We start from the raw sequence: 141,347 nt of genomic DNA on the forward strand, positions 1-141,347 counted from the left end.
GAGAGGCTCCCAGGCTCACAGAGAGTTCATTGGAGAGAGCCACAGGGTCCTGGAGGGTGCACAAGCCCACACATCCAGGAACCAGCACCAGAAGGGCCCAATTGCTTGTGGGAAGTGGCAGAGGGGACTGAAGTATAAGAGAGACCAGAGCAAATGCCATTGCCCCTCTCTGACCCCGCCCCCACATACAGCATCACAACCCAGCGAACTGGATGGCCCCGCACTGGTGAACACCTAAGGCTCTGCACCTCATACTTAACAGGTGCAAACAGACTAAAACATTATGGCTCAAGAAGAACAGCTCAAAGCCCCAGAGCCAATACTTCTCCGCAACAAACAGATAGCCAACCTATCAGATGCACAGTTCAAAACACTGCTGATCAGGATGCTCACAGAACTGGTTGATTTTAGTCACAAATTAGAGGAACATATGAAGGCTAAACTAATTGAAATGAATGGAAATACACAGGAAACCAATAGTAATGGAAAGGAAACTGGGACTCAAATCAATCGAGGGGACCAGAAGAAAAAAATGACCAAACGGAAAAGAACGAAGAAACAGGAATTAAAAAAAATGAGGAGAGGCTTAGGAAACTCCAGGACATCTTTAAATGTGCCAACACCTTAATTATAGGGGTACCAGAAGGGGAAGAGGAAGAGCAAAAAGTAGAAAACTTATTTGAACAAATAATAAAGGAGAATTTCCCCAATCTGGCAAAGGAAATAGACTTCCAGGAAATCCAGGAAGTTCAGAGAGTCCCAAAGAAGTTGGACCCAAGGAGGAACACACCAAGGCACATTATAATTACATTAGCCAAGATTAAAATGAAGGAGAGAATCCTAGAAGCAGCAAGAGCTAAGGGGACAGTCACCTACAAAGGAGTTCCCATCAGACTGTCAGCGGATTTCTCAAAAGAGACCTTGCAGGCAAGAAGAGGCTGGAAAGAAGTATTCCAAGTCATGAAATCCAAAGACCTACTTCCAAGATTGCTGTATCCAGCAAAGCTTTCATTTAGAACAGAGGGGCAGATAAAGTGCTTCTCAGATAAGGTCAAGTTCAAGAAGTTCATCATCACCAAGCCCTTATTATATGAAATATTAAAGGGACTTATCTAAGAAAAAGAAGATAAAAAACATGAACAGTGAAAGGACAACAAACTCACAGTTATTAACAACCACACCTAAAACAAAAACAAACTAAGTGGACAGCTAGATCAGGAGTGGAACCATAGAAAGAGATCACATGGAGGGTTAGCAACAGGGGAGTGGGAGGAGGAGAATGGGGGAGAAGGTACAGAGAATAAGGAGCATAGATGGTAGGTGGAAAATAGACAGGGCGAGGGCAAGAATAGTATGGGAAATACAGAATCTAAAGAACTTGTGACACATGGACCTGAACTAAAGGGGGGGATTGGGAGCGAGGGGGTATGCAGGGTGGAGGGGAATGAAGAGAGGAAATGGGACAACTGTAATGGCATAATCAATAAAATAGGTTTAAAAAATACTTTCACTCAAATTTTTATTTTGGGTTTGCTTGAGGGAGAATCCAAACATCTGGGAATATACCCTATAAATTATCTTTACACATATGCAAAAAATGACATTATTCAATTTATTAATTCACCATTGCTTTAATCACAAGAGATTGGAAATAATATCTCAGAAGGAGACTGAATATATTATGATTCATCCACACAATGAAATACTGTTGAGCTGAATAAAAGAATGAAAATGTACATTACATCTTTATAAAAAAATATCTGAGCTATAGTAATGAAAAAAGCAAGATGCAAAACAGCATAAAATGTGTGCTATCATTTGTATAAAAGGGGTGTGTGTGTTTACATATGTCTTTGTGAAGGAGACCTGAAAACACATAGACTTGACTGCCCTTTCGAAATGACAAATGACTGGGGTGACCAGAATGAGAGACTTTTCACCACACAGCCTTGCACACTTTTGATTTTTGTACTATGAATAGGTTTATTGATTCAAAAAATGAAAGTAATGTTAAAATAATAAGTGAATAGGCAAAGGGAAGTATATCATTTGCTTAATGGACATATTTGACTCTAGTGTGGAATGGGTTTGGAAGGCTCCTTTGTCTGACCAGATCCTGGTTCCAGCATGGATTCTCCACACAGTCTTGGTCCCAGCTCTACAAGTTTCTGCAGGTCTATGTGCTCACATGTGAGAACTCCACAAAGGGAGTTCTCACATCCTTCAGCAGGGAGGGGATCTGTTGCTTTCCCTTTAAATTTACCCACAAGAGCTACCATAACCTCTGTCTTGGAGGAATGCTGAATGTCACCTTCACTCACACACAATCAAGTCCAAGCAATTCCCTGTGCCTGAGAGCATTTGCTGAAGCCACCCACCCTCCCATGCAAGAGACATCTGAGTCACACACACAACCCACATACACACGGATGGAAATGAAAAACTAAGCAGGTCTTTCCTGAGTGAGACATCACCACCCCAGCCTCCTACTGGACAGATGTCTCTGTCTAGCAACCTGCATGTTGATTTAACCAAGGTCCTGCTTGCTTCAGAAGAGGCCACTCCATGGAGAAGGAACTGTTATTGGGGTTGAGCAGCTTCTGGAGCAGCTTCATTCATCATGTCCTTGTACTGCCGTTTGAAGAAGCCAAGCTGTGGGAGCAGGGACAGAGGGGTAAAGACCACCAAAGCCAGGGGAGCAAATGAGGGCCATGCAGGCTAGGAGGGGAGAAAGAGAGACCAAGAGATACAAAGACTAACATGGCAGAGTGTAGAAGGGACCTGGGGAAAGTAGAGCAGGGAGGGAGATGGCATCAATTTTGAGGCCATGAAAGAAAGAAGTATAAAATGTAAGAAGAAGAACTCATCCTCATATAGTAGTCATTCTGCACCAGGGAGCACTCTAAGTGCTCTGCATATATTAACTCAATTACCTTCACAAAATGGGTATTTATACACTCATTTTACAGCTGAAGAAACTAAGGCTCTATAACTTGCCACAGGTCAAAAAGCTGGCAGCACTGCTGGGAGTCAAGTCCAACAATGAAGCTGCTGAGTGAGAAGTGGCAAGGGGGACAGGAGCAAGCAGAAAGAGAGCATAAGTGAATACCTTATACAGTCCAGTGGCGATGAGGGCGAGGAGCACCAGCCCCCCCACAGAGCTGCCCACAATAAGTGGTACAGGGTTATGTACTTCATATGGCTCCACTTTGGTCTCTGTCTGGGGAAGGGAGAGGGGAAGAGAGGTGCATCAGGAGAGACAGACTGGATTTCTGGGGCTTCCTCAGCCAGACTTTGTACACACTCTGAACCTAATAACCAACCCTTCCTTGTGTCCCCAACCTTAGCCCTCATTCCCCCCTCCTCCACCTCACCTCTTTCCATCTCTCTTTCTCTCTTAACACAGACATCTGCACAATTCCAGCCTCCCCTCCTCCTTCCAATAGTCCCTCTGTGCCCAAGACAGATACCTGGGCTCTCACAAATGCCTCCTGTCCTGGAGGCAGGGCATATGTGGAGTCATTAAACAAGATCTCTGCTGTGCTCACAACCTGGAGGTAGTTATGTGAAGTCTGTGGGGCAGAGAGGACGGGAGCTAGAGCCATGTGCCCCTGCAGTAGCACATCTAGACTGGCTGAGCCTCAGAGCCCCACATACTTTGATATACCAGTCAAATGAGAGGTTGCCTTTGAGGGTGACATTGAATTCTTCCTGGCTGCTAAAGGACTGGATGTCACACTGGATTCTGTGACAGACAGCAATGGAGCAGTTCTGGGGAAGAGAGGAGAGAGGAATGATGACTGAGAAAGCTGGATGCAGAAAACACTCCACGCACTCCTCCCACTCACTTGAGAGACAGACAGTATTGGGCACCAACAAGGGCACAATGCTGAGTCTGCATGTAGCCCTGAAGCTGTGGTTACACTTATTCTTACCAGCACGGGGGTCTTCTTAAGTTCAGCCACGAAGTCAGAGTGAGGGGGAACCCTCTCTTCAGTGTGGCAGGCACTGGATAGGTTCTGAGGAAAGAGAGACACCATGGAGAGAAACGAAATCTCCTGGGCCCACCCTGAAGGAGGGTGAGAAGTCCTGGGTCCACAAGAGGGTCAGAAATGACTCCAAATTCCAACAGATTTTAGGAAAGACTTGTGGGGGAAAGAGTTGGGCCTAATTCTCAGGCCCGACTGGGCTTACCTGGGAGAAGATGAACTGCAGTTGATCCCACACAGTCACCTTGTTCAGCTGGATGGGAATCAAGAAGACCACACTGATGGGGAGGCTCCTCTGCCCCAGGTTGTTGAACTGCAAGGTATTGCGGGGCTGGTATCAGGGCTCTGGCCTTTCTGTAGCCACAATCAGCCTCCCACTCCTGAGAACCCAGGACACCTAAGTAAGGCCTCACAGACCCAGGTCCCCTGCCACTTGATGCTTTCTGGGAGGCAGTCAAGTGCAGCAGTTAAACACACATTCAAGAGCCAGATAGGCCGGCCCTAAGTGTTGGCTCATCCACTTACTGTTGGTTACTGTGGGCATGTGTTTTTAACATCTCTGAGCCCATTTCTTCATCTGTAAATGGGATAAGGACAGTGCCTCTGCCACAGAGTCATTATGAAGATAAAATGAGTGAACGTACATGTTCTGCAACCTCAAATTAAACCAAGTGTTGATGGAAGATGTTCAGAAAAGAATGTTACATTGTTGCTGCCATGTACTATGTAGTTAGGCCTATAATGGTTGCACTAACATGTACAGACCTTTTTCTTGTCATTATTCCCAAAGCAAGACAGTCTAACAACTATTTACATAGCATTTACATTGTATTGGGTATTGTAAGTAACCTGGAGATGGTTTAAAGTATACAGGCAGATGAATATGGGTAATACGTAAATACTGTACAATACCATTATATCTCAGGGACTTGAGCATTCAGATTTTGGTAATAGGGGGAGAGTCCTGGAACTAATCCCCCATGGATACCAGGGCATGACTATATGCACACATGTATGTGCATGCTTGAGTACTTTGTGTGTGTATAGAGAGTGAACCCGGAACAGAGCCTTGCACACAGCAGGCATCTGATGCATGCTTCCCATTAATTTCTGCATTCCAGCACATTGGTTTCCCTTCCTGGTCTCATCTCCCCACCTGATACTGATGCTTTATAACACGGCTGGTCTTCTCTGAAGCTGTGAAGTTGAGATATTTGGTGGAGTCCTCATGGCTGGAGGTAGAAAGAAGGGGCAGGAGGTGACAGAACATCAGGAGTGTTCTGGAATAGGGGTCTCAGGCTAAGTGTATAAGGGAATAAATAGACACATGAGTAATGCAACCCTGAGAGGGTGTGAGCAGGATGGTGTGCAGGGGGTGATGTGTGTGCAAGTTTGGGCCACACACACACAAACACACACACAAATACCCATGCATATATATCCTCAGACACACACAGGCACACATGTGCACAGATTCACACACATATACATTGTGGGCCATGTCCAGCCCCAAAAGCCAGCACCTGGTGACCACCATGTAGACAGTGTATTTCACAGGCAGCTCCAGCTGGAATTCAGTTTTGTTGGTCCTTGGCATGTTGTTCTCACTGAAGGGAAACAAAGAGCTCTTTCCTTCTCCCTTTCCTCCTCCCTCCACCTCAAACCAACCACCAGGTTCTGTTCTTTGTAAATCCTAAACACCACTATTTCACACTTGCTGCCTCTACCTAGTTCCAGGCCCATCCCTACTCACCTGGTTATCTGTGGTGCTTTCTTCTCACTGGTCCCTGAAAAATGCTCCCACCCCAAGCCCCAGCACTCCTGTAGAGTGATCTTTCTACCATGCAAATATGATCACGTCACACCCCAGTTAAACTGCAAATTTCCTAATAAAACCCATTAGTCAGTTCATGACACTGACAATATCTCACCAACTCCTTAAATCCTACATCATGTGCCGCACTTAAACACAGTCTGATCTTTTCAGTCTCCAGGCTTTGGTTGGTCCACTCTTTCTTCACTTTGTCTTCATGCCTACCCTCAATGTAAGCATTTGTTTGGCTAACTCACAGCCTAAACATATCTTCTTAGGGAATCTTCTCTGAACACCAAGATCTCAAGAATCAGTACATAGTTCATTTCATGCTGCATTGTAATTGTCAGCTTTCCTGTCTATCTGCCACTAAATTATAACCTCTGTGAGGGCAGTAACCATGGCTGTCTTGTCCATCCATGTACCACAAGCACTGGGCACAATGCCTGGCACATGTGAGTGTTCATTCAGTGTTTATTGAATAAATGAGCCAAAGGAAGAACCAGTGGGGAGGGGGCAGCTGTTCACCCTGGGCAAAGGGTTGTGACTGCAAAGTGGAAGATACCTGTGGGAGGCCAATGACAGCATACCTGCTCACATTGGCCTTGAGAAGTAGTCTGTGTCCAAGGGAAGCATAAGGGTCCACATCCAATGTGATGCCAAAGGTGACCTGGAGTTGGAGAAAAGAGAGACTAATAAGAATAGGAAAGAAGAAACAACCTAAATATTCATTAACTGAAGAATGAATAAATAAAATGTTGTGCATACATAAAACAGAATATTACTCAGCAGTACAAAGGAATGAAATTCTGCAATATGGATGAAACTTGAAAACAGGATGCTTTGTTAAAAGCCCAACACAAAGAACCATACATATAAATATGATTCCATTTATATGAAATATTCAGAATAGGTGACTCTAGAGACAGAAAGTAGGTTTGTGGTTGCCTAGGGCTGGGAGAAATAGGAGGACTGTGCCTGATAGATAAGGAGAGCAGAGTCATTTCTTGGGGTAAGAAAATATTCTAAAATTGATCATGGTAATGAATGTACAACTCTGTGAACAACCTAAGAGCTGCTGAATTTGCATACTTTAAATGGGTGGATTGTGTAATATATGAATTATATCTCAATAAAGCTCTTTCTCAAAAAAAAAAAAAAAAAAAAGGAAACTCTGCCCTGGCTGGTGTGGCTCAGTGGATTGAGCACCAGCCTGTAAACTGGCCTGTAAAGCAGTTTGATTCCCAATCAGGGCACATGCCTGGGTTGCTGGCCAGGTCCCCAGTAGGGGGCGCATGAGAGGCCACCACACATTGATGTTTCTCTCCCTCTCTTTCTCTCTCCCTTCCCCTCTGTCTGAAAATTAATCAATAAAATCTTTTTTAAAAAAGGAAACTTTACTTAAAAGAAGAAGAACTCAGAAGACAAAGGAGAAAAGGTGAGGAGGAATCCTCAGTCTGACCTCTGAGTTGCCTGGGAAGAGGGGGTGGTTTATGCTGCAGGTGCTGCTATGCAAGGTCTCAGATCCTTTGGTGGAAGGGGAAGACTCACAGGTCACACGCCAGGATCGCCATGAGTGCTGGTTCTGGAAGGCAAGGGAAGCAAAAGTAAGGATGTCAATCACCAGCCATGGGGACCAAGAAAGCAAAGTCAGATGGAGCCTGAGAATTTAGCTACCTGGACCTCTGACACTGTCCGATAGGACAAGCCAGGTGGGTAGAAAAAGGAGACCTCAGTCCTGTAGGAGTCCTCGCCTTGGTTTTTCACAGTCAGCATCACATTGAAGTCCCGGGGACCACCCACCACCAGGGTGTCCAGGCTGTGGGGAGAACAAGCCAGGATATGAGATGAGGACTTCCTTGTGAGAAGTCTGCTCTGTTGGAAAGGAGGCTTAGACACTTGGAGAGAGAAGACAGTGGATGGGGCAGACACACAAATGTCTCCAAAGCAGCTTCTCTATGCCATGTTGGGCTCCTTCAGGGGCCAGGAGAATACCAGGGCACCAGGTCTTGGTGTAGGCTTGGAGGTAGCAATGAGGAAAGGACACTCACTTCTTAAAATTGAAGGTGATGCTGAGGTCATCCTGACAGACACTGTCATTGCCGCAATTCTTCTCAAATGGAAACTGTAAAAATGATAAAACATTAATGAAACGATATGATAAAACATTAGTGAAAAGAGATAATAAAATGATGTGAAATGAAACAATAAAATATAAAATGAATTTCAACAATCTTGGCCTCTGGTCTCATCCATACCCCTGCAAGACTCACCGAAGCTGTGAAGAGTCTCTGGGCATCCACAGCTAGAACTGGACGGAGGTTCCCAAAGGAGGGCAAGGGCTGCCCCACCAGAGAGAAGTTGAGGCGCAGGATAATGGGGGTCACTGAGTCCTCTACACAATCCTGAGAGAAAGTGGTGGTTTGTGGGATCTACCTTCTCAGCTTGTTAAGCCCACCCCATACTTGGAGGACCCAGGAGTGTGGCTACCCCCTGCTCACCGGTAACTGTAGCTTAAGTGTCTCACATTTCTGATTCAGCCTCAAGTCCTGTGTCTGTCTGCGTGTGCTGTTCTTTGTTTCATCAAAAATGGCCCGAGGATGTTGGCGACTTGGGTCCAGAGCCAGGTCATAGGTGACAATGCTCTGGATCTCTCCTGAAGGGGTAGGGTATCACAGTGGTGAGAAGCCTGGCTTTGGAGTCAGGCAGACGGGAGTTTAAAGCCCAGCTCCTCTGCCCACGGTTATACAACTCTGGGCAGCTAAGACCTCTCTGAGTCCCAATTTCTTATTTTTGAACCAGGGGCAATAACTGTACTTTCACAGTGATGAAAATGAAATGAAATGGTGTCTGTAAAGCACTTAGTACAGTGCCACATAGTACGTGCTCAATAAATGGTAGCTATTCTGTTACATATTGGAAAATTAAGTCCCAGAAAAAAATTAAATAGTTATTCTGGCTGCTTTTAACTTTTTTCTTTGCCTTTGGTCTTCAGCAGTTTGTACTTTGATATAGTACAATGTAGAATGTGTGTACACCAGTGTAATATACCACAGTATGGTTTCCTGTGTATTTCTCCTGCTCTGATATGGTAGAGAATCTTGATGTCTTTCATCAGTTTTAGAAAATTGTTCACCATTACTTCTTTAACTGTTGCTCCTTTCTTATTCTCTCCCCTTCTCTTTCTTCCTTTGGAAATTCCAATAACATGTTTATTAGATCTTTCACCATGTCCCATAAGCCACTAATAATTTCTTTCTATCGCTTTCATCTTTTGCTCTCTGTATATTAATCTGGATGTTTTAAATTGCTTTACCTTCCAGTTCACTAATTCTCAGTTCTGCTTCTAATCTGCTATCAAATCTATCTATTAAAATCTTAATTTGTTAGTGTGTTTTTCAGCACCAGAGTCTCCATTTGACTCTACTTTATTAATTTCAAGTGTTTTCTAAAGTTCTCCATCATTTCCTCTTTTTTCTTTTTTTTTTAATTTTTTATTGATTATGCTGTTACAGTTGTTCTTTTCCCCCTTTCATTCCCCTCCACCCTATCCCGCCATCCCCACCATTACCCCCCCTTTAGTTTATGACCATGTGTCTCAAGTCCTTTAGATTCTATATTTCCCATGCTATTCTTGCCCCCCCCATCTATTTTCTATCTACTGTCTATGCTACTTATTTTCTGTACCTTCTCCCCCCTTCTCCTCCTCCCACTCCCCTGTTGCTAACCCTCCTTGAGATCTTCATTTCTATGTTTCCACTCCTGATCTAGCTGTCCTTTTAGTTTGCTTTTGTTTTAGGTGTGGTTGTTAATAACTGTGAGTTTGTTGTCCTTTCACTATTCATGTTTCTTTAACTTCTTTTTCTTAGATAAGTCCCTTTAACATTTCATATAATAAGGGCTTGGTGATGATGAACTCCTTGAACTTGATCTTATCTGAGAAGCACTTTATCTGTCCTTCCATTCTAAATGAAAGTTTTGCTGGATAGAGCAATCTTGGTTGTAGGTCTTTGGATTTCATGACTTGGAATACCTCTTTCCAGCCCCTTCTCGCCTGTAAGGTCTCTTTTGAGAAATCCACTGACAGTCTGATGGGGACTCCTTTGTAGGTGACTGTCCCCTTAGCTCTTGCTGCTTCTAGAATTCTCTCCTTCATTTTAATTTTGGCTAATGTAATGATGATGTGCCTTGGTGTGTTCCTTCTTGGGTCCAACTTCTTTGGGACTCTCTGAGCTTCTTGGATTTCCTGGAAGTCTATTTCCTTTGCCAGATTGGGGAAGTTCTCCTTTATTATTTGTTCAAATAAGTTTTCCACTGGTGGCTGTGCCTTTCCCCCTTCTGGTACCCCTATAATTCGGATGTTGGAGCGTTTAAAGATGTCCTGGAGGTTCCTAAGACTCTCCTCCTTTCTTTGAATTCTTGCTTCTTCACTCTTTTCTGTTTGGCCATTATTTGCTTTCTTCTGGTCCACTCCATTGATTTGAGTCCCAGTTTCCTTTTCATTGCTATTGGTGTCCTGTGCAATTCCATTCATTTCAATTAGTTTTGCCTTCATATATTTGTCTAATTTGTGGCTATAATCAACCAGTTCTGTGAGGATCCTGATGACCAGTGTTTTAAACTGTGCGTCTGAGAGTTTTGCTATTTCTTCATCGCTTAGATGTATAGGCTTTGGGGCTTTGAGATCTTCTTGAGTCATTTTTGGTCTGTTCGTGCCCTTTAAGTGTGAGGAGCGGAGCCTTGGACTCCCAGGTCGCTGGGTCATGAAGCTGTATGTGGGGGCGTGGTCAGAACGGGGAAATGGCGGCACCCTCTGCTGTTTCGTGCCACTGGCTGAGGAGCGGAGCCTTAGGTGGTTCACCAGGGCCAGGCCACTCAGAATCGCTGGGTTATGACGCTGTATGTGGAGGAGGGGTCAAAGCAGGGAAATGGCGCACCCTCCCTGCCGCTTGCCCGCAGGGACCCGCTGGGTTCTGGTCCAATCGCCCACTCCCTCACTTGTCTATCCGCGCACAAATGTGCAACCATAGTCAACCCACAGCTCTGCTCCCTTGCTGTTTCCCCGCAGTCACTGTTTCCCCACGGTCGCTCACTCGGTCGCTTGCTCGGTCTCCCACTAGGTCCAACCCTGCACCTGGATTCCGCACGCCTGAGTCCATCCGACCGAGTTTTCCTGTGCAACCCCGCTCCACCAGCTGCTGGTTTTGCCCCTTACTGGTCAGGCTGAAGAATTTGTTGTTAACAGACTTCTGAAAAGTTCAATTTTCCGTGTTCTGGCTGTGTTTTCTGTTGCTAATATTTAGTTATCTCTAAACTTGGTTGTGTGAGAAGGCACGGCATCCACCTATGCCTCCATCTTGGCGAAAGTCTCTTTTTTTTTATTTTAATTGTTGTTCAAGTAGCTTTCTGCCTTTTACCCCCATCCCAGCCCACCCCTGCCTCTTTTTTCTTAAAGACATTAATTAGAGTTATTTTTTAAATTCCTCCTTGATAACTCTAATGAAGCACCTGTGAGTCTTTTTTTATTGTCTATTGTTTCTCCTGGTTGATGGACTCAATGGACATTGTCCCAATAGAAAGACTAAGTTGCTAACAAAGGCCCCTCCCAAATCTTTTTCCCCTGCAATGGGCAGCTGCTGAATTTCTGCTCAACTCTTTAGCTCTACAGTTGCTCTCTTCAGCTGTTCCTTGGAGTATTGGCTCACATATGTATAGCTTAAGAGTCAGCCAATGCCTTGGAAGGAATTTCTATGTAAATTTGGGGGTTCTTTCTCAGCAATCCTCTACATATCAAGACTGCTCCCAATCTCTATTCAATCTGGCTGCCCCAAATTCTGACTGCTGTCTCCTCAGCCCAGTAAAATTACTGCTAAAAACCTACTTTTATGGTCTCCTCCTATTTCTCTCTAGTAGCACCAGTACTATTCCTCTACCCCAAAGACAATGTCATTCCTTAAAAGTAGAAACAAAGGAAGAAGGCAAGTTCGTTATGATAAAATGCATGTCTGAATGCTTTGTGAATTTGTGTTTAGCTTCATCAATGCCAACTCTCCTTTAAATGAATTCTCAGCTTTAAAAAAAGGCCCCAGTTAATTCATAGGTGTGAGGCCCTTGGTTATCTGGAGAACTGAAGAGAGTAAGGGAGTGCCACATGCTTACTTGTTCCATGGGGCTTGCTGTGCCTCCCCGCCCAGGAGGGGAATCAGCTGCTTACTCCAGCCAAGCTTCAGAAGGCTGTTGGAGCCTGTGAGCACTTTGTTCTGAACTGCCAAAAATGCTGAGAAAGCTGGGCTACCTGTTTATTTCCCCAGTCATTTAACCTGTTGAGATTTACCCACCATGCTCACCTTGTCTCAACCGGTCCTTTGTGCTCTTGAGGACATGGAGGCAAACTCTGACCTCCCCAGCATTTCGGCCTCTCACCACATGTTCCTGACACTCAAACACATTCCTCCCCAATTCCCTGGGTGTGAAAACCATGGTCACATCAACGTTCAGCACAGGTTGGGACCTGTAGAGACACCAAAGGGCCATCAGGGGTCTTCAGATAGTGGAACTGCTCCTTAAAGGGAAGATGACCTAGTGTGCTCGGAAAGAGATTCTCACCTGAGCAGCAGTGCATGTCCCTGGGCCCCTACAGCCAGGTCTACCAATCCATCCATTGTGAGGTCCCGGCCCCCACTCAGTGACTGACCAAAATACTGGAGCGTGCGTGACAGCTGGGAGCCTGTAATTCTCTAGGAGTAGAAAAGAGGAGGGGAGAAAGGGAATGGGAAAGAAAGGGAAGTATGTAACTAAGTTGCCCATGGTGATTCAAGGAGAGATTGTCTGGACTCCAGTCAAGTGTCATTTCCTACAATTTCTCAAGGAATTAGGGTAAGTGTTCAGCATTAGGCCACAGTCTTGAGATGGCCAAAGTTTCCATTACCTGGGTTTTTGAGGGAAAACAAATAGTTTACAGAAAAGAAGTAGCATAGCAAAAGCATACAGTTTGACTCAGCTGAATCTCATTTACATAGTCAGGATAGTGCAAACACTGAGTATTGATCTAACCCAAAATTATCACTTAAATATAAGGAGTAGGGGGAGGAGTGGAAGGCATGAGAATATGTGGCAAAGGGGTCTGAAAGGACTCAGTCCTCACCTCCCATGGTGAGAAGTCAGTGCCAAAACAAAAATCAAAAAGCAGCAAAAAAGTCATATCAAGTATGGAGAATCATTGAAAATGGCTTCCTCAAGATAAGGGGAAATAAAGATGAAACCATAGTGTAGGTATGGAAATCATTGTTTTTCATAATCAGCCTTTAAGACCAATTTTGACTCTCTAGTCTATGTGTAAGAATAGCACTGAAAGAATAACAGCAAAATAAAAAGAGATTTTGCATTTTTGTCATGTACTTAATGCCACTCAACTATATATTTTAAAATTGGTAAGATGGTGAATTTTATATCATATATATTTTACCATGATTTTTAAAGTGCTCTTGTCAATTGAAAGGAAGCATGAAATACTGTAAATTCACTATATTTTAATTTTAAGTGGTGTTTATTTGGGTTCAAGACTTACACTTGTAAAAGTTCATTAAGATTTGTGTGTTTAGAGACTTCCGCCAAGATGGAGGCATAGGTGGATGTGCCGTGCCTTCTCACACAACCAAGTTTAGAGACAATTAAATATTAGCAACAGAAAACACAGCCAGAACATGGAAAATTGAACTTTTTGGAAGTCCGTTAACAACAAATTCTTCAGCCTGACCAGTAAGGGGCAAAACCAGCGGCTGGTGAAGTGGGGTTGCACAGGAGGGCTCGGTCAGACGGACTCAGACGCAGAATCCAGGCGCAGGGTTGGACCTAGTGAGCAACCGAACGAGCCACCAGGCGAGCGACCGCGGGGGAGACATCGGGGGAGTGGTGCTGCGTGTTGACTGTGGTCGCGCATTTGTGCATGGGCGGACAGGCGAAGGAGTGGGCGGTTGGACCAGGCCGGCGGGTCCCCACGGCAAGCGGCAGTGGAGGGTGCCGCCATTTCCCTGCTCTGACCCCACCTCCACATACAGCGTCATAACCCAGAGACTCTGAGTGGCCCGGCCCAGGTGAACCACCTAAGACGCTGATCCTCAGCACCCAGCTGTGAGAAGCGGCAGAGGGGGTCGCCATTTCCCCGTTCTGACCACGCCCCCACATACAGCGTCACAACCCAGCGACCTGGGAGTCCAAGGCACCATTTCTCACACTTAAAGGGCCAGAACAGACCAAAAATGTCGCAAGATCTCAAAGCCCCAGAGCCCATAGATCTAAGCGATGAAGAAATAGCAAAACTCTCAGACGCACAGTTTAAAACACTGGTCATCAGGATCCTCACAGAACTGGTTGATTATAGCCACAAATTAGACAAATATATGAAGGCAAAACTAATTAAAATGAATGGAATTGCACAGGACAACAATAGCAATGAAAAGGAAACTGGGACTCAAATCAATGGAGTGGACCAGAAGAAACCAAATAATGGCCAAACAGAAAAGAGTGAAGAAGCAAGAATTCAAAGAAAGGAGGAGAGTCTTAGGAACCTCCAGGACATCTTTAAACGCTCCAACATCCGAATTATAGGGGTACCAGAAGGGGGAAAGGCACAGCCACCAGTGGAAAACTTATTTGAACAAATAATAAAGAAGAATTTCCCCAATCTGGCAAAGGAAATAGACTTCCAGGAAATCCAGGAAGCTCAGAGAGTCCCAAAGAAGTTGGACCCGGCCCTGGCTGGTGTAGCTCAGTGGATTGAGCATGGGCCTGCGAACCAGACAATCGCGGTTCGAATCCCAGTCAGGGCACAGACCGGGGTTGCAGGCCAGTTCCCTGCAGGCCAGTTCCCAGCAGGGGACGCACAAAAGGCAACCATACATTGATGTTTCTCTCCCTCTCTCCTTCCCTTCCCCTCTAAAGATAAATAAATAAAATTTAAAAAAAAGAAGTTGGACCCAAGAAGGAACACACCAAGGCACATCGTAATTACATTAGCCAAGATTAAAATGAAGGAGAGAATCCTAGAAGCAGCAAGAGCTAAGGGGACAGTCACCTACAAAGGAGTCCCCATCAGACTGTCAGTGGATTTCTCAAAAGAGACCTTACAGGCAAGAAGGGGCTGGAAAGAGGTATTCCAAGTCATGAAATCCAAAGACCTACAACCAAGATTGCTCTATCCAGCAAAACTTTCATTTAGAATGGAAGGACAGATAAGGTGCTTCTCAGATCAGATCAAATTCAAGGAGTTCATCATCACCAAGCCCTTATTATATGAAATGTTAAAGGGACTTATCTAAGAAAAAGAAGTTAAAGAAACATGAATAGTGGAAGGACAACAAACTCACAGTTATTAACAACCACACCTAAAACAAAAGCAAACTAAAAGGACAGCTAGATCAGGAGTGGAAACATAGAAATGAAGATCTCAAGGAGGGTTAGCAACAGGGGAGTGGGAGGAGGAGAAGGGGGGAGAAGGTACAGAAAATAAGTAGCATAGACAGTAGATAGAAAATAGTTGGGGGGGGCAAGAATAGCATGGGAAATATAGAATCTAAAGGACTTGAGACACATGGTCATAAACTAAAGGGGGGGTAATGGTGGGGATGGCGGGATAGAGTGGAGGGGAATGAAGGGGGGAAAAGAACAACTGTAACAGCATAATCAATAAAAAAATTAAAAAAATAAAATGGTAAAAAAAAGATTTGTGTGTTTATAGCATGTACATCATAAATCAAATTTTTTGAGAAAAAAATTATATTCTGTTGGCACGAAGTTTTGTTTTGAAATTATGTATAGTGTGGAAATTGGGAAAGCCATAGTCTATTTGCTTGTCCAAACACTGAGCACCCCCTTCCAGCCCCAATCATTGGGGGAAAAAAGTTAAAAAATGCAAACAATAGAACAACAGGATAGCTTGAATCCTTTTTGCATTTGTTTTTAATCCAAAGTCTGCAAGGTATGTGTGTGTGTGTGTGTGTGTGTGTGTGTGTGTGTGTGTGCAGACACATAAACCATCCTCCCCCTAACCTTTCTTCCTTTGTAGGGTAAGTTATAGTACAGATAAGGGGAAGTGGGGCTTTCATTGTTCACTTTAGATTTATAAATTTATACAAGTATGTAAAGCTTTTGTAATAAAAATAAAGTAAAACCAAGGGCTTCAAACTCCATTTACACAGAGAAGCAACAGGCACCAAAGAAAAGAGGCATAATACACAATTGTGAAAAGAGGCTCTATAGGTAAGGCAGCTGTCCTTAGCCTTGGCTACAACTAACGAGCCTGTAAAAAATACTGGGGCCTATCTAGTTCTAGCACAGGCAAATCTGTGGTAGAAAATAATCAGGATAGTAGTTTCTTCTGGAATGAAATTGGTCAAAATACGGGAAGGGACAAGAGGGAACTTTCTGAAGTGATAATTATGTTCTGGATCTTGATGGGAGAGTGAGTTGCAACAGGTGTACGCATTTGTCAAAAATCATTGAATGGCTAAAGATTTGTGCATTTCCTGTTTGTAAATTTTATCTTAAAAATAACAACAAGCAGACTTCCGGCTAAGATGGCGGCGTAGGTAGAAACACTGTGCCTCCTCACGCAACCAAAATAAGTACCACAAAAAATTTAGAAACAAAAAACAACCAGTACTGACAGAAAATTGAACTGTATGGAAGTCTGACAACCAAGGAGTTAAAATAGACACATTCATGCAGACTGGTAGGAGGGATGAAATCAGGCAGCCGAGTGGAGAGGGGTCACCTCAAAAAAAGCCATGGCTGGCAGACCCAGGGCATTGAGTGGCAGTGGGTGAGCCCAGTACAGTGGCGGATTGTGGAGGGGTACGGCAAGCAAAGCAGCTGGTGGACCAGGCGGTCCCACATTCCAGCACAGATAAACCAGGTAAAACTGGGAGCGAGACAGACCGCACAACCCAACACTCCAGCTCAGGGAAATAAAGCCTCAAAACACCAATTGAAAACACCTGTGGGGGTTGAGGTGCCGGAAGAGACTCCCAGCCTCACAGGAGAGTTCATTGGAGAGGTCCACAGGGTCCTAAAACATACACAAACCCACCCACATGTAAATCAGCACCAGAAGGCCCAGTTTGCTTAAGGGAAGCTGCGAAAGAAACTGAAATCCAGCAGAGAGCGGAGCAAGAGCCATTGTTCCCTCTTGAACCCCTCCCCCACATACAGCATCACAATCCAGTGATTGGGTTGCCCCTCCCTGGATCTGCCCCCCACTACGTAACAAGCATGTCAAGACAAAAAAGGTGGGGCCCAAATGACAAAACAGATCAAAGCTTCAAAACAAGTACAACTAATCCACAAAAAGATAGCCAACCTATCAAATGCACAGTTCAAAGCACTGGTGATCAGGATGCTCACAGAACTGGTTGATTTTGGTGGCAAATTAGATGAAAAAATGAAGACTACACTAAGTGAAATGAAGTAAAATGCATAGGGAAACAATAGTGATGGGAAGAAAACTGACTCAGATCAATGGAGTGGACCAAAAGGAAGAAACAAACATCCAACCAGAAAAGAATGAAGAAACAAGAATTCAAAAAAATGAGGAGAGGCTTAGGAACCTCCAGGACATCTTTAAATGTTCCAACATCAGAATTATAGGGGTACCAGAAGGGGAAGAGGAAGGGCAACAAGTAGAAAACTTATCTGAACAAATAATAAAGGAGAACTTTCCCAATCTGGCAAAGGAAATAGACTTCCAGGAAATCCAGGAAGCTCAAAGAGTCCCAAATAAGTTGGACCCAAGAAGGAACACACCAAGGCACATTGTAATCATATTAGCCAAGATGAAAATGAAGGAGAGAATCCTAGAAGCAGCAAGAGATAAGGGGACAGTCACCTACAAAGGAGTTCCCATCAGACTGTCAGCTGATTTCTCAAAAGAGACCTTCCAGGCAAGAAGGGGCTGGAAAGCAGTATTCCAAGTTATGAAATCCAAAGACCTACATCCAAGATTGCTGTATCCAGCAAAGCTTTCATTTAGAATGGAAGGGCAAATAAAGTGCTTCTCAGATAATGTCAAGTTAAAGTTCATCCTCACCAAGCCCTTATTATATGAAATGTTAAAGGGACTTATCTAAGAAAAAAAGATAAAAAAACATGTACAGTAAAATAACAGCAAACTCACAGTTACTAACAACCACACCTAAAACAAACAAAAAAAACTAAGTAAACAACTAGAACAAGAACAAAACCCCAGAAATAGAGATCACTTGGAGGGTTAGCAACAGGGGAGTGAGAGGAGGAGAGAGGGGAAAAAGGTACAAAGAATAAGTAGCATAGATGGTAGGTAGAAAATAGACAGGGGGAGGGAAAGAATAGTATGGAAAATGTAGAAGCTAAAGAACTTATAAATATTACTCATGGACATGAACTAAAGTGGGAGAATGTGGGTGGGAGAGACTGTGCAGGGTGGAGAGGAGTGAAGGGGGAAAATGGGACACTGTAATAGCATAATCAATAAAATATATTTAAAAAATAAAAAATAGCAGCAAGGAAATACTGAATTCTAGTTAGCTGTGTACATGCTGAAATATTTGCAGGTGAAGTGGACTGATGTTGCAACTTACTTTGAAATGCATTAAAAATAAGATGGACTATATAAAAAATGGATATGTTATCAAGTAAATCTAGGAAAAGGTTCATTGTAGATTCTAGGTTGTAAATATATGGATGTTCACTGTTCAATTCTTTCAACTTTTCTTGTAAATTTGAAAGTTTTCTAAATTTCCTGAAGGAGGAGCCCTGTGTGACTACACAAGTCACAAGTCATGTGAGAGGCACACAGTCCTGGTAGAATGACGAACTATAAGGGTTTCCTGAGATGGGAGACTTTCAGTCTAAATCCGGGACAGATGTAGGCAAACCAGGAATATTGGTTACTTTACCAAGACTGAGATTCAGAAAAAAGGAACGCCAAATTCCTACACTTCCAGCTTGCCATTTATCACCCCTAAGCCTAATCTCCTCATCTGCATATCGAAGATATTGGTGCCCCTAGGCACCTCCTGCAGTTGTGATAAGATTAATGGAGAGTTGAGGAGTTCTTGAGGTTTATGTGAAGTGTGTTATTTATTTTTGAAGGTTCTGAAAGGAGTAATGGGAGAATGAATCTGGCAGCTGTGGGAACATATAATTAGAAAGGGACAGATTGGTAAAGAGGTTATTGCCATGACAGGGACAGTGATGGGGTCTTACCTGGCTGTAGGAGGGACTGATGCCCAGTCCTGAGGTCCCATGAAACAGGTAGACAGCACCCTGGTTCTCCTGTTCTCCCGGGGCCCCGATGGCCACATCCGTCAGCCTGTCCCCATTCACGTCCCCCAGCACAGTCAGGGCTGCCCCGAAGCGTCCCCAGGGGTGGCCCTGCTCCCCACGGAGAATGACCTCACACTGCCACCTAGCTCTCTGTAGAACAAAACCAATGCAACCCCTCAACCTGGGCAACCCCTCCACCCCACACCCAGCCCCACCCAGCCCAGGTCTGGTCATCAGCCACTCACCCCCCTGGGCAAGGGGCACACAGACACCTGGCCCCCCCGGGTTGGCTCGTAGTAATGGGGAGCCCCGATAAGGATGAGGTCGGAGTTGCCATCTCTGTCCATGTCCACGGAGCACAGGGAGGCCCCAAAGTAAGAGCCAATCTGAAAAAGATGAGGCCAGGATCACATACCTCTTCCCAACTAAAGCAGAGTGTGGGAGTTTTCTCCCTGTGAAGAAAAAATATGCCTGCTGGGGAAAGCCCTTTGTAGCAGATGTGATCTTGTATATGATTCATGATGAAATCTCATTTGAATGTGCCGACAGAGAGAGGAGCATATTATAGAGCTGATGGGCAGTGAATGAGGATTTTCATTCACCAAAATGGTGTTGCAGGAAGATTATTATGATAGCAAAGAAGAGCCTGGCTGTTGTAGCTCTGTGGATTGAGCGCAGGCTGTGAACCAAAGGGTCTCCAGTTTGATTCCCAGTCAGAGCACGTGCCCAGGTTGCTGGCCAGATCCCCACAGGGGCCATGTGAGAGGCAACAGATTGATGTTTCTCTCCCTCTCTTTCTCCCTCCCTTCCCCTGTCTTTACAAATAAATAAATAAAACCTTTTAAAAAGATAGCAAAGAAGAAGTTGGATTGAAAACTACAGACAGAAAAGCCTTGGAAGAGCAGACAGGGTATCTTTCAATATATTAGAAGTCTTTGGGTGGGAAGTGGGTAAAAATCAAAGCTAGCAGTCTGGCTAATAAGGAATCAACTGGTGTGGATTAAAAATAACTATTACTGTAAAAAAATTTAAAATAAAAAATAATACAAATAAATAAAAACTATTACTGCAGAAATATTTTTGTGTGATATTGAAAAAATAATATCTACCTTTTAAAAGAACTTCAAAGATGTGTTAAAAAAAAACAAAACTATGTTCAACATCAATATGTAGAATTTGCCTACAGGATTAGTGAATTTAGTCATTCATTCATTCATTCATTTATTCAACAGACAGGGTTTAGAGACAGAGCCTTCCAGGGTGCTCGGTGCAGTAGGGTAGAGCAGAGGGAATAGTAACAGATAAACAGGGAGATGTATGTTTACAGCAAATTCAAACTGGGGCAAGATCTAGGAAAGAAAACTGGAGGGGATGTCAAGACGTGGCTCACTGCAATCTGACTTCTGCCCCACAGAGCACTGAGAGAGGCCTGGCTGACAGACCAACAAGAGCATTTAAGCATCATCCTGAAGTCAATAGGATTTTTTTGTTTTTAGGTCAGGTTTGTTGGGGTATAATTTACTTAACAATAAAATCCAGTATTCTGCCCTAGCTGGTGTGGCTCAGTGGATTGAGTCTGCCCTGAGAACCAAGGGGTTACCAGTTCGATTCCCAGTCAGGGCACAGGCCTGAGTTGCAGGCCAGGTCCCCAGTGTGGGGCATGTGAGAGGCAACCACACATTGATGTTTCTCTCACTCTCTTTCGCCCTCCCTCCCTCCCCCTCTGCCAAAAATAAATAAATAAATAAATAAATAAATAAATAAATAAATAAATAAATAAATAAATAAATAAATAAATCTTTTAAAAAATTAGTATTCTTAGTATAGTTTTATGAGTTTTGACAAAACACATAGTCACATAACCATCACCATGGCCAAGATATAGAATAATTTCATCACCCCAAAAGTACTCTTTCATGCCTCACTGTAATCAACCTCTTCCTTCAATCACCAGAGCATGGAAACCACTGATCTCTTTTCTGTCCCTATAGTTTTGCCTTTTCCATTACATTATATAAGTGGAATTATAGAATATGTAGCCTTTTGGGTCTGGCTTGTTTCACTAGAATAATGCATTTAAGATTCATACATGGTGCCCTGACTGGTGTGGTTCAGCTGTTTGGGCTTCATTCTGCAAAGCAAAAGGCTGCCAGTTTGATTCTTGGTCAGGTCATATGCCTAGGTTGCAGATTTGGCCTCAGGTCAGGAAGTATGCAGGAGGGAGCCAATGTTTCTCTCTCACATTGATGTTTCTCTCCCTCTCTTTCTCCCTCCCTTCTCCTCTGTCTAAAAAGAAATAAATAAAATCATTTAAAAATGATTTTTTAAAAAAATTCATCCATGGAATGGTATCTATCAGTAATTCATTCTTTTTTATTCCATTGTTATGTACCACAGTTTGTTCAGCCATTCCCCAGTCAAGTGACACTGGAATTGCTTTTAGTTTTAGGTGATTATGAATAGAGCCACTAGAAACCCTCACACACAGGTTTTCATGTAAACATCTGTTCTTATTTCTCCTACATAAATAATAAATACCTAAGAGAAGGATTACTGGTATGGTAACTGCATATTAAACTTTATAAGATATTGACAGGCTGTTTTCCAAAACAGGCATGCCATTTTTCATTCTAAGCAACGTTTGAGAGCTTTAGTTCCTACATGTCCTTGGCAGTACTTGATATTGCCAGTTTATTTTTTTATGTCAACCATTCTAATACATGTATCTTACTGCAGTTTTAACTGAATCTCCTTAATGATTAATAGCATGAAACATGTGTTCATGTGCTTTTCTGCCATCCATATATCTTTTTTGGTGAGGTGTCTGTTCAAATGTTTTACTTATTTTTTAGATTGCTTCTTATTGTTGAATTTTAAGAGTCCTTTATATATTCTAGATAGGTCCTTTGTCAGATATGTAATTTAAAAAATTTACAAATATTTTCTTTATCTGTTCATTCTCTTAATAGTGCCTTTCACAGAGCAAAATCTTTTCATTTTCATGAAGTCTTATTTATCATTTTTTTCCTTTATAGACCATGTTTACAGTGTTATATGTAAGAACACTTTGTATAACACAAGGTCATGAAGATTTCCTAGTATGTTTTCTTCCACAAGTATTGTAGTGTTATTTTTTTTCAAGTGAGAGTTAAGGTTGCTTTTTTTAGTCTTTTTAACTGTTTATGCTATTACAGTTGTCCCAATTTTTCCCTTTGTCCCCTCCCAAAACCCACCCCCCATTTCCACAGTCAATCCCCACACCATTTTTCATGTTCATGGGACATGCACACACGTCCTTTGCCTAATCCCTTCACCTTCTTTCAACCAGCTCCCACCAACGCACTCCCCTCCTACAGCCATCAGTCTGTACCATGTTTCTGTACCTCTGATCTATTTTGCTTGTTCATTTATTTTGTTCATTAGATTCCAGTTATAAGTGAGATTATATGGTATTTGTCTTTCTTTTTTAATATAATATATTTTATTGATTATGCTATTAAAGTTGTCCCATTCCCCCCTTCATTCTCCTCCACCTGCACACCCCCTCCCATCCACATTCCCCCACTTTAGTTCATGTCCATGTGTCATAAGTTCCTTAGCTTCTACATTTCCCAAACTACTCTTGCCCTCCCCCTGTCTATTTTCTACCCACCATCTATGCTACTTATTTTCTGTACCTTCTCCCCCCTTCTCCTCCTCCCACTCCCCTGTTGCTAACCCTCCATGTGATCTCCATCTCTGTGGCTCCACTCCTGATCTAGCTGTTCTCTTAGTTTGATTTTGTTTTAGGTGTGGTTGTTAATAACTGTGAGGTGCTGTCCTTTCACTGTTCATATCTGTTCTTTTCTTTTTCTTAGATAAGTTCCTTTAACATTTCATATAATAAGGGCTTGGTGAGGATGAACTCCTTTAACTTGACATTATCTGAGAAGCACTTTATCTGCCCTTCCATTCTGAATGAAAGCTTTGCTGGATAGAGCAATCTTGGATGTAGGTCCTTGCCTTTCATGACTTGGAATACTTCTTTCCAGCCCCTTCTTGCCTGTAAGGTCTCTTTTGAGAAATCTGCTGACAGTCTGATGGGAACTCCTTTGTAGGTGACTGTCCTCTTATCTCTTGCTGCTTCTAGGATTCTCTCCTTCATTTCAATCTTGGCTAAAGTAATGATGATGTGCCTTGGTGTGTTCCTCCTTGGGTCCAACTTCTTTGGGACTCTCTGAGTTTCCCGAACTTCCTGGAAGTCTATTTCCTTTGCCAGATTGGGGAAGTTCTCCTTTATTATTTGTTCAAATAAGTTTTCTACTTGTGGGACTTCCACCAAGATGGAGGCATAGGTGGGAACACTGTGCCTTCTCACGCAACCAAGTTTAAAAATAACAAAGTTTTAGCAACAAAAAATGCAGCCAAACCACAGAAAATTGAACTATATGAAAGTCCAACAACAACAAACCATTCAACCAGACCAGTAATAGGGGCAGAACCAGCAGTGGAGCGGGTCGGAGCCAGCAGCAGAGCAAGTTGGGCAAAAAAGATCCCCCGACCCAGGCGTGCAGGCAGCCAAGGGTGAATCCCAGGTGTGGGGTTGAGATTGGCAGACCCAGTGAAGATGCAAGGTGGTAGGCTGACAGTGGTCACAAATTCACACGCAAATAAACCAGTGAAGGAGCGAGCAGTGAGACAGACCACACAGGCCCCAGAGGCAGGAAGCAGCAGAGGGACTGCTATTGCCCCTCTCTGACCCCACCCCCACATACAGCGTCACAAACTGGCAACCTGGATGGCCCCACCCTGGTGAACACCTAAGGCTCCCATCCTCATACCTAACAGGCTCGAACAGACCAAAACATGGCTCAAGAAGAACTCACACCCCCGAAGCCAATACCTCTCAGGGACCAAGAAATTGCCAACCTATCAGACGCACAGTTCAAAACACTGGTGATCAGGATGCTCACAGAACTGGTTGATTTTAGTCACAAATTAGAGGAACAAATGAAGGCTAAACTAATTGAAATGAAGGGAAATGCACAGGAAACCAATAGTGATGGAAAGGAAACTGGGACTCAAACCAAGGGAGTGCACCAGAAGGCAGAAAAAAATGACCAAACAGAAAAGAATGAAGAAACAAGAATTTTAAAAAATTAGAAGAGGCTCAGGAACCTCCAGGACATCTTTAAACCTTCCGACATCTGAATTATAGGGGTACCAGAAGGGGAATAGAAACAGCCACGAGTAGAAAACTTATTTGAACAAATAATAAAGGAGAACTTCCCCAATCTGGCAAAGGAAATAGACTTCCAGGAAGTTCGGGAAGCTCAGAGAGTCCCAAAGAAGTTGGACCCAAGGAGGAACACACCAAGGCACATCATCATTACTTTAGCCAAGATTGAAATGAAGGAGAGAATCCTAGAAGCAGCAAAAGATAAGAGGACAGTCACCTACAAAGGAGTTCCCATCAGACTGTCAGCAGATTTCTCAAAAGAGACCTTACAGGCAAGAAGGGGCTGGAAAGAAATATTTCAACTCAGGAAAGGCAAGGACCTACATCCAAGATTATTCTATCCAGCAAAGCTTTCATTTAGAATGGAAGGACAGATAAAATACTTCTCAGATAAGGTCAAATTAAAGGAGTTCATCCTCACCAAGCCCTTATTATATGAAATGTTAAAGGGACTTATCTAAGAAAAAGAAGATAAAAAAATGAACAGTGAAAGGACAGCAAACTCACAGTTATTAACAACCACACCTAAAACAAAAGCAAACTAAGTGGACAGCTAGATCAGGAGCAGAACCATAGAAATGGAGATCACATGGAGGGTTAGCAACAGGAAAGTGGGAGAAGGAGAAGGGGGGAGAAGGTACAGAAAATAAGTAGCATAGATGGTGGGTAGAAAATACATAGGGGGAGGGCAAGAATAGTATGGGAAATATATAATCTAAAGAACTTGAGACATGTGGTCATAAACTAAAGGGGGGAATGATGGAAGAGGGGGTGTGCAGGGTGGAGGGGAATGGGGGAGAATAGAACAACTGTAATGGCATAATCAATAAAATATATTTTTTTAAAAAGTTTTCTACTTGTTGCTCTTCCTCTTCTCCTTCTGGTACCCCTATAATTCAGATGTTGGAACATTTAAAGATGTCCTGGAGGTTCCTAAGCCTCTCCTCATTTTTTTGAATTCTTGTTTCTTCATTCTTTTCTGGTTGGATGTTTGTTTCTTCCTTCTGGTCCACTCCTTTGATTTGAGTCCCAGTTTTCTTTCCATCACTATCAATTTCCTGTGCATTTTGCTTCGTTTCACTTAGTGTAGCCTTCATTTTTCCATCTAACTTGCAACCAAGATCAACCAGTTCTGTGAGCATCCTGATCACCAGTGCTTTGAACTGTGCATCTGATAGGTTGGCTATCTGTTGGTCACTTAAAAGTATTGGCTTTGAGTTGTTCTTCTGTTTGAGCCATAATTTTTTGGTCAGGTCACGCCTGTTACGTATGAGGGGCAGAACCTTAGGTGTTTACCGGGGCAGGGCAACCCAGTCACTGGGTTGTGATGCTGTATGTGGGTATGGGGTTCAAGAGGGAACAATGGCTATTGTAAATTGTGCTGCTATGGGGCTGGGATGGGAGAAATAAACAGAAAACTGTACTTGAAAAATAACTAAATAAAAAAAAGAGGGAACAATGATGTTTGCTCCACTCTCTCTCTCAGATTTCAGTTCTCTCTGCCTCTTCCCACAAGCAAAGTGGGTCCTTCTGATGCTGGTTACTGGGTGGGTAGGCTTGTGTATATTCTAGAACTCTGTTGATCTTTCCAACAAATTCTCCTGTGAGGCTGGGAGTCTCTCCTGGCACCTTAGAAATCGGTGCTTTTAGGCTTTATTTCCCATTGCTGGAACCCTGGATTGTGCGGTCTGTCTCGCTGCCCTTTTTGCCTGGCTTATCTGTACACGAATGTGTGATCTCAGTCATCCAACCGCCTTGCACACCTCACTGGGTCTGCTCATTTCCTCCCTGTACCCAGGGTCTGCTAGCTCCATGCTGCCTGCACACCTGGGTCTGCCAGCCACTGTCTTTTCCTGCCGCAACCCCTCTCTGCCAGCTGCTGGCTCTACCCCTCCCCTCTTACCAGTCTGGACGAATGGTTGTCGGACTTCTGTACAGTTCAATTTTATGTCTGTTCTAGTTGTATTTTTGTTTCTAAATCTTTGTTGTCCTTAATTTTGGTTGTGCAAGGAGGTATAGTGTTTCCACCTATGCCTCCATCTTGGCTGGAAGTCCATGGTATTTGTCTTTCATCGGCTGGCTTATTTCACTTAGCATTTAGTCTCCAGTTTCATCCATGCTATTATAAAAGGTAAAATTCTTTCTTTTTTACTGCATAATATTTCATTGTGTAAATGTACCACTTTTTTTAATCCACTCATCTACCAATGGGCACTTAGGCTGTTTCCAAATCTTTGCTATTGTAAATAATGCTGCTATGAACATAGGGGTGCATATGTTCTTTTGAATTGGTGTTTCAGGATTTTGGGGGGTATATTCCCAGAAGTAGCATAGCTGGGTCAAAAGGCAGTTCCATTTTTAATTTTGCGAGGAAACTCCATACTGTTTTCCAGAGTGATTGCACCAGTATGCATTACCACCAGCAGTAAACTAGGGTTCCCAGTTCTCCACATCCTTGCCAATACTTATTATTTGTTAATTTATTTATGATGGCCATTCTGACTGATGTGAAGTAGTATCTCATTGTGGTTTTAATTTGCATCTACCTGTTGGCTAGTGATGCTTAGCATTCCTTCATATGTCTATGGGCCCTCTGTATGTTCTCCTTGGAGCAGTGTCTGTTTAGGTCCTTTGCCAATATTTGTTCTAGATCTGTGAAATATGCCATTGGTATCTTGATAAGAGTTGCATTGAATCTATAGGTTGCTTTGGGTCATATGAACATTTTAATGATGTTAAGTCTTCCAGTCCATGAACACAGTATATGCTTCAACTTTTTTGTGTCTTCCTCAATTTCTTTCTTCAGTGTCCTATAGTTTTCTGAATGCAGATCTTTTAACTCCTTGATTAAAGCTGTTCTGAGGTACCTTATTTTTTGTGTTGCACTAGTAAATAGGATTGTCCTTAGTTTCTTTTCCTGATAGTTCATTATTGGTGTATAGATATGTCATTGATTTCTGAATATTGATTTTGAATCTTGCTACTTTGTTGAATTCATTTATTAGGTCTAGTAGTTTTTTTGGTGGAACCTACAGTGTTTTCAATGTACAATATCATGTCATCTGCAAATAATGACAGTTTTACTTCCTCCTTTCCAATTTGAATGCCTTTTATTTCTTCCTGTCTAATCACTATGGCTAGGACTTCCAGGACTATGTTGAATAAGAGTGGTGAAAACAGACATCCCTGTCTTGTTCATGATCTTAGAGGCAGCACTTTGAGGTTTGCACATTGAATATGATGTTGGCAGTTGGTTTTTTGTATATGTCCTTTATGATGTTGAGGTTTGACTCCTTTAATCCTACTTTGCCTAGAGTTAGCATAAATAGGTCCTGGGTTTTATCAAATGCTTTTCCCACATCTATTGATATGATCACATAATTTTTATTTTGCATTTTATGTATATACTCACATATATTAGTTTATGAATATTGTACCAACCTTGCATCATCATAATAAGTCCCACTTGATCATGGTGTTACAATTTTTAAAAACGTATTGCTGGATCTGTTTTGCTAGTATTTTGTTGAGGATTTTATCATCAATGTCCATCAGGGATATTAGACTATCGTTTTTTTTCTTTGTTTTGTCTTTACCTGGTTTTGGAATTTGGATAACATAGGCTTCATAAAAACAGCTTGGAAGACTTGCCTCTTTTTGAATTTTTTGGAATAGTTTGAAAAGTATAGGTGTCAGTTCTTTGAGTAATTGGTAAAATTCACCTGTGAGGCCATCTGATCCACAACTTTTGTATGCTGTGATTTTTTTATTACTGCTTCAGTTTCATTAGTTGTTATCAAACCTATTCAGGTGTTCTGCTTCTTCCTGATTCAGTTTTGGTATATTGGATGATTCTAGAAATTTATCCATTTTATCCAGGTTTTCCAGTTTCTTCACATATAATTGTTCATAGTGTTTTCTTACAATCCTTGTTTTTTTCTGTGGTATCTGCTGTTATTTTCCCTCTTTCATTTCTGATTTTTGTTAATTTGGGTCCTCTCCCTTCTTTTCTTGATAAGTATGATTAAAGGTTCATCAATTTATTTTATCTTTTCAAAGAACCATCTCCTGGATTCATTGATCTTTAGAGTTTGTTTTTTCTTTTCTTAGTCTTTATGTCATTTATTTTCACTCTGATCTTGATTATAGTATTGTAGTTTTAGATTCTACATTTAGATCCATAATCTATTTTAAATTAATCCTAATATGGTATTAGATATGGGTAGAGGTTTTTATTTTATTTTGTTTTTTATAATGCATCTCCAGTTATTCCAATGCCATTGAACTCTCAATTAAATTGTCTCTGTGACTTTATTGAAAATCAATTGACTAAAAGCTTTTGGTCAAGATAGAAGAGTAGGTAAACTCTGTGCTCACCTCCTCCTGTGATCACATCAAAATTACAACTAAATTATAGAACAACTATCATAGAGAACCACCTGAATACCAGTTGTATCTTATAACTAAGGATATACAGAAGCAGCCATGTACAAACTGGTACTGGGGGTAAAGATGCAGAATTGGTAGGTCCCACAACCATGGTGTGGTGCTTAAGACTTGGGAGGAATTTCCTGTCTGTGAAGGTCCTCTCTGAAGATTGAGGGGTTCTAGCCCCACACTTGGCTCCTCAGCCTGGGGCACTGGTGCCAGGAAAGGAAGCCTCTACAGTATCTGGCTGTGAAAAGCATCAAGAATTATGTTGGAGAAAGACAAAGGACTGCTAGATACCAAGGCACTGCTCTTAAACAACCCATACATAAACTCACTTGCTCACAAACCCACCCCCTCTAAGCTCCAGCATAGGGGCAGCAGGTCAAAAGTGCCAAGGACACATAAAAAGAAACTAAATGAACTAACTTCAGGGTAAGAACTGGAGGATCGAGTGTCAAGGCAACTCTCTCCAGGGTCAGAAGTGCTGGTAGTCATCCTTGTTCCTTGTTGAGGGTTCCTCTGACCCAGTGGGCCCAGTGCAGGTAGGTGCCAAATTTGAGCTTTCCATTAACCCAGCTTAATACCATTCCCCAACCCTGGTGACTCCCTGAGAACCAGCTGCACCCATTTCACCTACTTGGCACTAGCTCCCTCCAGCAGCTCCTCAACACAAGTGGCCTGTCTCAGATCATGTTATGGACTTTCCTAAACTCTCTCAAAGATACACAAACCCCCCCAAAAAAAACACTGGCAGGTTCAGCATACCTTGTACCTCTTGATAACTGGCCCAAGCCTGGCATAAGTGAAAATCAGTCTTGGCTTAAAATGTAGTTTCCACTAGGCAGCCACAAGTGTAGCACAAGTAGTAGCGCAACTCAGATTGCATAGTGGTGCCCACCAAAGGGACCCCAGCCTGACACAAGTGGCAGCCAGCCTTGGTTCACAGCATAAATTCTCTCAAGCACTTCCAAGCCCAGCACAAGTGGCAGCTAAGAGCAGATTGCTTTATAGTTCCTACCAGGTAGCCCCAAGGCCACACAACTGATAGCTGACTTTGGCTTACACTACATTCCATCCCACAAGGCTCCAAAATCAACACACCCAGTGGCTAGCTTCAGACCACACCTGAGCACCACACAACCAACTCCACAAATAACACATCCAAAGGGCAGACTAAGCTTGCACCAGACACCTGCTCTGTGGGGGAGCCTCAGTACAACAGCTCATCCATTGTAGTCACAACCATCCCTGACAGCCAGACAACCTAAGAGTCAACCCCACCCCCTGACATGCCAACAACAATCAAGATTCAACTACAGCAGGAGGAAACATACAACCCACACAGGAACTCACCTGGAGCACCTGCCTAAAGTGACCAAGGAGACTGTACCACTGAGCCCCACAGACACATCCTACACAGGCCAATCTCTCAAGACTGGGAGGTATAGCAGCTCTACCTAATACGGAGCAACAAACAGGGAGTCAGCTAACATGAGGCATTAATGAAACATGTTCCAAGTGAAAAAAAATGGAACACAACTCCACATCAAGAACTAAACAAAATGGAGACAAGCAACCTACCAGATGCAGAAATCAAAACAATGATTATATGCCCTGGCAGGTGTGGCTCAGTGGATTGGTTACCGGCCTGTGAACCAAATGGTTGCTTGTTCTATTCCCAGTCAGGGCACATGCCTGGGTTGCAGGCCAGGGCCCCAGTAGGGGACTCATGAGAGGCAAGCACACACTGATGTTTCTCTCCCTCTCTTTCTATCTCCCTTCCCTCTGTCTAGAAATAAATTAATTAATTTTTAAAATGATTATAATTATGTTCAATGAACTTAGGAGATGAATAGGAATGAGAACTTAAACAAGGAGACAGAAAACAAAAAAGAATCAGTCAGAAATGAAGAATACAATAACTGAAATGAAGAACATATTAGAAGGGATCAAGAGAAGATTATATAAAGCAGAGAATCAAATCAGCAGTCTAGAAGAAAGGTAGCAGAAAACACTCAATCAGAACATCAGAAAGAAAAAAAAGAATTTTAAAATAAGGATAGTTTAAGGGACCTCTGGGAAAACATCAAGCATACCAACATTCACAGCATAAGGGTACCAGAAAAAGAGCAAACGCAAGGGACTAAAAACCTGGTTGAAGAAATAATGTCTGAGAATTTTTTTTAACCTGACAAAGGAAATAGACATACAAATCCAAAAAGCACAGAGAATCCCAAACTAGATGAGCCCAAAGGAGATCACACCAAGCTACATTACAATTAAAATGCCAAAAGTTAAAGATTAAAAGAGGATCTAAAAGCAACAATAGAAAAACAGTTAGTTACATATGAGGAAGCTCCCACAAGACTGTCAACTGATTTCTCAAAAGTAACTTTACAGGCCAGAAGGGAGTGGCACAAAATATTTAAGGTGTGGAAAGCAAGGACCTACAACCCGGGTTACTCTACCCAACAAAGCTATCATTTAGAATCAAAGGAGAAATAAAGAGTTTCCCAGACAAGAAAAAGCTTAAAAAGTTCACCACAACTAACCGAGTATTACAAGAAATATTAAAGGAACTTCATTAAGAAAAGATCAAAAGTATGAAAAAGTTATCCTGAACAAAGGCAAAAATTTAGTAAAAGCAGTTGATCTACAGACTATAAAACTAGCACAAAGGTTAAAACATAAAAGTAGGAAGATCATGTTCATGTACAACAATAAATTAAGAGATAAACACACAAGAAATTAAAAATCATGACAAAGACATAAACATAAAGGTTGAGTAAAAATTATAGTCATTTGAGAATGTGTTTGAACTTCAATGACCATCAACTTAAAATAGACTGCTATAAATATAACTTGGTATAAACGAAACACATGATAACCACAAACCAAAAATCTATGAGAAATATACAAAAAATAAGAAAAAGGAATCCAAACATGACACTACAGAAATTCATCAGCATATAAAAGAAGCAAGAAAGTAGAAAAGGAACAGAGAACTACAAAGACAATCAGAAAACAATAAAATGGCAATAACTACGTACCTATCAGTAATTACTTTAAATGTAAATGGACTAAATGTCCTTATCAAAATGCACAGCATGGCTGAATGACAGGGAAAAAAAAGGCTCATACATATGCTGCCTACAAGAGACCCACTTCAGATAGAAAGACACACAAAGTAAAGGTATAGAAAAAGATATCTCATAAAAATTAAATTTTTTAAAGCTGGGGTAGAAATACTTACATTAGACAAAAATATACATTAAAACAAAGCTTGTAGCAATAGACAAAGTAGAACATTTCATAATGATAAGTATATAATTCCAGTGAGAAGATATAACTGTTACAAACCTCTAAGCACCCAATGTATGAGCACCAAAATATATAAAGCAAACATTGATGAACATAAAGGAAAATATCAACAGTAATACAGTAATTGTAAGGGACTTTAAGCACCCCACTGACATCAATGGATGGATCATCCAGGCAGAAAGTCAATAAGGAAACCATGACCTTAAATGACATATTAAGCTAGATGAACTTAATAGATATTTTAGAATATTTAGCCCAGAAGCAGCAGAATATAAATTCTTTTTTAATATATTTTATTGATAATGCCATTACAGTTGTTCTATTCCCCCCCTTTATTCTCCTCCACCCGGCACACCCCCTCCCCCACCGTTCCCCCCTTTAGTTTATGACCACATGTTTCAAGTTCTTTAGATTCTATATTTTCCCTACTATTCTTGCCCTCCCCCTATCTATTTTCTACCTACCATCTATGCTACTTATTTTCTGTACCTTCTCCCCCTTTCTCCTTCTCCCACTCCCCTGTTGCTAACCCTCCTGTGATCTCCATTTTTATGGTTCTGCTCCTGATCTAGCTGTCCTCTTAGTTTGATTTTGCTTTAGGTGTGGTTCTTAATAACTGTGAGTTTGCTGTTCTTTCACTGTTCATCTTTTTTATCTTCTTTTTCTTAGATAAGTCCCTTTAATATTTCATATAATAAGGGCTTGGTGATAATGAACTTCTTGAACTTGATCTTATCTGAGAAGCACTTTATCTGTCCTTCCATTCTGAATGAAAGCTTTGCTGGATAGATCAATCTTGGATGTAGGTCTTTGGATTTCATGACTTGGAATACTCCTTTCCAGCCCCTTCTTGCCTGTAAGGTCTCTTTTGAGAAATCCGCTGACAGTCTGACGGGAACTCCTTTGTAGGTGACTGTCCTCTTATCTCTTGCTGCTTCTAGAATTCTCTCCATTTTAATCTTGGCTAAAGTAATGATGATGTGCCTTGGTGTGTTCCTCCTTGGGTCCAACTTCTTTGGGACTCTCTGAGCTTCCTGGACTTCCTGGAAGTCTATTTCCTTTGCCAGATTGGGGAAGTTCTCCTTTATTATTTGTTCAAATAAGTTTTCCACTCGTGGCTGTTTCTATTCCCCTTCTGGTACCCCTATAATTCAGATGTCGGAAGGTTTAAAGATGTCCTGGAGGTTCCTAAGCCTCTCCTCATTATTTTGAATCTTGTTTATTCATTCTTTTCTGTTTGGTCATTTTGTTCCTCTTTCTGGTCCACTCCTTTGATTTGAGTCCCAGTATCCTTTCCATTACTATTGGTTTCTTGTACATTTCCCTTCATTTCAATTAGTTTAGCCTTCATATGTTCCTCTAATTTGTGACTAAAATCAACCAGTTCTGTGAGCATCCTGATCACCAGTGTTTTGAAAGTTTGGCTATTTCTTCATCATTTAGATTTATTGGCTCTGAGGCTCTGAGTTGTTCTTGAGCCATGTTTTGATCTGTTCGAGCCTGTTAGGTATGAGGAGGGGAGCCTTAAGTGTTCACCAGGGTGGGGCCACCCAGGTCGCTGTTTTGTGACGCTGTATGTGGGGGCGGGTCAGAGAGAGGCCACCCAGGTTGCTGGTTTGTGACGCTGTATGTGGGGGCGGGGTCAGAGAGGGACAACGGCAGTCCCCTCTGCTGCTTCCTGCCACTGGGGCCTTCACGGTCTGTCTCACCACTCACTCCTTCGCCAGTTTATCTTTGCTTGAATATGTGACCGTGGTCAGCCCTCAGTGGGTCCACCATCTTGCGTCCTTAGTGGGTCCACCATCTTGCACACTCAGTGGGTTCGCCCCCTTCTCCACACCTGGGATCCACCCCCAGCTGCTGGGGTGCCTGGGTTGTGTGCCTGGGTCAGTCCAGTGGATCTTTCCCACCTGACCCTGCTCTGCTGCTGGCTCTGCCCCTCTTACCAGTTTGGTTGAAGGGTTCATTGTTGTCAGACTTCCATACAGTTCAATTTTCTGTCATTTTGGCTGCATTTTTGTTGCTAAAACTTTGTTGTTTTTAAACTTGGTTGTGTGAGGAGGCACAGCGCTTCCACCTACACCTCCATCTTAGTGGAAGTCCCAGAATATAAATTCTTTTCAAGTGAACATGGAACATTTTTCAGGATAGAACACATGTTAAGCCACAAGACAAGTCTCAATAAATTTAAGATTGAAATTATGTCAAGCATCTTCTTCAATCGCAATGGCATGAAACTAGAAATTAATTACAAAAAGAAAACTAAATTACACACAAATGCATGGAGTTTAAATAACATATTACTAAACAATGAAGGAGTTAACAATGAGATCAAGGAAGAACAAAAAATACTTTGAAACAAATGAGATGAAGACACAACAACCTAAATATTTATGGGACACAGCCAAAGTAGTTCTAAGAGGGAAATTCATGGCAATACAAGCCTCTTTCAAGAAACAAGAAAAAAATTCAGCCCTGGCCTGGTGGCTTAGTTGGTTGGAGCATCATCTCATACACAAAAAGGTTGTGGGTTTGATTCCCAGTCAGGAGATATAACTAGGTAGATGATTCAAACCCAGTCAGGGTGTTTGAAAGAGGCAACCAACTGATGTTTCTCTCTCATGTCAATGTTCCTCTTTCTCTCTCTCTTCTTTCTCTCTCTCTCCCCTTTCCTCTTTCCTTTCTCTCTCTCTTTCTTCATCTTTTTCTTGTCCTCTCTTTCTAAAATCAATAAACAGGGGGATTAAAGACTTCTGGCCAAGATGGAGGTATAGGCAGATACACTTTGCCTCCTCACACAACCAAAACAGGGACAACAACCAATTTAAAAACAAAAAACAAGCAGAACTACCAAAAAATCAAACTGTATGGAAGTCTGACAACCAAGGAGTTAAAGGAGAAACATTCATTCAGACTGGTAGGAGGGATGGATACAGGCAGACAGGGCAGAGGATGCATGGCAAGGTCATGTTTAGTAGACCAGGTGGTCACACATTCGCATGTGGATAAACTGGAGGGAACAACTGGGAATGGAGACAGACCAGGCAACCCATGGTTCCAGCATTGGAAAATAAAGCCTCAAAACCTCTGGCTATAAAAACCTGTGGTGGTTGCAGCAGTGGGAGAAACTGCCAGCCTCACAGCAGAGTTCTTTGGAGGGGTCCACAGGGTCTTAGAATGTACACAAACACACTCATTCAAGAATCAGCACCAGAGGGGTGCAATTCACCTGTGGGTAGTGGGGAAAGTGACTGAAAGCAGGGCAAGAGCTGAGCAAGTGACATTGTTCCCTCTCTTACCCCTCTCCCACATATAGTGCCACAACGCAGTGGAGTAAGTTGCCCTACCCTAGCAAATACCTAAGACTCCTCCCCTTAGAATGTCATGGGTGCACTGAGACAAAGAAATATGGCGCAAATGAAAGAGCAGATCAAAACTCCAGGAAAAGAACTAAGCAATGAGGAGATAACCAAACTATCAGATGCAGAGTTCAAAACAATCTTAATCAGGATGCTCACAAAAATGATTTAATATGGATGCAAAATAAAGGAAGAAGTGAAGGCTATACAAAGTGAAATATAGAAAAATATACAAAGTGAAGGGAAGGAAACTGGGACTCAAATCAATTATTTGAAACAACAGGAAGAAATAAATATTACACCTGAACAGAATGAAGAAACAAGAATTCAGAAAAATGAGGAGAGGCTTAGGAACCTCTGGGACAACTTTAAATGTTCCAACACCTGAATCATAGGAGTACCAAAGGAGAAGAGGAAGAGCAAGATATTGAAAACTTATTTGAACAAATAATGAAAGAAAACTTCCCCAATATGGCAAAGAAAATAGACTTCCAGGAAGTCCAGGAAGTTCAGAGAGTCCCAAAGAAATTAGACCCAAGGAGAAACACACCAAGATACATCATAATTAAATTACCCAATATTAAAGATAAAGAGAGAATCTTAAAAGCAGTAAGAGAAAAGGAGAGAGTTACCCACAAAGAAGTGCCCATAAGACTATCAGCTGATTTCTCAAAAAAAAAAAAAAAACAACCTTGCTGGAAAGAAGTATTCAGTCATGAAAGGCAAGGACCTACATCCAAGATTGCTCCATGCAAAGCTTTCATTTAGAATTGGAAGGGCAGAAAAAGTGCTTCCTAAATAAGGTCAAATTTAAAAAGTTCATCATTATCAAACCATTATTATATAAAATGTTAAAGGGACTTGCCTAAGAAAAAGATCAAAACTATGAACAATAAAATGACAACAAACTCATAACTATCAACAACTAAGCCTAAAAAAAAACTAACTAAGCAAACAACTAGAACATGATCACAGAATCATGGAAATGGAGATTAAATGGAGGGTTAGCAGAAGGAAAGGGGAGATGAGAATGGGGGAAAAGGTACAAGGAATAAGAAGATAATTGGTAGATACAAAATACATGAGGTTAGGAATAGTATAGGAAAAGAAGCCACCAAAGAACTTATATGTATGATCCATGGACATGAACTAAGTGGCAGGGCTTAGAATGCCATAAAGAAGGTGGGTACAGGATGAAAGTAAATAAAGAGGAAAAATGGGACAATTGTGATAATATAATCAATCAAACATACTTAAAAATGGTATTCCATTGCATATAGTATGCCACATTTTGTTTTCCTATTCATGAGTTGATTTATGCTTAGATTCTTTCTATCTTAAAAAAAAGATTTTATTTATTTATTTTTAGAGAAGGGAAGGGAGGGAGAAAGAGAAGGAGAGAAACATCAGTGTGTGGTTGCCTCTCACCAGCTCCCCTACTAGGACCTGGCCTACAACCCAGGCATGTGCCTTGACTGGGAATTGAGCCAGCGACCCTTTGGTTTGCAGTCCTGCATTCAATACACTGGTCCACAGCAGCCAGAGCTCTTTCTACCTTTTGATTACTATGAAAAATACTGCTATAAAAATTCATGTATAACTTTTTCTTTGAACATGTGTTTTCATTATGGGGGAATGATATAACTAGAAGTAGACTCTATGACTCCCTCTAAGGGGTTTATAGTTTAGTTCTTACATTTAGATCTTCTATCCATTTTGAGTTAATTTTCATATATTGTGAAGTAGTAGTCCACATTTATTCTTTTTCATGAGCTATCCAGTTATCCCAGCATCATATGTTGAAAAAATTATACTCCCCACTGAATTAACTTGGTATCTTTGTCAGAAACATGCATATATTTCTGTACTCTCAGTTCATTCCATTCGTCTATAGGTCTATCCTCATGCAAGTACCGTAGGTCTTGATTATTGTAACTTTGTAGTGATTAAGATTAATTGAAACCTTAAGCAAACGTAATCAGCTGGGAGGATCTATGGGAGGAGCTGAGGCTTGTGAAAGTTCTTGCACTCTATGTAATCATGAGAACTTGACTAGATCAACTCTGGTTATAATAAAGATCAAAGGTTTTGATTTCTCTTTCCCTTAACTTCTTTTCTTTTCTATAAATACCCCTCTGTCTTGTCAGACAGGCCAGAGAAAGCACATGGCTTGCCATGTCTGCATGTCTGCTCTGGGTTGCAACCCTTTCTTTTTCCCAAATAAGTCCTTTTTGGTGACAAAACACCTAGCTGACATTATCTTTAAGTCAACAGTAGTTAAGTTTTGAAACTGGGAATTGCAATTCCTCCAACTTGATTCTCTTCTCTTTCAAGATTATTTTGGTTCTTCTGGGTCCCTTGCATTTCCATTTGAACTTTAGAGTCAGTTTGTTCATTTCTGCAATATTGTTGAACAAGCCCTGCATTCCTAAGATAAACCACACTTGGTCATGATGTATTATTATTCTTTTTATAGATTGTCAGAGTCAATTTGTTAATATGGTTGACTCTTGAACAAGGCAGGGATTTCAATCTACCCCATACCCATGTAAATGAAATCCCCATATAACTTTTGACTCCTCCACAACTTAACTACTAATAGCCTACTGATGACCAGAGCCTTACCAATAACATAAACAGTTAATACACATTTCATGCATTATATGCTTTATGTTATATGTACTTATGACATATTTTCTTAATTTTTTCAATAGTTCTAGGCTGTGCAGTTTATCTGTGAATTTTTTCAAGCTGTTGCAAATCTCAAAAAAAATTCCAGTATATGGGATGGGGCAAAAGCATCTATAGTTTCTCACATGGAAAATAATATAATAACTAATAAATAATATACAGAAATAAACTCTTGTTTCAGGTACTCACAACTGTAAACTTGCTTTTGCCCACCCCTGTATTTACTGAAGGAAAAAAAGTGGACCTTTGCAGTTCAAACCCATATTGTTGAAGAATCAACTGTATTTGGTTGAGATTTTTAAAATCTTTGTTGAATCTGTAGTCAACAAAGGGCCTTAAACTATCATTTAGAATGTATATCCTCCCTCTGTAGATTATAGGCAGGCAACCTGGGACTTTGGGAGACCAGTAAGAAGGCTACAGCTAGATCCACAGAAAAGACAATAATGATGTTCTGGACCAGGCTAATGACAATAGAAATGGAGGGAGTGGGTAAATTTGAGATGAATCTGTTTTTTATCCTCCTTCCCAGTGTTTTCTCTCATACCCTCCCCCATTCCCATACACAAACACCCTAAATCCACATTTTGCCCTTCTTCTGACCATTTTCTTTCCTCACTATTTCTCTAGTCCTTCCACCTTAACTATTATTTTCTTCAGGAATCCTTCCTGAATGCTCTTATGTAGGTGCCCCTCCCATTTGCTCTCATTACACTTGGAATGTTTCAGTTTAAGTATTTATCATTCTTTATTATAATTTACATGTTTAATACTTGTGTGTGGTAGAGAAGTTTACCAACCAGCCTTCTCCATGTGATTCAGGGTCACACACAAAACAAAAAAGTAGCAACACATCCACACTTGACTTTCTGGAAGTCCCCTACACATTCTCCCCTATCCCACCCCTTATACGTGCCAGGCACTGACACCATCAATTGTCAATATGCCTTGGCAAAACCTTTAAAGAGCATATGAAGCATTTGACTATTGATAAAGAATTATGACAAGATTGTTCAGGTATCAGAGCAAACTGGTTTCATCCACATATGATTCATTTCATTAATTGCAGACCAAAGAGAACCACAGATGAAAATTAAGTGAACACACAGAGAACTGCAGGCACAGTATCATGGGAACAGTCCTATTTCAGGAATTTATGAGGATGATTTTGACCAAATATTTTTTTCCTCACACACCACATAAGATGCCCTACATAAGATGCAACCACACTGCTTTTTTCAGGGGTGATATTTAAAACATTGAACTGTTAAGATTGCTTGGGCACTGACCAGGGACTTAGCTGGAATAGATCATACAGGTCCCCTGGGGTGCCCTTCCTGACTTCATAGTTTCTGGGGAAGTCCAGAGTACTGGACAAGAGGCAAGTGTGCAAGGTGGGGGCCAACTCATGGAAATAGCTACTTACTGACAGATATGGAATTATTTCAATATTTTAATAACTAACAGGTCCATACTGATTATGTACTGTCAAATACCAACTATGTATACAGGTAGATTCATAGAGAGTTTTGTACAGGCCAAGTGTTATTATTTACTGTTGTTAGAATATTCTCAAATGCAAAGTTGAGCCTGTGAGTCTCCAGCTGAAAGCCTTCTGAAGGCTCCTTTATAAAATTTTGCCACTCGTGAAATCTGACAATTCCCATCCTGGAGTCTCTCAGCCCCCAGGTTGCCTCTATTTGCACATTTATAATCCACATGCTCTACACTCACCTGGCTGCCCTTGATAACAGCACTGGTCTCCCAGGTGCCGGCCTTCTGTTTGAACATCATGACCAGGCCAGTGTGCTGATATCGAGGTGCTCCCAGAACCAGGGTTTGGACCTGTTTCCGCAAGATGACTTCAGTAGCATAACCTAAAAGTGGTGATCCAAGAGAAGTGCTTTTTCCCTGCAGACCCTGCCCCCCTCCAGCAGACCTGTCCCTTGAGCAGGGGCAGCCCTATGTTGGTAGGTTGGAGTAACTTGACTTCGTACTATATTCCTCTTTGTTATCATAATTAAAATGAAATTTTGAAATTTCTGTTTTTAAAGCTATCCTAAGGGCCAATGAAAGATCCAATGACATCTTGGCTGGTTGAGTTATACCACATCCTGACCCTTTTTTAGAGTAACCCTGTCCTCACCACTTACCCAAGTAAGCATCGTTCATGTCTGAATCTACCCCAGTTGTGTTGATGAAGGTGATTTTATCTTCTGACATCTGCAGAAAAGCTCCACCAGACCAGTCAAAGCTTCCCACAGCACCCAGCAAGAGACCATTCTGGGAAAGAGAATAGAACAGGATTAAGCAATCTGTAATTTCAATGCAATCCCTATCAAAAGTGCAATGGCATTTTTTACAGAAATAGAACAAACAGTCCTAACATTTGTATGGAACCACAGAAAAATTCAAATAACTTTAAACAATTCTGAGAAAGAAGAACAAAGCTAGAGGCATTACACTTCCTGATTTCAAATTATATTGCAAAGCTATAGTAATCGAAATAGTATGGTATTGACATAAAAAACAGACACATAGACAAATAGAACAGAATAGAGAGCCCAGAAATAAACCCATGCATAGGTGGATCAACTATTTTACAACAAAGACACCAAGAATATTCAATAGAAAAAAGAGACAGCCTCTCTCTTCACCAAATAGTGTTGGTAAAACTGGATAGTCACACACAAAAAACAGGAAGAAAGAAACTTGAACACTATCTTACACCATACACAAAAATCAATTTAAAATAGATTAAATATTTGAACATGAGACCTAAAATTATAAAACTACAAGAAGAAAATATAAGCAGTAAGCTTGACATCAATCTTGGCAATGATTTTTTTTGGATTTGACACCAAAAGCAAAAATAAGCAACTAAAAATAAAAACAAAGACACTGAAATAGAGAACAAGTGGGCAGCGACCAGAGGGGAGAGGGAAGGGAACTTAAGGGGAAAAAGGGGGAGGGATTTTGAGGAACAAGTATGAAAGACACAGAGATGAGGACTGGGGGGGGGTGGAAATGGGAGGGAGGGGGGAGACCGGGCGGGGGGGTGTGGTGGGATGGGAGAAATAGATAAAAAAAAGTACTTGAAAAGTAACTAAATAAAATTTAATATTAAAAAATAAAATAAAATAAAATAATAAAAAGCTTGTGCACAACAAAGGAAACAACCAACAAAATGAAAAGGCAAACAATGGAATAGGGGAATATATCTTTCAATCATAGGTCTGACAATGGGTTAATATTCAAAATACATAAAGAACTCACACAATTCAATAGCAAGAGAACAAACAACCTGATTAAAAATTAGGCAGAGGTTCCGAATAGACATTTTTCCAAAGAAAAACATACAGATGGCCAAGAGGTACATGAAAAAAGTACTCAACATCACTCAACAAAATCAAAACAACAATGACCTATCACCTCATACCTGTTAGAATAGCTATCATCAAAAAGACCAAGAAAAAGCCCTGGCTGGTGTGGCTCAGTGAATTGAGCACCAGCCTGTGAACCAAAGGGTCACTGGTTTGATTTCCAGTCAGGGCACATGCCTGGGTTGCAGGCCAGATCCCCAGAAGTGGGGTACATGAGAGGCAACCATATATTGATGTTTCTCTCTCTCTCTTTCTCCCTCCCTTCCCCTGTTTAAAAATAAATAAATAAAATCTTAAAAAAACAACAACAAGCATTGGTGAGGATGTGGAGAAAATAAAACCCTTGTGCATTATCATGTGAATGTATTGGTACAACATTATTAAAAACCATATCAAGGTTTCACAAAAATCCTTAAAAAGAATTACCATATGATCTAGCAATTCCACTTCTAGGTATTTATCTGAAGGAAATGAAAACGCTAACTCAAAAAACATATCTGTACCCCATGTTTACTACAGCACTATTTACAATAGCCAAGATGCACAAGCACCCTAAGTATACACCAGTGGATGAATAGATAAAGAAAATGTGGAATATTATTGGAATATTATTAAACCATAAAAAAGAAGGAAATCCTTGTCATTTGCAAAAACATGGATGAACTTGAGGGCATTGTTCTTTGTGAAATAAATCAGACAGAGAAAAACAAATACTGTAAGATCTCACTTATACAGAAAATAAAACAAACAAACAAACAAACTCATAGATACAGAGAACAAATTGATGGTTGCCAAGGGAAAGAGGTGGGAAGTGGACCAAATGGGTAAAGGTGGTCAAAAAGTACAAACTTCTGGTCATAAATAAATAAATCTTGGGAATGTAATGTACAGCATGGTGAATATAGTTAATAATACTCTATTGTATACTTGAAAATTGCTAAGAGAATAAATCTTAAAAGTTCTCCCAAGAAAAAAATTGTAACTATGTGTGGTAACAGATGTTAACTAGACTTATTGCGGTAATCAATATAAATATGTGTGTGTGTGTGTGTGTGTGTGTGTATAATCATTATGTTGTACACCTGAAGTTAATATCATGTCATACATCCATTATATCGCAAGTAAAAAAGAAAAAGAAGAGGAATGACAAAGAAGCAAGAAAGGACCACTGATGCCCACCAGAAAGGTGTCTCCTGAAAATACCCATCACAGAGAAGAACATCCAACGCTGTGGCTCTTCTCCTCCTTCTTCTTACCACCCCCACAATTTAACGAGGACCACTTACAGAAGTTATGGAAGCACTGAAGCCTTCCTGAGACATTTCATACTCAAAGGAGCTGGTACTTCCTGTTTGAGTACCTGTGAGGAGAACATTCTACATTAAAGAAGGCAGAAGAGCCTAGAACAGGCACTAGAAATTCAAATGCTATCGTGGCCAGTCCCCAGCCCCCTCTCCCTCAGACATGGCTAGAGCTGAAGGCGTGCAGACCCCTAGACGTGATGGGAACAGAAGCAGCTCAGAGGTGGTGAATAGTAGCTCTTCAAGTGTGCAATAATAAATGGCCTCTAGCTCTGATAGGTGTAGATCAGTTGGCAGGGCAACATCCGGCAAACCAAAAGATATCCAGTTCAATTCCAGTCATGACACACGCATGGGTGCGGTTAGACCCTGGTCGGGTGGTTGTAAGAAGCAACCAGTCATGTTTCTCTTCCTCTCTTTCTCCCTCCCTTCCCCTCTCTCTAGAATCAATAAAAGAAAAAAATGTGGTCTCCAATAAAACTACTTTGCAGCCCTGGCCTGTGTGGCTCATCCTCTGGTACACGGAAAGGCTGTGCTGTTGGTTCACTGGTCAGGGTGCACGCCTAGGTTGTAGGTTTGATCCTAGTGGTGGCATTTATGAGAGGCAACAGATCCATGTTTCTCTCTCACATGATGTTTCTCTCTCTCTCCCTGCCTCCCTTTCTCTCTAAAATCAATAAGCTTGTCTTCAGGGACAAGCTTTCCCGAAGACAAGCTTTCGGGTGAGGATTTTTTTAATGGCCTCCAATAAAACTACATTGCAAAAAATGGGAAAGAAACAAAATGGAAAAAGTTTAAAAAGTTGGAAAGGCAGAGCCTAAAGAATTAGTAGTGGAAAAAGTATTAAATTGACACTAGTGAATGGAACATTTCCTGTAATGGAAGGGATTCACAGATGCTTACAATACTTGGGAAGCTGAAGAATATTTAGATTGTCCAGAGTTAACTGAAGCATTTCTTAATTCTCAAAAAGCTAGTATAGAAAAAGATGGTACAAAAAGAAAATCTTTATCTACAGTGAATCTGATGACTGCATATCAAAGAAGAAAAGACATGCTGCTGATAAACTAAGAGGCTTTGACCCTGAATTTGAAATCCCTGTGCTATGTTGACTAAAAAGTCATGATTCATGGAATGCGTAAGAATTTGTTCATGCAAACCTAATCAGATGGTTAGAGACACTGGCAACTTAAGACCTGAGGGAATTAATGGCTGCATAAACTTTTATAATCTAAAGTCTTGACCTGCATATTTTCTCTTTACCCCAACTCATTCTTTACCTGTCGGCTCAATCTCAGCATTTAGGGTGCTGGTTTAGCAGAAGCCAGGAAAATAACTTTGTAATAAACAAAATGTTACCCAACTGTATATTGTTCACTTTACTGGAAATATTGGTAAATGATGGTCAATAAATAGTTTCACATTCCTTTTAAAAAACCACACACACATGTTATGGTGGACAGACAAAAAGAAGGCTCAGGTGAGAGCTATGCTGAACTAGAAAGCATATGCTCCTTTTAAAGGGATAGTGGCTTTGGCTTCAGCCACTTTTTGCCAGTAGGAATGTGGTCCTCAAGTTGTATAATCTTCCAACTGGTCAAGAGAAGCCATAAATCCAGTTTGTATATGAACCTTCCCCCAATTTTTTTATTTAACAAAATTTTATCAAGGATACTCTATTCACCAGGTACTATTCTAGGCACTGGAAAAACAGCAGTGAACCAAACAATGCAGGCAACATACCCAAATTTTTAGAAAAATAATGTGTGGGATTTAGTTTCCCTACCCTCCAATTTTTCAGCCTGTGGCCAAGAGTTGCAAAATTAGAGATAAAAGCCTAAATCCTTCTATTCCAAGGTACAGACCAAGTGAAGCCAGAGTTGCTGGGACCTGGCAGAAGTAGCAAGAGAGCTGATGCTCTGGGTCAGGATGCTAAGGATTGGGAGGTTCTAGTTTCTAGAGAAAAATATGTGTTTTGGAGTGAGAGGCTGCCTCTGGGGCTGTTCCAGAAGTACAGAAACACAGCTCACCCTCAATTGCAAAGATCTTTTCCTGAAGCTGGTTCTGAATGGTCTTCAGAGCTTCAAAGTTATTCACCTGGAACACGTGATCACGAGCTGGCTTGGATGCAATGGTATTAAGCTCTTCTCGAGATCTAAAGTTGTTGAAAGCATGTCCCACCTGTTGTCAAGGAACATAGGCTGAATCAGATCTTTTTGATTCCATCAGACAAGATCCCATCCCTGTCTGGGGGTAGCAATCTTATCCATCAAAGAAAAGTCTTCAGGAAAAGTATGTGAAATAATGTTTGTCACAAGAGGAAGTATATGAGGAAGCCTTTGGGACAGGGCTGCCAGTGATAGTAGAGCAGTTTGTACACTGTGCAAGGAATTCTGTCAAGGATTTCAACTGGGGACTGAAATCCACCTGTTGGTCCATTTGCTATGCCATGTATCCTGGTGTAGGCTGACCTTTCTCCAGAGGAAAGGACACCTTTTTCTTTATATGAAGGGGTTTACTACTTGCCAAATAATGCACCTTTTTCTATATCACACAAGGCACTGTAGTAGTTTGATTACATTGCTGATTCCAACCCTTCACCCATTCTTGTATCCAAGCCATTTCCCCAAAACTTTTCTGTGCCTTTATATTCTTGGCAGAATAACCTACCCCATTCATTGTCTCTGGGTTTAGCCGCATGTTTCTCATGTTATCAAATGTGATGCAAACAGAGGCTTGAAAAAGTGCTTGCAATGCTTCCACTTGCTCGTTTATTCCTCCGCCTTCACCATGAGGACATGCCCAGGCTAGCCCACTGGACATGTCCTCATGGTGAAGACACAGGGCAGAAAAGCAAAGTTACTTAACCCTGCTGCTCCCAGTATTTCTGTCCAACAGACAGAGCTGGCAACCCTCAGAACTGGAGAGAGCCCAGTAAGGATCAGCAGGGCTGCCAACCAACCTGCCACTGGTTGCAGATGCATAAGTGAACCCAGCTGAGACCAGAAAAATTACCCAGTTGACCTACAGAAACTTATTGTTTTAAACCACTGAGTTTTGGATTAGTTTGTTACACCGCATCATTGTGACAATGATTAGCTGATACACACACAAATGGACTAGAAGTGACTGTCACCCCACTATGATTTTATTGATATTTGCTAATCGAAGGGTGGGTATATCTAAGTAGAAACCCTCCACAGAAACATCAGAAAGCCTCATTCCCTACCCCAATGACATAGCGAATGACACCCTCTCTGTCTGCCTCAGGGATGACATCCTTGTACTGCAAGGGATCACCATACTTTTCTCCATCTGTGATGACAACTAGGATCTTAAAGGCATTCTCCCGGGCTCCATTGTTGCTGTTAAACAGTTCTCTTCTGTCCAGGGAAGAGAAGGGAAAAGTTAAATGGGAGCAGATGGAGATACTCCTAATGCTGTAGAGGGAGTGTCAGCAGTCACAGATGCAGATGCAGCAGAGCACTGTCTGGGACAGGCTTGGTCTTCCCACAGATGAACACTGAGATGTGGCTTCCCCAAATCTGGAAAGGCAGCAGGATAGGGGAGAATAGTGGAAGGGAAAAACACCATCACTTTGCTTTTATATACTTTTGCATAGGTTGGTTTTTTTAACTGAGTATTATTCCTCTTTAATTAAAAAAGTATATATGTATCTATTTTTAAATAAGCTGACTTGGGCTCTTATCAAACCTCTCCTGGTTTGATACAACAGCTCTCTAGCTCATCTTCCTGCACTTTTATCACAACCCTGACCCTTGCTTTTACACAAACATTCACAGAAATTGGAATGAACTTTCCCAAACAAGGTGTGGTTTCATCTCCCTACTACTTAAAACCTTCAGTGGATTCCCTCTGGCTTTTCAGTTGTTTATAGTGACCTGGCCTCAACTGGTATTTCTAGCTTCCTTCCAGTCTTCTTCTCACTTACCCCCTTTATTTCCACCTTTACTTACAATTTCTTTTGTCACGAATAGTCCCTCCTCCACACCTTTACTCATGCCGTTCCTTCAACCAGAAATATCCTTTACTGCATCTCTGTCTGAACAACTCTCTCCATCCTTCAAAAACCCAGCTAAAAATATTACCTTCTTCTTATATCCTAAGCAAAGAGGGAAGAGCTTACACAACTTTGCGGATTCCCGTGGCAGTGTGTGTCTTCCCATGCAGCTGTATTATTGGTGTCACCAGTTGTCTAGGGTTAGGGTTATTCTTGAAATCTTTAAAGGTAAAATGAGTCTGGAACTCTTCAGAGTACTGCATCAAAGAGAACTGGAAAGAGGCACCTGGCATTATACTGAAGAGAATGCCTCTCCTCCCCCTTAGCTACCTCCCAGGAAGACCTACAGAAGTCTTAAAACAATCTAATCTCCAAATTCCTCCATATTATACACTGCCCTCCCTCCTTCTGCCTCAGCAGGAAAAGATCTGCCATCAGCTCTCATCTCTCAGTACTAGAACTCAGAGATGATACTTGGATTTCGTCTCCTATGCCAACCATTATCAGTCAGAGCTGCCCAATTTACAGAGAGCTGAAAGAATACTGTGGCCATAGCCAGACAGAGCAAGAAAGAAAATCATGAAAGAAAACTGTGATCAACTGGCAACTTGTCAAAGTCTGTAACTGAAGTAGAAGGGAGAAATGGCAGCCTGGTTGCTATGTCCTTGACAGCCTTATATGGGCTATTCCCTAACCTATCCATTGGCCCTCACCAAAGTTTTGGACTTTGAGAATTGATTCATCACAGTTGAGACAAACTCCTTCATCTGCTGAAAGTCACGTGAGATGATGCTACCAGAGCCATCGATCAAGAAGGCAATGTCACTATCCCGCTGAGGGCAACCTGGGGGAAAGGAAAAAGAGCATGAATTGATTAAGTACTAGAGCCTCCAGGTTCATGTTTTGCATGTCAGTTATCTGCTGAAAAATGAAATTAAAAGGTAAACAGATTCAACCCATGCTCCAAGTTAAATACAAAGGTGGACAAATTGCTTTGAAAAAAAATTGGTTAATTCTGCCTAAGAGAGTCAGGGAATGTGGTGATATTAGAGCTACCTCATGAAGAAGGAGAAATAATTTACCAGTAATACAAAGAGAGAACTAAATTACAGGGAAAACAAGCAATATCACATATAAAAGTATGCTGGATATTTTCCCTTCTGCCCTCAGAAAATCCACTTTCTACCTTTCCCCACTCTGCTCTGTAGTGTGAGAGGTTGGCCCACATTGTCCCCACCAAGATGGCTTTTTCACCCTCTGGCTTCTAGTTGGATTTTCCCAATTAGGAGCCTCAACAGGAGACTGGAGAAAGTGAGATCAGAATATCCTCTTCTTGGCTTCCTACCTGAGAGGTTGTTCTAGGCCAGCTGTATCCCTCAACAGAAGATCACCACCCCTCTCAGGGAGGCCTGCTCCACACAACTTTCTCTCCTCTGGATTCTGCTGACTTTTCCCTCTCCTTGTCTTATCAGCTTAGGGTTGGTAACAACTCCAATGCTGCTGGCCATGGGTTTCTGGTCTGTCCCCTGTAGTTCCCTTAGGCCCTACCACACCTTTATAATTAGTCCCTTTGTAAATAAAACCTCTTCAAATGATCTTAAACAGAGTGTGCCATCTGTTCCAGTTGGAGACCCTTGAGTGATACAAAGGAGATGTGCCTGAAAGAATTCTGGTAGAATGCAGGAATGAAAATGACATGACCAGGGTAAGTCCATATGATGGTGATGTGGTGATGGGGACAAGGCTATGACATTAAGCAGGGAACAGTTGGAAAGAGCCTCTCTACTCAAAAAGTAGTTTGACTTTATCCCTTAGGCAGTGAGGAGCCGCTGCAGGTTCTTAAAAGAGGAAATACAATGATCTGTTTGGATTTTAGAAAGATTTCCATAGCAGTGAAGACTTTTAGCAGCTTTATTCATGATTGTGAAACATTGCAAATAACCCAAACATCCTTCAGTGGGTGAATGGATGAATTGGTGAATGAGACTGTGGTAAATTCATGCAATGGAATAGTATTCAGCAATAAAAACAAAAAAACTAGTGACATACTTAATAAAATGGATTAATCCCAAATGAAAACTCAAAAGATTACAATTCTACTTATGTAGAATTCTTTAAAAGACAAATTATATAGTGATGGAGAACAGATCAGCAAGTGCTGAGGGGTAGGGGTGAAAGAAAGGAGGCAAGTGATTATAAAAGCGTAGTACAAGGTGGGTTTTTTTTTAGAAGGGTAGTAAAGTCCTTTTTTCTTACCCTCACCTGAGGACAACAAACTTCACCCTGGTTTGTTGATTTTTGGAGAGAGAGAAAGGATGAGAGAGAAAAAGAAACATTGATTGGTTGCCTCCTGTACATACCCCAACCAGGGATCAACCTGCAACCCAGGTATGTGCCCTGACTGGGGATTGAATCTGCAACCTTTTGGTGCAACAGGATGATGCTCCAATCAACTGAGCCAACTGGCCAGAGCAGAGGGGTAATAGAACTCTTGCATCCTATTCATGTTGTTACTTACACAAATCAATATATATTTTAAAATTCATAAAACTGTACACTAAAAAATAATCATGGGGATGTAATGTACAGGATAGGAAACATAGTCAATAATTTGACTAAGGGAACAGTTACAATAAATATGTATGGTGTCCAATGGGTAATAGATTCATTGGGGTGACCACTTCATAAGGTATATAAATGCCTAATCACTACATTGTACACCTGAAACTAATATATTTTATATCAATAGTAACTGAAAAACAAATTAATTTTTTTAAAAAGGAAATAAAAATGGCTCTGATTGGTGTGGCTCAGTGGACTGAGTGCCAGACTGTAAACCAAAGGGTCGCTGATTCAGTTACCATTGGGCACGTGCCTGGGTTGGGGACCAGGTCTCCAGTATGAGGTGAGCAAGAGACAACCACACATGGATGTTTCTCTCTCTCCCTTTCCCACTCTAAAAATTAGTTAAATAAATAAAATCTTTAAAAAAAATCTTTAAAAAGAAGAAAATGGCCAATTTCACTGTATGACATTGAAAAATAAAATTACCCAGAAAAATATTGGCTTTTTAAAAACACACAATCAGACTCTAAGGTTTATATGGAAAATATACAAAGATTACCCAGAAAAAGTGTTTTTAAATCTCAAAGATATGATAAAATAATCAAGGTACAGTACAGTGTGTATAGCATGCTACCATGTGGCACAAAGTGAAAAATATATTTTTAATACATGGAGTATCTCCAGAAGAAGGTACAAGAAACTGGTAACAGTGACTGACTCCCAGAAAGGAAACAGAAGACTGGGGGACCCAAGAGGGAGAGATTTCTATAGTCTGTTCTTAGTGTCTATTGAACTTTGAACCATGTGCATCTTAAAAGAAACTAAAATGAGCCCTGGCTGGTGTGGCTCAGTGGATTGAGTGCTGAACTGTGAACCAAAGGGTTGTCAGTTCAATTCCCAGTCAGGGCACATGCCTGGGTTGCTGGCCAAGTCCCCATATGGGGGCGCACGAGAGGATACCACACATTGATGTTTCTCTCCCTCTTTTTCTCCCCCTCTTCCCCTTTCTCTAAAAACAAATAAAACAAAAAACTTTTTTTTAAAGGTTAAAAAAAACAAAAATGTTTTTATTGAATTTACTGAGGTGACATTGGTCAATAAAATCACATAGGTTTTAGGTATACAATTCTATAATATATGATCTGTATCATAAAAATATTTTTAAAAAGAAGAGTCTTGAACTCCTGAGAGTAAAGACTGAAGGGAGAAATGTGGGGGTGGGAGTTGAAGCCACAGAACTGGATGCAATCAGGCAGAAAAAACATGTGGAAAGAAGAGAAACTGTAACCTGGTGCCCTTAGGCAGGCAGGGAAGGCAGAGAAAGATGGCCTGATGGTGATGTTTAGCAGAAGCCCTCTGCAGTGGGGTAAAGCAAGAAGAAATGAAGTGCCCTAGCCAAGTGTCTGGGCTGGTTGGAGCATTACCCTGTACATCAAAAGGCTGCAGGTTCAATACCTGGTCAGGGCGCATACCTGAGTTGTGGGTTTGATCCCTGTTCCAGACATGTATGAGAGGCAACCAATCTCTCACTCTCTCTTTCTCCCCTTTCCACCCTCCCTCCCCCTCTCTCTAAAATCAACAAATATATCCTCAGGTGAGGATTTAAAAAAGAAGAAGAAGAAGAGGAAGAAGGGAAGGAAATAGATATCTAAGGCTGAGGTTTTGGGGAGGAAGATCTGCAGGTCATCTCTGAAAGATGAGTGAACATGAAGACAGAAAACATATTTGTCATTCAGGGTCACAATGACATTTGCAAGAGCAAGGTCTGTACAATGGGTGGGTAGAAACTAGATGTCAGAGGGTAAAGAATCATGACATAGGGGAGATGGAGTCAAGGGGAGAGAACTCTTTCAAGAATTTTGGTGAAAGTAAGAAGCAATGGCAGAAAATGGAGTGGAGACCAAGAAAAGAGAAATTTATTTTAATTGGTACCAATTTTAGTGTTTGATATGGGTAGCATGATCAAGTTTACATTCAAAGGAGTGTGAGAACAGACAGTAACCAGAGGGGAGGGGGGAAGGAGATCAAGAGGGAAAGAAGGGAAAGGGTCATGAGGGAACATGTATAAAGGACCCATAGACAAAGCCAAAGGGGGTAAGGATTAAGGGTGGGAGGTGGGGGTGGGTAGGGCAGGAGAGAGCAGTGGAGGGAAAATGGAGACAACTATACTCGAACAACAATATGGAAGTTTTTTAAAGGATTGTGAGAAGTTTAAGCTCCTGAAGAGAATGATTGAAGCTATGAGTCCCAGAGTTGATGCTGAGTTGATGTGAGAGAACCTCTGAAGCCCAGGTGAGAGAATCACTGGGAGTGGAGACAATTTATGTCTGGCAACCTTGGTGTTCTCTGTGAAGGAGATACAGTTATGTGTTGAGAGTGAAGGACAAAGGAACAGAGCTTAAGGGGGGAAAACTGTAAAAGGAAGACATTTCTGCCCTCAGTTCCAACTTAGAGACAAGCAAAAAGAGGGCCAATCAGTTAAAGACATCACGGGCAGAAAGCAGCTTTAAAAAAAGATCCATTAACTTATTCACTCTCCTTCAATCAACAATGTATGGGGAACCATCAAGATAATACCCTAGCATAATCCCCTCCTCTTGAGTTTTAGCTGGAATTTTGACTCACTTTAAAGGAAGCAGAAATAATAAGCTGTTACTTCTGGGATTAGATTATAAAAAGGCTGTGACCTCTGTCTTGAGTGCCTGCTTTCTCCTCTCTCTCACTCTTTGTTCACCCACCCTGAGGGAAGCTGGCTGCTATGGTATGAGCTACTTTCTCAGGAGGCCCAGGTGACAAACAACTAAGGAAAGCCTCTAACCAACCACCAGTGAGGACCAAAGCTCTGTCCAACTACCTTGTAAGTGAGCTTGGAAGTGGATTTTTCCCCCGTCTGGCCTTCAGATGAGACCACAGCTCTAGTCTGACAACTTCTATCTCAGGAGAGACCCTGAGTCAGAGGAACCCAACTAAGGCATGCCTAGATTCCTGATTCATAGAAACTGCAAGACAATTAATCTTCTTGTTTTTAGTGCTTAAGTTCAGGGGCAGTTTGTTATGCAGCAATAGGTAGAAAAGCAGAGAGCAGTGAACAAGCTAGGCAATATTCCTGCTATCATGGAGCCTATCTTTCCAGGAGAAAGGATAGACAATAAACATGTAAATATGGAAATGTTGATATAAGAATGGTAAAGTAGGGCAATGCGGTAGGGAGCAAAGGTGGGAATGATTAGAAGGGCCACTCAGGGAAGGCCTCTTTGAAGATGAGACATTTGAGCTGAGATGACAATAATGCATTGACATCTGAGATCTCAAGGAAGAGCGTACCAGACTGAAGGAACAAGAAGTGAAAAGGCCCTGAGGCAGAAACATTTTTATATAGTTCTTGGAGATGAAAAACAGCCAGAGTGGCTACGGCACAACAACTGAGATAGAAGGGATGGGAGAGAAATTGGAGAGGTGGGCAGGGGCTTCATCATTTAAGCTTCAAAGGCTATGGTCAGGAGACTAAGACACTTACTCTAAGGACAATGGTTGGAACATCATCTCACAAAGATGATTGGCTACATCAAGACTTTTCTTAAAGTGCAAGACCCTAGCACCTCCCCCAAGTCTCTCTCTCTATCAGAACCTTCTGCACCTAAGGGGTCCCCAGCCCAGGCCTGCCCCTCTCTTTCGGTATTCTGCTCCCCATCTGTACTCTATACCAAACACAGCCTACCTCTGAAGTCCTTTGGGAACCTCTGGGGTGGCTGCAGTAGATTGGATCCAAACAGGAAGCATAAGCCATTTGCATAGATGTTCTCCTTGCAAGTTTTGTGTAGGGTGGGACCACAGGCCTAGAGGGCAGGATGTAGGTAGGAGGGACTGTCACTGCTTCTTATCTTTTTTACCCCAGCATCTCCATTCTCCTCCCTAACCCCAACAGTCCCAGGTGTCTGTGCCTCCCCTTAGGACATTCCCATGAGCCAGGAGCAACTCACCAGCAACCGGAAAGGGTTGGTGGCAAATGCCAGAGACAGACCCAAGGACATGTTCACAGCCTCCGGAGGTACTGAGAGGACAGATATGTGCATAGTTACATTCAGGAAGATAAAAGGCCCATGTAAAAGCTGAACAGGGGTCACCTCAAGCTGGGAGACACTGTGGTCTAACAGGTCAAGAGAGTACCCAGGTCATGGGAAAAGAATGTAAGGGGGTACCTGAAGGGGTCTGGGTTAGAGTCTACCTACAACATAGAGACTGGGGAGCTGGACCCTGGAGCCACCACCACTGACTCCACAGAACAAAAGGAATGCCTGGCAAATCTAGGTATATGCACAAGTGGAACCTTTGCCCTGGGTTAGGGAGGGCCAGTGACTCACCCTGCAGTTGGATGGGCCCACAGGTTGCCGTGCTATAGTCACAGACATAGAGGCCTCCTGTTTGGTTGGCAGCCTTTATCTCCTGGGGGGCTCCAACCACCACCCTATGGAGAGAAGTGGGAACAGATTAGCACAGGAATAAGAGAAAGTGGCATGTGGAGAGAAAAGGAGCCTACAGAAGAGCAGCCACCCAAAGAAAAGTGGGAGAACCTCACACAGACTCTCCAACTCTAAAAAACAGGAGGAAAATTCAACAACAACAAAAAAATGTAAAATTTTAAAATCTTAGAGTGGGAAGGATCCCTCTAAGAATGACACAAAATGTAATGGGGCACAGAACATGGATCTTCTGATAATAGGAGAACACCCTCAAAATCCTGCCTACAGGAGGAATTAGAGGCAGGGAGAACAGCAGGTACAGTGTTTAAGAAACACTGCATAACAAAGGCAAGTTAATAGCCATGCCTTCCTGAAAGGAAGATATCAGAAGCTGCAGAGTTGTATACATGACTATGAGAATGTCCAGTGACTCGTAACATAGTGTAGGGGGTAGATGCTTTCCCCAGAAACCTGTACATCACTGGGAACTCTTGCCCTGACTAAAGATGACAGCCAAAAGAGGGTCAAAGACACTGGATAACCGACAAAAATGGTGGACACTAACACATCATAGGAGGGATCAGATATCAGGTCACAAAGGAAGTTCCAAGCTGAGCATTTAAATTAGGATGAGCCAAAGGTCAAGAGAGAGCCACAATGTCAGAGGAGGTCTGCAGAGGAGATCTACAGAGAAGGCAGCCACAACGTCTGCCTGTCTGGGAGTCTGTCTGAAAGTGTGTCCTGTAGAAAATGGTGGCAGAGATGAGGCTGCAGGGACCATCAAGCCAACCACAGACACATGAGAGATACTTGGAGCTGAAGTGTGACCAGGAATGCTGAGCTGCAGACTTCTGTTTCTCTGAAAAACATACAGAGAAGTCGCTCTCTTGGGACATGTGCCTCTCTGGACTCTGTCATGACCCAGTATAACATGACACATGTTTCCCTGAACCACTACATAGAAGCTGAGAACAGCATACTCCAGATCCTGAAGAAGAGAGCTGCTGCCAGAGGATGGTGACTCTGAAACCCACAAGTGCACATTTAGAGAGGATATAGTTCTGTTAGCATGACTGGCTGATGGACAGATAAAAATATGGGGAACTTCTGGGCATGATGTTTGCTTTCAGCCTTTTGGGGAACAAGGGAAGTTTTGGGTTGTGCGAGAGAGGAGGGACCTGAGAAAGAGTGCACTTAGCACCTGCCCCCCAAGGGTGGAACCCTGTTAATGAAAACCTGTTTCATTCAACACAACTTATTGAGTCACGTAGATTAAAGGCACCAAGTGCCCAAGCCCCAGTTTGCTCAATTACAGAAACAAAGAGGTCATTTAAAAATGATTAAATTTACTATTTTTTGTGGTACCTCAGAAGTGGTCAGCTGCTTCAGGATGAAGCTACTGGCTGCTGGAAACTCACTGAAGTGGACAATGAATGCAAACTTTGTACCTTTTATGACAAGCATATGGCCACAGAAGTCTCTGTTCATGCTCTGGGTGGAGAATAAATGGGTTATGTCACTTGAATCAGTGGTAGGAATGACAAACTATGTTTCTGCATGAAGCAGGGTATTTTGACCATGACCATGTCCACCTGCTACTGAGCAAAGGGAATTTCTGTTATAGACCAAGGAGAACTAGAGAGAAAAAGTACAAATCTGTCCAGGGTTGCATTGTGGATGCCAATTTCAGTGTTCTCAACTTGGTGAGTGTAAAAAAAAAAAAATGAGGGGAAAGATATTTCTGGTCTCACTGATATTATTGTCCCTCATTGTCTTGGGGCCCAAAAGAGCCAACAGAATCCACAAACTTCAATCTCTCTAAAGAAGATGATGTCCACTAATACATTTTGAGAAAGTCCCTAAACAAAGAAGGTAAGAAACTTTGGACTGAAACACCCAAAATTCAGCATCTTATTACTTCATGTGCCCTGCAACACATACATCAGCAATTGCTGTGAAGAAACAATGTACTAAGAAAAATAAATAAGAGGCCACTGAATATGCTAAACTTTTGGTGAAAAGGATGAAAGAAGCCAACGAAAAATGCCAGAAACACATTGCCAAGAGAACGTAAGCTGTTCTCTCTAAGAGCTTCTACCTCTAAGTCTGAGTCCAGTCAAAAATGAGATTTTCTACAAGTAACAAATAAATAAGATCAATCATCAAGAAAATTAGTAAATAAATAAATATGGTTAAATTCAATCACACAGTCATTTAAAATAAATTTCTGTCTGCAAAAAAACTACCATAAGCAAAGTTAAAATACAAATGACAAACTAGTGAGAAAGAGATTAGCAACTCATACTCCAGCTTACTTTTCTCAATATAATTATACCTCCTACAAACTAATAAAGAAAAAATAATCCAATAGAACAATGGGCAACAGATAAAAAAAAAGTGTTCAGAGAAAAGCAAATAACTTCTCATTTATTTAAAAATTCAATTTAAAGCTAAACTGAGATGCCATTTTTCACTTATTCGATTTGCAAAGATCAATAAGTTTGATAACACATTAGATTGGAAAATGGGCATGAAATGTTTCCATAAATTTCTGGTGTGAGTGTAAATTGTTGCCACCTCTATAGAGGGCAATCTGGAAAAATCTACTAAAATTACGTACACATATGTGCCCTTTGATCCAGCAATCCTAGTCCTAGGGATAACTTCCAGATATATTTACACATGTGTAAAATGACAGCATTGTTCATAGAGAAAAAGTGTGTAAACAATCTAATGTCCATTAAGAACACATTTAAAGGTAATACTGTACAAATATGAATGATAGCACTTTCAAATAATAGAATATGATGCAAGCATAAAAAAAATGAGTAAGCTCTTTATGCACTTATCTGGCACAACTGCCATGATCTATTAAGAAAAAAAAAAGGCCCTGGCTGGCATAGCTCAGTGGATTGAGCGCGGGCCTGCGAACCAGAGTATCGCAGTTCGATTCCCAGTCAGGGTACATGCCTGGGTTGCAGGCCAGTTCCCAGCAGGGGACGCATGAGAGGCAACCACACATTGATATTTCTCTCCCACTCTTTCTCCTTCCCTTCCCCTCTCTCGAAAAATAAATAAAGAAAATATTTTAAAAAAAAGAAGAAGAAAAAAAGGAGGATGCAAGATGGTGGAGGAGTAAGTAGAAGCTACACTAACCTCCTCCTAGGACCAATCTGGAATTACAACTAAATTGTAGAGAAATCATCTTGAATAACCAACTGAACACTAACTGGAGAAAAGCCTTATAACCACAGACAGACAGAAGAAAACACTTCACCACAATGTAATTGGTAGGGAGTACAGAGGAGATGTGAGAGGGCTGGCTTGGCTCCCACAGGTGGCAGCTGCAGAGGGATATTTCAGTGGCTGGGGATTTCACCCTGAGAAGTGTGAGGTCTAAACCCCAAGGTGGGTTCCCCAGCTCCAGAGCTGGAAAGGAACTCAGATAACATCTAGCTGTGAAAAGCAGCAGGGTTTCTGGCAGCCAGGGAGAGATGGCTGGAAACACAGAGAGCCTCTTGAAGGGCCAAAGCACAAAATTTCCTTTGCAGCGACTTATCCTGGGTAATGTCAAAGGGAGGGCAGAGTGGACTAGAGATGCTTGAGGAGAGTCTGGGGTTAGTGGCTCTGGGAAAAGAACTGAGGTAACAGCTACCAGTGTCCATGTGCTGAATCATCCCCCATGCTGCAGGAGCCATCTCTCAGGCATAGCACTCCTCTCAGAACAGCATCTGCTTAAAGAAAAGCAATAGCCCCGCCCACAAGAATTACTCTGCCCCACCCTGTGGTGCTTTTGCCTGACTGCTGATTACAGAGTGATTAGCTTAACATCTAAGGCAGAAAAATGCAAAGAAGCAGCCAAAATGGGAAGACAAAGAAACAGGGCCCAAATGAAAGAACAAGAGAATTTTCCAAAAGAACTAGATGAAATGGAGGTAAGCAATTTATCAGATAGAGTTTAGAGTAATGATTATAAAGATACTCAACAGCATGAAAAAAGACACAGAAACCATTAAAAAAATGATCAGTAGAAAGAAAGAGTGCAATATCTGAGATAAATAATACACTGGCAGGAATAAACAGTAGGTTAGATGCAGCAGCGGACCAAATCAGTGTTTCAGAAGACAAGGTAGAAAAAAAATCAGGCAGAACAGCAAACAGAAAAGAGAATTTTTTTTTAAATGAGGAGAGCTTAAGAAACATCTTTGACAACATCAAGCATAACAATATCCGTATCATGGGAACACCAGAAGAAGAAGAGTGAGCAAGGGGCTGAGAACCTATTTGAATAAATAATGACTGAAAACTTCCCTAATCTGGTGAAGAAAATGTTCCAGAAGTCCAGGAACCTTAAAGAGTCCCAAACAAGTGGGACCCAAAGAGCCCAACACTGAGACACATCCTAATTAAAATGACAAAGCTTAGCGATAAGGAGAGAATCCTAAAAGCCACAAGAGAAAAACAGGTAGTTAGCTACAATGGAGCACAAATTAGACTTCCATCTGACTACTCATCAGAAACATTTCAGGCCAGAGGGGAGTGGCATAAAATATTCAAGGTGATGAAAATCAAGGACCCACAACAATACTACTTTACCCAACCAGGCTAACAGCAAACCAGTACTGCAACAAATGTTAAAGGGCTTGCTATAAGAAAAAGAAGAAAATAAGAAAGAAAAAAAAGAGGAAAACAGTCTAACAATAAAATGTCACTACATACATACCTGTCGATAATCACCTTAAATGTAAATGGCTTAAATGCTCTTACCAAAAGACAGAGGGTAGCTGAATGGATAAGAAAACAAAACCCATATATATGCTACCTCTAGGAGACCATCTCAGATCAAAAGATACACACAGACTAAGAGTAAAAAGATGGAAAAAGATATCTCATGCAAATGGAAAAGAAAAAAAGCTGGGGAGCAGTACTTATATCTAACAAAATAGACTGTAAAATCAAGGCTATAGTAAGAGACAAAGAAGAACACTACATAATAATAAAGGTAAAAATCCAACAAGAGGATATACCATATTTTGCCACATATACTGTGCACTTTTTTGCCCAAATTTTTTAGGGAAAAATAAGGATGTGCATTATATATACAGGGGTAGTATCTGAAACACCTTGTATCTCTTCTTGTGTTTTGTAATTATTTGTTACGTAAAATTTCTTATATCATAATATGTTCAAAAATACATGTTAATATTCCTTTATAATACAAAAAAGAACTATCTAAATATATATATAAATAAATAATTGAATTATAAAAATAAAACAAAAGTTTTCTTTCCTGAAAGTTTGGGCCAAAAACATGGGTGCCATTATTCATAGGAGTGTATTATACAGTAAAATACAGTAATCCTAGTAAACATTTATGCACCCAACATAGGAGCACCTACATATGTAAAGTAAATCCTTTTCTTTTTAATTTATTTATCTTTAGAGAGGAAGGGAAGGAGAGAAGGAGAGAAACATCAGTGTGTGGTTGCCTCTCATGAGTCCCCTGCTGGGAACTGGCCTGCAACCCACACATGTGCCCTGACTGGGAATCAAACCATGATTGTGTGGTTCGCAGGCCTGCACTCAATCCACTGAGCTATACCAGCCAGGGCTGTAAAGTAAATCTTGATGGACATAAAAGGAGAGATCAACAGAAATACAGTCATAGTTGGGGATTTTAACACCGCATTGACTTCAATGGGTAGATCTTCCAGGCAGAAAATCAACAAGGAGACAGCAGCCTTAAACAACACAATAGGTCAAATGAATGTAATTGATATCTTCAGAGCATTTCACCCCAAAGCAGCAGAATATACATACTTTTCAAGTGCACATGGAAAATTTTCTAGGAAAGACCACATGCCAGGACACAAAATAAGTCTCAGTAAATTTAAGAAGATTGAATGCATGGACGGAACTAGAGAGCATTATGCTAAGTGAAATAAGCTAGGAGGTGAAGGACAAATACCATATGATCACACCTATAAGTGGAACCTAATCAAAAAACAAACACACAAGCAAAATATAAACAGAGATATTGAAATTAAGAACAAACTGACAGTAACCAGAGGGGAAGTGGGAGGGGATAATGGGGGAAAAGGGGAAAGGGTTTTCAGGAACATCTGTAAAGGACACATGGACAAAATCAAGCTGGGTAGGATCAAGGGTGGGAAGTGGGGATGGCTGGGATCAGAAGGAGTAGTGAGGAGAAAATGGAAACAACTATACTTAAATAACAATAAAAATTAATAAAATTATATCCTAAAAAAAGAAATCATATCAAGCATCTTCTCTGACCACAATGCTATGAACTAGAAATAAACCACAAAAAGAACCATGAAAAACACACAGACACACGGAAGCTAAATAACATGTTATTAAACAATGAATGGGTCAACAATGAGATCAAGGAAGAAATCAAAAGATACCTTGAAACAAATGAAAATAAGGACACAACAATTCAAAATCTGTGGGACATTGGGAAAGCAATACTAAAAGGGAAATTTATAGCATTACCAAAAAAAGCTCTAAAAACAATAAGCAAGCCTATTTCAAAAAGAAAAAAGAAAAGGCTCAAATAAATTATCTAACTTTACACTTAAAAGAACTTGAAAAGGATGGATGAAAAGGAACAATAAACAAAACCAAAAGTGAGTAGGAGAAAAGAAATAATTAAGATCACAGCATAAATAAATGATCACAATCTTAAAAAAAATGATACAAAACATCAGTGAATCCAAGAACTGGTTCTTTAAAAAGATAAACAAGATTAACAAACCTTTAACCAGACTCATGAAGAAAAAGCAATAAGAACTCAAACAAGTAAAATCAGAAATGAAAGAGGAGAAATAACAATTGATACCAAAGAAATGCAAAGGATTATAAGAAAACATTATGAACAGATTTCTGGCCAAGATGGACACATAGGTACATATATTTTGCTTCCTCGCACAAGCAAAAGAAGGACAACAACAAATTTAAAAGCAAAAAACAACCAGCACTGCCAGAAAATCAAACTGTATGGAAGTCCTATAACCAAAGAGTAAGAAGAAACACTCATCCAGATTGGTAAGAGGGGCAGAGAGGACACACAGCAAGGTGGTGGCTGGTGGACCAGGTAGTCCCATTCGTGTGCAGGTAAGTTGGGAGGAATAACTGGGGAGAAAGACAGACTGCACACCCTGGGGCTCTAGTACTGTAAAATAAAGCCTCAAAAACCTCTGGTGAAAAAATATGTGGGAGTTGCAGCAGTGGGAAAAATTCCCAGTCTCACAGGAGAGTTTGTTGAAGAGGCCCACAGGTTCCTAGAATGTACACAAACCCACCCATGTGGGTAATCAGCACCAGAGGGCCCAATTTGCCTGTGGGTAACAGGGGAAGTGACTAAAAGCAGGGTGAGAGCTGAGCAGTCAACATTGTTCCCTCTTGGACCTCTGCCTCACATACAGCCCCACAATGCAGCGAAGTGGATTGCCCTGCCCTGGTGAATACCTAAGACTCTGCCCCTTACAACATATCAAGTGCACTGAGACAAAAAATTATGGCCCAAATGAAAGAACAGATCAAAACTCAAGAAAAAAACCTAAATGATGAGAAGATAACCAACTTATCAGATGCAGAGTTCAAAACAGTGATAATCAGATTGCTCAAAGAAATGATTGAATATAGATAAAAAACAAAGGAAGAAGTGAAGGCTATACAAAGTGAAATAAAGCAAAATATACAGGGAATCAACAATGAAGGAAAGGAAACTGGTACTCAGATCAATGATTTGGAACAATAGGAAGGAATAAATATTTGACCAGAACAGAATGAAGAAACAAGAAGTCAAAAAAAAATGAGGAGAGGCTTAGGAACCTCTGGGACAACTTCAAACATTCTAACATCAGAATCATAGGGGTGCCAGAAAGAGAAGAGAAAGAGCAAGAAATTGAAAACTTATTTGAAAAAATAATGAAGGAAAATTTCCCCATTCTAGCAAAGGACATAGACCTACAAGTTCAGGAAGCTGAGAGTCCCAAAGAAATTGGACCCAAGAAAGAACACACCAAGATATATTATAATTAAATTACCCAAGATTAAAGATAAGGAGAGAATCTTAAAAGCAGCAGGAGAAAAGGAGAGAGTTACCTACAGAGGAGTTCCCATGAGACTATCAGCTGATTTCTCAAAAGAAACCTTGCACTCAAGAAAGGACTGGCAAGAAGTATTCAAAGTGATGAAAAGCAAGAACCTGCACTAAGATTACTCTATCCAGCAAAGCTGTCATTTAGAATGGAAGGGCAGATAAAATTCTTCCCAATAAGGTCAAATTAAGGGAATCCATCATTACCAAGCCCTTATTATATGAAATGTTAAAGGGACTTATCTAAGAAAAATAAGAAGATCAAAACTATGAACAGTAAAATGGCAACATACAACTATCAACAACTGAGCCTAAAAAAAAAAAAACAAAGAAAGAAAGAAAGAAACTAAGCAAACAACTAGAACACAATCACAGATATGAAGATCCCATGTAGGGTTATTGGCGGGGATAGGGTGGGACGTGCCAGGGGAAAAGAGTACAGAAGATAAGAAGCATAATTGATAGGTACAAAATAGAGAGGAGAAGGTTAAGAATAGTATAGGGAATAGAGAAGCCAAAGAACATATATGTATGGCCTATGGACATGAACTAAGTTGAGGGAATGCTGATGGGAGGAAGCGCGGGTCAGAGGGAGATAAAGAGGAGAAAAACGTGGGACAACTGTAATACCATAATTAATAAAATATACTTTTTAAAAGAGGAAATGTTATCAACAATTATATGCCCACAAACTGAACAACCTGGACAAAGTGGATAAATTCCTAGAAACATATAATCTTCCAGCAATAAATCAGGAAGAATCGGAGAATCTGAATAGATAGATTACACCTAATGAATTTGAAGCAGTACAAAAAACTCCCAACAAACAAAAGCCCTGGACCAGATCACTTCACAGGTGAATTTTACCAAACATTTCGAGAAGAACTAACACCTCTCCTCTCAAATTAGTTATAAAGTTCAAGAGGAGGGAAGGCTCCCAAACTCATTTTATGAGGCCAGCATTGTCCTAATACCAAAACCAGATAAAGACACTGCAAAGGAAAAAATGATAGGCAATATCACTGATGAACATAGATGCTAAAATCCTCAACACATATTAGCAAACTGAATACAGCAATGCATCAGAAAGATCATACACCATGATCAAGTGCAATTTATTCTGGAAATGCAAGGATGGTACAACATTGACAAATCAATAGATGTTATTCATCACATAAACAAAATGAGTGATAAAAAACACATGATTATATCAATAGATGCAGAAAACGCTTTTGATAAAGTCCAGCACCCATTTATGATAAAAACTCTCAGCAAAGTGGGTAGAGGGAACATACCTAAACATAATAAAGGCCATATATGAAACACCCACTGCCACCATCATACTCAGTGGGCAAAAACCACAGGCATTTCACTTAATATCAGGAACAAGATAGCAATATCCACTTTCAATTCTCTTATTCACCATAGTACTGGAATTCCTAGCCAAAAAGACAACAAGAAGAAATAAAAGGAATCCACATTGGAAAAATAGAAGTAAAACTGTCCTTATTTGCAGATGACACGATGCCGTACATAGGGAACCGCAAAGATTCCACCAAGAAACTAATAGATCTGATAAATGAATTCAGCAAAGTATCAGGATGCAAAATTAATATCCAGAAGTCAGTTGCTTTTTTGTATGCCAATAATGAACTAACAGAAAGGGGAATTAAGAAAACAATGCCTCTACCCTTTGTGACAATATGGATGGAACTTGAGAGCATTATGCTAAGTGAAATAAGCCAAGTGATGAGGGATAAATACCATCTGATCTCACCTTTAAATGGAACATAATCAACAAAAGAAAAAAAGCAAACAAAATATAACCAGAAACACTAAAATTAAAAACAATCTAACAATAGCCAGAGGGGAGAAGGGAGGGAACAGTGAGAGGAAGGGTTTTCAGGAACTACTATAAAGAACACATAGACAAAACCAAAGGGAAGGGTGGAAGCAAGGGAGGGAGGTGGGATTGGCTGGGGTAGGAGTGAGTGGTGGGCAGAAAATGCAGACAAATGTAAATGAACAACAATAAAGTAATTTTAAAAAAATAAATAAAGGCATCCATTTTTGCATGAGAAGAAAAAAAGAAAACAATTCCATTCAAAATTGCTTTAAAAAGAATAAAATACCTAGGAATAAACCTAATCAAGGATGTAAAACACCTCTACTTGTAAAATTATAAGACACTGAACAAAGAAATTGAAGAAGATAGAAATAAGCAGAAGCACCATGTTCATGGATAGGAAGAATTAACATCATTAAAATGTCCATACTACCTAAAGCAATCTATAGATTCAATGCACTTCTTATCAAGACTCCAGTGACATATTTCATAGACCTAGAACAAATATTTCAAAAATTCATATGGAACCACAAAAGGCCCCACATAGCAACAGCAATCCTGAGAAAGAAGAAGAAAGTTGAGAAATCACACTACCGAATATCAAACTATACTACAAGACCATACTATTTCAAACAGCCTGGTACTGCCATAAAAACACACACGTAGATCAATGGTACAGAATAAAGAGCCCAGAAATAAACCCACATTTTTATAGTTAATTAATATTTGACAGAGGAAGCAAATACATACAATGGGCTAAAGATAGTTTAGTCAATAAATGGTATTGGGAAAATTGGACAGATATGTGCAGAAAAATGAAATGAGGCCACCTTCTTACACTACACACAAAGAATGAATTCAAAACGAGTCAAAGACTTAAATGTTAGACCAGAAACTATAAAAACTCTAGAAGAAAAGAGACAGCAAAATCTCAGACATTGATCATAGAAATTTTTTGTCAAATATATCTCCCCAGGCAAGGGAAACAACAGAAAAATAAACAAATGAGACTACATCAAACTAACAGGGTTTTTTGCAGCAAAGGAAAACAACAAAATAAAAAGACAACCCACAGAATGGGAGAACATATTCACTGATATATCTGATAAGCAGTTGTCAAAATTTATAAAGTATTTACAAAACATAACACCCAAAAAAGAAACAACCAAATTAAAATATGAGCAAAGAATCTGAATAGACACTTCTCCAAAGAGAACACACAAATGGCCAATAGACATATGAAAAATTCTCAACATCACTAATTATCAGAGCAAATTAAAACCACAATCAGATACCATTTCATGCCTATCAAAATGACTATCATCAATAAGTCAACAAACAACAAGTGCTGGCAAGGATGTGGAGAAAAAGGAACTCTTTTACACTGTTGGGGGCAGACTGGTACAGCCATTGTGGAAAGCAGTATGGAGATACCTCAAAAAATTAAAAATGGATCTGCTTTTTGACCCAGTGATCCTACTCCTGGGAGTATACCCAAAGAAACCCCAAACACTAATTTGAAAGAACATAAGCACCCCTAAGTTCACTGAAGCATTATTTACAATCACCAAGATATGGAAGCAGCCCCAGTGTCCATTAGCAGATGAGTGGATAAAACAACTATGGGACATTTACACATTGGAATTCTACTTGGCCATAAAAAAGATAATTTTACCTCTTGCAACAGTACGGATGGACCTGGAGAACATTATGCTAAGTGAAATAAGCCATTCAGAGAAACACAAATACCGTATGATTTCATTCACATAGAATCTAATGAACTGAACTAAAGCAAAACTCATGATGGAAAACAAATGATATATAGTGGGGGAGCTGGGGGAGGTTAGGGGTAGAGAGACTGAGCAAATTGAAAATTACTCATGGACATGGACAACAATGTGGTGATTGCTGTGGGGAGGTGGGTATAAGGGGACTAAGTGGTAATGGAAAAAATACAATAAGGACTAAATAAATAAGTTTTTCTTTTTTTTTTAAAGATTTTATTTATTTATCTTTGAGAGAGAAAGGGAAGGAGAGGAGGACAGAAACATCAATGTGTGGTTGCCTTTTTGTGCATCCCCTGCTGGAAACTGACCTGCAGGGAACCGGCCTGCAACCCAGGCATGTGCCCTGACTGGGAATCGAACCGCGATCGTGTTGTTCGCAGGCCCACGCTCAATCCACTGAGCTATGCCAGCCAGGGCAGGACTAAATAAATAATTTTAAAACGAAAAATGCAAACGATGGTTGGTATAGAGCAGAGGTCAGCAAACTTTAACTTGAAAAAATACTATATCCATAAATATGGTTTTTGTAAACATAAATATTTTGGGTTTTGCAAGCCATGTAGTCTCTGTCATAGCATCTTGATTCTGTCATTGTAGCTCCAAAGCAGCCATAAACAATAAATGATGAGTTGGGGAGGGGGGGAATCAATAAAATGTATTTACAAAAACTGGCAGCAGGCCACAGTTTGAGTATAATGTGTGCTACAAATTATGTACAAGAGGTGGATTATTGAAGTGTAGAGATAGATTCAGCATAGAATGTCTCTGGAAGAACACACAAGAAACCCTATAAAAATACTAGTGGCACGTTTCACAGAACTAGAATAAATAATCCAAAAATGTATATAGAAGCAAAAAATACCCCAGTTAACAAGAACAAAGTTAGAGGTATCATGGTACCCACCATCAAACTATATTACAAGGCTGTAGTAAAAACAGCATGGTACTACTATTGGCTCAGAGGAGACTTAGGTGTAACTTTCTTTGGGCTTCCCAAATCCAGGTTCATCCAACACCAGCTGCCTCCACCATGCCACTGAAGTTGAACTCCATTGAGATCAAAGTCACGTACCTGAGGTGCACTGGTGGGGAAGTTGGTGCCATGTCTGCCCCAAGATCAGCCCCCTGAGTTGGTCTCCAAAAACAGATTGGTGATGATATTGCCAAAGCAACCCATGATTACATGGGCCTGGGGATTATCAGTGAAACTGACCATTCGGAACAGACAGGCTCAGATTGAGATGGTACCTTCAGGCTCTTCCTTGATCATCAGAGCCCTCAAAGAACCACCATGAGATAGAAAGAAACAAAAAACCCATAAAAGAACATTAAGCATAGTGGAAATATCACTTTTTATGAGATTGCCAACATTGCCCAACACATTCAGCACTGATCTTTAACTAGAGAACTCTCTGGGACCATTACAGAGATACTGGGGACTGACCAGTCTGTGGACTGCCACCCTCATGAGAGCAACGGTGATGCAGTGGAATGCCCAGCTATTTAAAAAATACAAAAAAAATAAGGCCCTGGCTGGTGTAACTCAGTGGATTGAGCACGGGCCTACGAACCAGAGTATCATGGTTCAATTCCCAGTTAGGGCACATGAATGCCTGGGTTGCAGGCCAGTTCCCAGCAGGGAATGTACGAGAGGCAACCATACACTGATGTTTCTCTCCCTCTCTCCTTTCCTTCCCCTATAAAGGTAAGTAAATAAAATTTTAAAAAAGAAATACAAAAAAATATTTCAATGAAACATTATTTGACAAAAGCCGAAAAGAAAACCAGTATGATACTGGCCTAAAAATAGATATATGAGGTGGGTTTGGAGGGGGGGAAGGGGAGAGAAAATACAGACAACTGTAGTTGAAAAACAATAAAATAATTTAAATTTAAAAACAAACAGATATATACATCAATAGAACAGAACAGAGACCCATGTCTATATGGTCAATTAATATTTGACAAAGAGGCAAGAACATACAAAAGGATAAAAACAATCTCTTCAATAAATGACATTGGGAAAATTGGAGAGATACATGCAAAAACTGAAACTAGACCACCAATTCTCACCATACACAAGAATAAACTCAAAATGGATTAAAGATTTAAATGTTAGACTCGAGACCATAAAGTCCTAGAAGAAAACATAAGCAGTAAAATCTCGAACACTTCTTGCAGCAGTATTTTTTCTGATATAGTTCTCAGGGAAGGGAAACAAAAGAAAAATATAAACAAATGGGACCACATCAAATTAAAAATTGTTTAGCACAGCAAAGGAAACCATCAATAAGCCCTGGCTGGTGAGGCTCAATTGGTTGGAGCGTCATCCTATAACGAAAAGATTGTGGGTTCAATTCCCAGTCGGGGCACATACAGGTTGCAGGTTTAATCCCCAGTCTGGGGTTGCAAAATCCCCAGTCTGGGTGCATACAGGAGGCAACCAATTGAGATTTCTCTCTAACATAGTTTAGAGATGTTAGAGAGATGTTTCTCTCTCTCTCCCTTCCTTTCTCTAAAAACAATGAAAAAAATGTCTTCAGGTGAGGATTTTAAAAAAGAAAATTTTTAAAAAGTCAGCAAAATGAAAAGACAACCTACTTAATGGGAGAACATATTTGCCAATGGTACATCTCTAGGGTTAATATAAAAAAAATGTATAAAGAACTCATACAACTCAACACCCCCAAAAAATCCAATTTAAAAGTGGGCAGATGACCTGAATAGTCACTTCTCCAAAGAAGACATACAGATGGCCAATAGACATATGAAAAGATTCTCCCTCTGGATGGTGTGGCTCAGTGGATTACACACTGGCCTGCAAACCAGGGGGTCGCAGGTTCAATTCCCAGTCAGAGCACATGCCTGGGTATCAGGCTGTGTCCCCAGTGGAGGACGTGCAAGAGCCAACCACACATTGATGTTTCTCTCCCCCCTTTCCCCTTCCTTCCCCTCTGTCTAAAATATATAAATAAAATCTTTAAAAAAAAGAAAAACTAAAAAAAGATTCTCAATGTTACTAATCATCAGAGAAATGCAATAAATCAACAAACAAGTGTTAGTGAGGATGTGGAGAAAAGGGAACACTCATGCACTATTGGTGGGAATGTAAATTGATATAGCTGCTATGGAAAACAGTATGGAGGGTCCTCAAAAAATTAGAAGTGGAATTGGCCTATGACCCAGTGATTCCACTTCTGAATATATATTTCAATAAACCCAAAATGCCAATTCGAGTATATGCACCTCTGTGCTCATTGCAGCATTATATACTTACCACAGCCAAGATATGAAAGCAGCCTAAGTGCCCATACAATGGAATATTATTTTTCCATAAAAAAGAATGAAATCTTAACATTTGAAACAGCATGGATGGACCTAGAGGGTATTATGGTAAGTGAAATAAGTCAGTCAAAGAAAGATAAATACCATATGACTACACTTACATGTGGAATCTAAAGAACAAAACAAATGAACAAGCAAAACAGAAACAGGCTCATTAATAGATACAGAGAATAAACTGATGATTGCCAGAGGGGATGGAGATTGACAGGATTGGGCTGGCCTAGGATTGGGCTGGCCTGGCAGAGGGTGGCAGGGCTATTCTCCTTTGGGTGTTCTAGAGGGGATGGGCTCTGAGGCAGAAGCCTGCAGTTCTTCCAAAGTTGGGTAGCTTTTGTATCATATGTTGTTTTAGTTTGTAAACTAATCCTATAGAAATAAGATAATTAAAAACTTACAGGGGGAATTATAGAATTCAGTTGTTAGATAGTTTAGTCTTAATTGATAGTTTTAAGTGATTGAAGCTGTAACTAAAGTGTTACAGAGTTTAGCCTCAAGTCAAAGGCTTAAATGACTAATGCATGTGGAAAGTTGTTATTCCAAAATTGTGTAGCTTTTGAATAAAGACTCCCCTCCTTTATTACCAAACCTTTGCCTCCAGAATTTTGTCTACAGGGTGGTGGTGGGCAGCAGGACCCCACTTGCTGTTCAGTAACAGCAATGGTAACTCTGGTGGGATCCTAGCTGCCTGTGGCTGGTTAACCCAGAGAGTGGGACTGTGGGGTTTCCCAGTCTCCAGGAATCTTTCTGCATGTCCACTCAAGGTGTTGGCAACCCAAACACACCTGGCTGGTGAAAAATGAAACAGGCCTGTGAAAAGGCCATGAAATGAGGTCCAAGTGAGAACTGCTTTGGGGAAGCCTTTGTGCGGGAACCACAGTTTGTGAGACTGGTTGGCAGATTTGCTTGTATGTACTCTCTGAAATAATGGCATCATGGATACTGGTTTTCTTTATACACTCAGGTTTCTTGAATTTCTCTGGTTATACCTTTTGGCCTGTATTCCCAGGCCAATAAGGGAAGCTCTGTGCTGGCTCCTAGAGGAAACCCACTGGGTAGGATTTTGGCAGACAGACTGGAGCATGTACTGTCATTATACAATATCCAAGGAGGTACTGATATATTATTGTAATACTGTGTGGCCTGTCTATGTTTTAGATTGTGAGGAAATGTGGCTCATTTTTGGCTCCGTAAGTTATCATACCATCATTCAACTGAAACAGTATTGCCAACAGTTAGACAGATGGGATGAAATCCATTATGTCAATGCATGTATGTCATCATATAATAAGATTTTGCCAGAGACACAGAATTGCTTGATGGTACAGACAATGGAGGAGGCCTGAAAACCTCTTCTTGAGAGTAAGACACATGAAGAAAAGGAAAACAAGGAGATAAACTGCATCAATGATCTGAACCCAGGGGACCCAGGGTTGTTGACAGGAGGAGCTTCCTCACCACCACCAACTTTGAGAGCTGCCCCACCGACTGTTGGCCCCACAGAGCCAACAGCTCCACCTGGTATGATGAGGGATTGGTCTCCCCCTCAAAGACCCATCAGGGCACCCATTTTGGACAGAAAGCATCCATATTCAGAGCAAGGCAGTTTGCCTTGAGGCAATATCCTATAGGTGTAGTAAATCAGGAAGACCAGCCCACTGGCTACAATTGGGCCCATAATATGTTCTCCACTTCAGACTTACTAAATTGGAAGAATTCCACCTCCTCATAGGGAAGATCCACAAAAAAATAGCAGATCTTATCGCCTACATTTTTGCCACTCATCTTCCAAACTAGGCAGATGTACGGGCTCTCCTAAATATCTTGTTAACTGCAGATGAGACATGGCTGGTTACAAATAGGGCTAATGATGAGGCCCAACATATCCACCAAGAGAATTCCAGTGGGATCCCCAACTCAGCTCTGGAAATTCCCTTGATACAGCCTGACTGGAACCCAAATGGTAGGAGCCTAATCCACCTGGAACATTACAGAAATTGTATTCTGGAAGAACTTAAGAAGACAGTCCCCAAGCAAATGAGTCTGAATATGATACTGGCTGTTCAACAAAGACCAGATGAGCACACTTCTGAATTTTTCGAGAGGATCTATCAGGCCAATAGGAAGCACACTCATGCCGACCTGGAGATACCAGAAACTGTAAGGATGGTAAACATGACTATTATTGGGCAAATGCCCTGGATATCAGAAAGAAACTCCAGCATTTAGATGGGGCATTGGTAATGAATACATAGGCTTTAAAGTTTACAAGGCTCAGGACAAACCAGCCAGATTTGCAGTCAAGATAGCAGCATAGGTAAACCATAGCTTCCCTCCTTGCAAAACCATATCAAATTACAACTAAATTACAAAATAACAAATACTTAAAACCATCAGAAATCAAGTTGAATGAAGTAGACAATTGTGGAATCAAAGAAACCACAACCAGGACTTCTAGCCAAGATGGAGGCATAAGTAGACACACTGTGCCTCCTCGAACAACCAAAATAAGGACAACAACAATTTAGAAACAAAATAACAACTAAAACTGAGAGAAAATTGAACTGTATGGAAGTCTGACAACCAAGGAGCTAAAATAGACACACTTATCCAGATCAGTTGGCAGGGCAGAGTCGGGGGACAGGGGTCTAGGCACTGGAAGCAGTGACACCAGGCATGCAAGGCACCCCAGGCACGCAAGACAGCACCAGGCAGACCCTGGGCACCTATGCAGTGGCTGGCAGACCCCAGGTGTGTGGTGGCAATGGGCACACCCAGCGAGGCAGCAACTGAGAAGCAGGGCACTGTGCGCAAGGTGGCTGGCTGACCAGGCAGCCATCCCACATTCATGCGCAGATAACTGGGGAGCAAGACAGATGCCACAACCCAGGGTCCTATCCCTGGGAAATAAAGCCTCAAAACACTGATTGAAAATACATGTGGGGGTTGAGGCGCAGGGAGAGACTCCCAGCCTCACAGGAGAGTTTGTTGGAGAGACCCACAGAGTCCTAGAATGCACACAAGCCCACCCACCTGGGAATGAGCACCAGAAAGGCCCAGTTTGCTTGGGGGAAGCTGCAAAAGGGACTGAGGTGCAACAGAGAGTGGAGAAAAGCTCAATAGTTCCCTCTCAGACCCCACCCCCACATACAGCTTCACAACCCAGCGACCTGGGTTGCCCCACACTGGTGAACACCTAAGGCTCCTCCCCTCATACGTAACAGGCATGAACAGACCAAAACATTATGGCTCCAGCAGAAGAACAGCTCCAAGTCCCAGAGCCAATACTTCTAAGCAACAAAAAGATAGCCAACCTATCGGATGCACAGTTCAAAACACTGGTGATCAGGATGCTCACAGAACTAGTTGACTTTAGTCACAAATTAGACGAACAAATGAAGGCTACACTAAATGAAATGAAGGGAAATGCACAGAGAACCAATAGTGATAGGAAGAAAACTGGGACTCAAATCAATGGTGTGGACCAGAAGGAAGAAAGAAACATTCAACCAGAACAGAATAAAGAAATGAGAATTCAAAAAAAATGAGGAGAGGCTTAGGAACCTCCAGGACATCTTTAAATGTTCCAACATCAGAATTATAGGGGTACCAGAAGGGGAAGAGGAAGAGCAACAAGTGGAAAACTTGAACAAATAATAAAGGAGAACTTCCCCAGTCTGGCAAAAAAAAAAAAATAGACTTCCAGGAATTCCAGGAAGCTCAGAGAGTCCCAAAGAAGGTGGACCCAAGAAGGAACACACCAAGGCACATCATAATTACATTAGCCAAGATTAAAATGAAGAAGAGAATTCTAGAAGCAGCAAGAGATAAGGAGACAGTTACCTACAAAGGAGCTCCCATCAGACTGTCAGCTGATTTTTCAAAAGAGACCTTACAGGCAAGAAGGGGATGGAAAGAAGTATTCCAAGTCATGAAAGACACAGACCTACATCCAAGATTACTCCATCCAGCCAAGCTTTCATCTAGAATGGAAGAACAGATAAAGTGCTTCTCAGATAAAGTCAAGTTCAAGGAGCTCATCATCACCAAGCCCTTTTTTAAAGATATGTTAAAGGAACTTATCTAAGAAAAAGAAGAGAAAAAACATGTATAGTAAAATGATAGCAAACTTAAATTTACTAACAACCACACCTAAAATAAAAACAAACTAAGCAAACAACTAGAACAGGAACAGAACCACAGAAATGGAGATCACATGGAGGGTTAGCAACAGGGGAGTGGGAGGAGGAGAGAGGGAAAAAGGTATGGAGAATAAGTAGCATACATGGCAGGCAGAAAGTAGATGGGGGGGGCAAGAAAAGTATGGGAAAAGTAAAAGCTAAAGAACTTAAGACACATGGACATGAACTAAAGGGGGGAATCTGGGTGGGAGAGGGTGTGCCAGGTGGAGGGGAATGAAGGGGGGAATGGGACAACTGTAACAGCATAATTCATAAAATATATATTTTTTTAAAAAAGAAACTACATCCATCTAAACTGGTAGTGCCAGATATGTGGAATAGACTGGTCACACCCACGCATGGTGGATAAAAATTAGAGAGGGATATCTTGAGAGCAAGAGTCCCAGCCCCACACCAGGCCCCCCAGCCCAGGGTTCCAGTGACAAGAAGATAAGTCCCCCAAAACTTCTGGCTGCAAAAACCAGTAGGGACAGATAGTGAATAAAACTTCTGGACTCCCAAGCAGTTCCTCTTAAAGAACCTGCACACAAACTCACCTACTCAGACTCACTCCCTCTGAGCTCCAGCACTGCAGTAGCAGCTTGAAATGCACCAGTATTATAAAGGACAGAAGTGAACATCCGGCATCAAGGTAAGAGCTGGGGGACAATTTTCTCCAGGCAGAAAGGCCATTGTTCCTTTTCTGAACCATCCCCATATGAGCCACAGAGCTGGCGGATGGGTGCCATATCTGAGATTCCATCAACCTGCCTACTAACACTGTTTGCTCTGCCCTGGAGATCCCCTCAGTCTCCATCCACCCAAATTATGGGCCCATTCTCACGTTGTTAAAAGAGACTTTTCCATATGAGTGGCTAGTCTTGGCTCATGCTTCACAACTTCCTAAATTCTCTCAAACAAGGAATAGCCAACTTTATTGAGTCCCCAGCCCCAGTAACTCTTTCTAAGTGGCCCCTGGTAGGCCCTAGCAACACCCAGCCTAGATTCACAGTTTGGTTTTGCATGGAAATCTCTGAACTCAGCACAAACAGCAGCAATCTCAGGTTGCTTTATAGCTCAGGCAGGGTAACCCTGGCAGAATATAGGTCAGGGCTGACCTTGGCCTGCATGACCTGGAAAAACCTCAGAGCCTGTGCAACCAGTGGACAGCTACAGACCACAGCAGAGCACCACCACCCAGCCTTGCACAGCTCATCCTCCACAGAGGGCAGAGGTTGGTAGTCAGTGGCCACAGACAATCCTTGCAGCTGACTGGCCTGGGTAAATCCCTCCCATTGACCTGCCAACAGCAACCAAGGCTCAACTACAAGAGGAGAGTGTACTCAACCCACACAGAAGGCACACCTTTCCTACCCAGCTTGGTAATAAGGGAGGCCGTGCTACTGGAGTCCACAGGACACCTACTATATTAGGCCATGCTACCAAGACAGGAGTCATAACAGCCCTACCTAATACATAAAAAAAAAAAACCACAGGGAGGCTGCCAAAATGAGGAGAAAAAGAAGCATGACACAAATGAAAGAACAGATCGAAACTTCAGAAAAAGAGCTAAAATAAATGGAATCTAAGCAATCTGTCAGATGCAGAGCTCAAAACGCTGTTTATGAGGATGCTCAAGGAATATATTGAGGACTTCAACAGCAGAAAAAAAAGATACATTAATTGAAATAACAATTTACAGGCAAACAGCAGGAGAGTGGATGAAGCTGAGAATCAAATCAATGATTTGGAACACAAGGAAGCAAAAAACAACCAATCAGAACAACACGAAGGAAAAAGACTCAAAAACTGAGGGTATGCCCTGGCCAGTGTGGCTAAGTGGGTTGAGCAACAGCTTGTGAACCAAAGGGTTGCTCATTTGATTCCCAGTCGAGGGCACATGCCTGGGTTGTGGGCCAAGTCCCCAGTAGAGGGCATGCAACAGGCAACCACACATGATGCTTCTCTCCCTCTCTTTCTACCTCCATTCCCCTCTCTAAAAATAAATAAATAAAATCTTTTAAAAAAAAAACCCAATAGTGTAGGCAGCTTCTGGGACAACTTCAAGTTTTCCAACAGTCAAGGTGCCAGAAGGAGAAGAGAAAGAGCTAGAAATTGAAAATCTATTTGAAAAAAGTAATGAAAGAAAACGTCCTTAATTTGGTGAAAGAAATAGACATACAATTCCAGGAAGAACAGAGAGTCTCAAACAAGATGGATGCAAAGAGGCCCACTCCAATACACATCATAATTAAAATGCTAAAGGTTAAAGATAGAGAATCTTAAAGCAGCAAGAGAAAAGCAGTATTTACCTACAAGGGAGTTCCCATGGACATGAACTAATGGCGTGGAATGCTAGAGGGATGGGGGTATAGGGTGGAGGGGGATAGAGGGGAGGAAAAATGGGACAACTGTAATAGCGTAATCAATAAAATATACTTAAAAATAACAATAATAAAATTTTAAATTTAAAAACTCTCCTGGGATGGGTACCAGGGAACAAAGTGTGGAGGATTTTTCACTATCACACTCTGGTATCTTTTGAATTTAGAACCTTGTAATTGTATTAACTATTCAAAAATAAATCACGAAAAACAAAACAAAGTTAAAGAAGGGGAAAAAAGGCCTTGGCTAGTGTTGCTCAGTGGATTGAGTGCCTTTGGCCTGCAAACCAAAGGGTCACCAGCTTGATTCCCAGTTAGGGTACCTGCCTGACTTGCAGGCCAGGTCCCCAGTGGGGAGCTCGCCAGAGGGAACCTACACATCGATGTTTCTCTCCCTCTCTTCCTCTTTCTATTCCCCTCTCTATAAATGAATTAATGAATGAATGAATAAAATTAAAAAGGGAAAAAAAGGAAATTGCAATTTTTTCAGGTATAAGGTCTTAGAGGGAAAGCATGTGTTACAAGGAGATCCATTTGTGACCCTTACCGGGATCCCTCAAGCTGGACCACACTCTGCCCGAAGCTCCTTTCATTCTCTTGAAAGATCACTGCATTTTCAGTGTCCAGGTTGAACCCATGACATAAGGCTAAGGCTGGAGGGAAAAACAAAGGGGTGAGTGTCAGGAGGAGATAAGAACATAGCTAAAAAAGCAGTTTGTCCTCCTGCACAGTTCATCTTCCTGCTGGGATTCGCCCTAAACCAGCATGGAGATGTCTGCCTTCAAGATTTAGCTCTGATAGCCTGAAGATCAGCACGCTTTTTCTGTAAAGGTCCAGATAGTAAATATTTGAGATTTTGTGGACCAACCAGCAAATAGAGTATATTACATAGGTACTTAACATAACAAGAGAGCAGATGCATTTCCACAAATATTTCCTTTTAGAAATTCAAAATATAATAATTGAGTATACTTTTTAAATACAAATTTGCTAATGACACAAATAGAATTCTTTGGAGGAGATAACATTTCCCTCCATTGGGATTCAAAATTAGTCTTCCCAATCATGAATCTATTTCAAATGTTCACCTGTGACCTAAGGCTCACACGCTATACAAAAGTCAGTGGTGGAACCCTTGCCTTATACCCATAGGCCATAGTTTGTTGACCCCTATTCTAAGACCATCAATGTGGGGTGCTTTCAGCTCCTCTTTGAAACCCGCCCTATGTTCTCACCCTGCTGATTGACCCAATAACCAAGTTCCTAAAGCCTCTCAGTTGGCAACTTCCTTCCTATGAGACTCAAGCATTTATTTCCTTTTTTTGGCTCATTTGCCACAAAACATGGGCATAAAAGGAAACAAAGTTAAATCATTTGATCATTTGCCATTCAATAAACATTTATACCTAGGTTCTTGGAAAATAGAACTGGAGGTAAAGTGGGAGTGGTGCACCTTTTAGCATGTCATTTCTCCTCTCTGGGTCTCAGTTTCCTCATCTGTGAATGAAGGGGCCAGCCAATCCCCCTTGCAAAATCTATAAATTTAGTTATTTATGCAAGATTCTATGGTTACCCTGTCTGGGCCTAGGTCTACTCTCTGCTTCCTCATGAATTTCTTATACTTTCCCAAACGCCCTTTGTCTCTCTCTAATCTAACTCCTAGATATTCTGCACTCCTCTCTACTCACATACTCAAAAGTTCCCCTCCTCATCATCACAAGCTCCCCCACTCCACTGCCCACCCCAGGTTCTAGCGCACCTGTTAACAGAAGGAGTCTGTGAGCCATGGCTGGAGGCAGCAAGAACCCTGTAGCTGCACGAACCACCAAAGCCAGGAGATGCATGAAAAGAGAAGTAGTAGGAGCAGAAATTTCTTACAGACTCAAAGGAAGAGGGTGGAGCTCAGTAAGCACACAGGCTTGCTTGGCCTTCCTCCTGAGGCTTCACAGTCTCTGCTCCCACCCTACCCAGCTTCCTAGCCCAACCAGAAAGATCACTATTTCAAAGGTGTTGTTTTCTAGTGTTGGCTAAAGCACTACGAAAAGCAAGCTGAATAGGCTTAGGACCCGCCTCCTGGAATGTGTGTTCTAAACATTAATACAGGCCATGAAAGTGTGGGAGGTTGCCCTCTACATCACCCTGAAAGCACACTTTGCAAAATGTCCTTCCCTTCTGCCCAAGGAAACCGGAATACCCATCAGCCAGACTTGTGCTCCTTTGTAGCCAACAATAAGAACAACAGATACAGAGAGACCTAGTGCTTTTAGAATATTATTTTATTTTTTCAAAAAAAGCATCAAACCCTTTGCCTGGAAATTTTCACTTCCAAGAATTTATCCTAAATAAATAGCTGAAAAGTACAGTCAAAGATGGATGTATACGGTTGCACACTGCAGCATTGTTCTTAATAGTGGAACACTAGAACAGACTAAATATCCAATAGAAGATATCAATGTCCAACCATTCAACAGAGCAACGGTTAAATGATGTCTCAGTCTGCGATACATTCTTACATTCCATCTAGACTTTTCTACAACTGTTTTAAAGACACAGGTGTGCCCTGGGTGAGTAGTTCAGTTGGTTGGAACATCACACTGTGCAACAAAAGGGTGTGGATTCGATTCCAGGTCAGGGCACATAACTAGATTATGGGTTTGATATCTTGTCAGGGCACTTATAGAAGGCAGCAAATATCTATCTCTATCTCTATCTCTCTCCTCCCTCTCTCTCTGAAATCAGTGAACATAGCCCCTCAGGTGAGAATTAAAAATAATAATTTTTTAAATGCACAGAAGTATAATTTCATGAAATACATAGAATACCAAACTGTGCCTTGTATCTGACTGTTAATGTAATTACCCAAGACGATGATTTTTTCATTCTGGCACATTTTCTCCTGCCCCTAGTTCTACTTTATTTTTTTAAAGATTTTATTTATTTCTAGAAAGAGGGGAAGAGAGGGAGAAAGAAAGGGAGAAAGACATCAATGTGAGAGAGAAATATCGATCAGCTGCTTCATACACATGCCCCAACCAGGACCAAATCCAAAACCCAAGTGTGTACACTGACTGGGAATTGAATCAGCAACCATTCTCTTTGCCGGATGACACCCAACCAACTGAGACACACAGGTCAGGGTTAGATCTACTTTCTTATAATCAAAGCAAATAAATGTTTGCTCTCTGAAAAAGTGATATTTTGTATTTATTTAGTTTTTCTATTGTCTGGTCCCCCTAAGAATATATAATCTCCATGAAAGCAGAGAGTTTTGTCTCTTGCTCATCACCCTTTTCCAGTGCACAGGACAGAGCCTGGTTCCTAATAAAGACCTCCCAGCAAAAAAACAAATGAATAACTCATTTAGACAGAACATCCCAGGAATATTGGGAAACACCAGAAATCCTTCTTTCCACCTAGACAGCAATTGTACTAGCAGAGTCTGTCTAATGTAATTATTTAGGAGCTCTGGAGTGTATTCAAAATTAATTTCAGCCTATTTCAGTTTTTTTAAATACATTTTATTGATTATGCTATTACAGTTGTCCAATTTTTCCTTTATTCCCTTCCACCTTGTACACCCCCTCCCGCCCCATTCCCCCCTTCAGTTCATGTCCATGGGTCATGAACTATTATATAAGTTCTTTGGCTCCTACATTTCCTATACTATTCTTAACCTCCTTCTGTCTATTTTCTACCTACCATTTATGCTACTTATTTTCTGTACCTTTTCCCCTTCTCTCCCCACCAACTCCCTTGTTGCTAACCCTCCATGTGATCTCCATTTCTGTGACTCTGTTCCTGTTCTAGTTGTCTGCTTAGTTTGTTTTTGTTTTTGTTTTAGGTTCAGTTGTTAACAACTGTGAGTTTGTTGTCATTTTACTGTTCATATTTTTTATCTTCTTCTTCTTAGATAAGGCCCTTTAACATTTTATATAATAAGGGCTTGGTGATGATGAACTCCTTGAACCTGACCTTATTTGAGAAGCACTTAATCTGCCCTTCCATTCTAAATGAAAGCTTTGCTGGATAGAGCAATCTTGGATGTAGGTCCTTGCCTTTCATGACTTTAAATACTTCTTTCCAGCCCCTTCTTGCCTGCAAGGTCTCTTTTGAGAAATGAGCTGACAGTCATGGAAACTCCTTTGTAGGTAATTGTCTCCTTTTCTCTTGCTGCCTCTAAGATTTTCTTTTTATCTTTAAACTTGGCTAATGTAATTATGATGTACCTTAGTATGTTCCCTCTTGGGTCCAACTTCTTTGGGACTCTCTGAGCTTCCTGGACTTTTTGGAAGTCTATTTCCTTTGCCAGATTGGGGAGTTCTCCATTATTTGTTCAAATAAGTTTTTAATTTCTTGCTCCTCCCCTTCCCCTTCTGGTACGCCTATGATTCGGATGTTGGAACATTTAAAGATGTCCTGGAGGTTCCTAAGCCTCTCCTCACTTTTTTGAATTCTTGTTTCTTCATTCTTTTCTGGTTGGATGTTTCTTCCTTCTTTCTGGTCCACACCATTGATTTGGGTCCCAGTTTCCTTCCCATCACTGTTTGCTCCCTGTACATTTTCCTTTATTTCAACTTAGCATAGCCTTAATTTTTTCATCTAATTTGTGACCATATTTAACCAATTCTGTGAGCATCCTGATTACCAGTGTTTTGAATTGTGCATCTGATAGTTTGTCTATCTCTTCATTGCTTAGTTGTATTTTTTTCTGAAGCTTTGATTTGTTCTTCCAATTGGGCCATTTTTTTTTTTTTTGGTCTCAGCACACCTGTCACATAGTAAGGGGTGGAGCCTTAGGTATTCACCAGGGTGGCACAACCTATGTAGATGTGTTGTGTTGCTATATGTGGGTGAGGGGTCCGAGAGGGAACAATGGTGCTTGCTCTGCTCTCTGCCAGTGTTCAGTCACTTCCCCTGCGCCCCATAAGCAAATTGGGCCCTTCTGGTGCTGATTCCCAGATGGGTGGGTTTGTGTATGTTCTAGGACCCTATGGCTCTCTCCAACAAACTCTCTTGTGAGAGGCTGGGAGTTTTTCCCACTGCCGCGTCAACCCCCACAGGTGTTTTCAATCAGTGATTTGAAGCTTTATTTCCCTGCAGCTGTGCAGCCCTGGGTTGTGGGGTCTGTCTCACTCCCCAGTTGTTCCTCCTGGTTTATCTGCACTCGAATCTGGGACAGCCCACTCCACCAGCCACCACCTTGTTGGGTCAGCCAGCTGCTGCCTTGCCCACCCTGCTCTTTCAGCCACCACCTTGCTGTAAGTCCTCTCCACATGGCTGCCTATCTCTGCCCCTCATACAAGTCTGGATGAATGTTTCTTCTTTAACTCCTTGGTTGTTGGACTTCCATACAGCTCAATTTTCTGTCAGTTCTGGTTGTTTTTTGTTTGTAAATTTGTTGTTGTCCTTCTTTTGGTTGTGTGAGGAGGCATAGTGTGTCTACCTAGGCCTCCATCTTGGCTGGAAGCCTGAGAAATAATTACTCCATTTGTACTTCTTAATCCCTTCACATATTTTTGCCCATTCCCCAATGCTCCTCCCATCTGGAAACTATCAAAATGTTCTCTGTACCTATGATTCTATTTCTGTTCTGCTTGTTTGCTTTTGTTTTTTAGATTCAATTGTTGATAAATATGTATTTATTGCCATATTATTATTCAACATTTTTTAATTTATTTTCAGAGACAGGGGAAGGGAAAGAGAAAGAGAGGGAGAGAAACATCAATGTGTGGTTGCCTCTCATGTGTCCCCCACTGGGAACTGGCCTGCAACCCAGGCTTGTGCCCTGACTGGGAATCAAACCACGATCGTATGGTTCACAGGCCCGTGCTCAATCCACTGAGCTACACCAGCCAGGGCCTATTGTTCAACATTTTGATATTCATCTTTTTCTTAAATAAGTCTCTTTAACGTTTTATATAATAATGGTTTGGTGATCATGAATTACTTTAGTTTTTCTTGTCTGCAGAGCTCTTTATCTGCCTTTCAATTCTAAATGATAGCTTTACTGGGTAGAGTAATTTTGGTTATAGGTCCTTGCTTTTCATCACTTTGAATATTTCTTGCCAATCCCTTCTAGCCTGCAAAGCTTCTTTTGAAAAATCAGCTGACAGTGTTATGGGAACTCCCATGTAGGTTACTAACTGCTTTTCTCTTATTCTTTTAAGATTCTGCTTATCTTTTTAAGATTCTTTGTTTCTCTTTAACATTTGGCATTTTACTTATTGTGTGTCTTGGTGTGGGCCTCTTTGGGTTCATTTTATTTGGAACTCTCTGTGCTTCCTGGACTTGTATGTCTATTTTCTTCACCAAGTTAGAGAAGTTTTATGTCATCATTTTTTTTTCAAATAGTTTTTCAATTTCTTGCTCTCTTCTTTTTCTGGCACCTCTATGATGTGACTCTTGGTATGCTTGAAGGTGTCTCAGAGGCTCCTTACACTATAGTCATTTTTTTTATTCTTTTTTCCTGTTGTTACTTTGATTGGGTGTTTTTTGCTTTCTTATATTCCAAATCACTGATTTGATTCTCAGCTTCAACCACTCCATTGTTGATTCCCTATAAGTTGTTCTTCACTTCAGATAGTTTATTCTTCATTTCTGATTGGTTCTTTTTTGTGGTTTCTATGTCTTTTTTTATGCTGCTGAAGATCCATGTGAATTCATCTGCTCCTCCCCTAAGTTCATTGAATATCCTTATAACCTGTATTTTGAACTCTGCATCTAGTAGGTTGCTTGTCTCCATTTTGTTTCATTCTTTTTCTGGACTTCTGTTCTTTAATTTGGGTTATGTTTCTTTGTCTTCTCATTTTGGCAACCTCCATGTGTTTGTTTTTATGTATTAGGTTGAGCTTATATGACTCCCTGGCATGGTAAAGTGGTCTAATGTAGTAGGTGTCCTATAGGGTCCAGTGGCATAGCCTCCTCTATCACCAAGCTGGGTACTCGAGGTGCATCCACTGGCTGGGCTGTGTGCACCCTCCTCTTGTAGTTGAGCCATGATTGTTGTTGGCAGGTCAGTGGGAGAAATTTACCCAGGCCAGTCAACTGCAAGGGCTGGCTGTGATCAATGACCACCAACCTCTGACAACTGTGGAGGATCAGTCCAGTCCACAGAGCAGGACTTATTTCAGCAGCACTCTGGTTTTTGCTGACATCACCTTTTGAACCTGTTGCTTGTGGAGCAGTTGGGTATGGTGCTCTGATGTTGTCTGTAGGTGTCCACTGTGTGCACAGGCTCTGGGGCTTCCTGATAGGTGCACACCAAGGTCAGCCACTGCCTGTGTTCTGTCTGGGACCACCTGGCTTAGGCTACAAGGTGATCTGCAGATGGATGCTACTTGTGCTGAGCTAGGAGGTGCTCAAGAGAGGCCAGCCTATGAACTGAGGCAAGCTACTGGTAGTGTAAGGCCTGGAGCCACTTAACAAGAGATATAGGGCTTGCTGGGGCCAGATTCTGCTTTTTTTGAGAGGATTTAGAAAAACATGAAGCATGAGTCAAGACAAGCCATTTATATGAAAAAGCCACTGGAAATTGCTTTGGTGGGACCAAAATTTTTATGGGGTGGAGCCTCAGGGATTACCAGGGTGGGCAAACAATGTGGTGGGTTGATTGATATGGTATCAGCTTGCCAGCTCTACTTGGAGAGGGTCCAGAAAAGTAACAATGGGCTCTGCTAGCAGTTCTGTCTGGGAGAAAGCTGGCCCCCAGCTCTCTCCCTGATGCCAGATGCTTCAGTTCCTCCTTGTATGTCTCTGGTGCCTTTCAAGCTGCTGCCCCAGTGCTGGAGCTCAGAGAGAATTAGTCTGAGTAAGTTCATGTGTGAGCCATTGAAGAGGAATTTCCATGGAACCCAGCAATTTCTGTCTTCCACAGCCTCAATTCCCACTGTTGCACGGCCAGAAGTTATGTGGATTTCTTTTCCTGGCACTGGACCCCTGGGCTAGGTGGCCTGTTTTGGGGTTGGGACTGCTTGCTCCTGAGATATCTCCTAATTTTCACCCACCACACATAGGTACAAGACCAGCCTGTTCACATCTCCACCCCTCCTACAAGTCTAGATGTGTTTTCTTCTTTAATTCTATAATTGTAGGCCTTCCATTTAGCTCGATTTCTGGCAGTTCTGAATAACAGTTCTGTAGTTTAGTTGTAATTTTTAAAAAGATTTCATTCATTTATTTATTTTTAGAGAGGAGAAGGGAGGGAGAAAGAGATGGAAGAAAACATTAACGTGGGAGAGAAACATGGATTGCTTGCCTCCTGCATGACCCTAGTCAGGGACCTGGCCTGTAACCCAGGTATATACCCTGACTGGGAATGGAACTAGCAATGAAAACTGAAAACCTTTCAGTTTTCAGGCTGGTGCTCAATTCACTGAGCCACACCTGCCATGGCTAGTTGTAATTTTGATGTGTTTATGCAAGGCGAGCCATGATTACCTATGCCACCCTCTTGGCTTTCCTCCGGGAATCGGCTTTATATTGACTTAGGTAGAGAATAGATGAGCAGTAAAAAAAAAAAAAAAATTGGCAAATATAGAGAAGTAAAATTTCTTTTTAAAAGTTTATTTTAAAATCTTTTCAGTAAATGAAACTGGAGAATTATTTGTTTATATGGACAAAAATGAAATTGGATTCCATATTTCACACCATACACATATACACATGCATCCAGACACACACAACTCTACATGAAGTCAGAAATTAAATAATCAAAGTAACAAATATTTGAGAAGACTATATTCGTGAATAAAGCTTTTCTAACTTTTGAGATTTTTTAAGCAAGGTTTTGAAAAGCCTCATAATAAACTTGGCTAGATTACACATAAGAACTTCCCAAGATAAATAATGATTATAGTTAATAATAGCATATAACTCATGGTTTGAGCATGAGTATTGGAAAAGATTATGTTTGTGAAAGCAACTTGTAAAGTATGAGTCAAATGGTCATTGTTTTTACCTTTGAATCTTCTAGTGAAGTGCCTTATGTTCTCTTTAGATTGATTTGATGTTAGGAACATGGGTTCACTCAAATTATTTCAAGTTTTAAAGATTTTATAGTTAGGGTTTCATGATAGGCTTCACTAGTGTTCACTAATATTTTTTTCCCTCTCTTTGCAGGCACAGAAGACAATTTTACTTCTCTGCTCACTGAACTTGGGAGTAGATGTATGATTTCTTTATAGCCAAAGAAATGTGACCAAAAGTAATACATGTCACTTTCAGGTAGAAGCATTTAAAAACCTGTGCACAGTTCTTCATGCTTTTTCTTCTGTCTTGATGATCATGGAGGCACAGGTTGATGTGGAGTATTGATGCTTTCAAAGTAGACTGGATTTCTGATATAAAATATGAGAGTTGAGAGAGTTTCTCAGACTTGAAGTGAATTTTGTACAAACAAGAAATAAACTTTTAAAATATTAGGCACTGAGATCTTGGTATTATTTGTCATTGCAGTATAACCTAGCCTATCCTTGCTGATACAAAAATTTATAGTCTGGATGGGAAAAATCCACCTGAATTTCTAGTTCCTTAAGTTGTAAAGTTACAATGTTGATTTGAGATTTTCTTTTTATTTTAATATGCTTTTAGCTGTAAAATTTCCCCCTACCACTGCTTTCACTGCATCCCCCAAATTGTGGTATGTTGTATTTTTGTTTTTATTTATTTCTGAGCCCTTCTAATTTCCCTTGTGATTTCTTTTTTGACCCATTCAAAGTGTGTTGTTTAATTTCCACACATTTGTAAATTTTTTAGTTTTCCCTCGATTATTGATTCTAACTTTATCCCATTGTAGTCAGGAAAGATACTTTTTATAATCTTTTAAAAATGTATTGAGAATTAATTTGCGGCCTAACATATGTTCTGTTTTCTAAAGTGTCCCATGTGCACATGAGAAAAATCTATATTTTGTTATTGTTGGGTAGAGGGTTCTGTATATATCTGTTAGATCTAGTTACTTTATTGTATTGTTCAAGTCCTCACTTTCCTTACTGAACTTCTGCCTGGTTTGTCTATCAGGTAATAAAAAATGGTGTATTGCAATCTCCAACTATTACTATAGAAATGTCTATTTCTCCTTTAAGTTCTTTCAAGTTTTGGTTCATGTATTTTAAGAGCCTATTATTAAGTGTATAAATGTTTATAACTGTTGTTTTTTGTTGTTGTATTGAACCTTATATTAATATATAATGCCCCTCTTTTCCTCTTGTAACCTTTTTTTACATATTTCACTTTCTTTTTTTTCTTCCCCTTTGCCTGCTTCTGCTCAATCTCCAACCCCCTTCCCCCAGGCCACATCACACTGTTGTCTGTAAATTGTGCATATATGTTTTTATTTCCCTTTAGTCAACTGTAGATATCTAATAATACTTTCTTCTACTTTAAATTTGGTATATGTTTTTGTACTATATAGGTATGATCTCCATATATAACTGTAACTCCTCAATATGTACAATCATGAATGAAGCAAAGAACTTCTTTCTTGAAGGGGGTGGGTGGAGGTAGAAGAGGGTATGGGGGATAAATGGTGATAGAAAAAGAATCTTTTCACTTTCAACTTGTTTGTATATTTGGATTTAAAGTTAGTCTCTTATAGGCAGCATATTTAGCTGTCTATATTGGGATTATGGGTTTTTTTTAATTCATTCTGCCAGACTCTGTCTTTTCTTTTTTAAAAAAATTTGTCCTTTGATTAAAGAGTTTAATCCATTTACATTTAAAGTAGTTTCAGATAAGTACAGATTTGCTTCTGTCATTTTGCTATGTATTGCCTGTATGCTTTACAACCTTTTTATCCTTCATTTCCTGCATTACTACCTTCTTTTGTGTTTAGGTAATACTTTTTTTTGCAATGAAACATTTTAATTACTTTTTCACTTCCATTTTTGTGTTTTGCTTAGTTATTTTCTTAATAATTACCATGGGAATTACATTTAATATGTTAAAGTTATAACATTCAAAATAAATTTATTCCAGCTTTAATAACATACAAAATTCTCCTCCTATATAGCTTCACCCCCATCCAATATTAGTTATTTATGTCACAAAATTACATCTTTATCATCGTGTGACCAAAACCATAGGTAAATAACTGGTTTTAAAGTGTATTAGTCTCTCAAATTACATTGAAAACAAAATGTGGAGTTACAAAACAAAGCTGCAATAATACTAGCTTTTAGAATAATAGTGTATTAACCTCTTAAAGCATGTAGAATACAAAAAGAAGAGTTACACATCATTATTACAATAATACTAGTTTTAGGTCTTCTGCCAAGATGGAAGCATAGATGGAGATGCCATACTTTCTCACACAACCAAGTTTAGAGAAAATAAAATATTAGCAACAGAAAACACAGCCAGAATACAGAAAATTGAACTTTGTGGAAGTCTGATAACAACAAATTCTTCAGCCTGACCGGTAAGAGGGGCAAAACCAGCAGCTGGTAGAGCGGGGTTGCACAAAAAAACTCGGTCAGACAGACTCAGGTGTGTGGATCCCAGGTGTGGGGTTGCAAAGGGCGGACCCAGTGAGTGACACAGTGAGTGACCCAGTGAGTGACCCGCAGATCCAGCGAGGGTACAGGGCAACGCGTTGACTGTGCTGGCACATTCCTGTGCAGATAGACCGGCGAGGGAGTGGGCAGTGAGACAGGACCGAGCGGGCCTCAGCGACAGGCAGCACTTAAAGAGGGCCGCCATTTCCAGCAACCCCACCCTTGTGGCCCCGCCCCGCCCTGCCCCTAAGGCTCTGCTCCTCATACTTAACAGGCTCGAACAGACCAAAAATGGCTCAAGAAGATTTCAAAGCCCCAGAGCCCATAACTCTGAGCGACGAAGAAATAGCAAAACTTTCAGATGCACAATTCAAAACACTGGTGATCAGGATCCTCACAGAACTGGTTGATTTTAGTCACAAATTAGAGGAACATATGAAGGCTAAACTAATTGAAATGAAGGGAAATGCACAGGAAACCAATAGTGATGAAAAGTAAACTGGGTCTCAAATCAAGGGAGTGAACCAGAAGGAAGGAAAAAATGACAGAACAGGAAAATATGAAGAAACAAGAATTCAAAAAAAATGAGATTAGGAACTTCCAAGACATCATTAAATGCTCCAACATCCAAATTATAGGGGTACCAGAAGGGGAAGAGGAACAGCATTCATATAAGTGGAAAACTTATTTGAACAAATAGTAAAGAAGAACTTCCCTGTTCTGGCAAAGGAAATAGACTTCCAGGAAATCCAGGAAGCTCAGAGAGTCCCAAAGAAGTTGGACCCAAGAAGGAACACACCAAGGCACATCATCATTACATTAACCAAGATTAAAATGAAGGAGAGAATCCTAGAAGCAGCAAGAGCTAAGGGGACAGTCACCTACAAAGGAGTTACCATCAGACTGTCAGCTGATTTCTCAAAGAGACTTTAGAGGCAATAAGGGGCTGGAAAGAGGTATTCCAAGTCATGAAAATCAAAGACCTACAACCAAGATTGCTGTATCCAGCAAAGCTTTCATTTAGAATGGAAGGACAGATAAAGTGCTTCTCAGATAAGATCAAGTTCAAGGAGTTCATCATCACCAAGCCCTTATTATATGAAATGTTAAGGGGACTTACCTAAGAAAAAGAAGATAAAAAAGATGAACAGTGAAAGGACAGCAAACTCACAGTTATTAACAACCACACCTAAAACAAAAGCAAATTAGGAGGACAGCTAGATCAGGAGTGAACCATAGAAATGGAGATCACATGGAGGGTTAGCAATAGGGGAGTGAGAGAAGGAGAAGGGGGGAGAAGGTACAGAAAATAAGTAGCATAGACAGTAGATAGAAAATAGATAAGGGGGAGGGTAAGAATAGTAGGGGAAATACAGAATCTAAAGAACTTGAGACACCTGTTCATGAACTAAAGGGGGAAAATGATGGGGGAGGGGTGTGCAGGGTGGAGGGGAAGGGGGGGGAATAGAACAAATGTAATGGCATAATCAATAAAAAATATGATAGATGATCCCTTATATGGGAAGATTCACTTTTTTCTTGCTGCTTTCAAGATTCTCTTTGTCTTTCTCTTTTGATGGTTTGATTATCATATGTGTTGGTCCCTTCGAATTTATCTTACCTGAAGTTTATTGAGGTTCTGCAACATTTATACTTATGACTGAAAATTTTTTTCAAGTTTTATGAAAAACATTATTTTTTCAAATACTTTTTGACACTTTTCCCCCTCTTTCTCCTGATACTCCCACAACACATATGTTAGTCTGCTTGATGATGTCCCACAGGTTACTTAGGCTCTTCACTTTTATTCAATCTTTATTTTCTATTTCTTAGACTCAGTAACTTCAGTTGTTCTTTGTTTTCTTTTTTGTTGTTTATTTATTTTGCACTAGCCTTTTTCTTATTGTTGTTCAAGTGCAGTTGTCTTCATTTTCATCCCACCTTGGCCCCCTGCCACACCCATCCCTGCCTCCCACCCTGAAACCTATTTCCTTTGGCTTTATCCATGTGTCCTTTATACATGTTCCTTGATGGACCTTCCCCTATTTTCCCCCATTATCCATCTCCCCCTGCCCCTCTGGTTACTATCAGTTTGTTCAAGTTTTCTGATTCACTTTTCTGCATGCTCAAATTTGCCTTTGAATCTCTCTAGTAAAAGTTTCTTTTATGCTTATGCAAAGGCAATTTATTAACAGAATACAATAATTTGAGGAGTCTACTCACAGACAGCAACCACAGTGACTCCCCTTCCTGCAGGCTCTGTTGGAGGGGTTGAGGATGATATTCTCAATCTGTCCAATCTTCATTCCTGAGCTGGCAAGGTCTCTGAGAGCTGACTGGGCCCATGGTCCAAGGGTCTTGGTCCTATTTCCTCCTGTGGCCCAGAGTTAGATGTGGAGGGCAGTGTATTGAGGAGTCAGCATTTACCTTCATCCCACCAGTCACATGGCAGATGGTAGCCTTACCATAAAGATTAGTGATGTGGACAGAAGTGTCATTGAAGGATGGCAAGTACATTTTCTTCTTCAGCCACCTGAGGTTTGAGGCTGTTGACCTGTTCTTCCTTCTTTGTGAGGTACCATTTCTGTGTGTTCTCCATACTCCATAACTAGAAAGACTGTAGTAAATTTTTTCATTTCAGTTCATGTAATTTTCAGCTCTAGAGTTTATTTTTGGTGTTATAGTTATTCTCTTTATTGATATTTCTGTTTTGTTCATACATAATTTTCTTGACATCCTCAATGTCTTCCTTTGGCTATTTGAGGAGACAGGGAGAGAGAGAGAGAGTTTTCAAAGACCTTTGTCTAGTAGGTCTGCTATCTGGTCTTTCACAGGAAGGTTGTCTTCTTATTTTTTCCTTTGAATAGTCCATATATTTTTTATTTAAAAAAGTATTTATTTATTTATTTTTAGAGAGAGGGGAAGGGAAGGAGAAAGAGAGGGAAAGAAACATAAATGTGTGGTTGCCTCTCACATTCCTCCTACTGTGGACCTGGCCTACAACCCAAGCATATGCCCTAATTTGGAATCAAACCAGCATCACTTTGATTTATAGGCCCACATTCAATCCACTGAGCTATACCAGCCAGGACTCAATGGGCTGTAATTTTATGTTTCTTTGTATACCTTGTGTTTTGTTTTGGTTAAAAACTAGACATTTGAATTTAATAATATAGTAATTCTGAAAATCAGAGTCTTCCTTTTCTCCAGAGTTTGCTGTTATTTGTTTTGTTTTGCTTTACTTGTTTTTAAAATATATTATAGGCTGTCTCTGATCAACTTGAGATCTTAAGGTCTTAAAATCTTAGGGCATTTGTGGTTACTTTTTAACTTCTTGTGTGTGCTGTTGCTTTTAAATATCCTAGGTGTTTAGTGTATGACCCCCAAAAGGGAAAATAGAGAAAATTAAAATGGGTGGGGAGGAATGCACCAGCCCTTTAAATCACCTGGAAATTGCTTCAGCCACAGGTGAAAGGGCTTTCACAATGGGGTGGAGCAACCATGGCTGCTTGTCTGTGTGCTTGGATCCCTAAGACCAAAAGTTGCAATCCACAGAGCACTAATCTCCAATATTTTGGGGATGGGGTTTTACTGCCCACTCTGGCCTCTGAAAGCTGCATGCAAACTTCTCTTGAAATACACATACAGCTTCTTGAGATGGGATTTGGGGAGTTGGTAGATGCTACAGTGCTAAAAACTGAAATAGAAATTCTGGCTTAGATGGACATGTAGGTAAACACACTGTGCCTCCACGCACAACCAAAATAAGGACAACAACAAATTTTAAAAAACAACAAGAACTGACAGAAAATTGAACTGTATGGAAATCCAACAACTGAATTAAAGAAGAAACATTCATTTGGTAGGAGGGGTGCACACAGGCAGCTGTGCAGAGAGGACTCATGGGAACATGGTGGCTGGCGGACCTGTTGAAGTGGATTGAGGCCTGGGTGGTCCCACGTTTGCGTGCAGATAAACCAGGAAGAACAACTGGGGAGTGAGACAAATCACACAACCCAGGGCTCCAGTGCAGGGAAATAAACCTCAAACCACTGATTAAAAACACCTGTAGGGGTTGACACGGCAGTGGGAAAAACTCCCAGCCTCACAGGAGAGTTTATTGGAGAGATCCACAGGGTCCTAGAATGTACACAAACCCACCCACCTGGGAATCAGCACCAGAAGGGCCCAATTTGCTTGTGGGAAGCGGGAGAAGTGACTGAAATCTGAGAGAGAGCAAAGCAAGCACCATTGTTCCCTCTCGGACCCCTCACCCATATACAGCATCACAAAGCATCTACATGGGTTGCCCCACTCTGGTGAACACCTAAGGCTTCACCCCTTACTATGTGATAGGTGTGCTGAGACAAAAAAAAAATGGCCCAACTGGAAGAACAAATAAAGCTTCAGAAAAAATACAACTAAGCAATGAAGAGTTAGCCAACCTATCAGATGCACGGTTCAAAACACTGGTGATCAGGATGCTCACAGAATTGGTTAAATATGGCCACCAATTAGATGAAAAAATTAAGGCTATGCTAAGTGAAATAAAGGAAAATGTACAGAGAACCAACAGTGATGGTAAGGAAACTGGGATTCAAATCACTGGTGTGGACCAGAGGAAGAAAGAAACATCCAACCAGAAAAGAATGAAGAAACAAGAACTCAAAAAAGTGAGGAGAGGCTTAGGAACCTCCAGGACATCTTTAAATGTTCCAACATCTGAAGCATAGGGGTACCAGAAGAGGAAGAGCAAGAAATTAAAAACTTATTTGAATAAATAATGGAGAACTCCCCAATCTGGCAAAGGAAATAGACTTCCAGGAAGTCCAGGAAGCTCAGAGAGTACCAAAGAAGTTGGACCAATGACCCATGCTCTAATAATTCTCATGCTAGCCAGTCCCCTTTCTATTTTAAATGGCATTTGAGGCCTCTTTTTTCCCTTCCCCATCTTCTCTATCTCGTGGTGAAGAGGCAGGTAACAGCTGTTTTGTGTTCAGGATCTGCCTCCAGTACCACCTTCCTTTCCCTCTCTGGGAAAGTCTGACCTCTTTAAATTCAAGCCTCATGCAGCCTCTCTCTTTGATTTCTGAAATTTCCAACTTCATTATGTGCACTTTCTTTCCATATTCTTTTATTTGTGTTTGTCAACAAGTTTACCTTAAGGATCTCAAACTTTTCAGACACAATGGAATGTATCCTTTGATTGTAAATTGATTTTTTTTTAAAACAGCTATAAAGAAATTCTTACAGTATAAAAAACTTTGGCCATAAAATATTAACTTAGTCCACCTGCTGAAAACATAATTTGGATCATTTTTCTTTTGAGTTTTGTATTATTCTACCTGGGACACAAAAGCTAGCACTTTTTAATTAAAAGCTAAGCTATCTGCCCTGGCTGGTGTAGCTCAGTGGACTGAGCAGAGGCCTGTGAAGCAGAGGATCACAGTTCAATTCCCAGTCAGCTCCCAGGAGGGTACACATGAGAGGCAGCCATACATTGATATTTCTCTTCCTGTCTAAAAATAAATAAAAATTTTAAAAATCTTTAAAAAATAAAAAACCTAAGAGATCTGTGTCTATGTTTATTTGCATATTTCTGTCTGCGTATGTGTGTTACAGATATGGTATATTTCTGATGCTGGATAGTATTGCTAAAATTGGTTTGAAATTTTAAAAATAGGTTGTAAAAGAACTCTATTCAATGGGCTTAAAATAAATGAATGCTTATATGAATTACAGTGATAACAGAAATTAACCCAGTTGTTTTTAAGTGCACATGATCTAGGGTCAGTCTTCAGTGAATGAAAGCTAGTTTAAGGTTGCTGGCTTAGTTACAACAGGTATATCTTTAGAGATAATAGCTAATCACTTTTCAGTCTTGTGAAACCTTCAGGAAATTATCTAAAATTATTTACTAAAAGTCACCTAAAATTGATTGTGGAAATAAATGGGGTAAAGGTTTCTAGGTGAACTTCTGGCAAACAGTTTCCAAAGTCCTTTGGTTCCTTGAAACCTTAAATTCTGCTATTAACATCCAGATACACTCATATCTTGGTACTTATTGGCTTCAGAACTCATGAAACATTGTACTGGTCACAAGCACTCAGCACTTGCTCCAGACTCATTGCACTTGCTAGAACTTGTATGAGTTACAATGCTGCCCTGCAAGACAAAATATTTCATTGTTCAGTACTCATCGGTTTTGGCACTCATCACGAGTTCTGGAACGAATAAACAAGTACCAAGGTATTACCGTACTTGTGATAAAGCCTGATTAGGATGTTACAGTGACTGAAGATCATTACATATAGAGAATACAATATGTATGCTTGGTAAAAGGTATGAGAAAAGGAAATACATTTTGTTAAAGGAAAAGAGTGATTTTATCCTAAAGTAAAATAATTGTTCTCTAATAAGAAAGGAAAAAGGACAAAAGCTGAAAGTTCTATGAAAATTGCAGGTTTGGCCCTGGCTGGTGTGGTTCAGTGGACTGAGCACTGGCCTGCAAACCAGAGAGTCAGCGGTTCGATCCCCAGTCAGGGCACATGCCTGGGCTGCAGGCCAGGTCACCAACAAGGGGCACATGAGAAGCAACCACACATTGATGTTTCTCTCCCTCTATTTCTCCCTGCCTTCCCCTCTCTAAAATAAATAAATAAAATATTTTTTTAAAAAAAAGAAAATTGCAGGTTTGTGTGTGTTGCAGAACATTAATAGAGACAAAAAACTTGAAAAACAAATCTTATGTATGGTCAAACTAACAAAATTAGAAGATTTACTTAAGTTAATTTTTAAAGTATGCTGATACAGAATTGGAATTTGGGTTTCTCTCTCTGTTAAATTGACATATGTTGCCGTATTACTGATGTGCTCTTGGTAAGAAATTATAAAGGGAAAAACAAAGATTTATGTTCATTTAAAATTATTTCCTGTGCTCTACATCATTAAATATTTGATTGCTTAGGTAAACCAAACCTTCTTAATTTTGAAAGAGCTAAGTTTTGCTTCTAAGCATTTAAATTTCTGTAGCTGATTGTGAAGTCTTTGTCACTATAATTAAATGGATAAAGTAAGGGAATCTCTTCACACAAGAGAGAAATAAAACTATTTAGGCCTATTAGAGGTTTAGAAAGTGATTTTTATCCAACTGGCCTACTTTTCAAGGATAAAATGTCTTAGTGATGATTTGTATGTATTCTCATTGGGTAGAAGCATTCCCATGTTGAAAAGCTACAGCCACAACAGCTATAAAAATACTTTGAGAAAGAATTCTCCCAGCCCTGATTGGTGTAGCTCAGTACCGACATGATGTTTCTCTCCCTCTCTCCTTCCCTTCCCCTCTAAAGATAAATAAATAAAATCTTTAAAAAAAAAAAAAAAAGAATTCTCCCTACTTAGCAATTGGGGGACCCACTTTACAAGAAAAATTCTACACCAGGTATGCAAGACCTGGCCAATGTTGCAGCATCCCTACTGCATTTATAATCCCCAGTCCTTTGGTTTTAAAGAACTGAAGAAGTAGTTAAAATTTAATTGGAAAAAATTGTTGAACCTTTTAGTCTGCCTTAATCTAAAGCCTCTCCCTTGGTATTACGTAACTTAAGATACACTCCCTTTGATAAACATTCATTGTCCCTTTTAAAATCATTATGAGAAGACCTATGAGGCTAGATCAGGGAATACACAACTGTACTAAGGAGACCTTCTGATTTATTGCAAAGAACTTATAAAAAACTCATGAAGTTAATTTAAAACTTGTAGAACAATCTTTTCATAGTGCACTCCCAGGAGATGAAGGCATCAAACATCATGACCTACAACCTGGCCATATGGTCCATTGAAAATGTTACCTCCACAAGGATTCCTTCCAGATACGCTGAAAGAGACCATACTGGGGATTAATAGCTAATCCCTGAGCTGAAAAATTTAAAGGATTTATGTTTCTCATTTTATAAAGTCTCTCAAACTTGCACCTCATTCGCCTGACTGAATATCCCAGCCTATCAGAGACTTCAGATTAAAGTTATACAGAGCAGACAACTGGTCAGACAAAAAGCAGATGGCCCTGAAGCTCACTGCTTTTCCCAGGATCCAGGACTAGCCCATAAAGGTTAACTCCTGCTATTTTATTTCATATTGTTGTCATAATGATTATATTCTTGGGCATATTGGTAAAATTAATTTTTGCAACAATCCAGTAACCTTCTCTGTGTTTTAGATTGCATTTTCTAGTTTTTCTACATAATTACCTTCTGACTACATCGTACTTCCTGATTTTTGCTGTTTTAACCCTTGTAAGTGGGAAACCTCAGCATAGAAATATTCTAATTCAATGCTTTCAACACTTAGACTGCTCAGCAAACCTGTCTGAATACTGGATTGCCATCCAATGCCTGCCTCCACCTCTGGTGAACTGATGATCCTATAATTATTCCTGTTGGTTGCTTCTCCACCACCTCTAACTTTAATGTTGATTTTACAAAACCTGCCTCTGTAAAACCACTGTGGAACGAAACAGACTGATTCAGCCACCAAAGTTGGCATTCCAATATTTTACACCACCTAAATGAGAAAAATTAATTATTAAGGACTTAATAATTTTACAGCTTAAGGATAAGTTGTAGCTTCATTTTTCTCTTATATAAGGAGCTGTTTGGGGCCTGTATGTGTTTGGGACCTTGTTTCTGACTAGTCTATCAAGTCAAATCTGTATTTCCCAGTAGAATAAAGTGCTGGTTAGTTTTTATGAAAAGTACATTACTTCAAATCTGAATCATTCCTTTTATCTAGACTCATCCTTTTTATGCTAGAACTGGGATAACCCCTATATTGATATTTGATCACTTGTTCAAGTGGGAAGGACCTGTTCTCAATTGAGGTGATTTACATCAACGTGGCAAAGCAAAAACTGATAGCTAAGAAAAACTGTTGCATACAACCTTGGTAAATATTTTAGAATGTGTATTGTACTTTTGCCAATACCTGAAAAGAAAGAAAGCAATTTTATTTTTTTCCTTTGTTTTTTTAGCATTTTATTGAATGTATTGCGATGACTTGATCAATAAAATTATACAGGTTTCAGGTATACAATTCTGCAATACACTACCTGTGTATTTTATTCTGAGTTTACCACCACAACTAAACTTGCCTTCCATTACCATTTATGCCCTCTTTAATGTCTTCTAATGTTTTCATTTTTAATTTTTTGTTTATTTTTATTTTTTAAGTATTTTTATTGATTATGCTATTACAGTTTTCCCAATTTTCCCCATTATCCTCCCTTTGCCCTGTCCCCCCAACCATCCAGCATCCCCCCTTTAGTTCATGTCCATGGTTTGTACATATAAGTTCTTTGAGTTCTCTGTTTCCTATACCATTTTTATCTCTCCCTGTCTATTTTATGCCTACTAATTATGCTTCTTCTTCCCTGTACCTTTTCCCTCGATTTCTCCCTTCTCCCTCCCCACTGAAAACCCTCCATGTGGTGTCCATTTCTCTGATTCTGTTCCTGTTCTAGTTGTTTGCTTAGTTTTTGCTTTCATTGTTTTTATTTTCTTTTAGAAAAGAAGTGACAGTGGAGTGATTGTGTCTTTTCTTTTAGGTTCATTTCTTGACAGTTATGAATTTGTTGTCATTTTACTGTTTATATTTTTTATCTTCTTTTTCTTAGAAAAGTTCCTTTAACATTCCATATAATAATGGCTTGGTGATGATTAACTCCTTTAACTTGACCTGAGATGCACTTTATCTGCCCTTCCATTCTAAATGAAAGCTTTGCTGGATAGAGTAATCTTGGATGTGGGTCCTTGCCTTTCATGACTTGGAATACTTCTTTCCAGCCCCTTCTTGCCTGCAAGATTTCTTTTGAGAAGTCAGCTGATAGCCTTATGGGCACTCCTTTTGTAGGTAACTCTCCTCTTTCCTCTTGCTTCTTTTAGGATTCTCTATTTATCTTTAATCTTGGGTAACTTCATAATGATGTGCCTTGGTGTGTTCCTCCTTGGGTCCAACTTCTTTGGGACTTCTCTGGGCTTCCTGGACTTTCTGGAAGCCTATTTCCTTTACCAGATTGGGGAAGTTCTCCTTCATTATTTGTTCAAATAAGTTTTCCATTTCTTCCTGTTGTTCCTGTCCTTCTAACACCCCTATAATTAGGATATTGGAATGTTTCAGGTTGTCCCAGAAGTTTGTAAGACTCTCTTCACTTTTCTGAATTCTTGTTTCTTCATTCTGTTCCAGTTGGATGTTTATTTTTTTTCCTTTTGTTCCAAATCATTGCTTTGAGTCCTGGTTTCCTTCCTGCCACTGCTGGTTCCCTGAGTATTTTGCTTTATTTCATTTTGGGTATCTTTCATTTGTTCTTTCATTTTTTGACCACACTCTATCAGCTCTGTGAGCATTTTGATTACCAGGGCTTTGAACTTTCCATCAGATAGGTTAGCTATCTCCCCATCACTTAGTTCTCTTTCGGAGGTTTTGCTCTGTTCTTTCATTTGGGCCACATTTCTTTGTCTTGGCAAACCTGATAAGTCATAAGAGGATGGCATGGAGGCCTTAGGTATTCACCCAGGCAGGGCAACACACTTTGCTACTCTGTGGTGCTACCGGTGTGAGAAGGGTCAGAGAGGGAACAATGCCACTCTCCTGCTTCGTCTCTAGCACACTTTCCAAAGGACTCTTCCGTGAGACTGGGAATTTCTCCCACTGCAGCAACCGCCATAATCAACAGTCAACTCTGAGTCTGTTTCCCCTTAAGTCAGCGCTGACTGTGCAGCCCACTGACGCCGCAGCCAGTCTAGCCCACCTGGTCCACCGCCTGGCCTCAGTTTTTCTCAGCTCTCCAGCAGGTTCCACCACCTTACTGGTCTGATTGTTCTGGTTTATTTTTGTTGTTGTTGTTGATTACTTGGTTGTCAGAGTTCCATGCAGTTTGATTTCCTGGTGCTTCTGGTTGTTTATTGATTTTAGATTGGTTGTTATCCTCCTTTAGGATGTGCAAGGAAGTGAAGGGTTTGTACCTATACCTCCGTCTTGACCTAAACTTCTTGTACTCCATTTATTTATTTTTAGAGAGAGGGGAAGGGAAGGAAAAAGAGATGGAGAGAAACATCAATGTGTGGTTGCCTCCTGCATGTCCCCAACTGGGGACTTGGCCCACAGCACAGGCTTGTGCACTGACTGAGAATCAAACCAGCGACTTTTTTGTTTGCACTTAATCCACTGAACTACACCAGCCAGGGCTTATTTTTTTATTTATTATTGTTCAGTTACAGTTGTTGTGCCTTTTATCCCATTGCTCACCCCTACCCTGTCCTCCCCAACTCTTACAGTTCATTTCTTCTCCACTGTCCATGCCCATAAGTCCTCTATCTATGTTCCTTCACTTGTCCCTTCCCTTTATTTCCCCCATTATTCCCCTCCACCCTCCCTTTGGTCACTGTGAGTTTGTTATTTATTTCTAAGTCTCTGGTTCTATTTTGCTCATTTATTTGTTTTGTTGATTAGGTTCCACTTATAGGTGAGATCACATGATATTTGCCCTTCACCTCCCGGTTTATTTCACTTAGCATATACTCTCTAGTTTCCACCATGCTGTCATGAAAGGTAGGAGTTCTTCAATTTTAAATATAAGAAAATTGAGACTTCCGCCAAGATGGAGGCATAGGTTGAAACACTATGCCTCCTCACACAACCAAGTTTAAAGAAAACAAAGTTTCAGTAACAAAAATGCAGCCAAAACACAGAAAATTGAACTAAACAAAAGTCCAACAACAATGAACCATTCAGCCAGATCGGTAAGAGGGGCAGAGCCAGCACAGAGCTGGGTAGGGCAGGAAAGATCCCCTGACCCAGGCGTGCAGGCAGCCAAGGGCACATCCCAGGAGTGGGGTTGAGATGGGCAGATCCAGCAAAGACGCAAGGTGGCAGGCTGACCGTGGTCACACATTCACACACAGATAAACTAGCGAAGGAGCAAGCAGTGAGACAGACCGCACAGGCCCCAGCAGCGGGAAGCAGCAGAGGGGACCACCATTGACCTTCTTTGACCCTGACTCCACATAGAGCATCACAACCCAGGGAACTGGGTGGCCCAGCCCTGGTGAACACCTAAGGCTCCGCTCCTCATATGTAACAGGCGCAAACAGACCAAAACATGGCTCAAGAAGAACTCAAAGCCCCAGAGCCGATAACTCTAAGGGACCAAGAAATAGCCAACCTATCAAATGCACAGTTCAAAACACTGGTGATCAGAACGCTCACAGAACTGGTTGATTTTAGTCACAAATTAGAGGAACAAATGAAGGCTAAACTAATTGAAATGAAGAAAAATGCACAGGAAAACAATAGTGATGGAAAGGACACTGGGACTCAAATCAATGGAGTGGACCAGAAGGAAGAAAAAGTGACCAAACAGAAAAATATGAAGAAACAAGAATTCAAAAAATGAGGAGAGGCTTAGGAACCTTCAGGACATCTTTAAACGCTCCAGCATCTGAATTATAGGGGTACCAGAAGGGGGAAAGGAACAGCCACCAGTGGAAAACTTATTTGAACAAATAATAAAGGAGAACTTCCCCAATCTGGCAAAGGAAATAGACTTCCAGGAAATCCAGGAAGCTCAGAGAGTCCCAAAGAAGTTGGACCCAAGAAGGAACACACCAAGGCACATCATAATTACATTAGCCAAGATTAAGATGAAGGAGAGAATCCTAGAAGCAGCAAGAGATAAGGGGACAGTCACCTACAAAGGAGTTCCCATCAGACTGTCAGCTGATTTCTCAAAAGACACCTTACAGGCAAGAAGGAGCTGGAAAGAAGTATTTTTAAGCCATGAAATCCAAAGACCTACATCCAAGATTGCTCTATCTAGTAGCAAAGCTTTAATTTGGAATGGAAGGGCAGATAAAGTGCTTCTCAGATAAGATCGAGTTGAAGGAGTTCATCATCACCAAGCCCTTATTATATGAAATGTTAAAGGGACTTACCTAAGAAAAAGAAGATAAAAAATATGAACAGTGAAAGAACAGCACGCTCACAGTTATTAACAACCACACCTAAAACAAAAGCAATCTAAGAGGACAGCTAGATCAGGAGCAAAACCGTAGAAATGGAGATCACATGGAGGGTTAGAAACAGGGGATTGGGAGGAGGAGAAGGGGGAAGAAGGTACAGAGAATAAGTAGCATAGACAGTAGGTAGAAAATAGATGGGGGGCAAGGATAGTATGGGAAATATAGAATCTAAAGAACTTGAGACACATGGTCATAAACTAAAGGGGGGAATAGTGGGAAAGGGGTGTTCAGGGTGGAGGGGAATGAAGAGGGAATAGAACAACTGTAATGGCATAATCAATAAAACATACAAATAAATAAATATAAGAAAATTTTCTTCAGACAGAATTACATTGAATAGAGTTCAGTATTTTGAAAACAGCCTTCCTTTGTGAGTTTCTTATCTTTTACTTCATGCTTAAAAATTAAAATGCATTTTAAGTGTTATCAGACAGAATAAGCATAAAGCTTCAATGTCTATTAATATGGACACTTAACATAATTTTAAAAGTTAATAATTTTATGAATTGTGTTTATGATTTAAAGTGTACTATATGATGGATTGGCATTTTCTCTGAGACAGAAAAATTCCTTTTCAGATATCATCTGCCAAATAGTACTCATGCCCACAACACTTTAATAGGTGTTAAAAAGGGTGCAGGGAAAAAAATAAGACCTGATTATATTTACTAAGAAATTTTAATTTGATAGAAAAGATCAAATTGTTATATAACAATTAGAGAACAGTCTGTCTTTGTTGGCAGTTGGTCTTAACTTCTTAATCATTAATTTAGAAAATGTTTCTTTTTAATTATATTTTATTGATTATGTTATTACAGTTGTCCCAATTTTTCCCATTGTCCCCTCCTCTACCCAGTGCACCTCAGTCCCTCAGGCAATCTCCCCACCATTGCTCTTGTCCATGAGTCATGCATATAATTTAAGTTCTTTGGTTACTCCACTTCCTATGCTGTACTTTACATCCCCATGGCTATTCTGTAACTACCTAGTTGTACTTCTTAATCCCCTCACCTCTTTACCCATTCCCCCACACTCCCTTCCCATCTGGCAACCATCAAAATGCTCTCCATATCCATGATTCTGTCCCTGTTCTTGTTTGCTTAGTTTGTTTTTTAGATTCAGTTGTTGATAGATGCGTGTTTATTGCCATTTTATTGTTCATAGTTTTTCCTTTTTCTTAAATAAGTCCCTTTAACATTTCATATACTAATGGTTTGGTGATGATGAACTCCTTTAGCTTTTTCTTGTCTGGGAAACTCTTATCTGCCCTTCGATTCTAAATGATGGCTTTGCTGAGTAGAACAATCTTGGCTGTAGGTCCCCGTTTTTCATGACTGAATACTTCTTGCCCACCCCTTCTAGCCTGCAAAGTTTTTTTTTGAGAAATGAGCTGACAATCTTATGGGGACTCCCCTGTAGGTAACTAACTTCTTTTCTCTTTCTCCTTTTAAGATTCTCCCTTTATTTTTAACCTTTGGCATTTTAATTCTAATATGTCTTGGAGTGGGCCTCTTTCCATCCATTGTGTTTGGGCCTTTCTGTGCTTCCTGGACTTGCATGTCTATTTCCTTACCAAATTAGGTAACTTCTCTTTCATTATTTTTTCAAATAGATTTGCAATTTCTTGGTATTTCTCTTCTCCTTCTGGCAGCCCTATGATTTGAATGTTGGAACACTGAACATTGTCCCAGAGGCTACTTATACACACACAACACTATGCTCATTTGGGGGTTTTTCGGGGGGGGGTCTTTTTTCTTCTTGTTATTCTGATTGAATGTGTTTTGTTTCCTTATGTTCTAAATCATTTATTTGAGTCTCAGCTTCATTCACTTTACTGTTGTTTCCCTGTAAATAGTTCTTTATTTCAATTAGTGTATTCTTTATTTCTGACTGGATCTTTTATATGCTGTTGAGGTCCTCAGTAAGTTCCTTGAGCATCCTAATAAACAGTGTTTTGAACTCTGCAACTTACAGATTGCTTAGATTCCACTTTATTTAGCTCTTTTTCTAGAGTTTTGATCTGTTCTTCCATTTGTGCCATGTTTCTTTGTCTCCTCATTTTGGCAGCCTCCTTGTGTTTGTTTCTATATATTAAGTAGAGCTGCTATGACTCCGTGTCTTGGTAGTGTGGCCTAATGTAGTAGGTGTCCTGTAGGGTTCAGTGGCACAGTCTCCCCTATAACCAAGCTTGGTACTCTAGGTGTGTCTTTCATGTGGGCTGAATACACTCTCCTCCTGTAACTGAGTGTAGGGGACCAGTTGGTCTTGGCCTGGCAAATGTGACTCAGCTCTATATGAAAAACCTACAGATGCGAAGTGGTGGGTAGAACCCAGACTTGCAATCCCAGTTTTCTGGTGGGAATCAGGCCTAGAAAATACTTGCAGAATGTTATGGCTTGCTCTTGCTAAAACTCCCTCACCCTGGTCTAAAGCAACAGATGTATATTGTCTATCTTCAAGGTAATTTCCAAAGCCTTTCCCAAGGCAGGCTCTCCCAGGGACAGAACTAATCAGCTCATTGCCATCCCCCTCTGCATGTTATTTTTATTTCCTTGATTGTACCTAGAATGTAGACAATAATGTTCTATGTGATAGATAATAAATCTTTCTTTGATGTAAGACCTCAGGAAAATAATAAAAGCCTGTCTAAGCAAGGGTTGGGGTGCTCCCCTCTTGAGGGAATGGCTGAGGCACCCATAGACACTCTCCCCTTGAGAGAGCAGCCATGCCTGTTCCCTTTTTCCACACAGGATTGTTGTCGCCTGTGCATTGATTCTCACCGTCAGCCACAACAGGCAGACTCTGCTGGACAGGGTCTGCTACAATTGAGCTGTGGTTGCTGCTGGCAGGTCAATGGGAGGGATTTACCCAGGCCAGTCAGCTGCAAGGACTGGCTGTGACCCTTGACCACCAACCTCAGCACTCCATAGAAGATCAACTGTGCAGGGGCAGCATGGTGGTGCTCCAACGTGGTCTGTCACTGCCCACTGGGTGCAAAGGCTCTGGGTATTCCCAGGTGTTGCAGGCCAAGGTCAGCCCCAACCTGTGTTCTGCCTGGGGCTACCCTGCCTGAGCTATAAGGCAATCTGAGATGGCCGCTACTTGTGCGGGGCTTGTAGATTCCTAATCAAAACCAAGCTGTGAATCTATGCTAGCTGCTGCTAGTGCCCTACTTAGGGCCATTTAGCAATAGCTATGGAGGCTGGGAACTCACTGAGGTGGGCTGTTGCTTGGTTGAGAGGATTTAGGATTTTGTGAAGCATAAATAAGGACCAGCCATTCATATGGAAAATTCACTGTTAACAGCTTGAGTGAGCCCATAATTTGGGTGGGACAGAGTCCCAGGAGATCTCCAGGGTGGGGCACACAGTGTTAGCTAGGTTGATGGAGTCTCAAATATGGCACCAGCCTATCAGCTCTGCAGCATTGTGGCAGGAGGACTCAGACAAATGACAATGGCATCTGCCCACCTTTTTGTCTGGGAGAAAGCTGTCCCCCAGCTCCTGTCTTGATGGCAGACATTTCAGTTCTTACTTGTATGCCACTGGTGCTTTTCAAGCTGCTCCCCCATAGTACTGTAGCTCAGAGGGAGTATAGGTGATGTATAGGGGTCAGTATAGGTGATGTATAGGTTATTTAATGGGTACTTCTTGGGACTCCAGTTTCTTCTACCAGCTTATTTGCCAAGTTAATACTAAAATAAGTACTTAGAAATTTGGGGATATTGGGTCTTTAACTTTATAAATTTGAATTGCTTGATTAATTGGTATAATTTGCTACATATTAGTATCATGTTCCTAAAGAGTTTGTCCTGTTAACTATTACAAATTTCACAAACAGCTAAGTGATAGTAAACAAACTGTTACCAAAGAGCAAGTTGGGTACCTGCTGCCCAATAGGCAAATTCTGGAGGCAGAGGTTTGGTGAAAAAGTAAATGGGTCGTTAATTTAAGTATCACATAATTTTGGAAGAATAATGGGATTCTGCCTCAGAGCTCATTCCCTCTAAAATACCCAAAGAAAAATAATGCTGTCACCCCCTGCCAGTCCAGACCAGTCCTAGGCAGCACCCAGAGTTCCTTCTCCCACTTAAAAATACTATCCTTTGGGAAATGCAGACAGCTGCAGCACAATCATTTAGGTGGCTTAGCCAATTCATGGTCATAATGCAGCTTCAGGCATCTTTTGGAGTCTCTGTGCACTCACCAGTCCAAATTGTGTATCCCTTCTCTCCAGGCATTGGCTCACCAGTGCATCTGTGAACCCACCTGAGCAGGACCATTCAGCACAGCATCAGTCTCCCACACCACTGCTGTTCCTTATGCTGGGGAGAGTCCAGAAATGCAGCCAGACAACATGGCCTCCAGGGCCCATGAGCTGAGAATGCTTAGGCCCCCAACTTGGTGGGCTAGGGGAACCAGGAAGGGAAAAAAGGGGCCAGTCTCTGCCTGCCCTTCATTTACAAATCCTGCCCCAAAATATTATACACTCTGGATGCATCCCACTTTTCCAGCCAATCTTGGCAAGACTGGCAAGTCTGCACCTCCCCCTCACTGCCATGACAAACTCCATGGTACACGTGTTGCTGTGACCTCTCCAGCCTGTGCATACACTGTGAAAACCTCCTCCTACTGTGTCATGGCCACACTAATTTGTTTGCACTTACCCAGAGGTGTAGAAATCTATCACATGCCAACTGTGGGTTCAGTCCCACTGCCTCTGTCACTTCCCATCCCTGCCCTCCTCGGGAGAAGGCAGGCTCTCCCATTCCTCTTCAGGGTTTGATTCTCACTCCCCAGCATTCTTGCCAGATTGTCCCTGTAACAATCCCCCTTTAACACTTCTGGACCTTTGTAATCTCACAAAGACAAATGGGCAAAGGTTTTGCTCTTCTGTAACTACTTTCTACTGGCCAAGGACATAGTCCTGCTTATTCCCAGGTCCAGAGGTCCCTAACAAGAAAGGGGTTCTGGCATGAAGGAAGCCTTTAATGTGAGGGAGAAAGATCTTTCAAAGTCTAGCTCACTTGGCTGTCTCTGGGAAGCAGCATGTGTGATGTCCAAATGATGGCATTGCTGGACAGGTTGATATCCTAGTCATATTCTGGAGGTGACATATTTGGCAAGAAGGTTGGAAGGCATAGTCAGAACCATAAAAACTAAATGACGTGGGTAAAGACTAATTCTATAGTGTTCCAGATTAAGAAAGAAGTGGCTTCCTTGGGGAAAGGTCTGCAAAGTATGTCACACCTATGCAAAGCCCCTTTGCCCACTAAACTTAACCTAGGCTGAGGGGAATATTCTAAAATTCCCCCCTTTAACAATTCTGGGCATTTTCTGTCTAAACCATTAGGACAAAAAAGGAAAACATATTTTTTAATTTATTTAATTGTTCAAGTACAGTCTTCTGCCTTTTACTCCCATCCCAGCCCACCCCCCCACAGTGTTCCCCACCTCCCTCCCATTTCCACCCCCCTTAGTTTTTTGTCTATGTGTCCTTTGTACTAGTTCCTGTAAACCCTTCCCCTTTCCCCTGAAATTCCCTCCCCTTTGGTCACTGTCAGCCTCTTCTCTATTTCAGTGTCTTTGGTTATATTTTGCTTGCTTGTTTGTTTTGTTGCTTAGGTTCCTGTTAAAGGTGAGATCATATGGTATTTGTCTTTCACAGCCTGGCTTATTTCACTCAGCATAATGCTTTCCAGTTCCATCCATGCTGTTGCAAAGGGTAGAAGCTTCTTATTTCTTTCTGCTGCATAGAATTCCACTGTGTAAATGTACCATAGTTTTTTGATTCATTCATTTACCGCTGGGCACCTAGGTTGCTTCCAACCCTTGGTTATTGTAAATTGTGCTGCTATGAACATTGGGGTGCATAGGTTCTTTTGGACTGGTGTTTCAGGGTTCTTAGGATATAATCCTAGCAGTGGAATTGCTGGGTCAAAAACAGATCTATTTTTAGTTTTCTTAGAAAATTCCATACTGGGAAAACAGATTTAAGTGGAGCTGAGAGACTGCTTCATACTTCACTGACTCAGCCATCTAATCCAGCCAAACCATTGTATCTTGGGAAGCAGCAATGCAGATAGGCTTCTTAAGTAAGGCCTATACTGTGTAAACAATTGCCCAGTTAAATTAGGTCATAGGCACACACCCTATGAAAATGGAAGAAAGAATACAAAGGTTAATTCACACAACAAATTATGAACCAGTCTCTGGGTCCACGAAACTGTCATTTGAGAAGATATTCCATTGAAAGACCTTTGCTAGAATGCCATTAAACAGTGACAATCAGACAAATTCTTTTGCCTGTAAATTGAACGACTCTGGTGATGTCAAGGTAAACATCTGCATGCAGAAACCAGTTCAGCTTCCAAGCAAAAACAAAACTGCAAAGACAGTGACCTGCACTAGAGTCCAATATCCACAACTGAGCATTGTGATTTTCCTTAAAATACAATTTTTCTCCCTACCATTACCTTCACTGTCATCAAACAGACTACCAGTTTCTAATTTTTCCTGATTATTTGCATAAACACAAAAGGAATGGTGGTTGATCACGCAAGCTCTTTAAATCTGCTTTGCTGGAATTTACACAAGAAAACTTTAAATTGAGCTTTAGTCAAGCTTTCAGGGCACAGGAGCCAAGCTACACTCCTGCCATTTGGCTTTGCCTGCTGTACCTATATTTCTCAAGTCCCTGAGGTTCCCAACTTGTCTTAAGTTTCCTCCTTGCAATCTTTCAGGAGAGCAACACTTGTTCCTTACCTGGAAAGACTGACATGAACCACATGACCAACAAGGTACCAGGCCATTTCTCCAGTGGGTTTTCCTTAGCTTCAAAAGTCAATCTCAGTTCCTCAAGGCATGTCCATGTATGTCTCCTTCAGACATGATATTCTAGTCAAAGTCTTGGTTAGTAAAACCACAATTGAAAATTGGTCTTATTGGTATCCAATTAAAAATTGGATGGTAAAAAGAAACTTTACACTATCATTCATTTTTTAAGAGTGCCAAATTCTGAAGGGATCAGATAGGGGAAAATATACAAAGCATAAGGGAAAGTCCTTGTCTTTCAAATATCCATCAAAATTGTATCTCCATGCCTTATACCTTTTATTGTTTACTTTCCAATTTAATGTGAAATTTTAACTCTTAGAAACCTCCAGCTCCTATCAAAACAGAAACAAAAAATATATATAAAGTGAAAACAGAGTTTGTAAAGGGGAGCCTGTCCAGTGTGGTTCAGTCAGTTGAAGCATCCCCCAGTAACCAAGATGTTGCAGGTTCAGTTCCCAGTCAGGGCACATGTCTGGGTGGCAGGTTGGTCCAGATATAGGCACATGTTCATAATTTGTTGTGTGAATTAACCTTTGTATTCTTTCTTCCATTTTCATAGGGTGTGTGCCTATGACCTAATTTAACTGGGCAATTGTTTACACAGTATAGGCCTTACTTAAGAAGCCTATCTGCATTGCTGCTTCCCAAGATACAATGGTTTGGCTGGATTAGATGACTGAGTCAGTGAAGTATGAAGCGGTCTCTCAGCTTCACTTCCCTGGTCTGGACACATACAATCCCTGATCCTGCACCAATCCCTGTGCTAGGCACATGAGGGAGGCAACAGATCAATGCTCCTCTCTTGCATCAATGTTTCTGTCTCTCCCTTCCTCTCTTCCTCCCTCACTCTCTAAAAAGCAATGAAAAAAATGTCCTCATTGTGTAAATGTACCATAGTTTTTTTTATCCACTCACTTACCAATGGGCACTTAGGTTGCTTCTAGCACTTGGCTATTGTAAATTGTGCTGCTATAAACATTGGGGTGCCTAGTTTGTTTTGAATTGGTGCTTCAGGATTCTCAGGGTATAATCCCAGGAGTGGAATTGCTGGGTCAAAAGGCAGTTCCATTTTTATTTTTCTGAGGAAATTCCACACCGTTTTCCACAGTGGCTGTACCAGTCTGCAATCCCACCAACAGCGCACTAGGGTTCCCTTTTTCCCACAACCTCTCTAGCACTTGTTTATTGATTTGTTCATAATGGCCATTCTCATCAGTGTGAAGTGGTATCTCATTGTGGTTTTAATTTCCATCTCTCTCATGGCTAGTGATGCTAAGCACCCTTTCATATGTCTCTGGGCCCTCTGAATGTCCTCCTTGGAGAAGTGTCTGTTCAGGTCCTTTGCCCATTTTATAACTGGGTTGTTTTTCTTTACACAATAAAATACATGCAGCAGAAAGAAAGGAGCTCCTACCCTTTCTGACAGCATGGATGGAACTGGAGAGCATTATGCTAGGTGAAATAAGCCAGGCAGTGAAAGATAAATACCATATGACCTCACCTATAAGTGGAACCTAATCAACAAAACAAACAAGCATGCAAGATATAACCAGAGGCATTGAAATAAAGAATAAACTGACAGTAACCAGAGGGGGTGGGGAGAAGGATAGTGGGGGGAAATAGGAAAAGGGCCATCAAGGAACATGTATTAAGGACCCATGGAAAGAGCCAAAGGGGGTAGGTTTGAGGTGAGAGGTGGAGGGGTGGTATGGGGGAGAGTGGTGTGGGAAAAATGGAGACAATTGTACTTGAACAACAATAAAAATAATAATTAAAAATGTCCTCAGATGAGAATTTAAAATAATGATAAATGGGCAGGGGGACTATGATTAGCCTTAGAGTATTGTCCCACACCAAGCAGTATGCCAACGGGTATCCCAAGCAACCTTTCCTAGATCCAGGTGGCCTGAAGCTCCAAAAAGCAAAGACATTCTCTCACCCCAGCTGGTATCCAACCAGCATCATAGCATGAAGCCTGTGGCAGAGACATGATCTCTTACTCCTGCTGGCATGCCAACCAGCACCATGGCAGAGACAGGATTCCCAGTGTACACAACACAGCAAAGTTCAAACCAAATCCCCACAAAATAAGAAAGTGAGCATAGAATAACAATACCTAAGAGCTGAAGTTTCTTTCCATTCAGGTTTAAAACTTTCACAAACTTCTATATACCTTTTCAATTTTCTGTACAGCTTCTATTCTTATTAAGAAATAACCATTTTAGCCTTACTTGCTTTCAATCCTTGTCCTTTCAAACAATGGAAAGGACACATTCTAGCTTTGTATCAGGCCGCTAAAGGTCCTTAGGTTTGCAAGTATGTTCTATAATACAGGCTCTTTGGTCCTATCCCTTGCACCTCCCCTTCACCCCAGCAGAATAAATTTGCTGAAGAAGTCACCACCTGGGAAATGGGAAAAGGAAAGAAAGCACTTTTTTGGGAGCTGCTGTCACTTTCCATAAGAGGAAGTCTAAATCTACTTCAGGAGTGCGGGTCCATCTTTCCTTTCCAGCATCAACCACAGCAGCGGGGTCTAAGTCCTCCTTGGATGGTGCCTGCTTTGTCCATGTCTTCCACATCTTTAGTAAAACTTGATCTCCTGGATGGAACAGGTGTAAGGACTCGCCAGACAGATAGATAGACCTGCAATGAGCAAACTTGTGTAAAATGGTTAGTGTTTGCCTTCACCCAAAATGTTGTAAATGTTATTTAACTTTTGATTTGTACTCCAAATCTAAAGTGGGTGCTTCTAAAACAGAGATTTGGAAGGGTCTCCCATACACTATTTTAAAAGGGGTTAATTTAAGCCCACTTCTTGGTGCTACCCTAATCGGAGCAAGGCAACACACAGTGCCTGGTCCCATTTCAAATGCATTTTCTGGCATATTTTCACCAGGGTCTTCTTCATTTTCTTAGTCTTTCCCATGGATTGAGATCTCCAAGATGCCTATAGTTTCCATTGAATTCGTAGTGTCTTGTCCAGTCTTCTGCGAGATCATTGAAGTGACAACAGTTCACTGTCACTTTGAATGCTGTGAGGAAATCCAAACCCGGGTTATTGTTCATTATTTTTCATGAAGCTGTTCCCATCTGTATATAACTCCCAGTCAGGTGCTGTCAGTGGCTGGTCTAAGCAGTAATGTTGGAGGGCTGAATCTCCCTGAGTCTTGGAACAGGGTGGCTGGGTTCAAGATGGTGGTAGTCTCTAAAGCAACATTTGGATTGTCCAACATAATGGCCTGGTTAGACACCATAGAATAAATCTCTTCAAAGAGTTTGATATTAACCACTTCACCCTAGGTTCCATTGGCCCAAATGGGTTTTTGACCTGCTCATAAATCTCAGGTGGGAAGAGTTTACCTCCAGGTCTGCCTGGGTAAGTCAGGAGCATGAGGAGCTGCATAGCGTGCTCCAGCTGGACTTCTACACATACTTGCTACTTCTCGGGAGAAAAAGTAACTCATGCTTGTAGTTTACAAAGAAATTCTCACCCCAGCACTAGCATGTAGAGGAAACTATGAGTAAACTTTTGATCCCCAAGCTGGCACTGCAGAGGTTGAAGGAACATCCATTTTTGTAATTGTCCAGTCACTCCAGTAACTGTCACTACATTCAAACTTCTCTTGATCAATTTTGTATTTAGCACTGAGTACATAGCTTTTGTATCTACAAGGAAATCAATTAGCTTGTTTCCTGCCATCAGTTGTACCTGGGGCTCCTGTGGGGAAATAGTAATCAGTTGGGAGATATCTAGGGGAGCCCTTGGGTCTCCCCATTCATCATCAGATCCTCTTTCTATTCTAGCATACCCTAACAAGGGTTTCCATCCTCTTTATTTTCCCTTATCAGTTTTGGATATTATCTTCTCCAATGGACCCTCCTCCTTGCAATAGGCACATTGATTGGCACCTAGTGGGCCTTTCCTCTTTCCTCTTCTTCTGGGTTCCCCACACTGTTTCTAAGGAAATGATGGCCTGCTCTAACTTCCTTGCTTCCTGGGTGTTGTGAACTTTAAAGGCTATGTCCACCAACTGGGAGGGATTCATTCCCAACCCCTTGTCTAAACACTGGAGTTTCTTTCTGATATCCAGGGCACTTTGCCCAAAAAAAGTCATGTTCACCATCCAGACATTTTTTAGTAACTCTGGGTCAACATCAGTGTGCTTTCTATAGGCCCAATAGATCCCCTCTAAAAATTCAGAAGGATCTGCATCTGATCTTTGTTGAACAGCCAGTATCATATTCAGGCTCTTTTTCTTAGGTGCTCCTTTCTTAAGCACTTCCAATATGTACCTTCTGTAACGTTACAGGTCCCCCAATGTTTGGGTCCCAGTCAGGTTCTGTTAAGGGAATTGCCCCAGCTAGGTTGGGGGTCCCATTGGGATTCTTTTGGTGGAGGCATTGAACCTCTTTCTTAGCCATATTTATAGTCAGCTATCTCTCATCTGTGGTTAACAAGATGTTAAGGAGAGCCTTTACATGTGCCCAATTTAGATGATGAATGGCAAAAATGGAGGTGATAAGACTCACCATTCTCTGTGGATCCTCTCTGTATGAGGGTTTAGAATTCATTCAATTCAGTAAGTCTGATATAGAAAATGGAGTATGGGCTCAATGGTAGTCAGTGGGCTGGCCTTCCTGATTTACTCCACCTATAGGGTATTGCTTCAAAGAGAACTGTCTTGCTCTGGATAGGGATGCTCCCTGGCCAAATTGGATATCCTGACAGGTCTTAGATGGGGAGATCCCCCCTCATCATACAGGGGTGGGGCCATTGACTCTCTGGGTCCTATTTCAGAGTTAGGTAGCAGAGGCATCTTCTTGCTACTAACCTGAGTTTTCTGGGTTCCTGGCATTAATGAGACTTATTTTTTCATTCTCCTTTTCTTCCTATGCTCTGCTATCAGAGGGGTTTTGAGACATCTTCCATTTCTGCACAATCAAGTGGTTCTCTGTCCCTGGTGAAACTCTATTATGTGATGACATAAACACCTCGACATAATGGATTTCATCCCATTTGTGTAATCACTGGCAATACAGTTCCAATTGCATGGTAGTGCAGTAATTGCATAATGGAACCAGTTAGATGCCACTTTTCCCCATAGTCTAAAATATACGTAGCCCATACAATGTTACAATAGTAAACCAATTCCTCCTTAGACATTGGATAATGGCTGTACATAGTCCAGTCTGCTAAAATTCTACCCAGTAGGCTCCCTCCAGGAGCCAGCACAGAATAGCCCCTGATGGTTTGGATGTACTGATCCATAATTATGAGTGCAATGAGACCACAGTTATAAACAAAACTTGCATCCACAACTCCATTATTCCAAATAAGTGCTCACAAGCAAGTCTTCTGCCAAATGATCCCACAAAGACTGGCCCCCCAACAATGGCCCCCAAAAACCCCGGTTTGTGGCCTCAAAAGTCAGGTGACCCTCTCCCCTTCTTAGAGTCTATCTCCTCCCCAGACCCTTTTTCTTTCCACACACCAGGCCTACTTAAGTGGCCAACACCTCAAGTGTACATGCAGATAAATTCTCAGAGACTGGGAAACCCCACAGTCCCATTCTTGAGGGGGTCAGCCTGCCCCAGGCAGCTATAGCTCCACATGGGGTGCCATTACTGTTACCAAACAGCAAGTGGGGTTCTACTGCCCACCATCCAACTGTTGCACCCTGCCAAGCAGGACCAGGCAGTGCACCAGTAGCCTGTGCCACCACAGCTTCTTGCTCAGGAAGGCTGCCAGACCATACAGTCTCTAGAGCCCACAGACCCAGGAATGCTTGGTCCCAAAGTGAGCAACCAAGCAGAACCAAAAGAGAAAAAAGGGGGCCAAGTCTCTACCTACTCTCCACTTAAAAATCCTTGCCCAAAATCCTGTGTGCTCCAGAAACATCCTGCTTTTCTAGCCCATCCTGGATAGACTGGTAGGTCTGTACCTCCCCCTGACTGTCAATGGTGATTGCTGCAACATCTTCAGCCTGCTCATACTCTGTGCAAGCATCCTCCTGCTGTGTCACTTCAAACTAATTTGCTTACTCTCACCCAGAGGTGTAGAAATCTATCAAGTGCCAGCTGTGGTTTCAATCCCACTACCTCTGGCACTTCTCCACCCCTCCTTTCTCAGGGGAAGACAGGCTCTCCCATGCTGCTTTGGGGCTCCCTCCCTACTCCTCAGTGATCTTGCCAGATCTCCCATAACACAATTACTATGCCTTTTTGTAAATATGAGTACAAATTCTGGCATTTCCATGGATATAAGTGACACTTTTTCTAAATTGCAATACCAGTTTATGTATATAGCAAATAAACACTTATATAATTTTAATTGCCATCAGTAGAAAACATGTAAAGAATGTGAGGTTATGGTTTTAGTTACAGTTCCTGATTTCCATCAGTCCCATTCCTTTTAACTCTTCTCAGGTGTAGCTGAATGTCCATCATTGAAAGAGAAGGGTGGATAGAATTTAAGATTAATATGAGAGCAACCACATCTTCAGAATCGTATGTTCTGTTAGACATAATGAGGCAAAATCTAACCAGAACCATTAACAGAATTTTCTGCTTAGCCACTAGAGCCATTCTAGCTCAGCAAACATCATTAGATTCTTTAGCATGGGTGATCCTTGACAATAGAATTGCCCTTATTTACTCGAAGCTCAAGGGGCAGTTTGTGTCATGGCCATTATCTCCTGCTATACTTGGATAAATACCTTTTCCCAGACAGAATTAGAAACAACCAAACTTCTTATACTTGCAAAATCTCTTAACTGATATGGCCATTTCACCTCTAGCACCACTGGCTGATTAGGATTCAAATTCTCTGATATTTTCAGCTAACACCCAACTGAGCTCAAGGCTATTTTAAGGTCTCGGTTGCAAACTGTTTTACTCATTGTTATTCTAATTTTTTCTATTTATTTTATTGTAAAGCTATTGACACTCTGCATAGCCAAATATTTAAAGCCCTCAACTCAAGCAACTGTTGAATCAAGAATGGAAATGATTCATCATGCCACTGCATCCCCTTCATGTTTGTACTTCACAGTGGTTAAAACTTTAACTCCTGATGCCAAATACCCTTTTTGTCAATAACTTCTGATTTCTCTTAATGTTATAAAATAAGGGCCTTTGTTGTTCTTTAGGTTTCCAAGTTGTTTGAGCTGTTTTTTATGAGAGACTGGGAACTTCTTTTTTTAAGATTTTATTTATTTTTAGAGAGAGGTGAAGGGAATGTTAGAAATACACAAGAAATAGAGGCAGGAGGAACCACGTGATCTGATCCAAGTGCTTTCATTTGATGCTATGCTTACAGGTGGGCTGAGTCAGAATCGACTGCAGCCCTGGGAGGAGGCAGGAAAGGGTTTTTAAAAAGAAAAAGCACAGAGTTGTGAGGGGATAGAGTAGGGGTTAGTCTCTTGTTCTTCCAGGCAGGTAACTCAGGATTCCAGGATGTGAACTTGGACGATGGATTAGGTAAACGACAGAGCTATTCCCAGGTACTGGAGGGTCAGTCTAAACACCAGCCATTGTGGCTGGTGCCAGGTGTCTATTGTGCCCAGTAGGAGAGAGTTTCGATTAAGTGGAGGGCTATCAACCGAGTCGGGATACAGTTATCCCGACTGTATCCCGGGATACAGTCATGGGCAATCCAGCAGGTTGGGAAACTGGCCTGACCCTGTCAGGGAGGAAGAGAAACATTGACATGGGAGAGAAATACTAATGGGTTCCCTCTCGCACACTCACAACCAAGGACCCAGCCTGCAACCCAAGCATGTGCTCTGACTGAGAATTGAACCAGCAACCTTTCATTATGCAAGCCAATGCCCAACCCACTGAGCTAATATCAGTCAGATTGAGACTGGAGGCTTCTTTAAGTCCAGCAGGTGTTAAGGGAAACCTCTTGTGAGTAAACGTCCTACTTGTCCCATTGGCTAGTGCCCAACCATAGGAGTCCCGCTAAGGGACTAGATAGAACTGAGTTAGGTAGCCAAGCCACTCCAGCATCAACATGGGACACAATAACCTGACCAATAATCAATACTGTCTATCAACAAGTTTTTTTTTATTTTATTTATTTATCTTTTAGAAGGGAAGGGAAGGAGAGAAGGAGAGAAATATCAATGTATGGTTGTTTCTGGTGCATCCCCTGCTGGGAACTGGCCTGCAACCCAGGCATGTGCCCTGATGGGGAATCAAACCTCGATCTTTTGGTTCCCAGGCCCATGCTCAATCCACTGAGCTACACCATCCAGGGCAACAACTTTTGATTAAAAGGGAAAAACATCAACCCCAAGAAAGAATGTACCTGCCAAGAAGGACTTTTTGTGGTAATCAGGCCCAAATTCAGAGTCTAGTAGCCATTGTTTTTAGAAGCTTCTCACGCTTGCTGCATATCAAGGATAAGCCACAGACTGAGCTATCAGCCTGTGCACTCTGCTCCTGCCATCTGAGCCAACCCTTACAAAGAAGCTCCTGGTACTGTATTCTAATGTGACTGGGACCTTTCCCATCCAATTAGATTTGTGTAGTTATATTCTTATTTGCATGTTTACCAACCAATCAGAGCAGCTCCATAATAACCAATCAGAACACAAAATTCTGACCAATCAGGACAGTGTTATTTGGACTACTCAAGCTGTGAGAATTTGGAGACTTTATTTGCATAAAAGTGGATCAACCAGTGACCAAGTATGAGAAATTCTCCCCTTTGTCTCGGTGGACTGCACTACTGAATACTGCATTTACTGCCTCACTGCAGCTGGAACATTTAAGTTGTAACACTTGAGCTTCAACACAAGCTGTTTTGTTTGAGCTGCTTCACTTGAGCCATTTCACTCCAATAAATTTCTCCCATCACCACTCCAAACTGGGGACTTCTCTTGGCATTGAATTGGTAGCAATAAATTTTTGTCCACAAAAAAAATACCTTATTACATTATCCCATTCCACATCCAGATGTGCTATATCAAAGCAATACCCTAAAGCTATGATAAGTAAAAGTATTGATTCATGAATAAATACATAAGGTCAATTAAAAGAATGCTGGGTGTATACACAGAAATCTAGGGTTGAGATGGTATAGGAACTTGGTCCCGGGAATGAAAGAATATCAGGTGGTCAGAAAGCCAAGTTGAAACTAAGTGTCCAGAAGATGTTGAAACCACTGTTCCACATGCACAGTGGATCAAGGTTTGACCTTCTTGGGATGGCAGTAATAAGCAACACCACCATCTTTTCCCCACAGGACTGCCATGGAAATAGATGCCAAGCAAACTGACAGAAGTAACTCTACCCTGACATGGAAAATTCCACTCCCTGAACCCTTCACAAGCCCCTCTTTTCACGCAAGCCCACCTTTTTAAAAAGCCTGCCTTTTCATGCAAGTCTGCTTTGCCTCCAACTTATAAAAGCAGCTAAACAGAGCCAGATCCCTAGCCGCTTCAGAGGACTTCCTTTCCTCTGTGCTACCTCCCTTATGCTTGGGCATACATAAACTTAATAAAATCTGTCCGAAATTTTATCTGGGGCTTCCTCTCAAAACTTTTTAAGGATTTTATTTACTTCTTTTTAGAGAGAGGGGAAAGGAGGGAAAAAGAGAGGGAGATAAACAGCAATCAGTTACCTCTCTCATGCCCCCAACTGGGGATCTGGCCCACAGCCCAGGCATGTGTCCTGACTGGGAATTGAACCGGCAATCTTTCTGTCTGCAGACCAGTGCTCAATTCACTGAGCCACACCAGCCGGAGCTGCTTCTTCTCAATTTTTATTTTGGCAACCTCAGGAACCTCAATGCTGGTAACAGTATTCCCATAAATAATATATTTATCTTAATAAAAAAGCAAGCAAACTTTTTAATACTCACTTGAGGATATGTTCATTTTAGAGAGAGAGGAAGGAAAAGGGAGAGGGAAAAAGAGAGAAATAGAGAAACATAAATCAGTTGCCTTCCATACATGCCCAGACTGGGGAGCAAATCCACAATCTTTTGGTGCATGGGGACAATGCTCCAACCAACTGAGCCACTCAGCCAGGGAAAGCAAATTTTTTTTATCCCATTTTTCCCATCAACCACTGACGCATTTTTTTGCTTCTCTTTTGCCAGTTTCCAAAACAGTTGTCTATGTTTATTGTGCCCAATTCTGCTCCTCCCACACTCCCTTAAAGCCATTCCAGTCAAGTGTTAGCCCCATCCCAGTTCCCATTCCACTAAAACTGTTATCATCAAGGTCCCCAAGAATACTTGGTTAACTCCAATAATCAATCCTCAATCTTCTCTTAAGTGATTCTGATGGGGGACGGAAGAGTTGGAAAATTTTACTTTTTAGAAAAATTTTTTTATTCTAATTGTTGTTCAAGTACGGTTTTCTGTCTTTTACTCCCATCCCAGCTCACCCCCCCATTAAAATTTTACTTTTAGATAATAGTCAATAAGCTTAGTAATTAATGCATGTAAAAAGCTATTGTTTCAGGAACTGAAGGTATGAATGACCCTGTCTGACTCCAGGAGACCACAAGCAGTTCCACCTTTGTACCTCAGGAGGACTGCAAGCAGTCAAGAGGATATCTGAGCCATTGCACTCCAGAGTGAGGGTCCACTACCTAGGACACAGAAAAGGCCACTGACCAAGACACAGATAAAGAATCACTGGTCAACAGATGAGAGAATGCTAGAGCTTTTTATCTGATTAACCTTTTCCCTGAATTTCACACCCCTTACCTACACTTTTCTTCTCCTTATAAGGGTTGGTTTGAAATGGAATGTAAACAGTCTGTCAGGGTACACAACCCACCATCTTCTCAGCTCACTGGCCATCTGAATAAAGCACCCATAAAGATTCAATCCCTGCCTCTGCTTATTGGTTATGGTAGTGACAGGCAGCACAAACACTGGTTTTTCTGGCTTCAATTCAGCAGCAGCTTTTGACATTTGACCATTCCTTTATGGAACCAATTTGTAGAGTGGCCTCTCGTTGTCCCGCACCATGGTCCCTCCTGCCAGTTTCTTTTGCCAATCCCTCCTTTTCTCCATGACTTCATAAGGAGGATCCCAGAGCTCAGTTCTTGGTTCTATTTTTTATCTACACTCTGTCCTTAGGTGGCCTCAGGGCTATAAATACCAACTACATAGTGATAATGCCTAGGTTTATGTCTCCACCCCAGACCTCTCCCCTGGGCTCCAGACTCATATATACAACTGTTTTCTCCATGTCTAACAAGCACTTCAAACCAAAATGGAACTCCTGATAACTCCCCATCCTCATCCCTTCAGCTTGCCCCATCTCAGTCTCAAGCACAAGAGACAAGTCTAGGCCAGGGCAATGACTGATTCAACCAGTAAAAATACAATGAGACACATTTAGATTCAGAAAACATGTTTTGTTTTATTTTGGGTTTTTTTTTATTATTTAGGTTACATTGGTTTATAACACTACAGTAAGTCTTCACTTAACATCATCAATATGTTCTGCGACTTTAAGCAAAACGGCATATAATGAAGCAAATTTTACAATAGGCTAATTGATATAAACAAGAGTTAGTTTCCTACAGCAACTCATCAATATTATAATGAAATAATATTGAACAAAACAATGTTATTTGAGGACCTGCTGTATATAAGTTTCAAGTGTACAACATTATAATTCAACATCTGTATACACTACAATGTGCTTACCACCAAAGGTCTAGTTTCCATCCATCACCATACAACAGAACCCCCTTTACCCATTTAACCCCAGCCCCTTCCCCTCTGGAAACCACCAACAAAACTTTATTACTCAAATACCTTATTACTTACATAGACAGCAAAACTAAAGTTCCCCATTGTTCTTATCCTGCACATCAGAAGGAAAGACACCAAAAAGAGAGAGACTGTATTCTAGACTATTAGATAAAGCAGTTTAAGTCTGTAGCTCTATTAGTGGGGGAAAGGGGAGTTGCAGAAAGCCTCGTACCTCATCAGACCTTAGGAGACCACAGAAACTGGTTCGTGGCTGCCCCTAAGGGAGATAAAAAGGTTAGCAGGAGATGACCCCAGAGCAGCTCTTCACAGGCCTCTCATTCTCTCCATTCTCAGAAGATCACAGGCATTCTGCTAAAACTCAGATGAGCTATGTGGTTCAAGCTTTGGCTTGTGTGACCAATGTGGGAGTGCCAGGTCACCAGGGCACTATGATGGAGCTGTTCCCCCACATTTAGTCTATGGCAACAGTGTCCTTCCAATTACACAGACCAAAAGTCATTAGGAAATCCTATGGTGTTACCTTTGAATATGTCCAAAATATGACTATTTCTCACCTACTCCACTGTCATCAAAATTGTGGAAGCTGCTGCCATCCCACCTGGACTATGGTAGTAGGCTTTTTTTTCTTTCTTTTTTTTTCCTGTGTCCCACTGCTTCTCTACTCCCCTCTCACCAAAGTCAGTTCTCTACCTAGTAGCCAGAGGGATCCTTTCAAAACACAAGACATATTGCTCCTCTGCACAAAACCTTACAAAGTGTCCTCACTGGGGAAGACCTCACTGGGGCAAGCCAGTCTCTTTCATAACCTGAAAGGCCCTGCGTGACCTGTCACCCCATGTCCCTACCCTTGCCTCCCTAAACTCATCTCCTTTTCTTTGACCCCTTGCTCCTTTCACTCCAGCCATGCTGACCTCTTTACTGTTCTTCAAACATGACAGAAACATTTCCATCTTAAGGCCATCATATTGGCTGTTTCCTCTAACTAGACTATTCTTTCCACAGATATCTTCATGGCTCACTCCCTGGACTTCTTCACATAAGTGGGTTTTGTATCACATGACTCTCCATACTCAACTTCACAAATCTTTGTCATGTTTCTTCTCCCAGGTTTTTCTGGCTTTCTTCTCAAGAGAATGAAGGCCCTGGCCAATGTGGCTCAGTTGGTTGGAATGTCAACCCATAAACCAAAAGTTCTCGGGGTTGATTCCCAGTCAGGGCCCTGGTCAGGATGCATGTAGAAAGCAACTGATTGATATTTCTCTCACACACTGATTGATGTTTCTCTACCCATCTGTCTCCCTTTCTTTCCCTCTCTCTAAAATCAATGAGCATAAGGGTAGAGTCTATCCTCAGGTGAGGATAAAAAAAGAGAGAGAGAATGCTCATTCTAGGTTACACTGTAGTGAGTGCAAAAGAATCCTGGCTCTTTCTGGTGCACAGCTGACATTGTGCCATTCTGTTGTTGCTGGATAGAGTTAAGGAACATAACCAAAAAAGAAAGAAAGAGAATGAAGGTAGCAGAGTCTTCTTCATCCCTCATTGCCCCACAGGATTGTGGCTTGTCTCTTCTCAATCTCTCCAAATCTTTTTATCTTACCTACACAATTTACCTCTGTCTAGAACCTTCCAATTTGCTTGACCCACCACATTCAGAGGAACTGGCCACACAGAATCTAACCCCCTGAGAAGGTTTTAGGAAGTACAGATAACAAATGTACTTCCATTACACAGAATTGCCAGTGAAGCTTTCATGTGAATGTCATTCTCAGCAATCAGGTTAAGCCTTTGTGGTCTGAGACCAGACCATGTTAAGGGTTAAAATCCTAAGTCTGTAAGTGACCTTAAGCAAGTTATTCTCAGGACCTCACTATCTTCATCTAAAAAGTGATGGTAATAATAGTCCTCACCTCTTTAGGTTGCTGTTATGATGAAATGAGATAATAGATGTCAAAGTGCATGTAGTGAATATTCTGTCAACATTACCTTTCATTATTCTACCCACTGTGTCTAGGGCTGACCAGCCCTGAAGACACATAAAAATTACTGGCCTCAAAGTTGCCTACTGCTCAGTTGGAAGCATTCTACAGTGGTCCACCTGCTCCCTCAGTCATCTAAACAAAGGGCCAAATGTCAGGCAGGTCAAAAAAACAGTCTTACTGAAGGTTTTGTGGGAGGCTTGAGTGCTTCCACCAAGATCATACTAAGAGTACAGTTGGCAAGAAGTCCCTTGCAGGGCAGAGACAGCTATGTACTGCCACCACCCCTGAAATACTTCCTTCTGCTTTCCCATTTGTGAAAACGGAAGTATCTGAGGGCCTGACCTGAGCAGAATAGAAAACTACTAATTTCTGAAGTAGGACAGGAAGGTCACTGTATTTCCTTCCTTTACTTTACCTTCCAAGGTAAAGGAGTATTTTTTAAATCCTCACCTGAGGACATGTTTATTGATTTGAGAGAGAGAAACATTGAAGTGAGAGAGAAACATCCATCAGTTGCCTCCTGAATGCACTCCTAACTGGGGATTAACCTAGGTATGTGCCCTGACCAGAAATCAAACCTACGACCTTTTGGTATACTGGATGATGCTCCAACCAACTGAGCTACCCAGCCAGGGCTACCAGACTCAATTTTAATGCATATAAATTATTTCACTAAGTTGAGAAATTTTAGTCAATGCTACATTAAATAATGTTCTGCATACAGCTTTTTTACTTCTTTGGAATTCTTTTATCTGAATAGAAAATTTTAAATGAAATTACCAGAGTAAATTACATGCCCATTTTGGTACCGTTAATACTCACTGCCAAATGACTCTCCAAATGGGTTGTACCATAGGCATTCTATTTTGAAGCCAACATTTATAGAGTGCTTTATAGTTTCAAACCATTTTATAAATTTTATCTCAACCACCTGGCAAGTTGGTCTGACTTCCACTTTCTGAAACAGATACTTTAGCAGATTAACACCAGCTCCCTCTCCTGTGCCTCTCTTCAACAGAGATTGGAAAGGTAACCCACAGACTTTCCCAGCTTGCCTTGCAGCTAAGAGTGGCCATGTGACTCCATTCTGACCAATGAGATATAAGTAAAAGCCTTGATTGACAGAGGACCTGATAACTCCCCACCATGAACCTCCTGCCTAGAAGATGAAATGATGCATGTAGCAAACTTAAGTTATGAAAGAGTAGAGGTGACAGGAAGGGAATAGAGTATATTCACAAAGAACAAAGATACCATGAGAGAACCACAGAGGTAGAGAGTGAGCACCGGAGCAGCCTGGGTTCTAGAGGTACTTTCCAGTGTAGTCCAACCCCATGGATCTTCACACCAAACCCTCATTCTCTTATAGAACTGCAGCCAGGTTTCTATTCCTTGCAGACAAGCAGACTTGCAAGGGTTACAGCTATTTTTCTCACAATTTATATTCTATATTGGTGGAGTCAAAGGATTGGGACAATTAGGAGTTTTGTTCTTCCAAAGCCACAAAAAATAGGAGGGTATTCATATATCGGAGGCCTATCGATCTCTGTATGCACCACTTGTATCCTGCAAGGCTGTGTGCAGGAAGAAGCAGCCTGCAGGGATGACAACCACATGTCCCTGATTTTCCAACAATCCCAGCTTCACATTTTCATCCTGTTGTCAAAGTAGGCTCCCAGTTTGTGGCCAAAGAATCAACAGGGAAGAGGGCTCCCATTAGATCCATCTTTATACTCTCTTCAAAGCAGCATCTAATTAACAGAAAGCTAATTGGGCACAGAACTGCTCTATGGAGACTCAAACATAAATGTACCTGGCCTGAGTTTAGAAAGTTAAATATAACCCCCAGAAACACTTTGCACTTCAGATCCTGAGAATCATGAGCAAGAGATAGGCCCAACCTACAACAGAGTGAGACTAGGGGCATCTCTGACCACCATTGGACAACCAGGCACCGAGGAATACTCTGCCATCTCTCCTATTCTTTCCTCCCGGTATGTCACTCTGGAGGAGCTACAGTCAGAAGAGGGAGGAGAAGGAGGAGGAATGAAAGGGCAGCCCAGCCCCTCAAAACCCCAAAAGCCAGAAATAGGCCAGAAAAAAAGGGTGTGGTGAATTATCCGTATGTCTATCTTTTCTCTAAGCAATTCATTTAACAAATATTTACTGAGTGCCTACTGTGTGTCAAGTGCTATTCCAGGCTCTGAGGATGTAGATATGAACAAGAGAGAAAAAATCCCTACCCTCAGAGTTTATGTTCTCAGGGGATAATATATTAGGCCTTCATGAATGCAGGGACTATGTCATGTTGGCTCTAGCCCAGAGTTCAACAGTTTATTTGGATAGGGCTCAATAAATGTTGTTTAGATGAACCACATCATATTTTTAAATTTGTATTGGACACTTATGGTTGCCTCCCAGCATTTAATTTCCCTCTTCCAAAAATATTCTCAATTTCCATTTAGAGGATTACATTATTTGGGAAAAATTAACTTTACCCTCAGCTCCAAGGATGCAGCATGTGAACTAAGCTAAGACTATCCATGTATCCCATATCTCTGACTTGAGCGATTTGTTCAATTATGTGCATGTGACCTAAGCCAGACCAATCAAAGTGGAACTGAAGACAAAGATGGTTTTTTTATTTCCAGTGTAATCTAAAATAAAGTCTGGAACCACTACAACTATTTTTGCTACTGTGAATCAAACCACATCTGAAATCCTATCTATCTCTAGACTTTTCTGTTGCATGAGCCAATAATGTAAGTCATTTTTATTAAATATTTTTATTTGCAACCAAAGGTATCCCAAGTGATAAAGAGATATTAAGTTTTACATAGTGGGAGAATGTTCACTTCCAGTCAAGATGGAGGCATAAATAAATACACTTCACCTTTTTTCACAACTACAGAAAAAATTACAAATATACTTCAAAACAAATAACACCCAGAACCATCAAAAATCAGGACGTATGGAAGTCCAATAATCAAGGATTTAAAGAAGCCACATTCATCCAGACAGGTAGGAGGAGCAAAGACACAGAAACTGGAGGAGATGTGCAGAGAAACGATGTGGTACAGAGAGTCAGCAGAGTACATGGTCCCATAGTCATGTATGTTAGATAAAAATCAGGAGGGATACCTTGGGATTAAGGGATCCCAGCCCCAGGCTAGACCACACAGTCCAGAGTTCCAGTGCCAGGAAAATAAATCCCTATAACTTCTGGCTGTAAAAAGCAGTAGGGATTGGGGCAGCAAAAGAAACTGCCAGATCTTCAGGAGACTATACTTAAAGGGCCTTCACAAACTTAGAATTTACACAGACCCACCCTCTCTGGGCTTCAGCACCAGGGCAACAGCTGGAAGGGCACCAGTCACATACAGGGAATGAGTGAAGTGACTAGAAACAGACTGAAGCCAGTCTAACCTACAGAACCCAGGCAGCAATATTGTTCCCTCTCCAAAACCTCCCCATACATCTAGAGCCACAAAGTGGTGAAGTGGGTTGCCCTGCCCTGGAGATCACCTAAGGCTCTGCCCCACACAATTTACAGGTGCCTCTTCTACAATAGGCCACACTACTAAGACAGGGAGTCAAAGTAGCTCTACCTCATATACAGAAACAAACAGAGGGAGGCTGTCAAATTGAGGATACAAAGAAATATGATCCAAGTAAAAGAACAGAAAAAAAAACAAAAGAGCCCTGGCTGGTGTAGCTCAGTGGATTGAGCGTGGGCCTGCAAACCAGAGGATCGCAGTTCGATTCCCAGTCAGGGCACATGCCTGGGTTGCAGGCCAGTTCCCAGCAGGGGATGCACGAGAGGCAACCATACATTGATGTTTCTCTCCCTCTCTCCTTCCCTTCCCTTCTAAAGATAAATAAATAAAATTGAAAAAAAAAAAACAAGAGAAAAAGAACTGAACAAAATGGAGATAGCAAACCTATCAGATACAGAGTTCAAAACACTGGTGATCAGGATGCTTAAAGAACTCATTGAATATGGCAATAGCATAATAAAAACCCAGGAAGAAATGAAGGTTACATTAAGTGAAACAAGGAAAAATCTACAACAGTGGAGAACCAACAGTGGAGGAAATGAAGCAGAGATTCAAATCAATGATTTGGAGCATAAGAAAGAAATAAGCATTCAGCCAGAACAAGAAGAAAAAAGATTCAAAATAATGAGAATAATATAAGGACTCTCTAGAATATCTTGAAACAGACCAACAACCTAATCATAAAGACGCCAGGAGAAGAAGAGAAAGAAATTGAAAACTTATTTTTTCAAATAAGTGAAAGAGAACTTAGCCCTGGCTGGTGTAGCTCAGTGGATTGAGCGCAGGCCTGCGAACCAGAGGATCGAGGTTCAATTCCCAGTCAGGGCACATGCCTGGATTGCAAGCCAGTTCCCTGCAGGCCAGTTCCCAGCAGGGGACACATGAGAGGCAACCATACATTGATGTTTCTCTCCCTCTCTCCTTCCCTTCCTTTCTAAAGATAAATAAATAAATATTTTTTTAAAAAAAAAGATCCCCCTCCCACAAGTAGGGTGAACAGGTTGAAAATAAAAGAGAACTTAATAAGTAATAATAAAAGAGAACTTCTTTAATTTGGTAACATACAAGTTCAGGAAGCACAGAGAGTCTCAAACAAGTTGGACCCAATGGGCAACACCAATACACATCATAATTAAAATGCCAAAAGTTAAAGATAAAATGAGAATCTTAAAAGCTGCAAGAGAAAAGCAGAGAGTTACCTACAAAGGAGTTCCCCATAAGACTGTCAGCTGATTTCTCAAAAGAAACTTTGCAGGCTAGAAGGCACTGGCAAGAAGTATTCAAAGTGATGAAAAGCAAGCACCTACAACCTAGACTACTCCATCTAGCAAAGCTATCATTTAGAATGGAAGGGCAGATAAAGTGCTTCCCAGACAAGGTAAAGCTAAAGGAGTTCATCACCAGAACATTATTACATGAAATATTAAAGAGACTTATTAAGGGAAAAAAAAGGGGTCGAGAGGGTCTAGCTGGCATAGCTCAGTGAATTGAGCATGGGCCTGTGAACCAAACAACTGTGCTTCGATTCCCAGTCAGAGCACATACCTGGGTTGCAGGCCAGTTCCCAGTGGGGGATGCATGAGAGGCAACCACACATTGATATTTCCCTCTCTCCTTCCCTTCCCCTCTAAAGATAAATAAATAAAATCTTTAAAACATAATAATAAATAATAAAAAAGATAAAAACTGTGACCATTAGAGGGACAACAAGTTCACAACTATCAACAACTGAATCTAAAAAACAAACTAAGCAAACATCCAGAAACATAGGTATGGAGATCATTTTGAAGGTTATCAGCTGGGAAGGGAAAGGGGAAGAGTAGGAGAAAAGGTGCAGAGATTAACAAGCATAACTGGTAGGTACAAAATAGACAGGGGGATGTTAAGAATAGTATAGGAGGACTTCTGGCCAAGGTGGAGGCATAGGTAGACACCCTGTACCTTCTTGAACAACCAAAATAAAGACAACAACAATTTAGAAACAAAATAACAACCAGAACTTACAGAAAATTGAACTATATGGAAGTCAGACAACTAAGGAATTGAAAGATAGATACATTCACCCAGACCAGTAAGAAAACTGGAGAGGGATCATGACACAAAAAGCAGTGGCACCCGGGTGTGCAAGGCAGCAGCTGACAAACCCTGAGCATGCTAGACAGCAGCAGGCAGACCCTAGTGCAGAGGTGGCAGCTAGCAAACCCCGGGGGCAGGGTGGCAACCGGCAGACCCAGCAAGGCGGTGATTGTGAATCGAGGCACTGTGCACAAGGCAGCTGGCTGACCAGGGGTCCCACATTCACACGCAGATAAACCAGGCAACACTAGGGAATGAGAGAGACCATGCAACCCAGGGTCCCAGCACCAGGAAATAAAGCCTCAAAACACCAGTTGAAAACACCTATGGGGGTTGAGGTGCAGGGAGAGACTCCCAGCCTCACAGGAGTTCATTGGAGAGACCCACAGGGTCCTAGAACATACACAAGCCCACCCACACAGGAATCAGCACCAGAAAAGCCCAGTTTGGGGAGAAGCAGCAGAAGGGACTGAGGTGCAACAAAGAGTGGAGCAAAGCTCAATAGTTCCCTCTCGGACCCCGCTCCCACAAACAGCATCATAACCCAGTAACTGGATTGCCCTGCCCTGGTGAACACCTAAGGCTCCGCCCCTTATATGTAACAGGCATGAACAGACCAAAACATTATGGCTCCAGTGGCATCCTGACCACCAGTTTTGAACATCTCAAAGCCCCAGAGCCAATACTTCCAAGCGACCAAGAGATAGCCAACCTATCAGATGCACAGTTCAAAACACTGGTGATCAGGATGCTCACAGAACTGGTTGATTTTAGTCACAAATTAGAGGAACAAATGAAGGCTACACTAATTGAAATGAAGGGAAATGCACAGGGAACCAATAGTGATGGGAAGGAAACTGGGACTCAAATCAATGGTGTAGACCAGATGGAAGAAAGAAACAACCAACCAGAACAGAATGAAGAAACAAGAATTCAAAAAAATGAGGAGAGGCTTAGGAACCTCCAGGACATTTTTAAATGTTCCAACATCAGAATTATAGGGGTACCAGAAGGGGAAGAGGAAAAGCAACAAGTGGAAAACTTATTTGAACAAATAATAAAGGAGAACTTCCCCAATCTGGCAAAGGAAATAGACTTCCAGGAAGTCCAGGAAGCTCAGGGAGTCCCAAAGAAGGTGGACCCAAGAAGGAACACATCAAGGCACATCATAATTGCATTACCCAAGATTAAAATGAAGGAGAGAATTCTAGAAGCAGCAAGAGATAGGGGGACAGTTAACTACAAAGGAGTTCCCATCAGACTGTCAGCTGATTTCTCAAAAGAGACCTTACAGGAAAGAAGGGGCTGGAAAGAAGTATTCAGTCATGAAATCCAAAGACCTACATTCAAGATTGCTCTTCATTTAGAATGGAAGGGCAAATAAAGTGCTTCTCAGATAAGGTCAAGTTCAAGGAGTTCATCATCACCAAGCCCTTATTTTATGAAATGTTAAAGAGATTTATCTAAGAAAAAGAAGGTAAAAAATATGAACGGTGAAAGGACAGCAAACTCACAGTTATTAACAACCATACTTAAAAAAAAAAACTAAGCAGACAACTAGAACAGGAACAGAACCATAGAAAAGGAGATCACATGGAGGGTTAGCAACAGGGGAGTGGGAGGAGAGAGAGGGAAAAGGTACAGAATTTTAGTAGCATAGATGGTAGGTAGAAAATAGACAGGAGGAGGGAAAAAACAGTATAGGAAATGTAGAAGCTAAAGAACTTAAGACACGTGGACATGAACTAAAGAGGAATGTGGGTGGGAGAGGTGGGAGAAAATGTGCAGGGTGGAGGGGAATGAAGGGGGAGAAATGGAATGACTGTAATAGCATAATCAATAAAATATATATTTTTTAAAAAGAATAATATAGGAAATGAAGAAGCCAATTCCATGGACATGAACTAAGGGGGGTTGCTGGAGAAAATGGAGGTACTAAGTGGAAGGGCGCAAAAGAGGAAAAACTGGGACAACTGTAATAGCATGATGAATAAAATATATGTTTTTTAAGATTTTATTTATTTATATTTAGGCAGAGGAAGTGAAGAAGAAAGAGAGGGAGAGAAACATCAATGTCTGGTTACCTCTCACATGCTCGCTACTGGGGACCTGGCCTGCAACCCACGCATGTACCCTGATTGGGAATCCAACCAGTGACCCTCTGATTCCTAGGCCAGTGCTCAATCCACTGAGCCACACAAGCTAGGGCTAAAATTATCTAAAATATGAATGGGTTAGAGCTACATGTAAAAATATGAATACAGTACATCTCAATAAAGATGTTAAGCACAAAAAAGAGAAGAATGCCCAAGCTGACACATGACACAGATTATTTCCAAAAATCAGTCCAACACAAAATGACAGAATGGGATATGTATAAATCTACATGTGGTTTCACACACCCCAAAGAAAAAACGGGGAGCATCAAGGGGCTTATTTAAACATATTGGACAACTCTTGCTGCCAAATTTGGGTAAGAAGAGATAGTTTGCTGCTCTAGGTTTCTTCTCAAAATTTTTTCAACATTTCCCTGTCACCAACTGTTAAAAGCCAATTTCCTTAGCTCCTTACAACTTAGTCCATAAATAACTTCCAGCTTTATATCTAACCACTGTCAACCCAAGCACACTACATCAGTTACACTTAGCATGGCCTATGTGTTAGCCAGCATCAAGGATGGGCTCTAATGTTATTCCTCTACGAATATTCATACCCTTGTGAGTTCCCATCTTTATTGAATCATGGCTGGCTTGAGTGACCAATAGAATACAGGGAAGGTGAAGGTGTGTAACTTCCAAGACTAGAGTTTGAAAAGCTTTGCAACATCTACCTTGCTCCCTTGGATTGCTCTGTTTGGCAGCTGGAGAAAGCCACTCACCATGCTGTGAGGACATTCAAGCTACCTTGTAGAGAGCCACTGGTGGAGAAGAACTGAAGCCTTCCACCAACAGCCAATACAAACTCACCCTTTGTGTGAGTCAGCTACTTGGGAAGCAGCTCCTTCGGCCAAAGTCAAGCCTTCAGGTGACTGCAGTCCCAGCTGACATCTGACCACAGCCTCTTGAGAGATACTGAGTCAGACTGCTCAGCCACACCATCCCCAATTTCCTGACCCAGAGAAATCATGAGAGCTAAAAAATAATTATTGTTAGGTCTTGCTTGTTTGGGTTTTTAAGTATAAACAACTTTTTTATTTTTTAAATATGTTTATTGATTTGAGAGAGAGAAAAAGAAACATTGATTGGTTGCCTTCTATATGCAACCCAACCAGGAATTGAACCCACAACCTAGGTATGTGCTCTTATTGGGAATCGAAGCCCCAACCTTTTTGTGTATGGGACAGCACTCCAACCAACTAAACACACCGGCCAGGGCAAGTACAGTATAGACATTTTTTAGAGCAGTTTTAAGTTTCCAGCAAACTCGTGGGGAATATTTTCCATATACTGCCTATTCCCACATATGCATGGCCCAGTGATTTTCAACTTTTTTCATCTCACGGCACACAAACTAATTACTAAAATTCTGCAGCAAACTAAAAAATATATTATATTTTTGCCAATCTGACAAAAATATAGGCATAACTTTGATTTATTTACACCAGATGGCTACTAATGTGTTGGCTGTTGTCATTTTTTTAATTTGACAATTTGGGGAAAAAGGGTTAGTGCCCCTGACTAAATATTCAGGTATAGCATGTTTTAAAAATTCTTATGGCACACTGGTTGAAAATCGCTAGCATAGCTTTTCCCAATATTAACATCATCCTCCACCAGAGTAATATATTACTGTCATCATAGTTTTGCCTTTTCCAGAGCATCATATAGTTGAAATTATACAGTATGTAGCCTTTTCAAACTTGTTTCTTTTGCTTAGCAATATGTTTTTACATTTTCTTCACGTTGTTTGATAACTCATTGAGTTTGAGTGCTGACTAATATTCTTTTGTCTGGATGGACCACAGTTTATTTGTCCACCCACCTACTGAAGGATATCTTGGTTGCTTCCAAATTTTAGCAATTATGAATAAAGCTGCTATAAACATCTACACGTGGGGTTTTGTGTGGACCTAGTTTTGGGGCTTCCTTGGTTAAATACCAAGGGGCATAACTGCTGAATTGTACAATAAGAGTATGTTTAGTTCCGCAACAAACTGCCAGACCATCTTCCACAGTGGCTGTACCATTTTGCATTTCTAATGGCAATGATTATGTTGTGTTAAGTCATTTTATTGGTGTAATTTGTTATGCAGTTTTAGATAACTAATACAACATACCATGAACAGGTCTGGAATGTCCTTTACATTTCTTTGTAATTTTTAATGCCCTACTTGCTCTCCAAGTGCCAATTCAAGCTGTCACCTTATCTGAGAAGCCTGTCTTGATTTCCTACTTAGATCCTGGCTCTCTTGCACATAGCTCTATTACAAGTTCTCACACTCTGAACTCATTAAATGTTTATGTGGTTATTTCTTCCATTATAGCTTACTGAAGGCAACAATTTTGAATTATTCAAATATATATTCCCAAGACAGAATGGTATGTGCCACATTAAAATGAGTTTAGCAAATATTGATTGAGTAAATACAGAACTTGCATTTCAGCTTAGGACAGATCAAAGAATGCCTTACATTGGTCTGAGAAGCAAAGAATGGGTAAGAAAGAAAGAAATGGTGGAGAGAAGGACCAAAAATATTATTGCAGAAGTGGTCTAGCTCCTAGCTCTTTTGTTCACTTTGAAAACTCCTTTCCCTGGTTGTAAAAATGCCAACAAAACCTAGGTAAGTGGTAGTGGATTGTTTCATAGTGTCTTTAGCTAAAAAAAAAAAATAATAACCTGCATATAGAAAAATGCAAAAAGCATTGCAACAGAAAATTGGACCAATAATGTGGCCAAAAGCTGAGTGCTAGGGCCACAATGAGGGGAAGGACAAAGACTGGATCTTGACAGCATCTAGAAAGAAGGAAAGAACGATCTATTTTTAGATCCCTGCTGCTCACAGACAGAGCAAGAGGAAATGTGGTTTTGAAATAGGCTCACCAATGAGGATAAAAAAGACATGGGGGTCTTTTTCCAGAATTTAGATAATGAAAGTTGTTTGGGGGGGTAGAGGACAGAAGGTCTCAGAGGTGAGGCACTGACTCTAGACAACAAACTGGAATTTGAGAAAAGGTTGCACTGATGTTCAGTTAGAACATAGAAGGGAGGGGTGGGTGTTGGACAGATTTCGAAATTAGTGTTGAGTAAACTCAAAAAAATGTCGGAAGGCTTTCTTAGAAATAAACAATAAAGTTTTTTTCAAGGGTTTTGAGTTGGCAAACTAGGAACATGGCTAGAACAAAAAAACCAAGAACTGTTCCAAAAAAGAAAGAAAAGTTAAGAGTTTTTATAATAAAAAGTGTGCTCTTGTGCAAACTCAATCACTAACTCTACATGATACTGCAGAAGTGAGGGGAACCAGGTTTGCTGAAGTACTTGTGGTGATAGAAATGTTATTAGCCTCAGAAGCTATTGAGATGATCCATTATTAGTCTATCCTAGTATAATGGGGGAAAAAAGTGCATTCTTAAGAACAATCAATCAATCCTGCATTCTTAGGACTAGGATTGGTTCAGGATGGTTATCAGTCAAATGTTGGGCTATCTGGATGATCAGTGCCAGGTGGTCTAGAGGATAAGCACCAGGAGGTCTGGTCACATTCGGTGATCTGGATGATGAATGTGTCAGGCAAATGTTAAGTGGCCTGGATTCATGAGTCCTGCAGGGGATAAGTAGAGGTTATCTGGAGGTCAGGTGTATGTAAGAGTATTGACACATAATGAACTCATGTATATCCAGGCAATGACACAGGACTGGAAAGTTCAAGAGTTTAAGTTCCCAGGCTAGTTAGTACAGGAATAAAATCATTTCCTCATATCTTAACCTATTAGATTTTAGCAATTTAGCAGCTTAACTATATGATCCCATTTTATTTCTTCACTCTTCCTCAGTAAAAATTAAGGACAAATTGTGATTTAGTTATCTGAACAACACAACTAATAAGATAGCATTAATAGATATATGTCAAAGATTAACTTTTAAAAATAGAATATAGTTTTTTAAGAATTAAAGCACATTTTACAAAAACAATTTTAATCTTATGCCCCAAAATGTCAGTAATGATACCTACCATTACTCTCTGATCTTAATACATTCAGGTAAAAAATAGAAAATACCAAAAATGCAACTAGAAATGCTTGATTTTGAAAATTGAACATTTTAAGGACCTAGAAGAGTTAACACATAGTATAATAACATGTTATATTGTAAAATATTAAGAATAAAGCACTATAACAACTGACATTGACTGAGCATTTACTCTGTGCCAGTGTTATGTGCTTTGCATGTGTCAACTCATCCAAACCTTCATAGAAATCCCATGAAGAAGATATCACTCCCACTTTGTAGATGAAGAAACTGAGACACAAAAAAGCTATGTAATTATATACCAAGTTTTTTATATCTGTTGGGTAGCTTTGAGCTACAAATCATAGAGATCCCAACTCAAGAAATAACCAATGTGTCACATCACACAACAAGACCAAAAACAGACTCCAGAGTTGGGTATTCAGCAGCTCAGTGGCAATATTAAGGACCCAGTGATTTCATGTCATTTCATTTGAATTCCATAATTTTGCTAACCGGAATTGTTCTTAAGTTCCTCTTTACTACTATAAAGGTTCTCCTTGTTCCTTTGCCTAAAATGTTTCACTTCCACAGTGTCTACTACTTTAGTTTGCTTAGCCTCCTTCTGAACCCTTGCAATTGAATTCATGAGTTCCTCACTCATTCATTTGTTCATTAAAATACTATGTATTGAGCAACTATTATGTGCCAGGCACTGGGGATCTAAAAATAAGCAAAATACACAAAGACCCTGCCCTCATGTACATTAAAGTCTATTTGGGGCATATAGCAGACACTGTCAGCACCCTGCCTACAAATTACTCAGATCCTAACACCCTCAGACTCTGCAGATCAACCTCCAGATAGCTGCTAGGCCCATAACCCATTAAGCCAAAAATGCCCTTCTGCTCCCCAAAGCATCTCTCAACCAACTACTTTCAGAAGTTGCTATATCAATACCCCAGTATACTTGCACCTGAAGTGGGATAATTCAAAGGTATATATTTTTCAAAATTTCTCAGAGTTTCCCCTCTGGATTAAGGTCTAGTCACTCCTTGAGGCAACTGGCTTAATACAGCACCCTTTGTACAAAGTTATGAAGGCTGAATAAGTTCTAAAGATGTAACATACAGCATGGTGGCTATAGTTAATAATACTGTGGTACATGCTTAAAACATGCTAAGAGTAGATCTTAAGTATTCTCACCATAGGAAAAATAATGACAATGTGAGATGATGGGTGTTAATTAGCTTGATTGTGGGTGATCATTTCACAGTGTATACATATATCAAATCATCACATTGCACACTCTAAATACATGCAGGTTTTTTTTTGTTTTTTTTTAAAGATTTTATTTATTTATCTTTAGAGGGGAAGGGAAGGAGAGAGGGAGAGAAACATCAATGTATGGTTGCCTTTCATGCGTCCCCTGCTGGGAATTGGCCTGCAAGGAACTGGTCTGCAACCCAGGCATGTGCCCTGACTGGGAATCGAACCACGATTGTCTGGTTCGCAGGCCCGTGCTCAATCCACTGAGCTACACCAGCCAGGTACATGCAGTTTTTAACAGGACAAAAGCCACTTTCTCATCCCCACTTTCCCAGAGCTAACTAAACCTCCAAGCATGACTGACCCTAATTGCTGTATGAACCTTTATCCTCAGGACTAGAAAATTACTGGAAGTGCCCCGAAGGCACAGAGGCTCTGAGAACGCATGAAAGGGTACATGCCAGACCACAATGACCACCAGACCCTGCACCCTAAGATAATATGGGAACACTCTGCAGCCTAACTGACACATTCTGCTCCACAACTACCCTATTATTTGATAAAAACTCAAAGCCCCAACCCCTCACTGCTGGTGCTGGTGCTAGTGCACATCTCCACCCAGCCCTTTCCCTCCCTTGGAAAAGTAAAAATGAAATCTTCACTCTCTGCACTTTCTTCTCTTTGGGAATTCTTTCATAGCCCATGTTACCAACCCCCCTAACAACTTTTATGTGTCAATTATACCTCAATAAAAAGGGAGGAAATGAAAAACTGCACCCTTGAGCGGCCACCTTTCCTCCCTTGTCCCTCTGCAAGGGACCCCTGCACCACCTTCCTTGTACTAGAATCCTTGTCTCAGGGCCTGCGTCAGGGAGCATGCAGACCACAACAGAAAGACAGCTGATTAGCAAGAATGAGGAAACTAACTGCTTTCGGGAAGTCAGACATCAGCCATGTGAAATGCTGCTGAGAGGTTAAAATGAAAACAGAAGCATGTCCGTTAAATTTAGCAACACAAACTTTACCTTGAAAAAGGGCCTGGTAGGTGAGGCTGGCTCAACAGAAAACTGAGACTCAGAGCTGACTGTGGACTATGGTGGGGGTTGCCCAGGTGGGAGAAATTCCTAGTCTCACACAGGGTTCACTGGAAAGTGGGGCTAGAGCTAAGCTGGTGAGCTGTATTGTTTCCTCTAGGGCCCCTCCCCCACAGACAGCACCACAGCACCACAAAGAGGGTTGCCCTGCCCTGGTGAATACCTCAGGCCCCACCCCCTTACAACTTACCAGGTACGCACAGACAGAAATATAGCCCAAACGAAAGAACAGAGCAAAACTCCAGAAAGAGAGCTAAGCGATGGGAAGATAGCCAAACTATCTGATGGAGAGTTCAAAGCCCTGATAATCAAAATGCTCACAGATCTGATTGAGCTTGGTCAAAAAATGAAAGAACAAATGAATGATACCTAAAGTGAAATAAAGCAAAATATTCAGGGAAGCAACAAGTGACAGGAAAGAAACCAGGACTCATATCAATGATTTGGAAAAAAAGGAAGAAATAAATATCCAACCAGAACAGAATGAAGAAACAAGAATTCAGAAAAATGAAGAGAGGCTTAGAAACCTCTGGGACAACTTTAAATGTTCCAATATCTGAATTATAGGGGTGCCAGAAGAAGAACAGCAAGAAACTGAAAACTTATATGAACAAATAATGAAGGAAAACTTCCCCAATATGGCAAAGGAAATAGATTTCCAGGAAGTCCAGGAAGCTCAGAGAGTCCCAAAGAAATTGGAGCCAAGGAGGATGTGCACACCAGGGCACATCATCATTAAGTTACCCAAGATCAAAGATAAAGAGATAATCCTAAAAGAAGCAAGAGGAAAGGAGAGAGTTACTTACAAAGGAGTTCCTGTAAGGCTATCAGCTGATTTCTCAAAAGAAACTTTGCAGGCAAGAAGGGGCTGGAAAGAAGTATTCCAAGCCATGAAAGGCAAGGAACTACATCCAAGATTCCTCTATCCAGCAAAGCTTTAATTTAGAATGGAAGGGCAGATAAAGTACTTCTCAGATAAGGTCAAGTTCAAGGAGCTCATCGTCACCAAACCCTTATTTTATGAAATGTTAAAGGGACTTATCTAAGAAATTGAAGAAGACCAAAAACTATGGACAGTAAAATGACAACTTATCAACAAATGAACCTAAAAAAAAAGGAAAAACAACAAAAACAAAAACTAAGCAAACAACTAGAACAGGAAGAGAATCAGAGAAATGGACATCACATGGAGGGTTTTCAGTGAGAAGGAGGAAGGAAAGAATAGAGGGGGAAAGGCACAGGGAATAAGAAGCATAACTGATAGGCATAAAATAGATGGGGAGAGGTTAAAAATGGTATAGAAAATAGAGAATTCAAGGAATTTATATGGCCAACCCATAGACATGAACTAACAGGTAGAACACTGGAGGGTTGGGGAGGTACCAGGGGGAGGGGGAATACAGAGGAAAAATTGGGAAAACTGTAATAGCATAATCGATAAAATATACTTAAAAAAAAAAGAAAAAGGAAAAGGCCCTGGTAGATGACAGACCTAGGTAGGCCCAGGAGGAATGGAAAATCACCAAGTGGGAAAACTGTACTGTACGAAACTGTAGCCTGGGAAACTGCCTGCCAGCCTTACTCAGAACAAACAGATACTCGCCTAAGATTGGGGTCTGGAGTCAGCCTATTCAGCATATCAGGGTACAGCTTTAACTTGAGCCTGACAAGATGTATCAAGAACAATGGTCAGCAGAAATGGCACACAGCGACCAGCTCTAGCCAATCAGACTCTGACACCTCAACCCGTTACCCTTCACAGGTTTTTGCACTTAAAAACCCTGCCCTAAGAACAATTGAATGAGTCCCAACCTCCCTGGGTTGGCTCCACTTTTCCCTCTTATTCCTGGATAATAAACCCTGCTCCTTAGCTCACTGAGTCCATCGGTTTCTTGAGTGACTCCAGCCCAACAGTAGAGATGTGGGGCATGTGAATGCCAGACTGCTTATAGCTTGAAGAGTGAAAAAACAAAAATAGCTGTAGTCTCTGCACTAGGAAAGAGAAACAATGGCTTTGGGGACTGGGGCCACAAAAGACCGGCAGATAAGTGATGAGGACAGATAACCCACTAGATGGAACACCGTGTAACAGGTGTGGGATGAGGTGCTGTGTGGGGAGCAGGCTAAGAAGCCCCAAAATCCCCACAGCTGTTGCTTGGGGAATCTGGAGGCTGACAGACCAGTTCAGAGGTATTTTGCATATCACTAGCAGCTAGCTAGCGTGTTACATATGTTAAGTAGTTGTGGCTAGGCTTGGAGCCAGGGAGAGGGGCATGACTTTGACTCCTGATGTAAGCTGGAGGGGCTTGCTCTGCCTGCAGGAGAGCAAGAAGGTGGTTCCCTTACTTCAAAGGACCAAGCCTGCCCAGACTAACAGTGGCACCTGCAGATAGGTGGAGGAGACCAGAGTACCGGTTGGTGTAAACCTTTGTGGGAGGAGTCAGAAATGGGGTTACAGAGGAGGAGCCGGGTAAGGATTTAAACTCAAGCCAGGCAGCTGGTGGGGGCGGGGGACCTCTTGGCCATGTGACTTGGGAACATTCTTGGCCACCTAATTTAGAAAGAAGAAGGAGGGCTTCTGCCTTGTAGGATGTAGCTTATAGTGAGGAAGGAGGCCATGCGGCCTGGGGAACAGCAAAGGACTTGGAAGTCCTGGGTTTAATAATCCAGGACTTCCAGGATTTTTACCTGGACTGTTAAGACTTGTGCCTTTCCTGAGTTTCACCATGATTCAGAAAAACACAGCACATGATTTTTTTGGACTATTAAGTGGAGGTTGATGAACGTGTTTTCCAGATCCTTAAGGATAGCTGGTGTATGAGGATGGTGACCTTGATCCAGAGAGACTGGAGGGCTATTTGCACAGCTGGCTTAAGATAAGGACAAAGGAAATTTTGGGGCTTTTGGCTAATAGTCTGGTGGGAAGCGTGGGAAGTGCTGGGCCTCGTGGGAAAGAAGGGCCCTGAGCTGAGGTGCTCTGAACTCCCCCAAGGTTAGAATGTTGTAAATAAAGATCTGCTCCTTCCAACATTAATTGTTACACCAAGACACCACATGGACTGACCCCAGTCTGCTTGCTTACAGTTTTGGCGAGCTCTGTAGTAACCTGACCTGCTGACACACTGAGACACTTAGACAACTGGCAGGACAGAGAGGTCAGCAACTAAATTAATGAGAACCACTAAGATGACTAAGGAAAGGGAAAAGATAAGTTTTAATTAGAGAGAAAATGAAAACTTATAAAAAGAGAAAAGCCAGAATATTACATGGCTTAGCCATGAATACCATTTGTATAATCGTATTAATGCAAAGCCTGAATATCGATTTAATCAAAAATAAAGATTTGACTATATTGGCAAGATGGAGAAAAGGGAGAGGGAGTAGTGAAACAAGAGAAAAACTCCCATCTTGCATAGTAGGAAGATCTAATAAATAATGCCTGAAAATTAAGATATAGCATTATGTGTGTTACTTAGAGTTTTAAAGACAAGTAGTAAAATTAATAAGATGATTGCCTCAGCAGAGTTGTGGGGAAGGAATAAGGGACTGCAAGTTTTTATAACAAATCCCTTATAACTATTTGACTTGTTTTTAAGATTTTATTTATTTTTAGAGAGGGGAAGGGAGGGAGAAAGAGAGAGAAAAATTAATGTATTGTTGCCTCTTGAGCGCCCCCTACTGGGGACCTGGCCTGTAACCCGGGTATGTGCCCTGACTGGGAATAGAACCAATGACCCTTTGCAGGCCAGTGCTCAATGCACTGAGCCACACCTGCCAGGGCACTATTTGACTCTTTAAACCAACGTTCTTCAAACTTTTCGGAATGAAAACACAGTAAGAAACTTAGACCTGGCTGGTGTGGCTCAGCGAATTGAGCGCGGGCTGTGGTCACCAGTTCAATTCCCAGTCAGGGTACACACCTGGGTTGTGAACCAGGTCCCCAATGGGGGCCACGTGAGAGGCAACCACACACTAATATCTCTTTCCCTCTCTTTCTCCCTCCCTTCCCCTCTTTCTAAAAATAAAATAAATTAAATCTTTTAAAAAAAGAAACTAAATTTTACTTTGTAACTCAATACATACATCCAAGTGTTAGAGAGTTTAGGGATTCACGAGATCTCTAACACACTGTCGGTTAGTGTGAAAATTGATACACCCACTTTTGAAACACAGGTTTGAACACTACATAACCTGCCCAGAAATCCCACTGTCAGTTATTTGTCAAAATATATTTAGCACATATTCATTGAAAGGTTTTCTTAGTCTCCACCAAGGAAGAAATGCCAATCAACCACAAAGTTAGGCGGTACAGAGCTTTATTGGGGTTTGCGCACTCAGGAGAGGTTCTTCGGTCCGCAAAGTAGGGCCGAAGAAGTCTCGCCCAAGCAGGGAATGTGGCGGGGTTTTATTTTGGTTGGCTCTCTTCGTGGGAGCTGGGGATTGGTCCCCTTTGAACAAAGCGGCAATATAGCATTGGTGGTTCTCCTCGGGCTCAGGTTGCTAGGCTGACATACGTTTTGGCAAAGCCCGCCATTTTGGCTCCCTGGTTTGACATCAGCCGTCTCTTCTGGGTCGTACTTCAGCCGCCATTTTGTCTTACCCCGCCCATCCTAACATGCATCAGGAAATACATGCAAATATATGCATATCCACGCTATCCATAATGGTGAAGAACCTGAAATGACCCAGTGCCCACCATTAAGAGAATGGACGGATACAATAAACAAATGACATATTATTAAACACCACAAATAAATTCTAGCAATATAATGGCTCGTCAAATTGGCAGGTCCGTAGTGCTAAGGAATAATTGTTGATTTTGTTAGGTGTGATAATGTGATAGCAATATGATTATGTTAGAAAATGTAAATCATTTGTAGAAATGAGTGTTAAAGTATATACAAATGATTATACAATTTTTGGGCAACAGAGTTGTAATCTTTATTAAATTTATATGTATGTATGTATGTGTATATATAAATACACTTTGATATGATGCTTTGTTGTTTTTCACTTATAAGTATCTTCCATTTCATTAAAAACTCTTTGACATTATCTCTCATACTATTTGGTTCCTAAAGTTTCATGATGGTTTAAAGAAAAAGCTTACATATTTACACCGTGGGAACTGTTTCCACCCTTTCAGCCAAGCCTGGAGCAACTAAACAGGGGCTGTTTCCTGACTCTCAAGTCCCTTCCTAGAACTCCCAACTCCAGCCCACCTGGCTAAATGCTCTCAGGAAAATCCAGGAAAACAATAGCCACAACTTAAACCATCAATGATGACCTTCAATTTTACTCATATAGCATTCCTTCTGAGGATCTCAGATTACCTGTCACATCTGCCAGGGCAAATTATTCAGAATCCTTTTAAGTTGGGAACAATAGGTAACAGAAATGCTGCCCCACACTTGGAAACACACCCTTTGGGCCTTCCTAGTGAGGGCAAGTTGCACCCTTCCTGGATGGATTAGAGAGCCACCATGTTTCTCTTCCTGTCCCCCATGGAGTGCTCCCCACGCCTCAGAGCAAACAAAGGGGTTGCTCCAAAACAACCCCTCATGGAGTTTGGACCTCTCCTGCTCTGGACTACAGGGACTGGAGGCCCAGATGAAGGTCGATAAGAAGTTCTCAAGAGAACCTGACACATATTCCCAAGAGCCTGGAGACTTACCTGAACATGGAGACTAGTTCTGGCTTCCCGACTGGAGAATTCCAGAGTGGGGAGAAAGTATACTAGAGCAGCCCAAGACAGCCAGGCAAGAGGGGAAGAGGAACACACTGTTATCTTTGTATGAGACATACAAGGCCACCAAAAAGTAGCTGGACTTAAAGTATTGTGATAGATCTCTCTTCCAAAAAACAGCCACCGGTCTTGGCAAAGGAAGCCAGCAGTAGTGTAACTATAGGAAGTGGGCTGAGATGGCAAGCATAAGGAAGGGCAGAAACAAAGGGGTTATCACAGGCCAGCCTGACAGTGTCTGCCTGTATCATCTCTGAAGAACCCAACAACACTGGCCGTGAAAGGATTATTTGTACACCCATCATGACAGAGGTCCCAGATTACAGCCACACCAATTATATATCATCTGACTCTTCCTCTAATTAACCTGAACCTTAAAGGATCCAGCAGAGAAGGGTGGGAAGGGCCTGGGGGAGGGAGGGGGATGGAAAGGAGGGAGATTGAAAGGAGAGTGAAAGGCCAGATCCCTTTCCACTTCACGTCACTTTAAATTGGATGTGATGTTGAGATTTTGAATTATGCTGAACTGCACAGTTTTATGCCTGAAAAATGAGACTGTTCTTCAGTTTAAAATGACCAAAAAGCTGTTCAATCCTCCAGAGCAGGAGTCCCCAACCCCCAGACCATAGACTGATACTAATCCGAGGCCTGTTAGGAACTGGGCCACAGAGCAAGAGGTGAGCAGCAGGCGGTTTGCTGGCTTTACTGCCTGAGCTCTGTTTCTTGTCCCCATGCCCTGTCCATGGAAAATTTGTCTTCCACCAAACCTGTCCCTGGTAACAAAAAGGTTGGGGACTG

General features: G+C 41.2%; 1 protein-coding gene and 1 pseudogene across 2 annotated transcripts; one reads left to right on the forward strand and one right to left on the reverse strand.

Annotated features, from left to right (window-relative positions):
• Positions 1-1,518: 1,518 nt before the first annotated feature.
• Positions 1,519-77,360, reverse strand: ITGAM (integrin subunit alpha M). Of its 2 annotated transcripts, XM_037130431.2 has the most exons (30): positions 77,276-77,360; positions 76,064-76,169; positions 53,753-53,856; positions 53,372-53,442; positions 53,110-53,227; positions 47,540-47,670; positions 46,953-47,098; positions 46,035-46,188; positions 44,836-44,986; positions 42,791-42,864; positions 40,275-40,404; positions 39,856-39,998; positions 19,347-19,487; positions 19,042-19,251; positions 12,409-12,539; positions 12,150-12,313; positions 8,304-8,458; positions 8,076-8,207; positions 7,854-7,927; positions 7,480-7,621; positions 7,265-7,387; positions 6,393-6,472; positions 5,513-5,596; positions 5,146-5,221; positions 4,195-4,302; positions 3,936-4,019; positions 3,658-3,771; positions 3,471-3,572; positions 3,110-3,220; positions 1,519-2,652 (listed from the first exon to the last, which is right to left on the reverse strand). In XM_037130431.2, the coding sequence occupies exons 1-30, from the start codon at positions 77,358-77,360 to the stop codon at positions 2,581-2,583; spliced, it is 3,516 nt and encodes a 1,171-aa protein (XP_036986326.2). In that variant the 3' UTR covers positions 1,519-2,580. The 2 variants fall into 2 exon arrangements, with proteins under 2 accessions (XP_036986326.2, XP_036986327.2); XM_037130432.2 differs by lacking the exons at positions 53,110-53,227; positions 53,372-53,442 and having other exon boundaries at positions 77,276-77,354.
• A 54,326-nt stretch (positions 77,361-131,686) lies between these two features.
• LOC119046058 (uncharacterized) lies at positions 131,687-131,826 on the forward strand (annotated as a pseudogene).
• The last annotated feature ends 9,521 nt before the right edge of the window (positions 131,827-141,347 follow it).

Source organism: Artibeus jamaicensis, unplaced genomic scaffold (genome assembly GCF_021234435.1).
Source record: "Artibeus jamaicensis isolate MK-2021 breed Jamaican fruit bat unplaced genomic scaffold, CSHL_Jam_final contig_700, whole genome shotgun sequence".
In the NCBI taxonomy this organism is placed as follows: Eukaryota; Metazoa; Chordata; class Mammalia; order Chiroptera; family Phyllostomidae; genus Artibeus; species Artibeus jamaicensis.

What these genes read in the sequence shown, in the direction of transcription:
- ITGAM (XM_037130431.2), bottom strand. Translation starts at nt 77,360, where the DNA reads ATGCATCTCCTGGCTTTGGTGGTTCGTGCAGCTACAGGGTTCTTGCTG. An exon ending in AGAGACTCTTCACAGCTTCG is followed by an intron (nt 7,928 to 8,075) that starts GTGAGTCTTGCA and finishes TCATTTTTACAG; the next exon opens with TTTCCATTTGAGAAGAATTG. An exon ending in TCGCCACTGGACTGTATAAG is followed by an intron (nt 2,653 to 3,109) that starts GTATTCACTTAT and finishes CTGCTCCCACAG; the next exon opens with CTTGGCTTCTTCAAACGGCA.